The sequence below is a fragment of the Simochromis diagramma genome, unplaced genomic scaffold (assembly GCF_900408965.1).
Source record: "Simochromis diagramma unplaced genomic scaffold, fSimDia1.1 OVJJ01000348.1, whole genome shotgun sequence".
Classification (NCBI taxonomy): Eukaryota; Metazoa; Chordata; class Actinopteri; order Cichliformes; family Cichlidae; genus Simochromis; species Simochromis diagramma.
Window position 1 is genome coordinate 2,135,316 of NW_024386755.1, and position 142,934 is coordinate 2,278,249.

At 41.1% G+C, this 142,934-nt stretch overlaps 7 protein-coding genes and 1 non-coding gene across 24 annotated transcripts in view; 5 read left to right on the plus strand and 3 right to left on the minus strand.

The window, feature by feature from the left end:
* Positions 1–3,026: 3,026 nt before the first annotated feature.
* Positions 3,027–14,664, minus strand: wdfy1 (WD repeat and FYVE domain containing 1). The gene is made up of 12 exons (XM_040025181.1): positions 14,433–14,664; positions 13,076–13,143; positions 12,391–12,464; positions 12,219–12,273; positions 9,247–9,397; positions 9,050–9,162; positions 6,368–6,494; positions 5,391–5,496; positions 5,121–5,222; positions 4,905–5,035; positions 4,703–4,811; positions 3,027–3,286 (listed from the first exon to the last, which is right to left on the minus strand). Exons 1-12 carry the CDS (start codon positions 14,567–14,569, stop codon positions 3,227–3,229), a joined length of 1,233 nt encoding a protein of 410 aa, XP_039881115.1. The 5' UTR covers positions 14,570–14,664; the 3' UTR covers positions 3,027–3,226.
* A 2,115-nt stretch (positions 14,665–16,779) lies between these two features.
* serpine2 (serpin peptidase inhibitor, clade E (nexin, plasminogen activator inhibitor type 1), member 2) lies at positions 16,780–24,181 on the minus strand. Its single transcript, XM_040025195.1, has 9 exons — positions 23,686–24,181; positions 22,421–22,699; positions 22,080–22,307; positions 21,467–21,664; positions 18,383–18,581; positions 18,205–18,302; positions 17,638–17,724; positions 17,445–17,528; positions 16,780–17,349 (listed from the first exon to the last, which is right to left on the minus strand). Exons 2-9 carry the CDS (start codon positions 22,680–22,682, stop codon positions 17,312–17,314), a joined length of 1,194 nt encoding a protein of 397 aa, XP_039881129.1. The 5' UTR covers positions 22,683–22,699; positions 23,686–24,181; the 3' UTR covers positions 16,780–17,311.
* Positions 24,182–24,592: 411 nt separating this feature from the next.
* prss16 (serine protease 16) lies at positions 24,593–36,713 on the minus strand. Its single transcript, XM_040025167.1, has 9 exons — positions 36,484–36,713; positions 36,102–36,283; positions 34,861–35,093; positions 33,707–33,842; positions 32,371–32,485; positions 28,319–28,520; positions 26,957–27,047; positions 26,658–26,860; positions 24,593–25,925 (listed from the first exon to the last, which is right to left on the minus strand). Exons 1-9 carry the CDS (start codon positions 36,682–36,684, stop codon positions 25,816–25,818), a joined length of 1,473 nt encoding a protein of 490 aa, XP_039881101.1. The 5' UTR covers positions 36,685–36,713; the 3' UTR covers positions 24,593–25,815.
* A 479-nt stretch (positions 36,714–37,192) lies between these two features.
* psmd2 (proteasome 26S subunit, non-ATPase 2) lies at positions 37,193–53,766 on the plus strand. The gene is made up of 21 exons (XM_040025155.1): positions 37,193–37,385; positions 38,589–38,645; positions 38,753–38,917; positions 42,253–42,374; positions 43,116–43,340; positions 43,462–43,620; positions 43,823–43,967; positions 46,016–46,076; positions 47,902–48,048; positions 48,192–48,298; positions 48,575–48,702; positions 48,809–48,896; positions 48,980–49,142; positions 49,305–49,406; positions 49,496–49,647; positions 49,760–49,843; positions 50,180–50,348; positions 52,091–52,185; positions 52,334–52,460; positions 52,580–52,698; positions 53,044–53,766. Exons 1-21 carry the CDS (start codon positions 37,263–37,265, stop codon positions 53,224–53,226), a joined length of 2,721 nt encoding a protein of 906 aa, XP_039881089.1. The 5' UTR covers positions 37,193–37,262; the 3' UTR covers positions 53,227–53,766.
* A 568-nt stretch (positions 53,767–54,334) lies between these two features.
* Positions 54,335–92,216, plus strand: LOC120729474 (eukaryotic translation initiation factor 4 gamma 1-like). 9 transcript variants are annotated; one of them, XM_040025117.1, is made up of 33 exons: positions 54,336–54,390; positions 61,628–61,678; positions 61,849–61,970; positions 62,647–62,730; positions 63,395–63,427; positions 63,978–63,998; positions 64,487–64,681; positions 65,953–66,055; positions 73,437–73,576; positions 76,779–76,871; positions 77,309–77,393; positions 78,388–79,389; positions 79,530–79,618; positions 79,841–80,033; positions 80,148–80,281; positions 80,398–80,523; positions 80,611–81,021; positions 82,591–82,737; positions 82,875–83,111; positions 83,228–83,332; positions 85,025–85,351; positions 85,450–85,561; positions 85,664–85,775; positions 85,887–86,128; positions 87,417–87,544; positions 87,872–88,044; positions 88,336–88,461; positions 88,567–88,648; positions 88,778–88,876; positions 89,487–89,621; positions 89,822–89,900; positions 90,309–90,449; positions 90,610–92,216. In XM_040025117.1, exons 3-33 carry the CDS (start codon positions 61,896–61,898, stop codon positions 90,789–90,791), a joined length of 5,211 nt encoding a protein of 1,736 aa, XP_039881051.1. In that variant the 5' UTR covers positions 54,336–54,390; positions 61,628–61,678; positions 61,849–61,895; the 3' UTR covers positions 90,792–92,216. The 9 variants fall into 9 exon arrangements, with proteins under 9 accessions (XP_039881004.1, XP_039881023.1, XP_039881034.1 ...); XM_040025070.1 differs by having other exon boundaries at positions 54,335–54,390; positions 80,398–81,021; XM_040025089.1 differs by having other exon boundaries at positions 54,335–54,390; positions 79,844–80,033; positions 80,398–81,021.
* LOC120730008 lies at positions 82,438–82,512 on the plus strand. Its single transcript, XR_005695035.1, has one exon. It is a non-coding gene; the product is annotated as a small nucleolar RNA SNORD66 (small nucleolar RNA).
* Positions 92,217–100,706: 8,490 nt separating the features above from the next.
* Positions 100,707–121,882, plus strand: alp3 (alkaline phosphatase 3). Its single transcript, XM_040025209.1, has 11 exons — positions 100,707–100,960; positions 105,996–106,112; positions 106,382–106,497; positions 110,577–110,751; positions 113,028–113,200; positions 113,327–113,467; positions 114,567–114,636; positions 115,609–115,743; positions 117,114–117,305; positions 120,164–120,280; positions 120,449–121,882. The coding sequence occupies exons 1-11, from the start codon at positions 100,891–100,893 to the stop codon at positions 120,763–120,765; spliced, it is 1,623 nt and encodes a 540-aa protein (XP_039881143.1). The 5' UTR covers positions 100,707–100,890; the 3' UTR covers positions 120,766–121,882.
* A 6,542-nt stretch (positions 121,883–128,424) lies between these two features.
* zgc:165508 (uncharacterized protein LOC100101652 homolog) overlaps positions 128,425–142,934 on the plus strand; it is a 23,566-nt gene continuing 9,056 nt past the window's right edge. Inside the window, exons 1-5 of one of the 9 annotated variants that reach the window (XM_040025273.1) lie at positions 128,425–129,588; positions 131,550–131,715; positions 133,779–133,918; positions 139,660–139,753; positions 139,842–140,024. In XM_040025273.1, coding sequence (XP_039881207.1) covers positions 139,684–139,753; positions 139,842–140,024 — 253 coding nt within the window. In that variant the 5' untranslated portion in view covers positions 128,425–129,588; positions 131,550–131,715; positions 133,779–133,918; positions 139,660–139,683. Of the gene's footprint in view, positions 129,686–129,771; positions 131,716–132,103; positions 133,919–133,967; positions 139,754–139,841; positions 140,025–142,934 lie in introns of those variants that run through there. The other 8 variants (XM_040025282.1, XM_040025248.1, XM_040025289.1 and 5 more) reach the window with 8 other exon arrangements.

The following is a 142,934-nucleotide window of genomic DNA, read 5'->3' on the forward strand; positions in this document are numbered from 1 at the left end:
TCTTCAGCCCCCCCCCCCTTTTTTTTGTTTAAATCAGCGGTCCCCAACCCCCGGGCCTCGGACCGGTACCGGGCCGTGAGAATTGAGGCTCAGGTGTGAAATGTATGGTTTTCAGGGTTTTTATCGGTTTTCAGCGTTATTTTGTTATCGTTTTTATCGTTAACTCGGTTTTCCTGGGTCTTTTCACGTGTGTTATGAATAACTCTTTTATTTTTCAGTACAGATACTAGTTTTATTTTGTTGTATTTATCCGCGACACCTTAAAGGCCGGTCCGTGAAAATATTGTCGGGCATAAACCAGTCCGTGGCGCAAAAAAGGTTGGAGACCGCTGGTTTAAATTACATTTGGGCATAAAGTTTGGATTACACTGTCAGCAACATGCCAGTGTTGTTCACTTTTCATTCTGGTGTGAAAGTAAAACAAATAAATCAGTGGCCCTGAGAGGTCAAAAGGCACAGCAACCTAAGAAAACACCGGAAAAGCGAAAAACACTGCAAAAGCACACAAAATACAAAAAACCCACACAACATGCAAAAAGGTAAAGCAATAAATCAATAGAAAACCAACCTCAAAAAACAACAGAAACGCAACAAAAGTGTTTTTGGGGAGACGGACCAGCTGTGGAGGTGACAAACTAACAGTAAACAGCTAAAAGCAAACATGCATCTACAGTATTTTATGAATATGTGATTAAAACACATACTACCCCTCATCTTTTTCCTCAGGTCACAGATAAACCCTTTGTTTCTTTTAAGCGTCTCTCAGAACAAACCTTTTACTTCCGCAGCTGTTCCGTCACAATACTGTGTCCCTAAAAACATTTCGTTTTTGTTCAGTTTTGCGAGATTCTCCCCCCCCCCCCCAAAAAAAAAAAAAAAAAAAAACCACACACACTTCCATTGACTTGTGTGTGATTTTTTAATTTTTCTATTGGTCCTAAATGTCAAATAGACATTTTACTATTTGCTGGTGTTTCCTTAAGTATATGTGTTTGACCTCTCAGGTCAAACGTAGTTTTAATGTTAAAACTTTTAACTTTGGACTCTTCTCCTCTCAGCTTGACTCCTGCCAGTTACAAAATACAAATACGCAGCTTTAATAATATTATTTTTTAATAAGTGCACAAATTTTAAGTCATGTTTTATACCAGAGCTTCTGTGTCCACTTTGTGAAGAAATAAATCCCAAAAGAACCCAATATGTATGCTGACATTTAAAAATAAATGACCCTTCCTGTAAAGCTTTATATTATTGTCAGCTATCAGTCTAACCCCAAGTATAGCATTGTGTGCATGTAAATCATACATTATTTTGCTATAACAATCATCCCAAACTAACCAATCTCCATCCATGTAGCCATGTAAAATACTACATGATCCAACACCACAGATCATTTCAACATTAGCCAGTTTGCATGTGCTTTACTGAAGGTCTAGTTTGTCATTTATAACAAGGGAAATAAAACTAAGGATCCATTTACACTGATAACTGATAAATACTTTACTACAAATATAAATATACACTACATAATCAAAAAACTGGAATGTGAGTACATTTTGAAATCAGGAGTTCCAACATAATGTTCATTTGTCCACTTACAATAAGGCAAGCGTTAGTCTGACATGAGGGGATATTAGCCGCTATTTACAAGGATGCTACATGGAATTAAGCTATCGTTACTTCCACAGATGAACTTACCAAAAAATGTTTTCTTTAATTCAAAAAGCAAGCATTGTGCAAGTAAGTGCAGTGCTGAGAACGTTATGAGACATCCTTGATGTACAGACGCACATCTGTGTTTAATCTGGGACACTGAAAAAAATCAGAAAGGGTGAGAGGAAACGAGAGCTTTGTGATGACATGAGTGCATGAGAGTGAGCGCGAGTGAACAGTCATAAGCACTGGCAAACCATTTAAAAAGGCTTTGTGTCCTTCTCTCTTTAAGGCTTTTGAAGGAACGCAGGCAGCACTCAGCTGTACCTCGATTTAGCTGGAAAAAAAATTCAGCACGTCAGCATTAAGTGCTACATTAGTTTAGAGTACCTGTCTAGTACCAAGAGCCTTTGTGGTGGCAGGAAATCAATTTTTACACCACAATTTTAAATATTTTCCAAAGAAAGCGACGCATATCTAAGAGGTGGCATGCTGCTGTGCTTTTTGAAAAACTCATTTGCACCAGCATGACGTTAGGGAATTTAACCTACAAAGCTAATGCTAATCACATCTCAAACGGTAACGCAGCTCCTCGGAATGGTGGCGACAGGACTTTGTGGCTGTCGGCGCCCGTTCGTATGAATGTTTCCAACTTTTCCATCCTTCACCTGAGACGATGAGACGGAGGCTTGGTCACTGATGTCACGCAGCTGCATCAAATGCCCTGGGAGATATTTTATCAAGAGATTTCCTTCATCCTTCACGGAAGCGCCTGTTCTATTAATTTTCACATTACACATTTATTTAAGGTAAAATTGACATCAACAGAGCCCCGCCTAGTGACAACCTACTGATGTAAAACCTCCTGAGAGTGATTTAAGGCCAACTAGTGAAAGAAATCAGAGACAGAGAGAGTCATTTCAAGCGTCCACCTCCACACACGTGACACAGGGCTATATACAGATGGTATGCTGTGATATGCAGTTTGTGGGCCACACTAATAAGCAAGGGAAGTTTTTACAGGAATGGCTAGTCAGCATTTTAGTGAAACACATACAATTCAAGGCCAAGAAAAAAGAAAAAGGAAAAAAGGACCTTTGTCAAAAGAAGCAATCAGATATACTTGAATGTAAACACTGATATCAATACCATTCGTCTCTTAGGAGAACCTGTTAGAGCACATGCACACATGTACACGCACACAGCCCTCGTTGTGCTTAGGGTTGCGTTTCAGATCAGAGCATCAAATCAGTCAAACACAGTCTGATGTAAGACTGATGGTGAAATTAAAGAAAAGATTGTTATGAGAAGCAAAAAGAATGTGGAGGGCTGCACACACGCACGCACGCACACACGCACGCACGCACACACGCACACACACGCACGCACACACACACGCACGCACACACACACGCGCACACACACACACGTTCACCGAGCAGAAGCCTGGCTGCAGCTGAAGATCTCAGGCGTGAAGGGGAGCTGTACTGTACAGAGGGGTTTCCATGACATTAGAAGAATGGGCGGAGCAAATGAAGGGCCAGTGGGGCCACTGTGTAGAGGCCTTGGCCAATCAGCGTGGGGAGAAGCCTGTTGCTAAGCTACAGCCAACCACCTGTGTCATATCCCATATCTGTGGAGACAAACAGCCAACAAGAATGTCAGGACAGATAAATGTGGATGTGAAGTAAGGAAAACATGAAACAACACAAACTCCACAACAGTGTACACAACACCCAAGACAACAGGCTAGAAGGTTTTCAAGCAAGGCAGATATTCAAAAATGTTGAGACAATATATGCAAAAAGTGAAAACATGAACTTTCTAAAGCTTTGATTGCATTATTATCATCACATATGACAAAAAAGTTGCAGATGTTTGCTAATGAGAATCTAAAACCAGAGAAATTTAAAGGATTTTCTTTTCTTTTGTTTTATGTAAGCTATTCAGACATTCAATTTATAGAGGGACTGCTTATGTTTGGCAACAAAACACTGTCTCGAACATCTAGTAACTCAATTAATCATTTAATTTATGTAGTGTAGATATGTCCCAGCTTGCTGGCTAACCACATCTGCCTTGCAAATGTTACCGCTAGCGAAAGGTGTGTGGAAATCCTAGTAGCTTACCAAAAACCATTGGCAGCTAACACCATCCATGACAGTAAGTTGTGTATAATGTGGTACTAATTTTAGCCAAATATAAATAATTTAATGGCAAAATGCAGAGATTTATAGCTATCATTTGCTTTCTACAATGATAGCCAAAATTAGTGGGGTTACTTAAGTTACAGCTTGGTTTCTTATTCTTCATATGCCAAATCAAATTTGTTGTTAATTTAGTCATTCTCAGGTTTACAGTATATATACTGCTCTCTCAGCTATTGAGACAATAGCAAAACAATTCACATATCATACAATACATCCATAAATACAACAATACAATATTAATTACAATCATTAATAGTTCAGTATATTATGTGTTGCTCTTGCTAATTAGCCACCCCCACCATTAGCTAATAACTCCCAGTTCTACCATACACATATGGCCATGTCCAGTTTCATAAAATCAAGATGTCCAAAATACCAAACTCAGAGGTAGTCTGTGAAACAATGGGTGACGTCATGGTGGCCATCTCCATCTTTTACACACAGATTATGATCTAAGGTTTTTTAGATTTAACGGAGATCTGTTTTGGAAGGAGGATGAACATGACATAGCTCTGCACAATGTCACATGCAGTGCTGGTTTTAGTGGATGTGTGAAATCAGGAGTCCAAATAAAAGCAGTTTTTTAATGATATTTTTAAGGCTCTAATTCAGATTAAAAAGGTTTAGCATGCTGCTTTTTATAATGCTGAAAGGTTTTATAGGACTGCCTGTAAATATGAATGTTTTCATATACAAAAAAAAAAAAAAAAAAAAAAAAATAGGTAAAGCTAGATTGTGGGCTTGATTTGCTTTCGGTTGCATTTTGCTTCAGAGGCTCTGTGCTTAACACAGCCTGCTCACATGCATGAATTATCTGGTATCAAAGAACTGTTGTTGACCTTAACAATGCGGTCACTTCCACAAGTGACCATCAGGCCTCTCGATGGATCCATGTCCATGTGAGCGATGTTGTGTTTCCCCTCGTGGAACGTGGCCAGCGGTGTCCGACTACACACACACAATGACAGCATTTCATTACTTTCCCTCACTAATCTGGTAAAGGGGTTATATAATGTGAATACTACACAAAATTAAACTCACTCTTCTTCTTTGATGGTTTCAAAGCAGGCATCACACACCCGCACCGGGAACTCAAAGCCCATGATTGGAAACGTAGAGCGTTTGGAGCTACATTTTCCACACACGGCCTTGCCGCACTTCCTGCAGTGGTGCTGCACACAGGAAACAAGCTCATATCACATTGTGACTAATAATGAGAACATCAAAATGCTAAGGACACAGGCATGAGTAACCTACCTGTCTAAGTCCCAGGGTCTTAGTGTCCCACATCTGTTTGATATTCCAGAAGAAAGGCTGCTCACACTTCTGACAAGAGTCGCTGTCTAACCACTGAGGCGCCTGCAGACAGACAGACTCGAAGGCTAACATTACACATGCAGAGACACTCGAGCATTCACACAAGGACTAAGATGAAAATACAAAGGAGCGACTAAACTCTTTACCACTGATAGCAACAATCTAATACTAAAACAGTGCACACAGAGAAAACTGGCTTATGATTCAAACCTCTTCTCTCTGCGTGTCCATGTTCCACACTGCGATGCCTCCATCAGCGGAGCATGACACCAACTGCCTGGTCAACTGGAGGTAACGCAGAGCCTGAACGCGCTCGCTAAAGGAGTCAAAGATACAGACAAGACAATACATATCTTAACAACTACAACAATAGTGGACAAGTGTTCACCTGGTGGACAGAAACACCGGTGGAAACAATTTTCTTTTTTACTACTCTTGTATATGACCGATGTCACTAACAAGGGATATGATCATCTCAGGGTACGACGACAACAGCCTCACTTGCTGTTCAACCTTTTGCTTGTGAGCGCCAGCAAATCAGATGAAAGTTGGCTTAGAGGGAAAAGGAAGAGAACTAAAACAGCTTGCTTCACAGAGTTTATGAACTGAAGGCTGCACCACGGCCAAGTATAAGCTGTGTATGGAAACCTATAATAAGCAGAACAGGCCGACATTGATATATAAGTAAACTGGAGGACAGGATAAGGAAAAAAAAGATACAGATCCACAACAGGGTTTAAGACCTGTAGTGTGTCATAACTCTCAGTTTATGGGTGTCTGAGAGATAAATGTCTGCAAATCCTGACAGGGAACAACGGGGTCTTTTGAGACTGGCTCTGATAGGCATCAATGTACATGGGCTTTGTGGATAATTCCTGTACCTGGGAGGTGGTAAAATATGGATGAAGACAGGAGATAAAAATGATGACAGTGCCTGGGGAAAGCTGCAACTGACACTAGGCGAGACCTGCCTTTGACAAGAGGATGCGGTTACAGAGTGTACTGCACATAGACACTGCTTTGAAAAGGATAAAAACAGGGACGTGGAGTTTTATTCCTGAAGAATTGTTCACATATCAACATCCCATTTTGCGAACTCACTTTGAAGTTCCCACATCTTTGACAAAAAGCAGAATGACAGCAAACTGGGATCCCATGCCTGAATGTAGCAACACTCTATAACTTACTGATGCCCCTGCAAGAGCAGTGTTCGTCCTTTGCGGCCTCCGATGTCCCACATAATGACACTGTGGTCAGAGGCCCCTGAGAAGAGCAGCCTCTGGACTGGGTCCCACCACAGCGCTCCTACACTACCTGGATGCAAAAGAAAACAGACTCATTATACGTGTTTCCATCTTCTGCCAGGAGCTCAACAGGACACAGGATCATGGTGCGATCTGCTGGCTCCACCCAGTGCCCGCTGGGAGAAATGCAGCCAGTTCCAAGTAACATTTTACAGCACGACTCTCTTAATGACTCCAGCTATAATTTAATTATTTTGTCTAATAAGCATGCACTACCACTATAACATATTACATATTTCTGTGCTATTGAGCCAAATGAAAGCCACATAGAGCAACTTCTAACACCAGTAATATCAGCGATGACTCTGACATTACATCTGACCTTTATGTTGTCTTTTCCAATTTTAATGGAACATAATCTCCATTAAATATTTGGGGCTTGTGCACAGTTGGAGCCCACCTATTAATATGTATCACCATCTGTCCAATTACCATGTGTAACCATGAGCACCAGAGCACAGGTGCAGATCAAAGAGAGCGGTAACAAGATTCAGACTGGTTTAATGCAAGCGTTTGTATTTTTAGGTTTTCTAAAATCGTGTGATTTGCCTGTTCCACCTGGCTATACCACAGGCAACATGTTTGAGGCTTAAAAAAAAAAAAAAAAAAAAAAAAAAAAAACAGGCTCTGAAAGGATCACATATTTTACTCAGTGCCTGGTTATCAAAAACCCAAAGAAGAACACAGGGAAGTGTTTGTCTCACACAGCCAAGTGTCTCGGCAGTTCAAATTTGTTGTGCGATCCATTTTCTTGGCACAGCTACAAGGACACTGAGCCCCTTGACTGCAAATCTCATCTGAGTCACAGATCATCGTTTGCATTTGCATTTTGATACAAACTGAGTCATTCTCCCATCTAAAAAGCCTCAAGTGGCCACTGAGTGGTTCTGATGAGCATGAAAACATTGCAGCTGCCAAGCCTCAACTAAAACAAGCAGTTACAGGAACTTGTAGAGCTGCAAGTGAGAAGGCATTTTCCACCAACACCATCATCATCAACCAGCCAAAACAAAACTGCTGTTGAAATGAGAAACAAAGGTCTGGCTTTTGCAGCTTAGTGCTATACTCGACATGATGAATTTTGCCTCTTAAAGGCAAACAGCAGCAGTAGTGCTGTAAACTATGACGTGTTTACATCTTCTGTTAGCGCCACTTCTGTTTTTTTAAACTTTGTTGATCATTCTTTCCGTTTACCTGCCTGCTGTGAGTGGACATGTTTCTTGTCATTGTTTCTGAGTGGACTGAAAGAAAACATCATGCAACAACAGGTCAAACACAAGATGGCACAAACAATGCAGCTCCACAAACAGCTGCTGACAGTTTAGTCTGTCATCTAGCAGTGGGATCTGATTGTCTGGTTCTGCTGGAGGTTTCTTCCTGTTAAAAGGGAGTTTTTCCTTCCCACTTTCGCCAAGTGCTTGCTCATAGGGGGTCATATGATCGTTTGGTCTTTACCTGTGCAAAGTGAACTAACTTAGCCCCCCCCCCCCTCCAGGAGCAGATCATCTTACGTTATACGGGGAGACGTCTCTGCCTCACTCTCACTATAGCAAACTGGTGTTTTAAGCATATGTAAACATGGTGAACTATTGTGTGAGACCAGTTTTCCTGATAGGAAGAGAAATGGAACTTGTTTTTGTGCCAGCTGCAGCTGTCATAGAACAGGAAGATTACATTCCTGGTGATATGATATGAGTTCTGGAGGGGATTTTGAAGCCAGGCCTGTATGATACTGACAGCTGGTGCGGTTCCTTCTGTGCAAGCAGCTGCGTCACTTACACCTCCAGGAGCAGCTTCCCGTACTGGTGCCGGGGCGACCAACGGTCAGTGATTGATGAGAGATTCAGCTCAAGAAAAACACCAACTGTTCGCCATAAGTCACTAATTTGGAAGTTTTTTGTTTGATAACTTCCAAATTAGTGGGTATCACGAATTAAATAATGTGAATCAATAAGAGCTGATACTGACGTTTTAGTTTCTGCATAGCTTCTATGCTCAATACAATACTTATATCCCAATATATGAGCACTAACCTTACAGTACCATATAGGAAAACAACAAAAGCCAACGTTTTTCCATTTTTTCTCCTGATCCAGGTCTCCTTGATGTCTAACAAGTTAATAATTGTAAGATTGTGATTTACATTTTCAAAATCTCAACCACACTTCTGTTACATGAAAGCTCTGTGGTTTTTGATTGTGCTATAAGCTCTGTTACAATGAATGACTTTAAATGTTTTTTAGGACATATATAGACTAGAAAATCTAGTCAATACAGTTATCGCTTCATTTATCTATACGTTTATCCACCGAGATCTCCAGACTGCAAGATGCTCTTAAAGCTTGTGGATGCATATTAATGAGAGATAACCCAGAACTCCCCTAAAAAGTCGCAAACAAGAAGGACCTCGAGAGAATATCATCAGACATGAGAAATTGGTAGGAAAAAAAATAGCTCTAACAAGAAAGAAGGCAGGAATTATGTATTTAATTGCTGCATAAATGTTGGTATTTGGTGCCTGTTTATCAAGGAAGCGACATTTGTGTGTATCATGTATGCCTTTACCTTCATGACCCTTCAGTGTAGTGATGGTGGAGTACGTCTGCCTCTCCAGCTTCAGCAGAGTGATCTGTCCTGAGTGGTCGCCTACGAAGGCGTGCTGTGTCTCTTGATCGTATCTGAGCGAGGAGTCAGGGCTTGAACTGGCTTTACATGTTACTGTACTCTAAATGCGGCACAAACACTCAGTGAATAAAGGATACTGCAGGCAGGAGGCCCAGGCAGTGAAGTAGTGTCTCCCCAGCATGCTGCCACTCTGGGTGCACATCCAGCTCACACTCTTATCATGGCCGGTACTCACCACCCACTCACTCTCCAGGGAGAAGACCATATCTGACACGCGGTTCTGGTGGGCTGCAAAGAACAAATACATAATAAGTGCTAAAGAGCAACAATGCATGTAGATGACAAAAAGAAGACTTTGCTCTCTTTATGTCCTGATCCAATCACAGGTTCTGCTTAGTGTTCCTGTAATCCACACAAACTAATCCTTTCAAACAATTTGCAGTCAACATCTCAGCCTTTGCAAACAGCAGGGGCTCAACTACTCCTGTTGTACTGTATTGTTTCAAGCTGGCCAACAGCTACATTCAAATAAATCACAATACATCCCACATACTATGTGCCCATGTGTAGGTTTTTCCAAGTATATTGAAAGCAGCACTGATTAATGACAACAGAACATAAACTAACTATAAAGTGGACAGAGGAAAGGTATTATAAGAATATATATGGCCTACTTTCACAACATTAACCTGTGTTGCAATTTCAAGGGCTTCTGGTAAGGTTAAGATTTCTGGATCTTTTATTCCAGATGTTTTCTACACCTTCTCTAAAAAGGAAAAAAAAAGGAAAAAAAATCTTTCCAAATGACCTGGGTGAGATGAGTGAAATAACCATTGTGTGCTTATTTAAATCACTGAAAAAATAAATATGGTGACTACAGCAGCTTTAAATCAAATCACTTTATGTCACTAATCAGAATAATTGCCTTGCCGTTGTTTTCTTCTGTTAACTAGTAAAGTTCACATGTACAGAACTGAATAATCAAGTGTCAGTGTTACCAAATCAAAGACAAATAAAATAAAAAATAGTCTCAAACTCCTCTTCTGAGCCTGAATTATGGAATTAAATTGTGTGTGTGTTTTTTATAGACGTCACAGTGAAGCTAACCTTTGGAACTTTTGAATGTAAAATGCCATAACCTTCTCATTTATTACTGCCATTATCTTTATGGCTGATAGAAATGTAAAACATCACTGATAAAGTTCAGAAGGGAGTCATATTTGCCTAATCCAAGTGCACATGACCACATGACTAATTCTCTCCGTTACTATCCATTTTGTATTTCCTGCGTCTGTATTCCTTTTTACTGCATTTGTCTTGTCTGCATAACTAGAGGAACATTTTTATCCCCTAAATCCATCTAGCTTACTTACTTAAATCTGTAATCTGTGGGTGACTTGAGTGCTGGTGATGTAATGGCTATTACATCTATTATGACTAATAATGACAAATAAGAATGTCCTCACCAGGTCACGGTGAACACGCTCACATAATAAATGGAGCACAGACTTTGCTAAGTAATTAAACTGAAGTCCAGAGAGGAAAGATTTTTCTAAAATCATTCTTTTACAAAAATTTAGAAGCAGACTGAACAGGTGCTGGCATAAAGGACATTAAAAGAGGTCAATGTTCTCTTGTGTACAGCTCTAAGGAAATTAACACTGCCTGCCAGTGATGATGCTAAACTGTGCATGGCTCACAGCCCTCGTGTATGTTTAAACTGACTGTGGGTTTCTGTCGCTGCCGGTCAGGCTTGGCAGCTTGATTGTGCTACGAACGGTAGAAACCAGATGGACCATTATAGTGGTGACATGTGCTGGCTCAAGCATGCTGAGGAGGATAAATAGCTGCTGGTACAGTCACAGGAACAAGCAACAGTGGCAGTATAACAGCAGATAATGAAGATCACAGTGGAACAACAGTTTAAAGGTGCCTGTGTTACAAAGCAAAATAATTTTCTGAAACGCCTTCCACTTGGATCTGTTAGCACAGTTTAAACGTGCATTTGTGGAGGGCTGACCTTCTGACTTCTTATTGTGATGAAGAAATATTTTGTGGGTGATGCTATTTGATAATACACCGGTAGTTTTCAAACCACATGTCATCAGTTCTCTTTTTGACAGCTCATTTGCAGCATCTCTGCAACAGATGACTCACTCAGGCTAAGGGCTGTTGACATCCCGGACCGGCTGAAGCCATGGCACATTTGTAATACTGTCTTTTTCCTTCTCTCTTAATCTGGTGAGTCATGCATCAACCAAGAAAGTTTTCAATTTCATTTCCTCACTTATTAACCTCCCAGCTGTCAGTCAGGGCCTTTGCTGTGTCATAGTGTCCACTAACCGGAAACTGACAAGTTCTTTTTTACAAGCTTTTTGAAGTTTGAAAAGGGAAATGGATGTGTAAAAAGTACAGACAGAGTGAAGTAGCAATCATTTGACAACTTTTTATTTGGGGGGAGGGGCAACCAATCTAAATATCAACAGTACTGATGCCAATGCTGATATTGGTATCGAATCAATACTAGGATCGATATTTTAGTTTCAGTGGCTCTTCCATGTTCAGTACTTGCTCTCGTTCATCAGAAAGTAGACATGTTTGTGCAAACACTGCTCCTCTCACATAAACGCATGCTGCTTCCCCTGTGTGGCTGTTCTGTGACTGTCAAACCACACAAAGTGTGTTTTGACAAGTCATTAGCCGATACCCTGGATAAGCCTCCTTTCTGCAACTTACAATGACCAGAATTTTAAAAAAAATGGACTTAATGTGTTATTCATTATGACCTGAAATGAATAATTTAGGCCATAAAATCATCAGGAAAGTTTTCACACAAGTCAAGGCTGAGGGCTGTTGTCCCATAGACTTCTATACGACCGGAAGACCTTTTGACCTGTTCACCTGCCAGGTAATGCCCCTGGTTGCTATTAAAAAGAATGCAGTTTTAAGGCACATCATCATTGCCTTCGATTTTGATATCATCTGTGGTTTAATAATCCACCATGTAGAGTTAGGCCTTTTAATTTAAGTCGAATGACTCGCTGATTAGCCTCGTACACTCAAACTGGACTCTACTTCTTCTATTAATTTTCTTATCTCATGATCTCACCTGGATACGTTTTCACGTGGTTCATCTTGTTGAAGTCTTCGGAGATGAGAAACTCCTGCAATTCGAGCAAACAAACAGAAATAACTTCAAATCAAATAACTCTTCAAACCCTCTAAAGCCAGATTCAACAAAGAAAATATGAAGCCAACGTGTCTGGGTTAGCTGCACTCACCACAATCGCCCCATTGTCCTGGCCTATGAAGATGCGTCTGCTGTCGTGGTGATACGACATGCAAGAGCATGGAGCTGGAAAGAAGTGAAGACATTCACAGTGAGCGGGAACGTCACACACAGGGGGTTTCATTATATGGCTGTAAATGCAGTCAGAGCAGGGGGGTAATGGATGAAAATAACTGTCAGCAGTTTCTGAATGTATTTGTTTAATTCTGACTTCAGCTGTAGCTTTAAATTATTGAAGGATTCAAATTAGAAAAAGGTTCTTTCATAAAGACCAACTGCTATTAATTCATGCCTCTTTTGTTGTGAGGACAGGAAAGATTGCATCAAGATGAAATCGAGCAGTAGATGTCATCCCTCTAAAATTCCTCCCTGGCAACATCGCCGTCTCTCAAACTTCAAAAATGTGCAACACAGACACGTTCATGAGCAGTGCAACCCTTCTGTCATCAGGAAAAACCTCAACCTGATCTGATTACAAAGCAGCAGCGATAAAAATGCACTCGTAAGAAACGCACGAAGATATATGAGAATATGTGATCAAAAACAACATTTGTGGCACTCTTGATTCTGCAGCAGTTGAGTACGTGGCTAATGGGAGAAACAGCCATGTCAAATAAAATCAGTAACTGATGACATTTCAAAGTAGTCTCACCCAAGCGTGATACAGCGTTACTTACAGGAGACTGTATGGTAGATGCTCGGCCAGTACTGACCACTGTCTCTCTTCAGCCACACACGGATGGTTCTGCAGGAACATGTCACACAGGTGAACATTTAATGTACTCTCCAGTGTTCAGTTAACTACAAGCAACGACATTCTCATTCTGTGCAGGACGTATTTTATGACATTCAACTTAACACCTTCCATGGAGGAAAGTACTCTGTACCTTAACAAGACCTGACTGTCAGAAGTAATATTAATACCAGAAATGATGCCGACTTCATGCTTGACTGAGATCACAAATAAAACCACATTTTAGAAGAGGTGACTCAAAGCTAAACTTAGCATTAAACCACTTCTTGGATCTTCTTTTGGCCTGCTAACATCTGGAACCTGATTTTAACAAAAGCACTTCTAATGCAGATTTGGTTGCGATTCTTTCCACTGTAACACCTTATGACTCAGTCATTAAACGTGCCATTTACATAGGAAACTGGGCAGCTTTGCGGAATTCTTGTGTACTATTGCATCTTCAGCACTTTTCATTTCAAGTGCAGTCAAAGTACGCTTCCCACAGCCTTTTTCTTCCATTAAAAAGGGAATTCAGTCAGTTTCACTTACTAGCAAGTAACGTGTCTGCGAGGAAAAGAAAAACAGACATGAAACACAGCGTCTGTGCAGCTTTCTTGAAGGAACCCGTTTTAACCCCCACAACTTCTCCTTTTCATATGTACTGTATAACATTGTTCGTATTAACTGAGTTCCCTTTACTCTGAAGGCGGATGTAGTCTCTTTTTTAACACTTGTGACCAAGCATGCATTTTCTAAAATCTAACATGTCTAAGTGTGGTATTTAATGTCCACAAAAAAAAAAAAAAAAAAAAATCACAGCCACTTCGATTACTACAAAAATGGGTTCCATTTCGACAAATAAATCCTCGAGCACTTGAAGGCATCATTTTGACAGTAATGTTTACTGTACTCGGTAGCAAGCTAGCTAACAAGCACAACATTGCAAGCAGTTTTAATATCTTTACACATATTAAGCCACGAGTAGTAATAATAAACGGTACATACTGAACAAAAGAAGCTTTATTTTTACATTTCGTATTAGGTCCATTACTATTATCCAGAGATTTTCCGGATTGAACTCAGATTCTGAGTGTATTTCTATCCCCACACCCTCCTACGCTCTCCTCAGCTATTATGAAGCCTAGAAAATATATATTCTCAAAGCGATACACGTTGCTTATTATCTTTATTCTTTCCTTCTTAAGCCAGTGCACCAGGTATTATGAGTCTAAAGACCAGTAAATAGACCGAGCCCCCGCTAGCTAGTATTAGGCTACACTTAGCTTGCCTGGTAAACATACCTGTCCTCGCTAACCGTGATTACTCCATCTTCTTTGGGTATTAAAACGGCTGCATTGACAGCGTCCGAGTGTCCCTCGATCTTGTTCAACAGAACCGGTCTAGCTGTCTGGGGCCTCGAGTGAATCTCCGCAGCCATGGTTTTAACTAGCCAGGAGTGTTTTCCTTCAGCTGATTTTCCTCCTTACTCGCCAGTAAAGGAGGATCAGCTGACACCCGGAGCCGCTGTCGGGATCACCGTAATAACGTGAGGAATGCGACCAACGAATTCAGACTGTGAATTTTATAAATGCTGTATGAGAGACTATTTGGTTTTTCCAGATGCTGGATCACAACACAAGCAACCAAGTGCCACGAGACGCTAACTAATATTGCTGAGTTAAACCCAACTATAAGTAAATCACATATAATTCCCTTTCGTCTGTTTAAACGACTTTTTCACGTAATAGGGCCACCAACAATTACAAATATGTGTTCAATGACAGGGACAGTGACAACCTACGGAAGAGGATTAAGGCCACTGGGCACGTCTATTTTTTTCTTCTTTTCTGACTTTAATCTCAGAATTCTGACTTTTTATTCAGAATTCGGGAAAAGAAGAAAAAAAAAAGACGTGCCCACTTTTCCCCCCAGTGGCCCTAATCCTCTTCCGTTGACAACCTTCTTAAAACGAGTAAAACCAATACAAATCTGTTATTAAGAAATACATGTTGACCTTGCAGAACCATCTAATTTTAGACCAGTCTCAGTCTATCCAACGGTTAGAGAAAGTGTTCTTCCAGCAGCTGCAGTATTTTCTACACGATAATGATACCGGTGTCGTTTCTAGTCTGGTTTGATATTCTATCACAGCACAGGACCTGCTCTTTTAAGACTTTTTAATAGTCTCTGGTGTATTGTTGATGATGGCGACTCTGTATACTCGTATTACTGAATCTCACTGCTGCATTCAGTCCAAGTAGAAGATCTTGATCTCACTTCTTGAGATGTTTTAGTCTTACCTGACTAGCAGGTCCTCTTCTAACACTGTTTCCATGCAATACGGAGTACCTCAAAGTTTCATTTTTTGTCCAGTTCTCTTCTCATTGTATATGCTACCATTTGCGTCTATATTTTTTTTTAAAAGGAAAAGAAAACAAAAGAAGAAAAAAGACAGACATCATGTAGACATGCAAGGAGATACAGTAGAGTGTGCACAGTACTGTATATGGTAAAATTGGTGTCTTTGTCCTATTGTAAATGATATATAGGGTTTTAACAATTTGTAAAATATCTTTTAATTCATTTATGTAACACAGGATTTGGACTTTTTACCCTGGGTTTTATTGGCACCCACATGATCAATACAGAAAAATAATTTTTCCTGTGGAACTTGTATAAACAAGCCATCCATGACCCTCAATAATGAAAAGCTTTCAAGTACATTGGTGGCGCTGACTAAAAACTAGATGGATCCGCTAAATTACTAATATATGACTGCCAGAGAGTCTATAATTGAAAAAAAAAAAAAAAGTACCATAATATTCAGATATACATGTAAAACTACCATAGAGAAAATAATTATTTGATGTCCTGCTAAATGTATAAGTTTGCTCATTTCAAAAGAATTGAAGAGTCTCAAAGCTTATGATACTTTCATTTTTTTAGTGAAGAAAAGCAACTGAAAATCCAGAAATATATTCATAAAAGTTACGCATTGATTTGCATGTCATTGAGTGAAATAAGTATTTCATCCCCTACAGCCAAGCCTGAACTCTGGCTCCCACAGATTTGATTACACTCAGTGCATTAGAGATTCCTGATCTCAACTCGTTTTGTGTAGAACTTATGATCTGAAACACACTGCCAAGGCTGCAATGGAGTAGCTAAAGAACCAGTACATGGAGTGGCCCAGCCAATCTCCAGACCTAAGTCCTATAGAAATTCTGTGAAGGGAGCTGAAGCTTGGAGTTGCTAAGCAGCAGCTAAGTAACCTAAAGAATTTAGAGAGTTTCTGTAAAGAGGAGCGGACCAAAATCCCTCATGAGATGTGTGCAAACCTGGTAACCAACTACAAGAAAGTGTTGTGCACACCAACAAGAGTTTCTCCCCCGATTACTAAGTGATGTTTTGCTTGGACATCAAATACTTATTTCACTCAATAACATCCAAATAAATGTATAACTTTTATGCAAAGTGTTTTTTTGATTTTTATTTGATATTCTGTCTGTCTTTATTAAAATAAACTTAACTGACAGAAACATCAGAGAATGTTTATTTATTTGGGCAAACTTACAAATTCAGCTGGGGGGGGGGGACCAAAATTATTTCCCTAACTGGATTACAGAAAATAAGCCAGTCAAAAATCACTCATGTTATGAATGTGTATTTATTCCTTCACCTCACCCCAAAAGTTTGAAGAAGACTTTCTCTCTGAGGGAAAGAATAATTTCAAATGCAAAACCGTTGCAACGGCATGAATATTGCCGTAACTTACGAGTGAAACGTAATACAGACTGGAGTTACAACACGAAACGGAAACACTGACATGATAAATAAACGGATTATCCTACTCCAGAGAAGAGAAAATACACAACTGACATTCAAAGTCTTTTAAAAATGTCATTAATTCAAAAAAAGGATACAAAAAAATTAAAACTGGAAAATTTAGTCAGCAAAATACATTTTATACAGCATGTTATGCAATACAGAAAATAAGTAACATAAAAAGCAACATTTAAAACAAATCACATCGTATATCCACATTGTACAAACATGTTCAGCAAAGTGTGCTCTGTATATGTAGGGGTGTGTTTATGTTTACTTTGTATTCTGATACATGGCAGTGTATAAGCATATCCTGTTGTGATAAATGATGCTATGGTTGATGATGGGGCTGGGCTCAAGGCTCGTTGATCTGGCCCATGAAGAGGATGGTACCTGGAGACAGACGCAAGGAGAACTCGTCACGGTGCCGTGCTTTACAATCAAACATTTTTCAGCATTTTAAGGTGGAAATGGAAGAAAATCTGTACCTGTCGGGTTATGTCTGATGAGGAACGCAAAAGGTCTGTCAACTGTAACCCAGGGTGGGGAGGAACGGGCCAACAAAATAGCAGCTAAACAAAAGCAAAAAAAAAAAAAAAAAAAAAACCCACAAAACAGAACATTGTTAAAACATGGGAGAAACTTTAAGTTAAAGATGAGGCTTACTGAACAAATGCTCACTAGTGGCTGCTGCTGCTTTTGTTCCATCTTCATTCACGATTATTTTGGCTTTCTGGAGTGCCTTGGATACATACACAGGCTCCGAACCTGAGGAAACGACAGTACACAATCATCTTTGCTTTCTCAGTATGAACCAGACCTTCCACATGCAACATAGATTGCATAAATACAAAAGTATGTTATAGTCCTTTGTAAGCTACACCACATGATGGCAATAGAGCATCCCCATCTGCTGGAAAGCTGATGGGGTACTTTCCTAGGGAAAATCCTACAAACTCTTGGCCAATTACACCACAGGGTGGCACTAGAGCTCTTCATCCCCATCTCTTCTCATTCCAAACTTTCAAGAAGATGATGAATGGCAAGACAAGAGGAGCAGTGAGTCAGTGTTTCACAGTCAACTACGATTCAAGCTCCTTACTGGCCATCAGTGACTCTCTGTAAACAGCCAACAATCCATTCATACTTCCAGGCTCTGCTCATATCTAAATAGACTGGATAAATACTGTGGTGGTGCAAGAGAACATGCGTCAGCGTCTGGTTTGCAGTGACTTTGCTTTCACTCACTGAGATGTCTGAAGTCAGCTTTGCCCTCACTGAAAATGTTCGTGATTCCCAGAGCTGAAAGTGGATCCTTCAAATCCACCTCTGCATCAGCCGTAAACCTGAGAACACAACGTAACAGACAATGTCACCATGTATCAAATTTGAAGGGATATTATATTTATGTGCGTTTGTGCCTTACTTTGGGATGAGCAGGCGGACTTTCCTCATGTGCATCAGTTTGGTCCAGCTCTGCACTGTGGCTGTGCTGATGTGGGGAATGACACGAGACAGAGGGGTGTCCTCTTCAGACGGGAGAACGATTAGCATGCTGATGGTGTTGCCATGATAAGGAAGCTCAATTACCTTGTATTTGAGCCCCTGGGGTGTGGAGGCTAGGCCTAGCAGAATACAAAAATCTGAAGTTAGAATGCTGCAAAACAGACTTCCATCCCCTCCACATTATCTTTCTACCAACCCTGCACCAGCCATCACCATTTTCGTAATAATGAAGTTTACCATGTACACAATGGTCAAATACAAATAAAATCTAAAAAGACAAGTAAACACTAAAAGTACTGAACGCCACACACACACACACACACACACACACACACACCTGTAATCGCCCTTTTAGCACAGCACACCATGATGACCCTCAAAACTTTCTCCTGGATCACTGAGTTCTAAGTTAAACTATCTGTAAGACAGTCACCATTAATTATCATTATTAACAGAAACATGAATTCTGCTCTCCCACAGAAAATTATAAATGCCAGTCGAAGCTCACCGTTTTATACTGAATGGTCCAGAAGGAAGAAAGTTAAGGTTTTCAAAATATTTTATGGGGGAATTAAGGAAATGAAGATCAACAAAAACATCAAGCTATCATTTTACTTACTTAATTACTGTTGCATGTATAACTTTGTATTACCTCACATTATGAGGCCTTCAGTATGGTGCTATAGTACTTGATGTTTATAGTTAAGTACTACAGCATATGTTTGTATGTACTTTGAGCTGCTGCTGTAATTTCCCTTGTGGGCTCAATCCAGTACCCATCCATCAGCTTAAGGTTAATTCGAGGCAAAGACATTAATAAAACAGAACACATTTTGAATTGTTTGATGTGTGACAAAAAGAAAAAAGAAAGAAAGAAAGAAAAAGAAAGAAAGAAAGAAAGAAAGAAAAAGAAAGAAAAGAAAGAAAGAAAGACAAAACAGGTTTCATCCCATGGGGATTTTTCTCCAGTTCTTTCTTACTTTATTTTAACAAACAAATTTGCCAAACTCCAGATTTTGCCAGGACTTTCCACTGAACAACTCTGAATTTGTGTGGGTAAATGTTTTTGTTTAACCACAATGGTAATCAGTGATGGTTATCACTTTCTATTTAGTCTGGAAGCAGAAAATCCCTGGCTTCCTGAGGACAAACATACTCTCCCAGAAAAGACCCATGAAGAACACCAACTGTAAGAATACTGTGTTAAATTAGCTAATAAGGGGGTATAGCATAAGACATATGCATGGTACAGTTTTTGCAGCTTTCAGCATTTCACTCAATTCAAATATGTCATTAACATTGCTTAAAGTTTGAGACAGCACTTTATAGCTTTTAAGTATCACCTTTTCGTGCAAGTAGATACTCTTGAATGATGTACAAGAACAGCAAATGTGGAGCTGAATCAAAGCACATAACATAAGAGCAGTACTACACCAGAGGTATCAAGACTCCCTCCCATTTTCAGGCTGTATATGCTTATTACACCAACCTACCTATTACAAAGTCAGATTGCCAAGTAAGTGTAAATGCCATCATAGCCATAAAACATTACTGTACCAGAACCACTACATTCTAGTGTTCTCTTTAGGACCACCTGCTAGCTTGAAGACAATAATCCAAGCAACAGACTATCAACACTAAACTCAAAACACTTTAGGACACTGAAGAAAGTTAGATATCTGTAACTTGCAGCTTAACACGGCCTTAGTTCAAGAGCATCTGTCCACAGCACTCGCGGGCCAGCACAACTTTGACAAGTCACCTAAATATAGACCTCTGACTGGTGTATCATTTCATTTCACACAGGACTAAATAATATCCTACAGAAGTGGCATGTCCAAGTCCTTAAAATACAAAACAAAAAAACCCAACTCAACACAAACTCGCATATGAACCATAAACTGGCAGTGACTGCAGCTGCATTATAATAAACCTAAAGTGCAATAATTTGGCAGTAGATGATGGCAGATGAGGTCTATTATCAATGAAGGCTGTACAAGGTAAAGTTCAGAGAAGAATCAGGTACTGAAAGAAAAGTGAACCAACCCAATGTTATGATGAAGTTATGCTTTTCATTATTTTCTGTGACAAATAACTGACTCTGGTGCAGGGGTTTTCCTATTAAACAAGGTCAACAAGGTGTAATATAAGTAGGACATAGTATATAAAAATTGGAAAGGCAAACGCTCATGCTGCTCTAAATATGCCATTTCCCAGCTTTTTTTTTCCTATTCTTGACTGCATGATGCAAATGCGCCAGATTGGTCACTTAAAATACACCGTGCCGGCTGTGAGCACAGAAGCCCCACTCACCAGTGGGTGAGCTTTCTTCTTCCAATCACAAGAAGGCTTGCTAAAAAGGGCAGTGAGAAGAGGGACAACAGCTCGTTTCCAACAATGGATGAGCTGAGGAGCTGCACCAAGGTCCAGTATATGATAAATAGGAATTATTCTGAACTCTCAAATCATAAAACTACGTTAGTAACATAGAACAAATATATGGTGCTGACAAAACTGAACTTCTGTAAACCCCACACCACAGTAATGTAATGGTTGATAAGCCAAGAGAGACTTTGGCTACAGACTAGTAAAAATGAACTGGCTACTGTGAATGCTTGTGCTACAATGTTGCAGAAGAGCTTTCTAATTATTGCGAAAATGTATCTAAAGGTGTGAATGTGCGAGTGAATGTGAGTGTGAATGGTTGTCTGTCCTTATGTGTTGGCCCTGCGACAGACTGGCGACCTGTCCAGGGTGTACCCTGCCTCTCGCCCCATGACAGCTGGGTTAGGCTCCAGCGCCCCCCGCGACCCTGAAAAGGATAAGCGGAAGCGAATGGATGGATGGATGGATGGATGTATCTAAAGGTTGCTTTGCAGTGGAAAGCAATATAGACTGATAGTAATGTAGAATAATATGGCCTTTTTTTAGTATCATGATTTATCTAAAACACTGACTGCTCTTTCAGACACATTTAAATGCTTAGTCTCACATCACCACTCACCTATGTTAAAGATTGATAGCTGCGACATCATTGGAACTTTAATATCGATTCCATCGCCCCGGGTGAAGGTCCTCATCTTGGTGTTCTCAGGCTGGAAGCGAGACTTCCACAAGCCTTTGAAGTAGATGGAGTTGACAATGACCAGACGGGTCAGAGCAGGATCCAGCATGTCTGCTTTGATCAAGCTGGGGATGTGACCTGGATAAACATAGGAGCATTATTCCATCAGCAAGGTTTGATTTAAAAACCCACACGTCATGTCTTTTGTATTTATTTTGAGACAGAGAAGGTAAAACTGTATCACCATGTAGGGGCAACCAATCGATACAGCAGAAAATTTAGTGCATTAACAAGTCAGACGTTTTAGAACAGTCCTGCAGTATTTTCAATGTGTTCATGCAGAAAAGGAAAACGATCTTGTAGGTGACAATAAGCCTTGTAGCCAAGTATACAAAAAGTCCAAAACATGGACGCAGAAGTCTCCCCTTCCTTAGGTAAAACCAGTCCTTCTGCACCCACTTTAGGGAAGGAATGCCTACACTCTGAGACTCAACTGCATTCAAAGATGGAAGTTTAGTTTCTGTATACAGCTATAATTGACAGCCACTGTTACCTTTGGTTTTATTGTTGACCCACTCATTAATTTCATCGGCTGCTGCATCAGGGCTGCTGAAGTCCAGGCTCCTGCTCTGACACTGGAAGTTCTCTTTGTTGGAAGTCACAAAAGCCTCCTGCATGGGGAAATCCTTCTGGCTGAACATAGCATTTGCGATCAGCACGATGTCCTGGTTGGCTTTGCCCGTCAAGTTCTTATGCAGCTTCTTCAACATCTTGTAAGGACCTGTGCAAACCAGGTAAACTTGTAACTGTTCCTCAACACCACCCAAGGTTTTTATACGTTAGGCTAAAATCTGTAAGACTCAGAAGACATCTATAGCCTGAAATAGTCCTTACCATTTTTCTTGTAACGGAGAGCATTAAGGATTTGCTTCCTCGTGTCCCCGTGGGCTCCAGATAACAGCATGCCAAGGATTGAAGCCACCCCATGAGGCGAGAGCACCACATTTTCCAGGGGCTTGGCATGAACTACTTGCTGAAACACCTGGATGCCGAGATCAGAGCCCCTTTCACCATAAGATGGTGCTTGGGACAGCACCCCCTTATGGCTGCACAAGGCCACCAATGCACAGAGGCACAATAAGGACATGTGCTTCATTTTGATACTTGCAACACCTACATAAACATTAGGAGAGGCAATTAGGATGACATTTATTTTACTTGAAGAAGTCATCTACCACTGCATGCATTTTTTAAACCACTTCCATAATAGATGGTTGTGACTCATGAATAAACACATATACCTTTACTCCCTCTTAAAGCAGCAAAATCATTCATCCAGTGTTGCAAGGTCTGACTAACTCTTACTCACTGTGTCTAAACATCACAAGCTATCCCTAGCCAGAACACTTGAACTGCACCCTTCGTTCCTTTTAATTTGAGCTCAAAATAAGATTTAGGACCATTTTGGGGAAAATGCTTCAGCCTAAAACTGGCCACAAGAGCCAGACTCAATTCTCGGTGGGGACTTACTGAAGAGGTGCAGTATTTGCAGTGTGAACATAAATTAGGGCAAGTTGTATAACTGCCACGTTTATTCACCAACTGGGGCGTGCTGTTAATAATAATAATATTGCTGAGAAAACACGGAAATGGATTTAACATGCAGTTTTCAAATGATCAACCAGAGTGCTTTTATAAAACATCGTGTTCAGAAGTTTGACGCACTCCAAATCAGCACTCAGCCACAATATTCCGCAACTGTATCTGGTGAGGAAATCGCAGGAAGCGTGAACATTAACTTATTAATTTGTGCAATATTGGTGACCCCCACCCGTCAAACATTTAAACAACTACCAGTCCAGTTTTAAAGTGCTTTAAGAAAAACAACAAAAACGATACAAAACAGGTCACGTGAACACAACTACAATTATGCAGAACGACAATTAACTTCCCTTTAGTTCTTTGAAAAAACAAAAACGACAAAATATTTTCCCGCTAGGATGCGGGCATGTTTTCTTATTTTATTTCTTTGAATTAGATGCAATGCTTGAAGTCAATTAAAATAGCTACGTGTGTTGACGCTTAAAAATAAAATTCCGTTAAAAAAAAAAACAAAAACAAAAAACCCCACCACACACACAAAAAACGCTAGTCCTTACCTAACCCGAGGGGCTTCGATTAGACTTGTCCCGCAGGTGAAATTGCAGCTGGTATTAGTCCGCTTTTTCGCTGCCGTTCAAACGACAACTCAAGTAGTTAACCCTCAAAGTCCACGAAGAGAGATCTTACTCTGGAGAAAGTTACACCTACTAGTGACTCCACCGCAGTTCCAAACAAGAATTTATCCTACTGTGAACCCCGCCTTCCAACCGAGCAGCCGACCATAAAACAGACATCCGTGTTTGACACACACGGATGTGCGTCCGCTACACTTTCAAAGTAAAGGTCAGAAAAAACCCTAAAGATTGTCATTTTTAAACTCTCATAATTTAAAATGAGATGTATCCTCATAATTTAGCAAAGTTGTAGCTCACATTTCTCCGATAAGCAAAAGGAGATTAGATAATGATTACCTTCATGAAGCTACTTCCGGTGATGGCTTGGCCATCCAACTTGACACATCAGGAAGTGTGGTAATGTTTAAAAGCAGTATGAAACGTGCAAAAATAGTGATGTTTTGTCATATGTAATGGAGAATTACGTAGAGCCTACACTTTACCCTGATGAATATCAACATCATCAAAAACTGTCAATTACGACGTAGACCCTTTCAAAGTGTCCCTAAATATTTCTAAGACTAACTATTGCTTAGTCTTTTCCAGTTATATTTATCCAAACTACATTTCACAGAGAATTTGGAAAATATATGCCCATACGAGAAATTTTTTTTTTTTCTTTCTGATGGGTGTATGCAGCTGGAAAGTGTCTCACACACACTTAAACACACCTGAGAAGAGGCTGAGTTTCAATTACATCCCTGCTACTGCCAAAGTGAGGATTAGGAGTAGGTTACTGAAGGTTTGAATTACAGGGGATTAAGGGGGAGTGTGTGAGTAATTACTGCTAAAGACATCATAAATGTTTACCTCGACACACTGGACAGTGATCTGTCACATAACCTTATAATTCACTTGTATATTTTTTAGGTTGAACCTTGGGTTTAATAAGTTCCTTTCCCAGCCTCGAGTAAATAACTAGATCAAGGCTGTAAAAATACAACATGGGACACCCACAGTGGGGCTGCGTTCTGAGCTACAGCTTTTGCTGAGTGTGTGTTTGGAATGGGGAGGGTCCTCCATGTCCAGATGCAGAGATGGGACTGTTATCATTGTTAGGCAAAGTGGGTCATTTTGTCTGAGTTGGGAGAATTCTGAGAAGGTCAGCGAACCCACAGCTGTGCACTACAATTGTGTCTTCCTACATCTCTCCTCTTACTCATTTTTAAGCCAAACCCATCTACTTCAAAGGCAAAAAAAAACAAAACAAAACAAAACATAAGAACACTGCCACCCAACCCCATTGTGCAACTTGAAGCCTGAGATGTTTCCAGTGCACCTCTCTCTGGGCCAAACTAGAGATGATAATCACGCTTCTCCTGCTGGGTTTTAAACACACTCTTATCAAACACAACTAAACTTTTGTTGAACAAAACCAGATGTGTGCATGTTTGTGGAACACAAAGACATGAAGTGGAGCCATTTCTCATCAAATTCCCAGTTAAAAAGGTTTTGCAGGTTCATTGCTGCACGTTTAAACAGGACTCTCATTCTTCTGTTGAAGTGAAAGGTCGATAACCTTGGTTTTGAAAGCTTGATTAATGTTTTAAAGGCTTCTGGGGAAGCTGAAGTTTCTCAGTGCCAAAAGCATTTTGTTCAGATTTAGCGAGTGCTGTCTCCAAAAGCAAACAGCTTTTCCACACGAAAATTGATTAACTACAGCAATTATCCAGGCTACCGATGACTAAACCTAATAAATCAATTATATGCCTAGGAGAGTTAAACCTGACATTATAAACTTACTAAGAAAAACTGTTCTAATTCTGCAAGATTCCATTTTTGAAACAAAGTACCCACAAATACAAGAAATAATTTTTAAAAAAAAAAAAAAAAAAAAGAAAACTTTATTTATGAGCTCAAAACCTGAACTTGGACCTAAAGATTCTTGTGCAAAATAGAATTTCAGATCAACCAGAAATTTGGCAGGAAGCTAAGCACTCTTCTCCCACTCTCAGTGACCTGAAAGTATTACGCTTCAGTTGCAAAGCCACTGCTGGCTTATTTAGCTCTCAGTCATTGCTTCAGCCACTGCTGCAGAAGTAAGGAGATGTGGTCACGGGCCAGGGTCAGCTGTGGGGGATCGTCACTCCTGGCTGGGTACATGTTGGCGCAGTGAGAGGTTCCTGGATCGGGGAAAGAAAAAAAAAAAAAAAAAAAAAAAAAAAAGTGGATAAGGCATGCAAAAGAGACAAAAAAGAAAAAAATATAGATGGAAACAAGACTTCCAAGCACAATTAACCAGCAAATAAAATTAGAGTTGAACAAGTAAAGCATTGTTCTACTCTGATTTAGCCGTTTGGCTTATGTAATGTAAAGCAACCACAAACATAGTTCAGTCTCAGTGTGGACTTGTGTTTAAAAAAAAAAAAAAAAAAAAATCAGTGCAATCTGATGTACAGTTTGTAAGGCGTTTACTTAAAGAGGACCTCACTTCCAGCTTCACTGTTATATTGTTAAACTCTGTTTCCATGATTCACAGTTTAAAGAAATCTTTATCTTATGTGGGGCCTCCACTTCTACAAGCCTGCTGTTCCTTTGAGCCAACCTCTGACTGGCTGTCCCTCACAAACAGAAGATCTAAACAGCAGGTGGTTGTGGCTTCTGTGTTCACAGCCAGAGATGTATACCTGAGATGACCATATCCAGGACCACCGCTCTCACAGACATCATTTAAACAAAAAAAAAAGGACAATAGGGATGTTTAGAGCAGTGTGCAGCCTGACCTTTTGGTTAACAGGGACTATTTGGACATATGCTGATCTCATGATTTGAAACAGACATTTTCCCCACAAATGTGTATCCAGAGTCTAAAACAAACTTAACATAAAAATTCATTATGCATCATTTTTGTTCACCTTTGATGAAAATCGCAGGTAGGTCAGCTGAGATGTCCTGGGTGACCCCCAAGGCATGCCAGGGGTCAATGGAGCCATTGGGGAACACAATTCTGCTTGAGCGGATGTCATAAGCGCCGTAATACTCATTGGTCTGTGTGACAGCCTCCGCCACCTGCTCAGCACTGATGTTGTAAAAGTTTGTACACTGTTTCAGAAAATATCTGGATGGGAAGAAAAAGAAAAAACCCCCAATAAGAATGACAACTGAATATGCAATTAAATGTCTGAGCTTTACTGGCCATGTTTGGTGTACTCACACAAGAGGGAAGCCAGCGAACGGCTGGTTGGGTGAATCAGTGCTCTGGTAGAATCCAAATTCAGCACAGGTCTGGTAGACCCACTGTCTCCCTGTCAAGACATACACAAAAATCTACCCATGAACAGCATGTTCATTTCCTTGTTAGCATTATACACACTATGTTATTAGAGCCAGCATTTCTAATAATTATCTTAAAATCACCTTGAAAAAAAAAAAAAAAAAAAAAAAAAAAAAGTATTCATTTTCAGTTATTCAGCCATAATAAATACAGGAAACAACTTGACTGGAGCCTCAAGACAAAAGAGGTGGGCAGGGAAGTTTATGCAAGCGCATCCCAAAGACTTTTCAAAGAGACCACATCCTGTTCCTGTGACCCTCCACCCCACCCCTCCCACTGATGAAGTCTGAGCTGACAACAGAAACATGCGACCCTGGACAAAAATGCCATTTTTACTACAAAGTTATATATGTGAGCCCAACATCATGTGTGCATTTCTTCTTCTATATTATGTGCAGTATAAACCACAGGTGTTAAAGGGGATGCAGTGGTGCCAGATTCACTTCCCTGTTTTTAAACACATCTCCAGTGTGTCTTTAGACCGACAAATGGAATAGATTAACTCAATATTTCTTTTCTCTGCACACAGTCTCTGAACGAGCTATTGTGGTTTGCAGCCAGTTGTGATTCAGCACAGGTAAAAGCACCACCTCCAAGTAGAAAAGAACTGAGCTCCTGAATTCAGACCTAGCAGCTCACTTGTGTTCCGTTTGCTTTGGCATATAAACCTACAAAAACAGAAAGCGTGACGGCATACATAGCCACGGCAAAAGGAATGACTCGTATGACACTTTTGGCTGGAACTGGAAAGATATTCTGGGGCACATGTCGGGCTTAATTTAACTTTTTAAAAAGTGGATACAATATAGGAACTTTAAACCCTCGTGAAAACTTCGTTTAGAAAAAGCAGCATTATTTTGGGATGTTATGCCAGGATTTATTTAGTAGTAAAGTTAAGCAATACTCCCGAATTAGCTTTTTTCCTTTTATTTTGGTTGTTCAAATCCTTCCATCAGCATAGTAACCACATGCCAGAACAAGCCTGTGACTGTTCTATTCCATTTCCTAAGGCTACTGCAGTGCTCCTGAATTATTGTTGGATGACAGTGGAAAGTCATGATGAGACGTGACAGTTTCCCTTAAGTGCAACAACAAAAATAAACTACTCTACTAACAAAACAACAAAAGACAGCCTAAAATTGCAAGGTACAGAAATATCTGTTTCATAAGGACCACAAGCTAAAGCTAAATAAAAATGACCAAACCAAATACCACTTCCAAGGAAGACGCGTCCACACCCACCTGCTATTGGAGCTGGTCCATCCCAGGATGTGTTAGTCATGTCGCTGACGTATTTGCTGAAGCTAGTGTCCAGGCATTTCATAGAGGTGGTCTCCATCATGAGACGGGCCACAGCTGCGTATCTGGCGTAAGGGTCTCCCAGTGAGCTGTCAGTCATCACACTACACAGCACCTTGATGGTGATGTTGGTACCAGTAACACCCTTTAATGACATATCACAGCACACCACAAGGAAAAGAAGATTGTTAGGATGACATAGAAACACTGTTTTCTCAACATTGATGGCAAGATGTGCAGTTATATTATTTTAAATTTTTCAGAGCGGCTACTTTGGGTTATTATACCCTTGACCAAAGTTTCAAATAAATCAGTGTTTGCACAAATACAGGGAGGGACGGTGGCGCTGTTGTTAGGACTATCACCATACCGCACCACTCAAGGCCACACACCTGACCAGGGTGTACCCCACCACCTGCTGTGTGACAGCTAGGATAGGCTCCAACCCCTGAATTATTTAAGTGGAAGAAAATAGATGTGGAAATAATCTCTGAGCCATAACTTTAAGCTTTAGTTTGTAATATAAAGCCAAGAGTGAGGGTGAAAAAACAAAAAACAGAGTCACAGAGAGAGAATACCCTAATATGGTCACAACTAGCTGCAAGACCAGATTTAAGTTCCTACAATACAATACAATACAGAGTGTATAAGTGGATGTGAATAGGAAATCCTTAATCCCCATCCTAAAAGGTGGTCCCAACAGAAAGTGGCAGTTTTTCCAGTGGTTAAGTAGATGAAGTTTGGTCAGCATTTGTCAAACACTAAAACGCATGCTGGTATGGCACAATACTTGAGCGAGAAGTTGTGTTTGGAAAAGCAAACACATTTAACCTCCCTCCCACCCCACACCCCCCCAAAAACAAAACACATGATCAAGGTTGAATTAGAAATTATTTTGACTTTGACATTACCAGAAGGTCCAAAACAGCTCTTGAAAGGACCTTGCGGTGTGATGGCCTTCTAAATATTTTGTACAACCTCAAAAAACATAACATGAATATTTATTCATTTCATATGTGGACAAGGGCAGGGTATTTTAGAGTTCCCAGATGGTGACACTGAGATGAGGCCAACTGGCAAGAAATCCATCCTGTGAATCAGTTCCTGTAATACACACTAATCAAAGGCTCTTGTTGCTAATGCGCTCCACCTTTAAAAGGACAAATATTATCTTCACCCAATAGTTGTGATATTGCAATCTTAGACAAAGTAGTGAACAAAAAAAAAAAAAAAAAAAAAAAAAATTTAATTGTGAGGTGATAGTAGCAAGAATACCTAGGCACACAGGCCAGCAGCATGAAGTGAGAAAGAGTTCGCCCCCAGGCATCTTCTAACAACATGCAAGAATGTCTTCACAGGGCACTCTGGGATTTAAGGCGGTGAGAGACTCACTAGCAGCTTGACAAAAGAAGAAAGCTGAAAGTTAACTAAACCTTTCATCTTATGCAAATGAGAGTTAACTCTTGGCAGTTGTGTAGTGTTTCGCATATAAAAATTAAGCCGCAGAATAAGCCAGTAAGTTTATGTTTTACAGTCTGGATACACATCTGTGGAGGAAAATATCTGTGTTTCATTTTCAGTGGCCTGTTCTCTTTGGACAAACACGCATAATATATTCATGTCTTTGTCCTCACAAGTCTAGCCGTGTACAATTAGTGGACATCGTTGATGCAGTTTCTGTCACGTGTGGCGACCTGCTCCATGTATGCCCATTATGATCAGCACAAACACTGTGGCTTTTGAGTGGTTGCTGTCCAGCACTCTGGGTCCACATATACACCAGTCTAAAATTACACTGGCAATTTTGAGTGCCTGAGGGTATTAACATTATCAAGTAAAGCTACATCAAAAGCTCTACCAGAACCTGGATGGTGTCTTTATAGCAGTCAAGAGTCAAATTTGGAATACCCTACAGTTTTTGAACTCAGCAGCTACCATCTTAGCTAGAAAGGAAAAAGGAAGGGCTCAAATGATATTGAGCCAAACGAGGAGGACACATCTTCAGCACTCATGGTAAAGCAAGTATCAGGAGGCAGTCCTGTCCCCCACAGACATGTGCTGATGTGTTTAATTCGAGACAGCGCTACTCTGGTAAATGGCACATTCAGTGTGTCTCAATGCTTCCATTAGAGCGCTTTTTGACAGAGTGAGGCTGCAGGAGCAAACAGGTGGCAGTGATCAGGGTGGTGCTTACGTGAAAAAATGAACACCTAAGTGACCTGTGATTACCATCCCCTATTCTATGTAAGAAAAAAGAAAAAACAGAAAAGGAAAACAAACTATTTGTACTTGCGCTACAAGCTGTACCGTTACATAAGGTCCTTCTGCATTTTATAAAGCAACCTTAAGCATAAAACCACTGCTGTGACTCTACTGCTTGAGTTACACCTCACCCCGAGTTCTTACCCAAATTCCTCAGCGGTACCCAAAACCTGCTAGTTTTCTCTGCCCTTTGTGTCAGAGAAGGCAGCTGTGGGCTGTGCCTGTCTGCTAGCTCTGTGGACTATGTGGCCCGACGCTCCCTTCAGTTCTTTTATAAGCGTCTCTTTAGCTTGGGGCGACAGGAAACCAGAGAGACCAAAGGCTCTTTTGTTACTTTTTCACATCAGCTTATTGGTAACCGGACTCACGTCTCCGCCAGGCACCAGGGGGACAGAGAGGGGATGGGATGGGGAGTCACTTTTTTTTTTTTTTTTTTTTAAAAGAAAAGTGAGGAAAAGGTGAAAAGTACAGTAACCAAAGTAAATGACAAAAATCATGCACAATGGGACTTCTACTAAAAGGCTGTTCATGTTTACTGCTGTACCACAACAGAATGCTGATCACACACACTTGCATGGATTTGTATCCCGTTCCTGAAATCTTACAGAAAAGACTAGAAGTTGCTGAGGAAAGTTCAGACCGTGCTGAAGAATAAAAGTGCCAAAAAGCACCAAATATTGACTTTGAAGCTGATTAGCACTGGGAAAACTGTGTTTTATATACTGTATTTTTGCACATTGGACCCATTTTCCTAGCAAAATATAAAGATACAGGGGTGGCTTAAGATTCTTGCACATTACTGTGCATTTATCGTGACCACGGGCTTCATCTTATGCTAGAAATATTTCCACTAAAATACAAGCAAATCTCAGATAAAAAGCACCAGCACCAAACACCACCGTACTGGCTTCTTTCATTTAAAAACAAGTCAAACCCTCCCACCATCCACTGTTATCTACTCTGTTGACCTCCACTTTGCAGAGCAACAAGCCAGGCCCCACTTCTTATATAAACACACAGACACAGTAAGCAAGCAACAGGTCCCCGACGCAACCTTGGAAAAATTCTTCCGAGGCAATATCTCTGGGCCTCTCGCTGTTAGACAATGCAGGGTTTATCATGTTTCAGCACACTGCCCGGTTCCCTGTTACACCCCTGACTCATAGCGGTCTTGCATTCAACTCAGGCCCTGATAGCTACAAAGCCTGTTCAGTGCTTAGTCAGCACACATAAATCATGTCTTAATTAAAACATTCTTTCCATATCAGATGTCTTTTCACATCAAACGGTATCAAAAATACGTGCTTGGGCACATTTTGTAGAGCAGCTACACCCAAACACTACGCAAGCCATTTGTACTTACTGAACAACAGCTACAGATATGCATCTGTGCCTGTCCTACAGAGTCAACTGCAGGCATGTTGGTGTAAATCTTTATGCATGTGTTCTGTCCATCATTTACCGACCTCATCCTTAAAGGGAGAGCCTCCTCTTAACTGGACCAAATCTGTGGATCTATGACAATGAGAAAGCTCAGAGAAAATGGGCAGTAGGGGATAAATGCTGTGCCCTCTGCAAAATAATATCAAATTTTCCTGTAAGCAAGTGTTTTCGTTTTGTACAACTTCTAACATATTAGATGGTTATCATTTTTGGACTGAGGATATCAAGAAGCACTCCAGAAGCCACATGTCTGGCTCTTTCCCCCCAATACAGTTTGGCTTTCCCCTCACCTCAAACCCCCTGTTGTCTTCATTGTACTGGACCACATTCATGAAGTTGCCAGCCAGCGTTTCCAGGAAATAGGCAGAGTCCATGTCTGTCTGGATCTGTAGTTTGGAGCACAAACTGGAGGAGAAGAAACATGGGAATAGGGAAGGATATAAAGAAATTAGAAAAACCAGAGGAAAATAAATAAATAAAGGGGGGACAATAGTAAAGTGCTAGCCAACAGCATGTGTTTGGGTGTTACTTCCTATAATATGCAGCTAGAAGTAAATCCAAAGAACTGACTTCCCTTTTAATCAAGTATTCATTTATTCAAAGTCAATCCATGCAAATGATTAGGGCCGTCTGTCAAGCTGACAGTAATCACGGCAGTGATTGTACCTTACTGAGGTGCGTTTGTGGATGTACGTAGTTAAGTGTTCACTTTTCATTTTATTGGACTCAACTCCCTTGTGTGTGCAGTGAACCAAAACTTCCTCCATGCTCAAGCTGTGACGCAAGCGCTGCATTGCCTGATATTTTGCGGTTTTAAAGCTGGAAGCCTCCAAACCACCCCTGTGACCTCTGCCTGCAATGAGGACATGTCTGCATGAAGCAGAAATAAAAAGATGGGCAGGTTCGCAAGTCCCCATGACAGCATAAGTTCTGCAAAACTGCCCACGCCATTGAAGACGCCATTCAACACTGCTTATTTATCATGCTGACAGTCACTATAAGAACCTCAAATACAGGCTATAAAATAACATCAGAGGCTGCACACATGGCACGGGTAAGAATGACTTCATGTTTGTAACTGAGAATAATGGAAGTGAATGAAAAGAAAATAATGTAATAAGAGGGCTGAGAAAATAACCCAATAAAAGTAAATGCTGAGGCGTTTTTGTTTACTTACTCTTTTTAAGTAATGTTAAGCCTTGAAATCTTAGACAGCCACAGTAATAACAATAAACCCAATGATAAAGTGATGTAAGGAAATACAGTGAGACATTTCTGTGCGCAACCACACAGAAACCCTCCAGGGGCCCAGCTTCATCCAGAAAACTGAGGTAATACTTCTGGAGCTGTTGACAAGGCTCTGACCCAAGATGACCCTTGTTGCGCACGCACATGCGCGCACACTTTGGAAGAATCATCTGGTTCTCAATGTGAATAAGATCAGACTAGAGAAGTAAGGGGATGTCAGCTTTGCTGTGGTCTGCCAGACTGATCAGGAAGGCTTACTCTGTAATTGGCTGCAAACTGGACACTCCGTTTATATAACATGCCTCAAGTTAAGGGCTCCTCTGGTCACGGCAAATAACAAAACAGAAGGATCACTTCCAGAGAGCAAATGTAACCTACTTGAAGTCTTTGGTGATGTTTTCATAGGTTCTGGGGTCTTTCAGGCGTTCGACGAGGTCATCCGAAGCCTTTTTCACTAGCAATGGGCACTCTGTGTTCTCCGAGGCCAGCGAACGCCAAACAACCTCCAAGTATTCTGGGAAAAAAAAAAAAAATTAAAAAAAATTAAAAGAGAGAAAAAGGCAGAGGGTGCGTGGACACTTAAACCTGGGCTGCTATAAAAAGACCACAATAATACACACAAAAAAGAAAAAAAGCTCTTGGTTAAACATACAGGACCATTTTAGAGGCACCAATTTATCTTCAAAACAGCATGTGAACCCAGTTCCATTTAAATGTTTGAGAGTGTTTATTTGGGTTTCAGTGAGGTTGAAAGTGAAATGATGAGTGAATTTCACAGCTTATGAAAGTCTAAAAGCTCAGAGGAGAAACTCCACATTACACAATCCAGGAATTTTCTCCCCCCCCCTTCTTAAGTGAAAGCCAACCTCTTACCGGTAGTTTCTAACTTACTGCTGTGCTGTGCTGGAAATGATAACCACGAACTTACTGCAGGACAAAAGAGATGGCTGATGCAAGTACACCATTGGTCCCAGGTGTTTTGTCTCTCACATGTCCCTAAATCCAAAAGGAATGTCTAATGAATGTGTGCGATAGCATCTTAAAGACAGCACATGTGTGGGTGGAAGAGCCTAAATCCATGTTCAAAAGCTCCTCTGACCTCGATTCCAGCCTGCAGCCTTGCGGAGAAAAACAAAGGAGACGGCCAAATACAACACAGACACAGATAGAGAATGAGCTCTCATCTCTGATGTGTCTGAGCCTTTTAGTTCCGAGACACTGACCAAAGCTAGAAAATTTGTCGAGTGGTTCGATTTGATGCTTCATGTGTTGATGTGAGGGTGTTGATACTGCAGTGTGTTTTTAATGTGTCATACATTATATGAAACTGAATGTAATACTGAGAAGCACAACAAACAACACTTTAGCGTATCCTTAATGTGGTAATCCCGCTTTGTTTCCTGAATGCATATACATGTTCAAATCCTAGATTGTTTTAAATGGAGTTCGGCACATTCTAAAATCAGGACTAGACAACAATATTTAGGGCTTTGTTACACTGTTTGGGCTTTTTACATCATGTCTCTTCTTACCTGGAAAATTGACTGTGGCATAAACAGGTGCACTGGTGGCCACAGAGGCATGGACCAGGTGGGGGTATTTGAGCCTGAACCAAGCAGCCAGAGAGCCTGGGTAGGACCCACCGAACGCCACCCACTTCCTGTCAGTCAGCCCTCGGGCCTCGGCAATCATGGTGCGAAAGTGTGCTAGGTCAGCCAGCGCTTGACGACTGCTGAGGAAACGCAGGTTGTCTGTGCTGAGGTCCCTAAAAGAAAAGAGTAAGCATTCAGTATCAAACCACATTGTTCCATCTAGCGACTGGGCTACGGGCACACTGCAGTGCTGCCATCTAGTGGTGCTGATAAAACCAGCTGAGAAAATTCAGCTGGTGGTTTCAATGTAAATTTGTTCTGATCCTACAGTGTGCACAACCAGAGTTGGGGAAAACCTGCAAAGAGCTGTGCAAAGTGATTTAGCCATACTTAAGAGCACCTTGCTCTGGCAGAAACTTCCTGTGTAAAGATTCAAACTGAGGTTAACCACTTGAAAGGCACACAGCTCACTGGTGCATAAACAAAGGAAGCCTGACATTTTTAAATACCAGTTTTTGCACCCACAACATTATTTTTTATTTTGGTATAACATATTTGGTGTGCAGTACTGCTTCACTTCTGCATTTGATCATTTTTGTTCATGCTGAGCTGAAATTTAAGGAAGTCAGTTATTTTACTCAGCTACAGTTGACACATGTCCCTTAACCTTATCACATGCGGGTAATCGTGGAGTTCCTGTTCTAAAAATAGGCCGGCTTTAACTCACACTAAACATGGGATTTGAGAGCCACTCATTTATGCTACATGATTGAGTTGTTAGAGTCATTTGTCACAGGAAAACTAAAAAAAGATGATATAGTGAAAATGATCAAAATATTCTGTGTGTACGGCCATCTTTGTGAATTTTGAACCACGAGTCACAGCCCCTTCTGTCCGAGGGTTAAGACTTGGTTTTAGCGTTCAAGTTAGAATTAGGTTTCGGTTATGGTAAGGGTTTGCAGACGGTTAAACTTGAGAGCAAGAATATCAGGAATGCATTCATGTCAATAAATGTTTTCATAGCTTTGTTAAACCTGCTGAACCTGAAGCAGTGCAAACGTGTGTGTTACCCTCTGCACAGGGTGAAGCTGAGGGTTGGATACTGAGTTGTCAAGACGGATGACCACACAGACATAGAGATTTCTCTCATAAACAGGACATAAAGAGAGGGATAAACATACACTGTAGGGTGACTCTTTCCATAGAAGCGATGCTCCAGCATCAAGCAAAGTGCTCCCAGTTTCTCAGCGTAGGTGAGCCAAGTGCCACCCTCCATCCATGCTGGATTTGCTGGGCCCTCTCCCCCTATCATCAGAAACACCGGCCCACCAGGCCTGTAGAAGGCTTCATTTATAAAGTACCTCTGAGAGGGAACAACAAAGTGAGAGACATTCAGAAAGTAAAAAAAAAGAAACACATCAGTGGGGTTGCAGTAAAATGAGCCAAAAAGGTTTTATCTTTCGTGACAGATGCATGCATTATAACACATTTGTCCAACTGCACAAGATTAGACCACACAGTTAAATCAAACAAACGTCCATATAAACCAACATGTAGACCTGCCTGCTTCCACACTCTTGTGTCAGCGCCGTTGAAGTGATCCAATTTCTGTGTGAACCATTGCTCCTCAAACGGAGATCCCTGCTTGGTGTCCTGTGCTTCTTTAAACCTCCTGAAAATGGAGTAGCGACCCTCTCCAACAGCACAGAGAGACAGAAACACGGCTACCTGACAAAGGAGCACCACGAACGTGGGAAAAGCCATAGTGCTAATAGAGAAGGAAATAGTGAAGGGCATGTGATATAGTGCAGAGAAGTCATATGACAAGTTGTGCTACTTTAGAAAACTCCCAGAAAATAGGAAATACCAGCATTCATCTTAAAATCGCACACAGCGCCTGTGTATTTACAAACTTCGCATATAATTGAAAACCTTATTTATTTAAGCCTTAAATATATTTTTAAATTGTTTGGGTTTTGTTTTCATATGTTTTGCCACCTATAATGCACAGAACGGCGTGTAAAGGACACAAACTCTGTCAAATTTTTGGTCACTGTAACACTGTGAAATTGACGTCAATAATTATGCGTCTACTGTGTGGCGCATGCTTATAGCTATCAATAAATAGTGAAATGGCGCAGTTTCTCGTGTCTTTGACCATGAAATTTCGCGTATCTGTTTCCTGTTTTACGGGACATGAAGTACTCACAAACGACCACGACAGCCCGCCGCCAGTAGAGGCGGTAACGAGAAACCAGGACAGATTTTCTGTAGCGAAGAAGGTGCTCTCCTGCTTTCTGAACATTTCCGTTTGTTAACCAACAGTTCACAGAGCCACCACCATGGAGGAGGCAAAAAACAAAGAGAATAAGCAGCTCGAAAAGACTGATGAGAAGGACAAGGACAAAGAGAAGGCCCAGCAACCCTCGGGGAAGGATAAAGAGAAGAAAGAGGAGCAAGAATTGGTACATTTTCGCCTTTTGCTCATTCATTGAAATGTAATCGAGCCAGACGTGTTAATTTGCCTTAGTCACTGTCGCTTTGACAACATGGTCGAGCAGGCCAAAAGTTAGTGGGATTTAAGATAGACGTCTACCGAGCTTCAATTTACTGGACTGCAATTAATAAGCATATGAAATGTCACCAATCTGACTTATTAGTACGTTGTGGGCCTTTAAAATGCTGCTAATAACCTCCGTTAGGTAATTTTAGCCTAGCCTACATCAGCCGGTATGCTAGCGTTAGCTTGCTAGTTGTTATGTCCGCTGTCTTTCCTGGCATTAATGTAGCTCTGCTAGCATGTTCGGCTAGTACTGGAAGACGTACTGTATGACACAGCAGCTAACGTGAAGTCACAGAAACTCACGCAGCAAAATCCCATCTATTCTGCAATATCATATCTGAGAACTAATTAGATTGACTTTACATTTTACAGTTAGTGGAAAGCTAAGTGAAATCCAGTGCAAACATGGACAGGCGAATTCTTATTCCGAATATTCAGCATCTTTATTTAGAGAAGTTTGTGCAAACAAACAGAATTTGACTCTACTTAAATTTGCTTTCTTCATAGTTATAATGTACATACTACATGCTATTGGGTTTAACAAAAGTGTACAAATTAAAAATGCTGAAAAAATATATATAACTCGCAATTAAAGTATAGTATTATTAGTAAACCATACGTTACAGTAGCTTTAAAAGGCATACATTCATTGTTAGACAAATTCAGTAGACACATAATCATTATTATAAAGTAGAAAACCACATTCCTGTTCATATTTAAGCAATGCCTGGTGGTATGTAAATAGTAATACATACCTGCGCCACTGATGGGCTTGAATATTTATAAGATTTTATTAAGATTTAACAGAAAGAAATGTCATCTTGAGTTCTGCTTGGAAATCTGAATACAGGACTTTGAATTCAAGTATCTTGAATTCAGTGGGAGAAATCCCAACATTTTGGGATTTCCGAACTGAATGATTGAGCTTGCACCAAAACAAGCGGTTTATATAATACTCACTGACTGGCAACAGTTGACACTTATTAAGCAAATGTATTGTGTTGATATGCAACATCGGCAGTATTGAGAGGTCTTAAGGAGTCATGTTTTTTATTTTTATGGATTTGATTTATGACATTCTTATGTTGTCCTCATATTATTTCAGTCAGAAGAAGACAAGCAATTACAAGAGGATTTGGAGATGATGGTGGAGAGACTGAGTGTGAGTATTCACATTTCTCCAACAACTTCTTTGTGTGTTGAGGTATGAAACAAATTCCTACAAAGTAAAAATATTTTTGGGTTGTTGTTTTTTTTTCACATTTGCAGGAGGAAAACACAGCACTGTATCGTCCTGCATTAGAAGAACTGCGCAGACAGATTCGTTCCTCAACCACCTCCATGACCTCAGTACCTAAACCCCTGAAATTCCTGCGCCCACACTATGGCAAGCTCAAAGAAATCTATGAGGGCATGGCCCCTGGAGAGAACAAGGTGAGACTCTTGGCCAGAAAATGGACTGAATTTAGTATGAATAGATTCCCAAGAGAGTGTGTGTATGTATGTATGTATATATATATATATATATATATATATATATATATATACACACACACACACATTAGGGGTGCAACGATACACAAAATTCACGGTTCGGTTCGATACTTTGGTGTCACGGTTCGATATTTTTTCGATACAAAAAAAATGTTCATGCCTTTTTAATTTGTCATTTATTAAAATTATAAATATATATTTTAACTCAAAGTACAGTTTTTAAATTTAACCCTAACCCTTGTGCGTGTTTTTTATTTTGACAGCGAATGCGCACCTGTGGACCACTTATGTGCAGCCCTGGTTATTTAGCTCGTCATATTGCAGCCACAGAAATTATTTTGTCCATGAAACCATAAAGCTGCACTTTCTTTTTGCCTTATACTCTGATTTGTCATAACTTCTCCGTTTTGTGGTAAGCTTTTCTTTGGCTGTCACTTCTTCACCCTGACCTGTCTTATTTGGCTCAGCAGAACTAAAATATATATCCTGCTGCTTTTACACACGCACTCACATATATCGCTTACAGCGATTCTCTGCGCGATCAACCTCTCACATGTTTAAGCTGCTGCGGGAGATTTCACTTGTCATGTTTGCATAGTAAGCTAACGATTAATAAGACGATGTCAGAGGAATTGGTGCGCAAATTATCATCACTCACAGATCAGTGCTGTCGCTCTCTATACACAGTTCGCGCCATTGCAAAGTGAAAGCAAAAAAACAAGCGCAAATTCAAACGCGATTTCAATATGTCACATATTGACAGTGGCTCACCAATGCCAATGACATAATTACCCAGCTACATTTCTGAAAGAATGCAAAAGCATTGACATATATTTTTCCTTCCTACAATAGCCCGACGGGCAGGGCAGAGATAGATTTTGGTAGCCCGACTGAAAAAATCGCTAGCCCCAGGACGTCGGGCTAGCGATATTGCGAGCCCTGTATCTGATTGAGGAATCACTCATCTTTGTAAAAGAGAGTTTATTACAGAGAAATGTCTCTTTCCAAAATAAAAGCTATACTATCCGCTTCTTCTGGGCTATATTCTCAGCAGCATATTAAACATATAAGGAGAATCATGTGCTAACAGCTGTCTAAATGACTCGGCTAAAGTTAGTAGCATGCTTGCTTGTTTTTTTTCTGCTTCCACTTGTCTTTGCACTAGGATGATGTCGGCGTAAATGTGCAGTCATATTCGTTGTGTTCCCACTAGTGCTGTCAGCGTTAATCTCGTTGAAATGACCTTAACGCCACAACACGGCAAATCTCCGTTAACGAGCTACCGCCGATCGCCCCGTGCATGGGGCTAGACGGCCAACACGTTAACGAGCTAACTGCGCTAACACACTAGTTCCCACCCATGTAATTGAGCATTGCGTGGCACATCCAACATACTGTTTTACTTTAGTCCATGACTCGCTTACCTTCAGGGTCATACATCACATGAAAACCAAAATAATTCCAAACGCCAGATATGAATGAGGGTGGGGGAGGTTCAATTTGCCATGTAAGGAGAGCTTAACTTCTGTCTCGCTAGCTTGCCCTGCGCTCTTCCTTCTGACGATGCTGTCTGTGTTGAGCGCTCAGTGAATCTGCGTTCGACTACTCCACCTAGGCTGCACTGTCGAGCCTAGGCGGAGTAGTCGAACGCAGATTCACTGAGCGCTCAACACAGACAGCATCGTCAGAAGGAAAGTTGATAAAATAAATTACAAATGTTGTATTGTTCGATACATATGCGTACCGAACCGAAAGCACTGTATCGAACGGTTCAATATCGATACGAATATCGTTGCACCCCTAATAAATATATATATATATATATATATAAATAAATAAATGTGATGTGAGAGGAAGAAGCTTGACGCATTGCACGAGACCATTAAGAATTTTTAATGATATGTATGACAGTCCCCAAGGGGCAATTAAGATAGATACCTTGCCGACCGTACATACAATACACAAACATCACATTGGGGAGACGGGTCAGGCTAGGTAGCACTGGCCGGTCGACCACACGAGCAGCGACCCGGAACTGAACAATGGAAAATGCACAACATGAGGAAAGACGAGGAGAAAAAAGAACTCCCCCAGACTGAGCTCCAACAGGGAGATCAGTTTGAGAACAGGGGGGGAAAAAACACCTCAGCACAAAGCACATAAATCATCACACCTCACAAGATAGAAAATGTAAGGCGTTTGGACGGGGTGGGGGGTGAGTGTAGGGGTGTGTCAGTGTACGCACGTGTGTGTGTGTGTGTTGCGTGTTCAGCCAAGAGAAAGTGTCGCTTCACTCAACTAGGCAAAAGTCAACAATCTTCGGTCAACGCGGATGGCCATGAAGGAGGGGGGAGAGAGTCACAACAACAGTCTTGTTATGTAAGGGAGAATTTTGTTATTCCTGTCAGCTTTTGCCTTGAGCATCCAGCTGGCGCCAGGGCGGCCGCATGAGATGAAGATGGTAGTTGTCTTGGTTAGTGCAAACAAACTGCCTCCAATTTTGCAGTTGGTCTAATGTCCGTCACTAGTCACCAGGTCTCTCAATTCCCGTTGCAGTGCCACCTCCAAGATCTTATCCATATTGCATTCAGTAAACACAGTCTGAGTACTCACAGCCCTGCCGATCATGTCCGCCAGCCTTATGGGATTTTGAACAGCTGTAGCCGGTTCTTGTTCTTCGATAAGCCAGGTCCGAGCCAGCTCCAATCAGCCAGAACTTCCGAATTGGTAGATGTCGTTCAATGTCCTCCATCGAGAGTGTCACCAGACACACGACGCAACGTCCATCGAGTATCCGGCAGTAAATGTCTCCGCAGGACAATCGGGCTCTCCCAAGCCCCGGCTTCTCGGCAAGACTATACAAAAGACATGAGAAGCCAAGCAGGAAAGACAAGGGAGAGAGAGTGAGAAGGAGAAAAAGCAACGGCCTCCGTCAAGAGCCAAGAAAGAAAGGTGGTGGAGTGGTTAGCATGAGGGTTACAAGTTCAGCCTCCGCTGGGGCTTTTTGGATGACCTTTACTTGTTCTCACTGTACCTGTGTGGGTTTCCTCCGTGTTGTCCAGCTTCCTCCCACAGTTCAAAGACATGCATGACGGGTTATTTGGCCATGAATGTGAGGTAGACAAAGTACTTGGAAGTGTATAGAAATGCTGTATGAATGTGTGATTAAAATGGAACTGTTAGTTAAAAGTGCTCAATTACATTGTGGGTCATTTGAAAAATATCCAACATTAGTATTGGGTTTAAACAGTGTGTGTTCATGTTTGTTGTTGCAGCGCTTCTGTGCTGATGTTGTATCAGTGCTCGCTATGACCATGAGCGGTGAGAGGGAGTGTTTGAAGTACCGCCTAGTGGGCTCCCAGGAAGAGCTGGCTTCCTGGGGACATGAATACGTCAGGTAAGACATGTTACAGTGGAGTGCTGCGAATGCCACAAGTTTTCTGCTGAGTAAAGGGCCCCGCTTTGGAATGATCTAACTGAGGAGTTCAGGTTTACATTTTTAGACATGTTGAAGTTTTCATAAAGGACTCTAATTGGCTCTCTGTTCACTAAGGTTTTTTGGTTTGCTTACAGTGAGAGGAACAGCTGCTGTCAGCTCTAGAAATATACTTTCAGTTCACCCTGGTGTTCTTCAGCATAGTACTGCCTCTTTGCTGTCCACTATGTGTCAGTCAGAGATGAGCAGCCACAGCTCCACATATCTTTCACAATAATGTGCTTTTACTGTTCAACATTGACATTTTTTAACAGTAGAATTTGCAGCAGCTCTGTAGCTCCATTTTTTCACTGTCTCACTTTCTAGTAATTGAGAATGTTCCATGTAACCATCTGATTGCTAATGAAACTGAAACTTGTCACTTATTTGGAACTTTTTGAAAAGTGCAAAAGTCAGTACTAACCACTTCCCAAATTATTAGTTACTGATTTCTTTGGATTAGTGATTGAGGTCTAATTAGTTGCATTTTAAGTTTGGTGTCTGCACCAAAAGTCTGTTGATTTGATACTGAAAGGAATTCATACAAAAGCTTGACAGATATTGTGTTTTTCCTTCTGATGAATAAGTGAAAAACATTTTTATTTTCCTTTGCCTCATTTTTTGGTAAGTCTGTTTGGAGTCACTATTCTGTCTGTCTTTCAGACACCTTGCAGGTGAGGTGGCTAAAGAGTGGCAGGAGGTAGAGGAGAATGATAAGACCCAGCAGGAAACGCTTTTGAAACTAGTGAAGGAGATTGTGCCCTACAACATGGCCCACAATGCTGAGCACGAGGCATGTGACCTGCTGATGGAGATTGAGAGGCTGGACATGCTGGAGGACTATATTGATGAAAACGCATACGGCAAAGTCTGCCTCTACCTCACCAGGTGTGTTTGAGCTATTCTACACAAACCTTGTTTAGTTTAGCATGTTGTATAGTATAAATATGAATTAGTGATTTTTCACTGGAATATGAGCATCTCTTAACTTTGTGCTTCACTTCTTCAGCTGTGTGAGTTACGTTCCTGAGCCAGAGAACTCGGCACTGCTGAGATGTGCCTTGAACATCTTCAGGAAGTTCAACTGTTATCCAGAAGCCCTGCGCCTGGCCCTGATGCTCAATGATGTGGAGCTTGTCGAAAACATCTTCACATCCTGCAAAGACATGTAAGAACTTTAAAGTTCTGCCTTTAACTTTAAAGACCCAACATGATCATGTTGGTTCTCACAGGTGCAAAACTTACTGACACAATTTCTGAGTGTGCATATATATTTAACTCTATAAAGGTATATCAAAGTAATTTAGTCAGATATTAGTGGATAACGTGCATTAAACACAAACTCCTTGTAATTTTATTGTTTTATCCAGAGTCATCCAGAAACAGATGGCATTCATGTTGGGTCGTCATGGCATGTTCCTGGAGCTTAATGAGGATGTAGAGGACTATGAAGACCTGACTGAGATCATGTCAAATGTGCAGCTCAACAGCAACTTCTTGGCCCTGGCTAGAGAGGTAGGACAGGAGGTTATAAAGAAATGTATTTTAAGGTTTAAGAAATATATTGAGAATTGTTCAATAAGGGGTGGCATGGTGGTTAGCACTGTTGCCTCACAGGAAGAAGAGCCTGAGTTCAATTCCACCATCAGGCCAGGGTCTTTCTGTGTGGAGTTTGAATGCTCTCCCCGTGTTTGCGTACTCCCTGGGTACTCCAGCTTTATTTATAGTGGGGTTAACTCTGAATTGCCCTAGGTGTGAATGTGAGTGCGAATGGTTGTCTGTCTTTATGTGTTAGTCCTAAAACAGCTGGGATACACTCTGGCTCATAAGGTTGCATATACAGCTGTGGTCAGATGTTTGGAAACTGTGGGGAAAATAATTTTTTGATCACCTGGTGAAGTTGTAAGCTTGCTCAGGTAGAAAGAAATGAACAATCTAGTATAGTTATGGTACTTTCATTTTAAAGGAGAGCGACAGCAAAAATGCCATTAAGTGAAATAAGTATTTGATCCCCAAGCAAGACATGACCTGTTGGCATTTACAGTGGCAATTTCTTGTAGTTGGTCTCCAGGTTTGCACATATCTCAGGAGGGAATTTGGCCCACTCCTCTTCAAGTTTCTTGTTTTCTTGACGAGCTTGTTAGTGAGCTTGTGTAGTTTTGGGCTGATCCACCACCTTTCTTCTGGTAAAACTCACCCATGAGGCAAGATCTTACGTGGAGTTCCAGACTGATGGTGATTGATAGTCTCTTTTTTTTTTTTTTCTTCCATATCTGAATAATCGCTCAAACACCTTCTTACCAAACTTGTTGCTGATGGTCTAGTAGTCCATTCCAGCCTGTTGCATGTCTACAATCTTGTTCCTGACATCCTTTGACAGCTTTTTGTTCTTGCCAATGGTGGTGGAGAGGCTGGAATGAAAGAAATAGATTCTGTGCTCAAGTGTGCTTTGTAGCAATAAAAGATAGATTGACTGTAATCTGTGTACCACATAGAAACACAGCCGATCTGTGAGACCCAGAATTCTGGTTGGATGGAGAGGATGAAATGCCTATATCACTCAGACATGCAGATCAATTTATAACTTCAATGTAATGTGTTTTTGCTGGATTTTTTTTGTTCATATTCAGTCTCTCTCCATTAGAATGAAACTGTCATAAAAATTCGATGAATGAATGAATTAAAAAAAAAAAAATCACCCCACAAAATAAATTCAGCTTGTGAAGCCAATAATTTTTCTTTAAATCAATAAACATGCATGCTGTCATTCCACCCTGGAGAAACAGTTTGACGCAAAGTTCAAAATTATGAGTGACGTTCATCCTTATTATGAGTGACGGTAACTTCTGATCAAACTGTACAAATAAAACTTAAATGGCAACAAAAAGTTGCAAAAGGTTTTCATGAAGATAGATTTGTTTTTTTATGTACAAGTCAAACATTGAGTGTTTTGATTGCCCAGTTTTCACATCATGACAGCTTATTTAGTTCCATCCTATCATGTAACAACTTGTCGTCTGCGTTGCACAACACTTCAGTTATTAATAACAACTTTGAGGAAATGTTTTTCAAAGGGTTAGAAACAATGGTATGTAATGTGATGATATGGTCAGCAACATCTAAACTTCCTGTATCCAAACCTTTTTGTGCCCAGTTTTTGATATCAAAATTCAGGTACCCAGAAAGGCCCCAATGTACCACCCTCCACATTAAAACTGTTTGTCTGTACTATGTGGAATCAGTTATACAAACAGGAAACACAAGGTTTTTTGTAGAAAGGTTGTTGCTGAAGATTTAATTGAGATGAACTGTAGATAAATGTAATGCCAAAATTGTAAAAAGAGGATAAGAGGCAGAATAAATTTCCTCTGGAGTAGGTGACAAATAGATGGTGAAAGCACTGAATGAAAAGCCTAAAATGACTCTCATCACTGGCACTTTAAGAATAATGGTCTATGATTCATAAAGGGAGATGGAGGATTATACCCTAAGCACAGCTTCACTCTCTAATGACTCAGTCCTTTTTACTTTTATTAATAACAAACTTGTCTTGTCTTCCCCAGTTGGATATCATGGAGCCCAAAGTACCAGATGACATCTACAAAACACACCTGGAAAACAACAGTGAGTACATGTGAAAAGGTTTACTGTTTCTATTCTGTTAGGTGGCATATCAATTTGAAGACTGATATACTCATTTTCATTCTTTAAAAAGAATGAAAAATAAGAAGGTAACAAATAGGGCTGGGCCATATCATACCGTTCACGGTAATACCGGTATAATGTTGGACAACAATAAGAAAATGAAATATCGCGATAGAATGTGGGTGAAACGCACATGCGCAGTGCCTTTGTTTTCATACGCACATGGCGGAAAAAGCATGGCGGCGACAGAGAATGAGAAGGACGAAAGCGGATTGTTGAATGAAACAGATGAACCAGAATTGGTTTGTAAAAATGCTGCAACTTCAGTGGTGTGGAACTGGTTTAGCTTTCGTCTATCAGATACACATCAAAGCACCATTTTTGGTAGAGCATGCTAGCGGGCCGTCGTTATTACTGTGTTTTTTGGAAAATACGGCACACTTAAAATCAATCCTTTGATTTTTCTGAAAGCCGACAGTGCCCCTTATAATCCCGTGTGCCTTATGTATGAATTCTGGTTGTGTTTACTGACCTTGAAATGATTTTATGTCGTACACGGTGCTGGAAAATCTGTCAAATGCTTTAGTACGACTTTGCTAAGCTACGAACCCGCACCGCTTGATGGATTGTCAGAGCATTACGGCTATCGTAGGGAGGAGCCTCGCGGAGTGATACGTACTGTGCTTCAACATAATATTACCGTATTGTGTGTGTATAAGCTCTTTAAGTTTTGTGGATATTATACATGGTTATGCTGAGGATATGTCGGCCAATTTCCACTGGAAATGCCTTTTGGTTAAACTGTCAGCAAGGAATTTGTATTTGCACTCTTGAATTTTTATATAACTTTATTGTACATAAAAAAACAGCTGCTTGTTTAAGTGAAAATACATAGATGTTTGTTTGTTTTTTTGCACTAATAAAGTTGTAGAGTTGTAAAGTATTTTGTCTAGTGTCAATTATATCGTCAGTTATATCGTTATCGCAAATTTTCAAATGTATATCGTGATAAATATTTTTGGTCATATCGCCCTGCTCTAGTAACAAATCTTCTGACATAAAAACTATATGACCCTTCAGTGATGAACTTCAGAATTTAAGTGGAAGGATCTATACTTGCAGAGTGATGACAGTACAGTAACAGGACCAGCCCTTGGCTTTTTGGCGTACAAGACAAGATTAAATTTTAAACCCCTTTTCCCCTAATACTGAGTTGGCAACTCAACTCAGCTTGACTTGACTTAATTCGACTCAGTTTTTAGGGTTTTCCACTGGGTGGTGGTATCTAGTACCAGGTACCTTTTTTTTTAGTAGCTCTTCACCTTGGGTTCCAAGCTGAGTTGAGCCGAAAAAACTCCAATCATGGGAGTGACGTCACTGGATGACTCACAAGAGTGACTACTTCACAAAAATCTCCATCAGAGCTGAAGTCCAGACACTCTCCTCTTCTTTTTGTCTCTCCCCTCTCTCTCTCTCTCTCTCTCTCTCCTCTCCTCTCTCTCTCTCTCTCTCTCTCTCTCTCTCTCTCTCTCTCTCTCTCTCTCTCTCTCTCTGTCTCTCTCTCTCTCTCTCTCTCTCTCTCTCTCTCTCTCTCTCTCTCTCTCTGTTCCTCTCTTTGTATCTCTATATCTCTCTCTATCTGTCACTCTTGGCTCACTTTAAGAGGCTGGTGTTTGGTTCTTTAAATCCATTCACATCATTAAAGACAAAATGAGGTAGTTTGATACGATCTGTGTTTTGTGATTTACTGTTAAGTTGAGCTAAATGTACCCACGCTCCATCACCTTTGTGCTGTATGTGGCAGGGTTTGGAGGCAGTGGCTCCCAAGTGGACTCGGCCCGGATGAACTTGGCTTCTTCTTTTGTGAACGGCTTTGTGAATGCAGCCTTTGGACAAGATAAACTCCTCACAGATGATGGCAACAAGTGGCTGTACAAGAACAAGGACCACGGTATGAGAAAACACATGTACCATACACAGCATATAAAGGTGGAGGGCTTCTGTGGCTATACTGGGTACTTTTCAATCTCACAACCATATATCTGTGAGCATTTCTGGCAGTCTTCAGCACATTTTATTTGCCGCTGTCTTCAGGCATGTTGAGCGCTGCAGCTTCCTTGGGTATGATCCTGCTGTGGGATGTAGATGGTGGTCTGACGCAGATTGACAAATACCTCTACTCTTCTGAAGACTACATCAAGGTATAGTTTGGATATATTTGAGAGGACACGTCAAACTTTTCCTTATATACAGATCAGTGTCCTGTTTTGACATTTGTAATGCATCTGTAGCACTGTTTTTATAGCAAGGCAGTTATATAAAGAACTCACTCTTCACTGACTTGGTTTTAACAATTAACTCTGTGAACAACATAAGTGATCCTCAGGCTTATTGTGAATTGGGAGAGGTATAAAGTGAACCTTTTTGGGGTTTTTTTTGTTTGGTTTTTTCATCATGCATCATCCTTGTCTGTGCAGTCTGGTGCCCTTCTGGCCTGTGGCATTGTAAACTCAGGTGTAAGGAATGAGTGTGATCCAGCTCTTGCCCTGCTGTCTGACTACGTCCTCCACAATAGTAACATCATGAGGATAGGAGCCATCTTTGGGTGAGGAGAATGCTTGTAGAAACCATCCATAGAGATATCTTGTCTTATATTCTTTGAATGTTAAGTAATCACATTATGTCCTGCTCCTTTTCTTCTTTTTTTTCAGACTGGGTCTTGCTTATGCTGGCTCCAACAGAGAAGATGTCCTGTCTCTCCTTCTCCCCGTCATGGGAGACTCTAAATCCAGCATGGAGGTATGTCTTCACATTTTCTATATAGCTCCCTATTCTTAAGGAGGATCAGATTAGTATCATTTCTGTGTGTCTTAAATCCTCAGGTGGTTGGTGTGACGGCGCTGGCATGTGGTATGATCGCAGTAGGAACTTGTAATGGTGATGTGACCTCCACCATTGTCCAGACCATCATGGAGAAGAACGAACAGGAGTTGAAGGACACATATGCTCGCTGGCTGCCTTTGGGCTTGGGACTCAACCACCTGGGTATGCATTTGCGGAGAACACAGGAAAATAAAATGCACAATTTCTCAAAGTTTGACAACTTTTTCTGAATCATTTTGTGCTGAATAAAATCTTCTTATTGTAGTGCATAATTTCTTTCCTCCTGGTCAGCTGCTCTAACTGCTGTCATTTCATTGGCTTTAGGGAAAGGAGAGGCAATTGAGACGACTCTGGCAGCTCTGCAGGTTGTCCCTGAACCTTTCCGCAGTTTTGCCAATACGCTAGTGGATATTTGTGCATATGCAGGTTAGTCTTTTAGGCTTACCACACACCTACTGCAGACCTATGTACTGTGTTAGTTATATTTCACTGCTATAATTTCCTCTTCTGTCCAGGATCTGGTAATGTGCTAAAGGTGCAACAGCTTCTCCACATCTGCAGTGAGCATTATGAAGCCAAGGAGAAGGAAAAAGAGGAGGACAAAGATAAGAAGGACAAGAAGGACAAAGACAAGAAGGAGACTGCTGCTGACATGGGCTCCCACCAAGTAAGGACAGACTTGTAGTCCTTATAATCATACATCAGTTCTTTTTATTTATCTGTTTTCCTACATGGGTGGAAGGGGAAAAAAACCTTGAATACTTTGTTTACTCCGTCAGGGTGTGGCTGTTCTTGGTATTGCCCTTATTGCCATGGGAGAGGAGATTGGCTCAGAGATGGCACTACGAACATTTGGACACCTGGTCAGTTACACTACTTTACTGGCAGTGAATCTTTTCAGTTTCATTGCTGAATGCTTTGTTACCTTATCTCACCATCTCTGTGAGAAAAATTCATGTTTTCTCAAAAATGAAGTCGGCACTGACTTCTGTTCTGCATTTGATTCTTCTCACTCACATCACTCCTCCTTTTATCCTGATTCTTGTTCTTATTCTTAAAGAGTTCCTTTCTGTCATTTGTATACAAGGGTGCAACAGCCTAAGTAGGCAATTCATATATTTAGAAACACATTTTTGTTCCTGTATATTCCTGATTTATGCTGTCATGAACTTTCATTTTCTTTCTTTGCATTTTATCAGCTGCGTTACGGTGAGCCCACCCTGAGGCGAGCGGTGCCCCTGGCCCTTGCGCTCATTTCTGTGTCTAACCCGCGTCTGAACATCTTGGACACCCTCAGCAAGTTTTCCCATGATGCTGACCCCGAGGTCTCCCACAACTCCATCTTTGCCATGGGCATGGTGGGCAGTGGTAAGTTTAGGAACAATATGAAATCATGAAAACTAACAATGATTGCCATTATACAGTACTGTGCTAAAATATTGAGCCGCCCCTCATTTCTTGATATTTCGCTTCCAAAGAAACTTGTAATATTTTTAAATGATCTTGAGCAATAGTTCTCCAGCTTTCTGAAGAGTTTTCTTTGGCCATTGGCTGCTTTTTCACTCATTTTCTGTTCAGGCCTTGTACCTGACCATTTTCAGAGGAATGTTATTTTAATAACACCAATCCTAAATCTGATCCTAAATATTATCATCCTTAAATAATTTCTGGAAACTGGACAAGTGAAAGATAGTTTAAAAGCCTGCTATTTTTTTGTTCTATCTACGGCAAATGAATAGTATCTGAAAATCATGTCCTTAACAAATAAGGGGAAAAAATCAGCAAAGAATTGATAGAGGAGCTGAGAGATACATCTGGCACCTCCACTTACTACGTCATCTGTGTCATTAGAAATGATCTCAGTGGAAGAGTAGCTATCAAAAAGCCTTTCTTAAGGGAAGAGAACAAGGAGAAAAGGCTGAGATATGCCAAATAACACAAGACCTGGACTTAAAAGTGGCAACACGTCTGATCGAGGGATGAATCTAAATTTGAAGGTTTTGGTTCAAATTGTTAATGTGTACAGAAGAGGGCAGGAGAGAGGTACAGCTGTGAATATCCACAACCACCTATGAAACACAGTGGAGGCTCTGTCAAGGTTGCTTCATTTCAGCCAGTGCTGATGGAGATATTGTCAAAATTGATGTAATTATGAACACTGAAAAGTACTGTCAGGTTTTTATCCACCATGCAATACCGACTACAAAGCATTTGATTGGAAACAGCATACATTTTCAGCATGACAATGATGCAAATCACACTGCTGATGCAGTAGCGGCATATCTGGATAGAAAAACACACTGTTAGTCATGGACTGGCCTCCCCAGAGCCTTAAAGAAGCCTGGAGAACATTTCCTGAGGACTACTTAAAGAAATTACAGAAAACTGCCTTGCCCTCAGCCTGCTTTGAGACTCCTTTTACAAAATAAGCATCTTTTTGCATTAAGTAAGACTTGAAATTACTGACTGTCAAATTAGTCACCAAAAACCCAGTTTTGAAATGTTTACTGAGATCATAGATCAATTTAGAACTAGGATCTCTTCCTGTGCTGGCTATTTGTAAACAATGCTGCTGTGTCCAAGGGATTTTCCTAGTAGCTAATTTCCTAGTCAATTCAGTTATAAGTAGAATAATAAACTGGTCCAAAATGAACAAAAATACAGAAAGCAGTTAAAATTGAGTGCAGTTGAATTCATGCATTCAATTCATGGGATATCAAATATTTTCTTTTCAAGCCTTTCACCATATTATTCATAACAAACTTGTATTGTAAATCCAGCTAAAACGTGTGGCTCAATCTTTAACTACATCTTTAACTACACTGCTACATCGTCATGTAGCAGTTAAAGATGTCCCAGCTTGCATAGAATGGTTCATTATCTTGCTCAGTACTGCAGAACCATGCTAATTGGTTAAGACGCTAATGTGCCAGCTATCCGAAAAACTAACTAGACTAAAGTTTCTCACTAAAATTTTCACAGAATGCTTGAAGGTATATGTTACTTAGTTGGCATTTTCAATGGAGCACAATGCCTCCTCGACTGAGAGTGCCACCGGTGTCAATGCCCTTTACAAGTTTAACAGCTCTTAATTTTTTCCATTTCCTCAGGCACAAATAATGCCCGACTGGCAGCCATGCTGCGGCAGCTGGCACAATATCACGCCAAAGATCCCAATAATCTCTTCATGGTCCGACTGGCTCAGGTGGGTGGCAAAACAAAAGGAACCCTGTACAAGACTCAAATTAACTTTTGGAAAAGTGTGTGAGTGCGTGTGTGTTTGTGTGTACGTGCACGCCTTGCGTGTGTGTGTTAGAGTAATTATTGACTTTTTGTCGTGTTTGCCTCTGCAGGGTCTGACTCACCTGGGCAAAGGCACACTCACACTCTGTCCCTACCATAGCGACAGGCAGCTGATGAGTCAGGTTGCCGTGGCGGGACTGCTCACTGTGCTCGTCTCCTTCCTCGACGTCAAGAACAGTGAGTTAATTTTCTCCCACTCAGCTGCACACATCCATTATTAGTCAGTAATTTGAAAGTTTTTTTTGAACCGAGAGTCTCCTGTGCTAACATCCCCTCGTGTCTTGTGTGTATTACAGTAATCCTGGGAAAATCTCACTACATTCTCTATGGCCTGGTAGCAGCCATGCAGCCACGTATGTTGGTCACATTCGATGAGGAACTCCGACCGCTGCCTGTGTCTGTTAGAGTTGGACAGGTAAAGCCTGGGATAACTTATTTGAGACAATTAAAGTCTGCAGAGCTTATTGACTCTCTTTTCTCCCTAACACAAAGCACCACAGATAAAGTTTCAAACTGTGTTCAGAGAAAGATGAGATTACCTATCCTACTAACCCATGTAATTAATTCCCTCCTGAACAGGTTCTGCTGTCTTTTTTTTTTTCTCTGAGAGTTGCTGAAAGCAAGAACTTTAACAGCTCTTTTCTTCAGAGAAATTTTTTTTTTTTTTAAAGAATAGAAGCGTGGTGGAGAATGGTATGTAATTTAATAGCCAAAAAATGGACATGGTTGTTTAACACAATTTTCTCTGACCTGTCTACAGGCTGTGGATGTTGTGGGCCAGGCAGGTAAGCCTAAGGCCATCACAGGTTTCCAGACTCACACCACGCCAGTGTTGCTGGCTCATGGAGAAAGGGCAGAGCTGGCCACAGAGGAGTACCTGCCCGTCACGCCCATACTGGAGGGCTTTGTCATCCTCCGCAAGAACCCTAACTATGAAACCTAGACTGCACCCGTCCTCACTGGCCTTTTCTCGTGTTTCTAAGGGTAGCCCTCCATGGCTCTTGGCAGTTGTTATAATTAGTTGTTCATTGCATGGCTGGAAAAGGGCTAGACAGGCCTGGCTTTCTTCATCTGTCGTCTGCAGCCCAGTTCTAGCAATCATTAAAAATGGATGGATAGGGTCTGGTTAATTGGACTGGTATGACACAGGGAGGGCATACTGGGACCTCATCCTCTCTACATAAAGATGGTTTCCTCATTGCTCCAATTTTGATCCATCTCTCCCACATGTACTGAACCAGCTGTTTGACTGACCTGAGGCCAGTTTATAAAGTGGGACCTGTTCAACATCAGCAAATGAATGACTAAAATCCTGCAAAATCCTCATCAGTACTTCACATGTGTTTCCCCCGCCAACTATTAAATTCATTTTAATAAAAGCATTTAAAAGTGTGTATTCAGCATCACGATTTTCTTTTTTGTTTTTGTTACAGTACTGTACAAGGTTGAATCAGTAATAAAAACGTCGACCAGTTTGTGGAAATGCTGTGACTGTGTTTTTTTTTTTGGGTTTTTTTTTCATTAAGAAGCAAAATGTTTTATTTCTCTTGCTAAACCTATTCAAGCAGTTAACATGGCTTTGCTATTCAAGTGAGCATGTTAGCAGTAAAAATGAAGTTTATAGTTTTAATAGTTTATAGCTCCCACCTAAATTGCTTGGTTCAACTTTGAATTTCCAACTGCATCTCATTACACTTTAGTTGATCTATTAATTTCTGTTTTTAACAAGAATTGCCAAGCTTTTGCCACATTTTAAACGCTGAATATACTCAACGGTGTCTTTGCTATTTTGCTTTGATCTTTTTATTATTTATAGTATTTATTCCATTTAAATGCCTTTCTTATTGCTATGTGATAATAAAAGAGTAGCCATGATAATAGTTTGAACCAAGTCAGGACGTCAGCCTACTATAGTCACTGAAAAAGCCAATGGATGCCTGTTACTCACGAGAGTAGAGAAAACACTGGTGACTAAAGATTTTACATTATTGTTCAGAACATGATCACTGGGAAACTTTCACGTGATGGGATTTTGCCGGAATTACTAGGTACCGGCTTCCGGGAAGACTTTCCGTCCGTCCGGCTCCGCGGACTCAAGGAGAGAAAGGTAACGCCACGATCCTCAGCTAAATTCTTTATTAAAACGTTTAATATCTGAGATAAATGTTACGTCTCTGTTCTATGGAGACTCTGGTGGGACGTTCAGACCTACCTTTCACATTTTAGTGGGGTGATTTGGCTGTGTCCTGTGACTTTGTTGAGTGCTTTCTGCTGGATGGTGTTCCTGCTGTGTTTTTAGGGATTAGCTAGCTAGCTGGTCGCTAGCATTCCATGCTAACGCGACGTGGGTGTTCTTTCTTCATTTTAGCTTGTCCGGCTAGCAAGCTAGGATTTCGATAGACAGCCAAGTTGCTTACATGCCCGTTTGATTCGGGGACACACATTATGTTATGTGTACTATATCATATAAGAAAAGTGATAGACAGACTGTCGTGTCACAGTGCTGTTGTTTCGCCGGTAAACGTAAATTCTCCTGCTAGCTATTGAACCGTTTGTAGGTTAGCTACAAAGTAGCCTACATAAGATACGTGAGCAGCGAAACCACTTTTGGCTGGTGAAGGCGTGTTTTGCCGAAGTGCCAAGCTCCCGACTGAAAGTATTAGAACTCCTTTACACCTTTTTGACTGCCCGGCTTTACATAAAGAGATCACTGTAATCATTTAATGTATGTATTATAACATGCATACTGAGAGCTTGATACCTGAAACCATGTGATGGTGATTGGTGCCGGGTTGGGCAAGCATGTAAAGCTGATTTAAAGATCTGGATGTATACATGGAGCAAGAGTCTTTTTCTTCATGAACAAAACAAATGCTACAACTCCAATTCCAGGAATGAAGAGAAATTGGACAGTGTGTTTTGGAGCCTGAGTGGTTGAGTAGATGGATCACTGTGCTTTTAACTTGTCAACTGCAGTGGGAAATAAGCCACACGAGAATCTGGGATTTCCTCTCGGCATCCCCTGTACTGCACCGGTGTAAGCGTAGGTAGGTTGTCAGAACTGAGCGAGATGTTTGGCTGCAAAGTGAAACTGAGGTGTCTGACTCATTCGGGTTAGTTACAGTATCCATCACTGTCACGACACCACTGGCATCACTGCCGCGCAGTTCATCCTCATATAGCTAAAGCTATAGCAGCTATTGAACCAACGAGCTAATAACCAGGAGCCACCTGCTCAGCTCGACCGGGTTAGTATTTCTCCTCCTTAGATCCGACCTGTGTCACGCTTGTCTTCATTGCTGCCTCCTCTGCACGTTGTTGGACGTCTATGCTTTGTGCCGTACGTGAAATAGATGGTTGTCATATGTGCTGTTGGCTGAGGTGTGGCTGGCGTGAAGCCGGCAGCTGGGCTGTGCATCGCGCCAGTAGCAGGAGAAACCACGTGGTAGATCGAGGTTGGGCCTAGGAAAGTTAGCAGCATGGCTAACTGCATAACATGCAGCAGCGGGTTTGTATTTGCAGATGTTTAGGGCAGCTTCTATTGTGCGTGAATATGCGTTTACTGTAAATAACACGGGAATAGATGAATTTGTCGTGTGTTTGGCGCACGCGTAAACACTGACACGCCCCTGTGTCAAAGCAAAAGTGTCTCACAGTTTGGACAGACCGTTGTCTTGACAAGCTTGGTGTAAATGTCTCTGCTGTATCTGTGTCATTCATATATATATATATATATATATATATATATAGGGTGGGGGGCAGTCAAACGCTGGTATTGGTGGTATGTTCACATTTAAACCTTTTGATGATCACTTCGTCTACTGCAGCAAACACGAGTCTGATGTTAAGGACTGCAACCATGTGACCTTATCTGGGAGTGTGGGTCCAAAATGGATGCTGTTTCTTATAGATGGCATACAGTCTATATAGCTAATACAGGCAGGTGTTTATTGTCTGTCTTATCTCTATCAGTGAACATTCATATTTGATATGCAGTGGTTTCAGACAAGCTTTATTTGGAGGAAATGAATAAAACTCACAGCAGACAAACACATGGAGCCAGCTACTCACAGTTTGCCTGACATAAGGATACTGCCGAGCATCCTGTTGTGAAATTTGAAAGCCTGGAGACTGGGCATGTGTGGGTTTTGGCAGAGTGTTACCAGAGGAACATGGGGACAGGACCGAGAAGGGGAGGGAGGAGACAGGCTGTGCTGGCGTGATGCTGTGTCACTGCAGCTACGTTCTAATTGTATGTTCATCATTGTCAGAGTGGGATGCCTGCTTGTCACAGACTGTTGATGCTCAAATGGGATGATTATTGGTCAGTGTCAACAGCGGAGTACAGACTGTAAAGTATTGTTTTGTTTGTTTCATCCATACTGTTTAATTCACTCCACTTCAGAAAAAAAAATGTCAGAGGAATTATTAACCAGGCTGAGAAAACAGTGACTTGAATGGAAATTTGTAATGTCTGATAAGATAAACTTGAAAAGTATGAGCAGGGTTAGGGCTTCAACAAAAAAAAGGAAGTGTAATAGTAAAAAGAGTGACCAGTAAGATTGAGGTGGTTTGGACATGTGTGCAGGAGGGATAGTGGATATACTGCACAAAGGATGTAGAATACAGAGCTGCCTGGCAGGAGGAAAAGAGGAAGATCTCAAAGGAGGATGGATGTAGTGGAAGAGGACCTGTTGCTGGTCAGTGTGACGCATAGGGTAAGATGGAGGCAGATGATCTGCTGTGGCGACCCTTGAAAGGAGAAGCAGAAACAAGATGATGGTAAAAAGCTGTGAGCTTTCAATGGGGATTGTATAAATCAAGTTGTATTGAGCAGATTTGTGGAAAATGTGGTAATGCAGCTTTTCCTGTGGCTCCTAATCAAAAACTGTATTTTAAAAAAAAAAAAAAAAAAAAAAAAATGGATGCAATTTCCTGGTCTGAAATGAAGCCAGTATGGAAGTGGTCTAAATCTGTATTCTTTCTAATGGCCAACACAGTGTGACTCCCATGTTTACGAAAGGGTCCATTTGTAGAGAATTGTTTGTGAAAACAGCCCTTTGCTTCCTTGCTCTATGACCTCTTTAAAGGCTTTCCTGTCAGTCACCATTTTATCAAGCACAGAATTATGTTAATTTTATAAATTATGATTCTCATTAGAAAAACAGTAGTAGCTTGTAATAAAGCATTAGGCAATGAGTGTGCAGTGTCCTTTGGTTTCCCGGTCAGGGGACCAGCATGGTTGTGGTTTGGTCGTTTGCTGTGGCTGCATCTATCTCAACTCAGTCCTGAGGCTTTTCTAAATATATAAGCCTCTGCTTTGAGTGTTTCTCTTGTAAATGCCCCAACTTTATGTAAGTGCTATTTTAAATCTGTGGACTATCTCTGGGAGAAGCAGCACAGTACAGGAGGAAATCTGACGGAGTTTATTTCCTGTTACCTTTCTGCTTAGGTCAGTGAACTTGAATATTGACCTAATTTCTTCTAAGTGTGTTGGTCCTGTCTATAAATGACAGAACAAAAACACAACTTTGCAAAATAAGCATGTTGTTGTCTTCGCATACTGAATTAAAACTATAGTCGTCGAGCATTAAAGTGATCCAGCGAAGCCTACCACTGCTGGAGCTTTCTGAACTGCGTTATCACAACAGACTACACAGTGCCACTGACTGTGACAGGTACAAACGTCAGGCCAATAAAATGTGTACAAAAGTTAAGTTACTAAGGTCATGTGCATTTGCAAATAGGCTTTGTGCAAAAGCCTGAGAGATGAGTGGTTTAGTTTATAGTATTTGCAGGCATGAAAAAGTGACTTGCATTCTTGTATCTTTGGTTGTTTTTTCCACCGCTGTCTCCCCCAGGCAGGAAAGTTTGTCTAGTTCTAAGTGCAGATGTGGGTTTTTTCGGGGGGGGGGGGGGGGTTGGTTTTTTTTATAGGTTCAGTAAACAGTTGATTTACAGTAATGTCTCTCTGGGTAAAGGGAGTCTAAATCATGTGTGTTCAAACACAGACAGTGGTTACACCCTTTATAGGAGACATGACAGCCAACTTCACTAGCAGCAAACTTTGGTTACCGACAGCAGAAGCTTATGTAACTGTTGAAGGAGCATGTTTCCCTGTCAGTCGTGCTGGCTAAATTTCCACAGTGCTGCATGTCAGAGAAGCTCAAATGACTGGCCTGTGTGTTATAAGGGGATGGGGTGGGGTTCGGTGGCGGTGTGGATGACTTTCCTCTGCCCCCCCACCCCACCCAAAAACAAAAAACCCACATTCCTGCAAGAAAGGTCGACCACTGGGATCTTTGCTTGTACAGTAGGCTATTCCCGGGTTTATTTTTGGTGCTTCAGATTTTAATATGTGAACACTAATTTCAGCAATTCATTACTGGATTATATACAATTTTAAGACATGCTGCTGAACTCACTTGACTGATGTTAGTGGACAGAAAGTGAGTCTGTTATAAACAGTGCAGTTTGTGTTTGCTGCTTGATTGGATCTTCTAAGTATCTACATATCCTTCCCTCTATCACATAACCCTTATCTGAAAGAAAACAAAGATATGAAGTTAAACTGCCGGTGGTAATTCAACATAATTAAAGAATTACATGTGCTGGTAGCAGCTGCTATGCTGTTAAAATCTGAATTTTATCATGCTACTGTTGCATACCCAGTGTATGAGACTTTCATGTGTTGTAACAGTTTTGAAGCCACGATTCAAACTGCAATATAGACCATATTTCCCCCATGGAGATCTTATTGCCTACTTAAAATAGGATAGTCTGGTAAAAGCTATAATGTTATATTGTTAAGGAAATGGAGGACCAGAAATGCATCCAAATAATGGAATTTATTTTCTTCATGGTCATCTGATAAAGCTTGTTATTCGTTTTTCATGCAAAACGCAGAGGTATGAAGCGAACTGTAGATTTGGAGAATGGCTATTTTCCTAGTCGTGTAATCTGTGTCTTTGTGCTTGTTGGTATAGACAGATAATGTCTGAACTGCTGTGAAAAATGTTCCTTGGAGTGTTGGAGTTGGATAATGTGGTTTACGACATTATCTGCAAATGCTCTTTCTGACATGGTGCATGGAGTGATAGTATTAGACATGATGTTGGCAGAGTGTGTCAGGAAACGGGGCCGCTTGCTCACTATGATCTTACCAGACTTTTACCTGGACATTCCTCACAACATCACAGTCTGAAATCAAATAGATCTTATACTGGAGAGATTTTGCCCTCTCACTCACACCTTTGTCTGGGGATGTGCTGAAAAGTTGAGGGCTGCTGCACATGTGTGAAAACGGCTTCAGTGTGATGCAAAATGACTGGAGTAGGTAGCTTTTTAGTCTGAGGCTCTCTTTTAGCCCTGAGATTGTTTACTTAGCATTTGGTTCAAGCCAGCCCAGCTAAGCCTAACAGTCTTTCTATGGATGAGCCTGTGAACTGCCACCTATCTCCCTCCTGCATTCTTTCCTCACTTATATTGCTCTGTAGCTCCACTATGGTGTGAATAGTTCAATCAATGTCAGGGATTTCACCTGCCTGTATAGAAATCCTCTTTGTTGAAATTGATTAGATTTTTGTCCCCTTGCATTTATGTATTGTTATAGTCATAGAAACAGTGGTGATAACAACTATTTCTGTAGCATGATTTCCTCTTTGAAAAAAAACAAACATCCGGAATCATCATGACTCAGGCTTTTTATTCTGCTGCCTCAGAGTGTGAGTACTTGTGTATGTGTATCAGTAAAAAGAGCGTGTGTGTGTGTCAGTGACAGTGATAGCGATAATGTAGTGTTTGGGCTATGAATACCAGATGCGTTTATTATTAGTGAAGACTATATAAGCTAGGGAGAAATCTTATTATGTATCTTACTATGTATGACATACGGAGATGACCATTTAGTCAGCAGGGTGACTGTTTTGTTTGAGTGTATCATCATGAGACTAAATGGAGAGCACATTTCAGAGACTGAGCAGTTGGAACAATAGACAATGGCAATCTGTTGTTGTACACAGAATTGTTCTGGTAGGTGTGAGCTGATTCATGCTCCCTGAATTTTAAAACAGTTCAACTTTGGTTAGCAGCATTGATCTAATACAGTAGATAGGTGTCAGTGCTGATAGTGGCGTCACTAAATGACCACTGTACAAATCTGCAAAAGTGTTTCTTTGTCATTAATATAAACTTATTCATTTGAAGAGTTTCTCCACTTATTTAGGATGCACCGAATCAATAATCCCCCCCCCCCCCCTTTTTTTTTTTTTTCCTTCACAAATATTCTGCTGCTTTATCAGTATTGGGGATTCAGACAACTCACAAATACGTTTTGGGGTTTTTTTTTTTTTTGGTTTTTTTTTGGTCCACAAAACAAACCTCACAGTTTGGCCTATGGCTACTACACAGCTGGAAGCCCAATAGGGCTGTTGGGCGTCCATAGCGACAGGTTAGACTACTGCCGCTGGGGGGCGGGGGTGGGAAATTAGCATATTTTAACAGGGAACAGCACACGCCATTGGTTGAATTCTTCTTGCTTACTACGTAAAGACTGCTGTTGTTGATAGCAGGCAGTCTGGCAGTTTATTTCTCACTCCTAGCATGTTATCTTAAACATATGCAGTGTCTAAGGTACTTACTACACGGATGTCTGCGGAACTGTTCAAGGTAAAACTGTAGTGGGTCATTGCATTTACCTGTGTTTTTAATTGTTGTAACTGTCAAGATTATCATTATATGCGTATTTAATGCTAATACTAAAGAGGAGCTAGCTAAAACGATATATTAGCGTACTTAGCGGTTGTTCAGTGGGGTTAATTTATCTTGCAACACAATGAGGTATAACACTTCAGGTTTAATGTAAACGAGTGCTCAAATTCAATTTATTGGCTATTGTTTTTCAATTATTATTTTTAGTTTTACAGTCAACTTTTACGTAGCACTATGATTGAAATGTAACATGTTTCAAGTCAGAAAGCTATTGAACTATTTTCACATTCAGAAAACGTGTGCTATTAAACAGAAAGTGCATGGAGGACAATGTTAGCTGGCTAGCTTTTAAAGTTAAAAACGGCTTCAGTGCTTTGTTAGCTTTATGTTTCTTTGTCTTTATCTTTGAGTATATCAGCCTTTGTACTTAAACCAAAACAAGAGATGTTTCATTGCAAATGTGCTGGTGGTGATAAATACTTTATAATTCAGTGTGGAATTGGATATTGTAGACTTTTATATATTTTTCCAGCCTGTTTGTAAGGCAGCTGTTTAAAAAGTAGTGGCTGTAAAGTTTAAAATGTGATTCAAGCTGATCATTGTAAACAAGGTTTTTCTTTCTCTTTGACTTTTAGGGAAAAAAATACCCAGCGTAACGACACTTGGACCTTAAAGGATTTATAAATGTAAGTCTAGTGAAGGCTCTCACTTTTTTATGTAAGACTTCAGGTAAACTGCAACTGCTATCCACTTTAATACACTGTGTAATCCACAGTGTTACCATTGTGACCTTTGAAATGGCAGGTAATATAATTACCAAAGACCAGTTTGACCCTTTGGTCATCTCTTTTTTCAGACTTGTACACAGGTCCACATCTGCCTCCCCATGCAGAGCTCCATGAAATGAATAAAGCACCACAGCCTATAACGGGACCCCCATCCACTCCCCACCCTGCCCCTTCCCCCGGCCTTTCACAGGTAAGATGCCACGCTACTTAACTCTGCATATTGGCTCTACAAGGGTGTGGTTTTCTTTCTCACTGTGTATTCTCAAAGAGACAGGGCAGTCGTTCAAGTGCTTTGTGAAGATAATGAAAAGTAGATCACTCAACAATAGAGGTTCTCTGATAGAGGACAGCTGCAGCAGACGCAAGTCTTGTGTTTTTTGACAATACTGTGGAAAGTCCCACAGCAGTTGATGTCCTCCATAGTAATTAACTGGAATGATGTCTATGACTGTCTTTTTCAGATCATGCTAACCTCTAACATGGGCTTAAACTTGAATATTATAAATGGGCTCCAGTTGGAGTCGAGCCACAGATTCATGAACACACTATGAGCTTATTATTATTATCTTGCCATCATATTGTCAGGGGCCAGAATAGCCTGCGGCATCTTTGTAACTATCCAGCTAAGCACTGTTATTTTTAATTGTGATTTTATTTATTTTGGTGTTTGTGTGTTTTTTACTTTGTCTCAAAAATAGCTATAAAGTACTTACTTGCCGGTTGTCTACACCCCATAAACATAAATCGGAAAAGATGTCTGTAATATAAACAGTAAAGCCTTTACACGGTTGTGGGACTCTACGGCCTCACCTTTTTGGCTCTCTTAAAGCTCTTCTGCTGTTGTTCTCACTTCCTGTCTTCTGCAGCCCTCATTCCCCCCTGGGCAGCCCCCGTCTGTAGTGTTTGCCACCCAACCTCCGCAAATGAACCCAACACCACAACCCCGACAGGTAGGCCTGCTCACTCCTCAGAAACGACTGTTCTATCAGGGAAAATATTATCTAGTCAGAAGCATGACAATTTACAAATTGGATTCATTGCTTTCCACACAAGTTCATTTTTGTGGTGCAATGCAAATATTTTTGTTTATTTCTAACTTGCATCTGATCAGTCCAGACAAACCACGCAGGGTAAAAATGCTATTGTGCAGTTTTGCAAAACTTCTACTCACTGGCACTATCCTAAACGTATAGGGTTCTTAGAATGCCTGCATGTCTGTTTGCAAACTTTCCTCCAGCTCTGCGAAATGTAAACAGTCACTGTGGTCTTCATTACATGTCTTATGAAGTATTGGAGCTTAATCTACATGATCTAAATTCTTTTGTTTCTTACTGCCCCTGATTGATTTGAGTAAATGCAATCAGCTTAAAGGCAGCTTGATTAATACATTAATATCAGATCTGTAATATTTTGTATGTAGCCTTGTAAAAAAATTAAATAATTAAAAAAATATATAGGGCAAGCTAAGAAAAAACACATGCTATGACAGCCATTTTCATATGATGAGCTCCAGTTGGAAACGTACAGAACTGAAATAACCTGTTAGTGGGGAGTGAAGCATGGAGTTTGAGCTTTTGTCTTTAATCTCTGTCCTGTCTGCCTCTCCTCCTCTAGTTTGCCCCCGGGCCCCGGCCTATACATCAACAGGTACTAACAGCACAGCTGACTAACTTGAGGGTGGGAGGGGAATTTCTACCATTTTAATGCATGTGAGAAGCAGTGGAGAAGGCCAAGATTTCAGGAATAAAATGACCACAAACTGGTGGTTCCTGATTCAGAGACTACATGATAATATTTTTAACATTTTATGTTGATTTTACATTTTACGTTTATGTAATTAACATTGCCCAATAATGCAAAATTAACTTGATGATAACTGAAGTTAATGTTTTAAGTAAATATTGAATTTACTGTGACAAAAGTTAAATTGCATTTGGGTTATGCTTTATAATAAAATGCATAAATGTTGCACCAACATTTCAGAAATGCAGCTAGGCCTGATTCACTGGGATTCACTGTTGTGCCTTTTATCTGCATGCTGCTTGTTAATTCACTGCTTAGCTAAGATCGGGTGGTTTCTGGGCGCTTTCCTCTAACTGATTTTCGTGCCTTCTTTTTCTCACTCTTTCTCTTGCCACCTTCTTCTTGCTTCTATTGAATGTGTGTCTATGTGTGATCTGTGCTTGTGCTGCTGAAGGGAAGCTTCAGATCGCTACAGGTAACTCAGGTTTTCTCTTTCCTCACAGTTTTTCCCTCCACTTTTCCCTTCTTTCACCCTCTGGAGGAGTGCATATGTGTGAGCCTAATATTTGGCAGTGTTGTGCTTTGTTGGCTTGGTGTCATTTTTCTGGCTACAGCAGTTAGCTCCCAGGCCATCAGCAGAATGTCAATGAGGAGGCTCTGAATGAACCAGCATTAGCTGCTTTATCTCTGCTGGCAGACAGGGCCAATATGTTTCCAGTTGGAGTCGAGCCACAGATTCATAAACACACTGTGAGCTTATTATTAGGCTGAACAAGCTAGTTTCCCTGGGTCCAAGAGATAAAATAATGCAAAGGGCATTTATTCATGTCAGAGGTTTCAGAGAGGTAGCAAATGGTCCTGTTTTGTTTTTCTTTCTTCTCTGTGGTCCATCACACCATATTTCTTCTTGTCTTTTTCACAACCCACACTTGCTTCACCTTTGCTTTTCTACTATCTTCTTAGCCCTACTACCCCAACAGGCCCAACCTGCCTCCCAGCAGTGGGCCAAGAGGTGTCCCACCCAGCAGTGCTCCTCGGTCTGTGACCCCCACCCACGTCTACCAGGCAGGCCCTGGCTCCCAAATGATGATGATCCCCCAGCAACAGTTGCCCTTTCCCAGTTCGCCACAGGGACCTGCCTACATCATACAGTCACAGGTAGGGGGCACAACTTGTGTGTGTGTGTGTGTGTGTGTGTGGGTTGTTTTTTTTTTTTGTTTGTTTGTTTGTTTGTGTTTCTGCTAGAGGTTTTCTTTGTATTGTATTGTAGGGTCTATATCTTACAATATAAAGCTCATTGAGGCAACTGTTGTGATTTGGTGGTGCTATAAAAATAAGATTGAATTAAATTGAAAATATAGGTTTGTTAGCTCTATTAAAAATGCATTAATTTTTTATTTAGATACATTTTGTAAACCCTGCATCCACAAAATCAGGCTTAGTGACTCAAACTGCTCAAAGTGGTTAATGGTGCAGAGGCATTTGTAATTTTGTTGCAGAAATTACCAGGATTTCTACTTTGATTACTCAGAAAATGTGGTCTGGTCTTCTTATCCAAATGTGTGAAAATGTGCTGGTGTCTGGAGATACCCATTTGCAGCTACTTGGGTTGTAGAGGTGCTTCTAATTTATAAATAAAGACAGTTTGGTTTCTGTCTGTTTGCACATCTTAAGGACAAAAAAACGTCATTATTCAATTATATTCAGACACAAGAACACTTCTGAGGCGAACTGTCTCCTGCCGTACTACATTTCAAAGATGGCAGCCTTGTATAATGCACTAACCTCTTTTGAGTACCAATATGTCAAAGTCCTGAGAAAAGCACCTGAGTGTATTGATTTCACCTTATTGCATAGCCAGTATGTATGTAGTATTTTCTCCTCAACATACCACCAGAGTTTTGAAGCTGTGTGTCACATAGTTTAATCCAGCCACATAGTAACACACATACTTCCAAAATGCGAACGGTGTCCCATTTCACAAAAAATAGAAAGCAAGTGCACAAATGCAAAAAATAGAAAGAAAAAGGAACAGGAAAATGTAGCAACATTACAACGGTAATGGATTGCTTATTTGGAGAAGTAACAAAAAAGCAGATTACTTTTTTCATTACATTAGTTTTGCAATTCAGATCCCTCCCAACTGTAAAGCATCATGGAGGGATCCTTATGGTTTGAGGCTGCTTGTAGTCACTGAGGGAACAACAAACCAAAGACTGAAGGCAGAATTCTTTATAGTTTTTATAATATTCAAGTTTTAGCCCATGTTAGAGGTTGGCACGAAATCCTTGTAATTCCAAAGTGTTCACTTTTTTTTTTTGCTTCTACAACTTTAATGATCTATATCTGTATCTAATGATGTTTTGTTTTGTTTTTCTCCATTTATCTTCTCTTCTATCTTCCACCCGCTCTCTGGTTTGCCCCCTCAGTACCGGTCACCAACCTACGTTCCCACACCTCAGCAGTTTCCAGTCCCAACGGGCACCCCAGGTTATTACCCAGGCACAAGCCCTGCAGAATATGGTACTTACGGTAAGAGGTTTTACCTGGAGTCTCATCTGTGCCACTCACCTAGTAACAAGCACCATTCTTACACTTGGCAAACTAAATCAGTTGGAGAGAAAAACAATTATGAAGATCGATGGTACACTTTGTAATGAAACGCAAGGACAAGTTGCAACAAAATTTAAATAGGAAGGGTGAGAGGAGAGGAAAGTGTCAAGTGAAAAAAAACACCACCCAAAATAATAAATTTCATTTATACGTGCCTTTCAACATACTCAAGGAGCCCTTAGAAGCAATTAAACAAAAGTATATCTTAAGTATAGATAAAATAACGGTAGGAAAACACCATATAGTAAAAAGTCAATACGTCTTAAACTAAAATCAAACGGAATAGAGAAGCTTAAAAAGATGTGTTTAAAGACTGACTTTAAAGATGGTAAGACTGTCAGAGTAGTGACTGTGCCGTGGGCAAGACTTCGAAAGACGCGGGGCTACTTGGCTGAAACAAACAGCTGTTATAGTAAGAGCAGCATAGGAGGAGCATCTCAGTATGGGAAGGAGTGGCAATGTGAAGAAGTTGGAGAGAGATGGGAGTGCAAGATTATCAAGAGACTTGAAAGTAAGAAGCAGAATCTTAAAAATTAATGCAACATTTTACAGGAAGCCAGTGAGCTGTGTAACATGTCATTAAATCCTCAGTAGTTGCTCACATCTTGCACAGTGATCAGCCTTTAGCTGAAGTCTTCTTTGTTTTGTTTTGTTTTGGGGTTTTTTCTTTTTGTTTTTTTTGAGGAATCCTGACTTGTTACTCTTTCAGTGTTTGTCTTCATGTAAGTGTTTACAAGAAAATAACCGTCTTCCCTTAATAAACTACACGCTTCTGAGATTTCTAATAATTACATTCATCTTGTCCCCTGCCACCCACTCATTATTTATGCATCTCTTTGTGCGAGACACTTCTGGCTAACATGAAATGAGAATGAACAGGAGTGGAGTATAAGGTGTTATAAAAAGCAGTGACAATTTTACAGACCGTGGGAGAGAGAATAATCAGGAAAGATGACCTTCTCTCAGCCAGCATGGACCATATGACCTTAATGAATAGCAGTTACAACTCACACTGTGTTCCTATTGATGGGTGTGGCTGCATTCCCCAAAAAGTTTAAAGTTGCTGACTATTCGTGTCAAAGTGGTTATGTACAAATGGGCCCACAACAGCATCCTTAGAAATCTGCACTTAGCAATAGAGGTAAAATTTATGTATATCACAGTATAAAAGCCTTCAATGATTATATTTAATACACACAAAAGTGTCTTCATTTTACATTTACTCATAGTCCTTTTGTTCCACATCAACCGAGTATAGCTGCAACAGACACATTTATTGCTGATCATACGTGCTGTGCCTCCATCTAGTGGTAACTGTGTGTCATTGGACCATAAAACCTAGTGATGCCCTGAAACAAACTTGCTGACCTCCTCCTACCAGGCATTTGAACTATGTGTTGTCTTTGTTGAACTGAATGCAGAGGCCTCAATGCAGACCTGTAAAAACACAATCCTTCCTATGAGACTGCTCATAGGAAGGATTCCACTATTTGCTCTTGAATGTGGAGTATGTGTGTGTTGGGTTGTGCATGGGACAGTTAAACTGTATAGGGCTGAAGGTCTGGTGGACTTGTGCATTAATTTATGGGAAATTCACATGTTTGGCATATATAAATTTATATTTTCAGATATTTTGCAGTTCCTTTCTGAACAGCAGTCTGTGTGCGTTTGACTGAAGGCATATTTATAGCCACCACTGTAACCCTCACAAAACAAACAAACACACTCTGAAAATGGTGTTACAAATGCTATTGCGAGCTGCTCTTTGGTGTCATTTTGGCCAGTCGTGGACCTGTTCACTTTTGTAGCCTGGCACACTGTGTTGGAATGTATAATCATATTGTTTTTTTCCCACTGATATCATAACAAGGGCTCAGATCATTCCAAATTACACAGAAGGAGATGTTGTAAAGGCATGAAAAGCAGAGACTTTCTGGAGAAACTTTTGGTAACACACACTCTGCAAGTGTGGCGCACCCTTGGCATTAGGGATGGGTATCGAAACCCGGTTCTTGTTGAGAACCAGTTCCCACTGTTTCAATTCCTTGGAATTGTTTGGCATTTTTGCAAACGATTCCCTTATCGATTCCAGTCGCCCCGAATGACGTCACCACGTTGCGGAGCGTCATTTACCTGGCAGGAAACACGGCGCCTAAGTGGCTCAAACGCTCAAAAGTTTGGTTATACTTTACGAGAACGGATGACAACAGGGCAACTTGCAATACTTGAAAAGTAGATATTTAATTTAAGGGCGGAAACATTGCAAAAGCATTTGCTCACAAAACACGCGATAACCTTAAATGAATGTCGTGTTTTTTAATTCCGCTCCGGACTCGTGAATCTCAGCCCAGCAGCAGCGGTAACATTTGCATGTCCTCTCCCGTTAATATGGCAGGTAAATAATCAACTAACAGTGCATATTATGGTAGCGCGATCTGCCTTATTACAAAACCTGCCATTACTGTGCATTTAGGTGACCATGATGAGAGAGACAGAGTCTGGCTGGCTCAGATGCTGCCAGTTCTCACTGCAGTTTACCGGTAGCGTCTCCTTTCAGGCCAGGATAGACGAATGTCACCGAGCAGTGACTAAGTTTGTGGTAAAAGGCTTGCACCCATTTGCCACAGCAGGTGCCCCCGATTTTCAGTAAGTGAATGTGTTTAATTGTAGGCAGGGACATTACTGGATATTCTTGTGTAATTGCTACAGAATAATTTATGTTACACTTTGTTATTGCTACAGAAGAATATTTATTTTATTATAAGATCTCACTGTTGGGTTTGTAAGGCCATGATACTCTAAATTTCTATCTTGTTCAAAAAGAAGATATAAAACAAAGTTCTAAGCTAATCGATCTTAGTGTTTTTTTTAAAAAAAAATAAGAATCGATAAAGAATCGAATCGTTAAACAGAATCGAAAATGGAATCAGAATCGTGAAAATCTTATCAATACCCATCCCTACTTGGCATCACTATAAATTATGGCGGGACGGTGGTCTTGTCACATTTGGTGTGTGATACAACCAGTACGGTGACCATAAACAGGCCATTACATTCATGTCTTTGCTTATAAGAGAAGTCAGTGTGGAAAATGTGCCAGTGTTATTTATTCTGTGTGAGTTTTGCTACTGTTAACATGCATTTTCAGGATAAGATCTTTTTAGTATGAGTGGCCTTAAATGGTTAGATTTGTTTTATGGACAGTTTGTACACATTGGCCTAACAAGCAAACAATCCCTTGATCGGTTCTGGTAGTAGGCACACATACCTTTGGGGTTTTGTCCCCCTTTTGATTAAAGGAGCAATCCAAAGTATCTTTACTGGTCATGAGAAAAATTTAATCAGGAGAATACACTAATCTCAAACTTCAGATTACAGACAAGAGAATGAATTCTAGTGTCCGTTCAGGATTTGACATGTCGATGTAGTCTTGGATGATATCAGCAAGTTCAAACATATTCTTTTAGTTTAACTGTATTCCTACACCTCCCTGTGTCAGTGGTAGCACAGGGTGGTGTAGCAGGTTTTTGTATTGCCTGACAACAAGAAAACTGAGTCAAAACCTCCTGGCCAACCAGAGGCTTTCTGTGTGAGGCTTCCATGTTCTCCAAGATTTCAAGATTCTTTATTTGTCGCGTGCATGGTTATACAGGTATAACATGTAGTGAAATGTGACCTGATACGCTCCTCAACTGTGCAAAAAAAAAAAGACACAGACCTTTATATACAGTGAATGAGTATATACAAGGTTTACACATGGGTTTTCTTCAGGTTTTCTGGCTTCCTCTTGGCTATTTAGGAATTCTGAAGATACTATAGGTGGGGATGTTAACATGTTAGCATAATTGTGTTTTGTGTTTGCCCTGTGGACTTGTAACCTCTTCAGAACCTCCCTAATCACACACATCAAAGGCCTATACCAGCGGTCCCCAACCCCCGGTACCAAATGACCGGTCCGTGAGTCATTTGTTACCAGGCCGCGAGAGTTGAGGCTCAGGTGTGAAATGTATGGTTTTCAGGGTTTTTATCAGTTTTCAGCGTTATTTTGTTATCGTTTTTATCGTTAACTCGGTTTTCCTGGGTCTTTTCACGTGTGTTATGAATAAATCTTCTTTTTTTCGGTACCGGTACTAGTTTTATTTTGTTGTATTTATCCGCGACACCTTAAAGGCCGGTCCGTGAAAATATTGTTGGGCACAAACCGGTCCGTGGTGCAAAAAAGGTTGGAGACCGCTGGCCTATACAGCTTCTATAGCAGCTCTTCTATAGGAGTTTGAACAGGATCATTTTTGTCTGCCCAAACAGTCTGACAATGCTTTACTAGATTGTAAACTTCTGTGGAGTTTTAGTGATGAGTGAATCTTTACAATACTTAAATGTGTGGTCTGAATACTGAACCCTCCCACGTCTTGTACAAACCCAGATAGTTTGACCCTAACAGAAACACTTCCCATTCTGTACTTTTGACTGAGATGGCACATAAAAGTGCATTTAAGTGTCAGTCTGCACCACAGCAGGGCTACAGCTGATAGGAATGAGCTGTGTGGCTGTTGAGCCTGCTGATTTCATGTTTATTATGACACTGAAAATAATCTCCTGCGTGTCTGTTGCATCAGTCATTCTGACAGTCCCTTGGCATGTCGTGAAATCAGATGGCAGATGACATAAAATAACTGTCTAGTGACTGTAAGACATGGCTCTTTAAACTTGGTTGCTGAGGACCTTGACTTCACTGCTGCTTGCTTCATGAAGATGTCTTGAGCCAAGAAAGGGATTCATGTGTGGAAGTAATGCTTTTTTTTTTTTTTTTTTTTTTTTTTTTTTGCTATTTTTAAAAAATAAAAAAAAAATTGCCCTCTAAGCTCTATGCTCGTCATAGTTATAATCCCAGAATATCATTTTGCCTCCTTGCAGCCATCTATGTGGTGGAGTGTTTCTTAAAACACACATACATAGAAACAGCCCTACACACACACACACACACACACACACACACACACACACACACACACACACACACACACACACACACACACACACACACACACCAAATCCGTTTGACTCTTATGTGTTAACCAAAGATCAGATAACATGCCTGTGGTGGAGAGATAGAGGAGTCTTCAGGGAAGTCAGAGCCACTTGGAATGGCACAGTTTAGTTTGTCTGCCACTATACTCAAGAGGAGGGAGGGAGGTGGGGAGGAATCAGCAAGGTCAGAGGGAGGAGCAAAATGGAGACACGCTGGAAGAGGGAGGGCTGAGGACTAAAAGAAGTCATTCTGAGAGGGCACCTGTAGAGAGGACAGGGAAGAAAGTTAGAGAGGGGGTTTAAAGAGAAAAACCCCCTCTAAATTGTATTTCTGTACAGTCTTTACATTCTGCAGCAGTTCAACATGGGCAACCTTGGTTCTCGAGAGCAGGAGGACTCTGAGGGTAGGTGTTGTCTAGACGGTGTCTCTTTGCAGCCCCCCATCCCCCTCTTATGGCAAACTTTTGTGCTTTGAGTCATATCTCAGGTCTCTTATTTACAGTATTGGGATACTGTCCAAGTCTCATTCCGCCTTCTGGCTTTCTGCTTTTATGAACCTTCTCCCTCTCTCTGTCCTTCTCTCGCTCACTTTCTTCCCTCCCTTTCCATGTCGCACGCAGTCTTCCCCCAGCCGGTGTGGCTTTTTGACTATATTTAGGCTGTGCTGCTTCTGGGCAACAATGCAGACTCAGTAATGTGAGTTAGACTGTAATGCATGCAGCAGGGGAGAGAAGCAGAGCAGGAGCTAGCTACTCCCAACCTGAAAGAGAGGCCTCTTCAGTTTAGAGTTTGGGGGGCGGGGGGTTTCTTCTTGTTTTTCTTGGGTTTTTTTTTTTTTTTTTTTTTAGTCTAAGTCTTGTAAAAGTGGGCTACACCTGATTTTGAACTGTAGCTGAGGCCAGTTACACGGCCAGGTAATGTCACTGAGTGGTTTCGTGTTGTTGACATTATTGACCAGGTATGCGAAAAGCGTTTGCTTGCTCTTTAGGAGGGCATCACACTGGCAGCAGCTTTCTTGGCAAATTTGTGAATGTGATAAGTATTTAATTCCTTATGAGATCACCAATGCAGAGCTGACACAGCAGACTGCTGTGTCATGGTCTGAAAACCTACTTGGGGTTCTTCTTGGTACCATGTTTGCTTAACTGTTGCATTTGGTGAAATGCTGATTTTAGGCAGTTGTTTCTATTCCAGCAAATCTCTACTGAAAGAACTTAATTGAATTATTTATTCCCAGGAAAATAAGTAATTAAAATCACCTGATACTTGACGATAATAAAGTCATAAAATAAGGAGCTGCAAGAGTTTAAGACATTTGCCCTTTTTTAAGTGCTGAAATATAATATTTCACCCTAATATTACATTACATGAATAAGTCATTTATCATATTTTTGAGTTGTTAGAATTTTTAATTTTCCTCAATTCGTTTTATACAAAATCATTTTTCTGCTATTGGGGAAAATGGATTTGTTGAAAATTAGTTGAAAACGGTAATTGTTGTTATGGCATCCTTGCAAAAAATAGGTGTAATTTTGGTCATTTTCCATTACGATCGACTACCACCTAATGTGCATGGTGTTGCTATACCAGTGTAGCTTGTGACATCATTTGTATGCTACACGGATACCACACCAATGGAGACACCGAGGCGATGGTGTTCCTGCTGCTTGGTGTATGTCTTTTTTTTGACAGACTCTCAGACCACAGTGTTTTTTTTGTGTAGCCGTTTCCATCATTGCTGGGTTTGAAAAATGATGGTTTTGATTTTTGTGAAGGAGACGTTCTCATCACACATCGTGTGACACCACTAACTAGCTAATCAGTGGCATGCAGTCTGACGTCACATTTTTTAGATCACGTCAGATCACTTAGAACCCCGGCCGAGTAGGTACTAAAAAGTACCTGGTACCAGGTACTACCACCTAATTGGTGTTTCAGAAATCACAAAAAAAGTCAAGGCAAGGCGAGCAAGGAGGTACTAGGGGAAAAGGGCTACAAGTTCAGTTAAATTGGTCAACACAATCAGCCTGAGGTAGCTTTAAAACATTCATGTTTAAACATTCATACTTAAACTGAAGTGAGCAAACTCACTCTTGACACTAATTAAAATGAATCTGAAATGAAAGCAAAAATTAAAACTATCTGAAAATATACAAAAAATTATCTGGTAACCAGAAGCAAGGTATTTATTTAAGTGGTATGTGTTTTAAGTTGATGTGTTTATGTTAAGTCAATATGACTTGGTTTACATTCTTCTGTCTGTGATTCACAGCAGGGGCCTACTACCCTGCACAGCCACAGTTCACCCCCTCGGTCCAGGCAGGACCTGTGATTATGAATCCTGCACCTCAACAACCACAGCCACCCCCTCAGCCTGCCCAGCACATCCCTACCAAACGGGAACGCAAACAGGTACAGTCAGCATTCCTAATTCAAAAATGTGCCACACTTCAAACTCTCTGTGCTGCTTTGAGATGCATGTGATACAGGATATGTGTTTTACCTGCTTATGACTTGTGTGTATCCTCAATTACATTTGCTTTTATGCAAAATCACCACGTCTCTCTAGACAGACTTAACATAATCTTAAATAATCATATGTTATTAGCAAAGAACAATCCTTGGAAGTTATCAAAGAGGAGACACTATATAAAAAAGTGAACACAGCACTCAAACAATCCTGACAAGAAAATTATGAATGATTTCTGAAATGCTGAAGAGGGAGGTGGTCACACCGACGATCTTGTTGTTGCAGCTGGTCACATGTTCACAGTAGACATTCATGACCGTCTGATTTATGTTATCATCATACTAAAAACTACATATTACTTAAAAAAAACAGCCACAACTTTATAGCTGTGCAGTATAATGATTTTAGGTTTTGCATATGACATCCAACAAAATTTTTTGGGTATCACATATAAAAATAGATATTATTAACTGTAGATATTATGCTCAGTTACGGACACGGACGAGTGTCTGCGCAGTCAAAAAAACAAGCAGGTACTTAGACGTCTACTCAGACCCTCACACATGCGATGATATCATTTAAATCACTGGGACCCGAACAGACCCATGTATAATCCCTGCTTTAAAGACATGGGAACTTAACCATGTGCTAAAGTTATTGAAAGCTTCATATTCATCATTACCAATGAAGGTCCTTGATAATGAAGGTGGTGTCTTGCAACTGGATTTGAGATGAGTAAAAAATGTTGTTGCCCTTTTGATTTCATATTATATTATTATATTAGAAGTATTGGTCAGCTAAAGTGTATTATTGCAGCTTTTGCACGATTTATAGATGGATAATTTATGGTCACTGGAGACATATTGTAGCATTATGAGCAAGTATGTGTGTCATTGTAATCCAGTTTCAACACAATGCAATGGGATACAGAAACATCCTTGTTGCTTCTTATGATTAAGGCTTGAATTGGGACACTGAATTCAATTTACTGATTGAAAAAGATATTAATAAACTTGTCTTCAACTTCTTATTTTGTATAGCTGAGCTGCTGTACAATGTATTCCCTGATTTAACAGAATGTCTAGTGTTCCCCCTGTGCTCTAATATGGCCCTCGCCTGGTATGTGGTAGCTCTCTGTGAACTCAAGCCCCTCTTGTGTCACCATCCTTTTACATCTGAGACATCTGCAGTAATGCTTACATATGACTGAACAGTGTAACCTGCTGCTTTTCTCAGTCTGAAAAGTGAGTGATCCACTGTACGTGATCTATGAGACACACAAAATGTGAAGCTCTGGTTGCAAGATGATAAATGTCATTGGTGATATCACACAAAATATCTGCTTGTAATTACATTACATTGTGCTTTGGCTGTTAATATAAAGGGGTGGGGTTTGTGTGTGTGCGCATGTGCACACTACAAGACTTGCATTCCTTGAGTTTTGGGAGTGATGTGCTTTAAAGGAGCACCAAGAGATTTGGTGTCTTGTTCAGGGCACATTGACAGAAATTAGGTTCTACTGTGAACGGATAAAGGCAGCTTCACACAGAGGTAGTGGTGTGTATGTGTCTGGGTTTGTAGCTTTTTAAAGTGTTTGTTGCTAGTGGTCTCTCCGTCCAAAAATCGGATACCAGCTGACTTGCAACAACTAAATGCCATTTTTTTTCTCTACTCCCCTGTTTGTGTGCTCTCACTATCACCCCACGTCAAAGAGAGTGTTCAGCGGGGTGGGGGGTAGAGGACATGTCAGCACATAGCTCAGCTCCACGTGGCCACCAGTCTCCTCCCCCGTTTGAGCCGGAAGGGCTAAACAGTCAGCCTTCCTCTGCTGCTGTGGCACCCCACCCCCCCTTCCTGCTCCAATTCTACATTTTCTTTTCTGCTCTCAAAAGTCAGAAAAAAGTCCAACTTGAACAGAGTGTGCAGGATGACTGAACAGCGAGAGAGAGGGATTGAGGAAACGGGGAGTTTCTTATGGTAACCCTTGTTCATTTGACAACTTTTTGTTCCTGGAAACCCTCCCATTCTCCCTGCCATTGCCCCTCCTTCACACTCTGGCCCCTTTAACTGTTTGTTAGTTTCTGTGGGCGGGGGTTTGCACATTCCAATACCAAAGCGTTACAAGGCCAGTTGCTTTATCCTTTTTTTCCTCTTCTGTTTAGCATATGCGAAACGGTCAAGTCGTGAGCCAGCGTACTGAGAGTCAGGCCCAGCCCTGCTCTGTCTTCCGTATAGCTCTTCTGTCTCGTGCTGGATTTCTATTGTGGGAGCTAAGTTGAGAAGGAGCTACTTGTTATCCACCCACTGTCCTGTTTTTTTTTTTTTGGTTTTTTTTTGGTGGGGGTTTAAAGTCCAGCCCTAAGCCAGCCAGATCTGTTACTCCAGCCCTCGGATGATAGAGGCCCACTGGGGTTTGTAGCACTCTGGGAGAGGAGTTGCAAGCAGGCTGAATCAGGTAAAGGTCAGCATGGTTGAGCTAATACTATCAAAAGTAGGTCAGAGTGCAAAAGTGTTACAAACGGTTTAATCCTTTTCTAGGAATGGCCTGTGTCACTGAAGTTAGCAGCATTTGGACTCCTGAATTGATTGTTACTTTGTGTGACTGAGAAAACACGTGTTTGTAACATATAAGAAGAGTGCAGTGTGTACACAGGAATGCATTCTGTTGTCAGATCTGATTGTGTTTTGCCTTCATGTGAGCAGGCTTTTTCAACAACAACGGCTTAAAGCAGCAGTGGAATTTTGTTTCGCTGTTTAGCTTCAAGTTGGCTTAATTTAATTCACGCTCAGTCAGACAGCTTTTCTGGTGACTCAGAGGCTGAAGCACATTCAGTTGGGCAGCAGAGGAATTTGCATGGTGGTTAGAGTTTGGATTTTGTGTGCCTCAGTGAAGAAATATAGCTTTCATTCAATGAGGCAAGCTAGTGAATAAGAGCTAAAGGGAGGACTGTGAAAAAAGACGAATGTAGGCACTACACCATGGGAAGCAGGTTTTTTCCCCCTGCCTTTATTCTTCATTTGAAGTTAGTTTCACCTAAAGTGTTGTCTGTGTTATTTACCTGCTGTCCCTTACCCTCATCTTTTGTTCTTTTTACTTACACCAGTACTTACACCAGTAGCTCATCTACTTTCTTTCCTCCACAGATCAGAATAAGAGACCCAAACCAAGGAGGTCGAGACATCACAGAAGAGATTATGTCAGGGGGCCGTAGTGGCTCCACCCCAACCCCACCTCAGGTGAGCCACATTCTTAACTAACAGTACTCAGGAGAGCGGCCATACAAGCACACTCTTCGCTTTTTATAAACTCATACACTTGAAAGTGACATTACCTGACAACTACTGCTTTCTGGGGTCCATATTAAAATATAGAAAAAATACTTTCTGCTTTATTTAACTTAAGATTAAATAAAACAGAAAGGACTAGAATTGACTCACATGCTCTGTCCATATGTTACTGCTTGGAAAGAATGCTGATTGCCATTTCCAATGTGATACACTACAATCTGTCAAAATTAAACTGACTGGCACTTTGACACGTGGCTTTTAAAACCAGCTGGGATTTTAGCCTGTTTTTTCTTTTCCTTTTTACCCCCCATAGTCAAATGGGGAGAAAAAAGTGTTAACCTCAATTGTAAGCTCACCTTTCAGTTTGTGTGTATGTCTCCCACCAGACATCTGGATCAGAAAGTACGTCATTGACCCAGGCCAACGGTGAGAGTGTCCCAGCTGCTACTACACCAGCACTGGTTAGACCAGGTGAGTGGCACATGCAGAGTCTTGAACACAGTCGATACATATTTTACTTACTACAAATTTTATATAACTGTTATTTGTATGCATCCTGCTTAGCCGTTTGTACTTTCATAACCATTCTTTACTTTGAATAGGTCTTAAATTCACCTATAAAATGAAATGATTCCAGTTAATGTTTTCATCTTGTGATTACTTAATTGTTAAGATTGACTTCTACCGGTAAACAGCAATAACTGTTTAAAGAAGCTAGGAGAAAGGAAAGATAGAGCCTGTGCTATGTATGACATAATGTTTCTTTACTTGAACAAGATATCCAAAGTAACTGGGGACCAAACTTGATTCATGAAAGAAGCCATCTATGTGGGTATAAGGCATGTTAAATCACAGCCTGTGGGCATAAGTAGTTCTTAGTTGAAACACATTTCATTTTCACTGTTCAGTTGTTTGTACATATTTTAGTCTGTGTGAGCAGCTACATCGAGGAGCCCTGTGGTGAACAAAAAGTATCTTGGTGAATCTTGAGCAGTCAGCATCGCATGTGCTGGGTTTTTTTGTCTTTTCTTTAAAACAGAACTTTTTTTTTTTGTAATTTTCCCACCTAAGGTTAAGTAGGGTTATCTGTATGGAAGTGCACACAACTGCTATCAAGCACCACTTTCAAAATAAGAGTGATGAGAATTTTCCTAGTAAATCCATGCTGCTTGGTGCCATTCTCTCTGCTGGATTTAAACATAGTTAAAATAAGTTGTTAACATCCCTGAGTGGCTCGCCCAAGTGTAGGAAAACAGGGAAGCTGGTTTATTTTGGGAAGGGGGTTGAATGAGGTGTAGATATATAACATAAAAACCTTTATTATCCTCACAAAGGTGACCCGTGGCTGTGGATGAATATCGGTTTATAGGTTTTCAGAAACGATGTATTCAGTGTTGATTGTAAAACCGTGAATGTGGACTGTATAACTGTGTCATTTTTTTTTTTCTGACTTTTGACCCTCCAGATGACAGAAGGAAACCTACACCTCCACCTGTGGCAAAGACCCCTGAACTTCACAAAGGCGACTCCATCCCTACAGAGGCTAAAACCTCTGATACGAACACTAAGACCCCGTTACCTGCTCCTCTGTCAGAAGCTGAGAACACGCCTATTAACACTATTTCTGCACTTGCACCGAGCCCTCCTGTTCCAGATGTGATGGATGCGCCTCCATCTCACAAGGAACCTACACCCCCTCCCCAGTCAGCACCTGAGATACCTGCCTATCCTGCACCCCTTCCTGATCCTGTCCCCACCTCTGCTGCACTGAACAAAGTTGACAATAAAGCACCAGAGGCGAAAGAGGAGGTGGCAAAGGAAGAGGAGACTAAAGCAGAAGAGAATGTGACGTCAGTAGACACACCCCAAACTCCTCCTTCCTCCACTAATGGTGTGCCCGCGTTGGAACCTGAAAGGCTATCGGTCACGTTACCACCAAGTCACCTAGAGGACCCTCTGGAGTCTCCAATTGCACAGCCTGAGGAGCTCCGACTACCCAACGGGCTGCCGCTCCCAGCCCCTCAAGACCCCGAAGCGCCTGCCGTCAACACAGCTGAACGTGACGACAGCCCCATAGCTGAACCAGATGTCAGTCAGCAGCCGATAATACAGACATCTGCAAACGTCGCTCAGGCAGGACTATATCTAGAAGCCATACCTCCACCTGTTAAACATTCAACCCCTGCACCCTGTGCTCAAGAAGCGGAACCACCTCAGGCTGCACCTGCCCAGCCTGAGGTTCCAGAAACTGTTCCTGCAGCCACTCTGGATGTTAAGGAAGACACTCCAGTGCCCCAGTCTAGCACCAAGGAAGAGACTTCTTCTCCTACAGAGACAGTTTCAATAGCTGACAACACCCCAGAAAAGGTGCCCACTCCTCCCCCTCCTACAGCAGAGGAGAGGGAAGACACTCCTCCTCCTCCCCCACAGACGGTCACCTCTGCTCCTGTAGAAACTACTATGCAAGGTTAGTCACTTCCCCAAGTTTGATTTATTTTAGTCATTTGTTTCTGCTTTCTACAAACTGAGAATTGAGTCATCCTTAGATTTTCTGTCAGATGCCGTATTTTTGAGCTCATCTGAGGCTGCCTGTCTTTCTTTCTCTAGCTGCTGTGTCTGTGCCAAAGAAAAAAAGAAAAATGAAGGATCTAAACAAAAAGGAGGCTGTGGGAGACCTCCTGGATGCCTTTAAGGAGGTATCTGATCGATGATGTATTTGTTCATTCATTCTCATACTTTTCTTGCCTGTTGTAACTAATCTGAAATTACTCCATACCCACTGAAGCTGAAAAAGAAACTAGTCATCAACCCTTTCCAGGGACATAAGACGAACTGCAGTTGCTGATTTCTACTGTAATGTCTTAATGAAGCTCATATTTATGAGCTTCCTAAATTCCAAACTGATTTTTCTGACTAAGCAGCAAAAGGTGGTTGCACCAGAGCCTGAGCCAGTCCCAGCACCAGAGCCCCAGCCCCCTGCCACTGCTCCTCCTGCCCAAGAGGAGGCAGACTTAACCTGGGAGGACAAGGAGGACAAGCTGGATGCTGAGAATATTCAGCCGGATCCTCCCAAGCCGACTGCCACTGACAAGAAGTATCAGTACAAAGAGGGTGGGTGTCTGAAACTTGACAGAATTTATTCATTGAGTGGTCTACCTTCCTCCTCTCATATGTTGTGAAATGTCTTTTAACAAGAAGACATCTTCTGTTTTCTGTTTGTTTCAGAACAATGGATGCCAATAAACACAGAAGAGAAGAAGAAATATGACCGTGAGTTTCTTCTGGGATTCCAGTTCATCTCAGCCAGTATGAACAAACCTGAGGGCCTACCAGCCATCAGTGATGTTGTCCTGGACAAGGTGCAAAGACTTACCCTAAAGTCTAGTCTAAGTGAAATAAGACTAAAAAAACATGTCTAGATCACATAGTAGTGGAAATTGTAATTAAGTTCCCATCCTGCTTTCTGTCTTTTCAGGCTAATAAAACACCTCTGCGACAACTCGACCCCAGTCGCCTTCCAGGAATGAACTGCGGCCCTGACTTCACGCCCTCCTTTGCCAACCTTGGCAGGCCCAGCATGGGAGGAGGAAGCAGAGGACCAGTGAGTTCAATTTTTCTTTGTGTAACCGAGCACTTTCCAATTGAATTATTACTTCAATTAAATCATGTTTTGATGTTTCCCTTACAGTCTCCGGGTATGGGCATGGGGATTGGCGGACCACGTCGCTCTCAACAAATGCCGAGGAAAGAACTGAGGAAAATCATCAGCAGCATGCCACTCAGTGATGAGGTGCAGCTGAACAAAGCAGAGAAGGCGTGGAAGTCTTCAGTGAAGAAAAGCCCTCGCAGCCGTGGGGCAGAGGAGGTAGACGAGAGTGAACCAGAGCAGATCAAGACCCAGGAGCTGTTTAAACGGGTGCGCAGCATCCTCAATAAACTGACCCCCCAAAAGTTTCAGCAGCTCATGAAACAAGTAACAGAACTGACCATTGACACAGAAGAGCGGTTGAAAGGAGTCATAGACCTCACCTTTGAAAAGGCCATCTCTGAACCAGACTTCTCTGTGGCCTATGCCAACATGTGCCGCTGCCTTATGGGGGTAAGTGATGACTCACCCAATATAGATGCTTGAATATTTACAATGGAAGTGTTGTTGTTTAGATGTTTAACTTATGCAGCAGAGTGGGGGTGGGCGGTATAAGCAGTATACGGTAGAAACGATATGAATTTGGCCAACGGTAGAGATTTTGCCTGTAGCACTCTACCGGGAGATTTGTCGATATGTCAAGTCTGTATCATATTGTTGTGTGATTGATGGATAAACGGTAAATGAAGAGAAAGTAATACATGCTTTACCAAACACAGAACACAAAATCACTTTTAAGCTTATTCACACACAGCTATGAGTGATTAACGTGACATAGCAGAACATAGATATTAGCTAAACATTTAAAATGGTATCAGCTGACTGCAGGTTTCTCCAACCTTCACAAACCGTGCATTTGCATAGTGACTGAAACTAGCACCACTGAGTAACAAAAGGCCTTGAGGTCAGTTTCACGATCATTAATATGCAAATTGTCAAGATTAATGGCCATGAGTACCATTCACAGAGAGTTGGGGAGTGGCTGCAATGCAGTCGAGCAATTTGTGGTCCTTTTGTGATTCTAGTGTTGAAAAGGTGCTATACAAATAAAATGTTACCTACTTACTTGCAATCACAGCATAGTAACATGGTGAAAGATGTACTCTTACAGAGTCATTATGCTCACTTTGCGCTACCTGCTGTGCCTAGTTTGACATCACATCCTTTGTCGCACGCAACAATCTTGCCGGCACTTTGGCTGGTCATGCACCTCTCGATTTTGTAACTTAGCGCGGTGTGCTACAGCCGCATCTGTACAGTGTCCGGTCGGTTTTTGCCACCATTTTAATTATTTTCCAGCACCGGAGCTCAGACATTTACAGATACACCAAGGGAGACCTTGGGACTGTTTGAAAACTTGAGGCTTTGTTGAAAGAACTTTGCAGAATAACACTCAGCAACGTCTTTGGTTCCCGTTTTGACTTTTCTCCTCTAATATCAGCACTTATGTGCCAGTGCAGCAGTGGCTTCCTGTGCCTTATTGAAATAAATAGAAGTGACTGTGAGACAATGTTTAAGCAGTGAGCGAAGCGACCATTGCTGTGGGTCTTGGGGGTATTGTAGGGCACCATTTTTTTTTTTTTTTTTAAATTGAACTTCTGAAGTGAGAGAACTCTGTACTGTATATTTTTTATATGTATAAGTGTGTGTGTGTGTGCGCGCGCATGTATATATTTTTTTTGTTGTTGTTGTTGTTTTAAATAACATTGTTCGATCTGAAATGTAGTTGTTGGCAATGCAGGAAGCCCGAACTCCACCGCAAAAGTGACATCATGGTTTGTAATAGATTGACACTGGGGTTGGCAGATGCAACAATGCTTTTGCAGTGGTGTCAATCCTCGTACTGCTAGTTTACAAATGTCTTTGAGTCTCCAGTGATGAACTCAAATTAGTGCCACGTGTCTGGGCCACTGATCTAAGTGATGGGATTGAGGGACTGAGGAGCCACTGCAACACTGAGCTTGCACCCTGTCTTCTTTTGCCATTTACTTAACTTGTGTTTTCTTTCTCTGCTTTTTTCAGCTTAGAGTCGAAATTCCAGATAAACCAGGAGCCACTGTAAATTTTCGCAAGCTGCTGCTAAATCGATGCCAGAAGGAGTTTGAGAAGGATAAGGATGATGATGAGATTTTCGAGAAGAAGCAGAAAGAGCTGGAAGCTGCATCTGGGGTATGTATGCTGCATTGTGAAGTATTATTTGCACAAAGGAAGTCATGTGTCAAGTCAATAGTTAAACATCTGAAAGGTTTCTGAGATCCATCTAACTGTACTTGTTTTGAATGCCTTTTTTTGTGTTTGTTTCCCAGGAGGAGGAGAAGCAGCGGCTCCTTGAGGAGTTAGAAGAGGCTAAGGACAAGGCCAGGAGGAGGTCTCTAGGCAATATCAAGTTCATTGGTGAGCTGTTCAAGCTGAAAATGCTCACAGAGGTCATCATGCACGACTGCATTGTCAAGCTGCTCAAAAACCATGACGAGGAGTCTCTGGAGTGCCTGTGCAGACTATTGTCCACCATTGGCAAGGACCTTGACTTTGAGAAGGCCAAGGTACAAAACACACACATGTTGGAGACAGATGACCGAGATGCATACAACCCAAGATTCTATAATTTTGACTGATAAACACACAATGCACTTAACCTAACTATTGTGTCCCACTTCAGCCTCGTATGGACCAATACTTCAATCAGATGGAGAAAATAATAAAGGAGAGGAAGACCACCTCCAGGATCCGTTTCATGTTGCAGGATGTGCTGGACCTTCGACGGGTAAATAACAAAGTCGCATATGGACTCAATGAGCTGTTTGCTTATATAATTTGGAGCTTAAGCCTTTTCCCCCAACTAAATCTCTCTGGTTGTAGATTCGTTGTTTTAAAAAAAATGCTTATTTATAAATGTTATGATTTGAGTAGACCAAAAATAAGATCTAGCTTTTTAAAGCCTGACCCACTATGCAACACTTGAGATTTTATAGGCACTTTTATTAAATCAGATAAAATGATAGAAAATGCGATTTCATATATCATATTTAAATCTGTTGGGTTCCCAATTAGGAGCTGCTGCATGTTTCAGGAAACTAACAGTTCAAAATAACCATTTTTTTCCACTCAGTTGTGGGAAATCTGTAGCATGTGGTTGTGATCAGAAAGAAAACTAAAGTCATTCAAATCAGTATTGGTTTACGTTTGCACTCTTATACAGAACATTTCAGTAGCTTTACATGCTGTCAGACTGTCTTTGTGATGAGGAAATGAAGATTTTACACTCCACCAGACACTGACAAAAGCAGTAACTTTATCTGGGAAAACTCAGGTGTTTACTTAGTGCTGCCTTCATTGCCTGCTTACTTTGTAATTGTGTGTTGTTGTTTTGTTTGGTTCTTGTTAGCATAAATTCATTAAAACGCAAAATTCACACAAATTTGGCAGCAATTTCTCTTCAGCTTTAAAGAAACCACTTTTTTTTTTAACATTCTGGGGGCTCACTCAATGATCACTTGTGCTGTCATACAAGGACTTTAGACATCAACTTAGTAGGGTGTGTGTGTGTGTGTGTGTGTGTTGAGGACTATGTTTTCACTAAGGTGATTATATTTCTGTGAATTGTGCAATCGTGTTAATGCGATGAGTTTTACGCATAACTCATCCATTATTGTTGCATATGGTCTGTGACCCTGCATGGTGCTGTCCACAGCCCAGAGACACCCATACTGGTCCTTCAGCTCTGGCCAGTGTGAGGCTCATACATGGGCTAAGAAAACAAGTCTTCTTCAGCTCATTAATGCAGGGCAGCTCCTAAACACAGAGCTACTCTGTGCCATTGGCTGAGACAACAAACAGCAGCATGTTCATTCATCCATTCATCTTCTCTCAATTGAAGTAACAGGATTTGAGTGATCCTATGCTATGTCATCATGTGTGCCTCATAATTTTCCTGTCACCCCTTCCCCCCCCAATTTTTCTCAATTACGTGCAACTTTCTGAAGCCAGTTAAGTCTGGTGGTATTGAAGCTTCTTTCTTTTGAAGGAATGTTGCAGTCCTTTAGTTAGGCTTCCAGTCCCTCCCACAACGTCCTAAAAAACCTGCTGTTTTCAGTGTTTTTCAAGCTGGAATCTGCTGCTCTGTGTCAGTGTAGTGGCCCAGTTTAATTGGAGCACATACTGCATGTTTTATTTCCTTTCAAGACAAAAACAGAAACGCGACTGGAATGATTATCTCACTCTCTCTCTCGCTGTCTTGTTCTGTGAACACTGTAGTTATAAAGGTCACTGATTTAGAGACACTCATCAAAATGACAAGGGTACATAAGCTCTGCTTTGTGTTCATTCATACAATGGTGACATGGACAGAAAAAGAATACATTTTCAAAGTCATCCTCGTTTTTTTTTTTTTTTTTTGTGTGTGTTTGTTGTTGTTTCCCCCCATCATTCTCACAATTCTGTCTTGTACTTGTTCCAGAATAACTGGGTGCCCCGGCGAGGCGATCAGGGTCCCAAGACCATCGACCAGATCCACAAAGAGGCTGAGCTGGAGGAACACAGGGAGCAGATGAAGGTGCAGCAAGCCCTCATCTCTAAGAAGGAATCCAGTGGAGGCTCAGGAGGCAGGATGGGTGGAGGCCGTCGGGGCCCTCACTCTCCAGGTCGTCGAGGCCCTCATTCTCCAGGCCGTAGGGGAACCCACTCCCCAGGGCGTGGTGCCTCTCCCCAGGATGACGGCTGGAACACAGTGCCCATCTCTAAAAACAGACCTATTGACACCTCTCGCCTTAGCAAAATCACTAAGGTAAGAGAGGGAGGGGGTTTCTTCTCACACACAATGTGAGCACATTTTGACAATCAATTGAAAATATCAGACTTCTAATGACAGCTTTTTCTTCTCAGACTCCTGTTCTTGACTTCAACAATCAGCTGCTTGCCCCAGGAGGTAAAGGCACATGGGGCAGCTGGGGTAAGGGCAGTAGCGGTGGCACAAGTGCCAAGCCTGCAGATTCTGGTAGGTTTTTTCCACAAATGTGTTTATATATCAAAGAATTATCTATTTGTGGTAATCAGAACTGAAGTTTAATTTGTATTGTGTGCCTGTTTTAATCCCCAGGCTCAGAGACGGGTAGCCGACCAGCCACCAGCACGCTCAACAGGTTCTCAGCCCTGCAGCAGCCTTTGTCCTCAGGCTCTTCAGTAGACACAGATAAGAGAATTCCTCAGAGGTGAGCAAAGGGACACAATTCTCATTACCAGCTCAAACCTTTCAGTATTCATAGTGTGAGTGTGTAGAGATGTATTTTACAATTGTACGACTTCTTGTCTGAACTCTACAGAAACAGCTTGAGTCGAGAACGAAGTGATCGCTTCGACCGCTCAGATCGTGGCAGCGACCGCTTCGAGCGACGAGACGACCGTGATCGAAACCAGCTCCAGGTCACTAAACGCAGTTTCAGTCGGGAGAAGGAGGAGCGGAGTCGGGACAGAGAGCAGCGTGGCCCTGCTGATCCAGTCCGCCGTGTGGCGAGCATGACGGATGACCGAGACAGCAGAGAACGGGCCAGAAGCAGAGAGAATGGTAGCCTGCCTGAGATAACTTAAGCATTATAATATTAAATATTTAAAACTTAAATTAAAAAATATTTCACAATACTAAATAAAGAAATCAGACAGCAGGAGACCAGACTTGAAAAAAATAGCCCTTTTCAGATACCTGGGCTCATCATCACACCATTATAAACTTCTTTCTGCAAAAGTTAGGGGTCCATGCCCCTAGATTAACATTTTTTTTTATGAATGAAAAAATGACATCCATGATGTAGTTAGTGTTTCTAGAGATGTTGTTTGCAGGACATGTACAGAGTACTCATAGCTCTGGGTATGAGCACAGTGGCCTTCATTTACTAATATGTGCGTGTAAACGTTCTTATTTATGACATGGGCCAATTTTGCTCTTACCGCCATGCATATGTTAGTGAAGCAGACTCGCTCTAAATTAACCAGAAAAGCATTGTTGCTTCTGCCAACCAAAAACAGTAATCACTTGCACCACTGAGGCAAAAAAGAAGGAGATAGTCAGACTGGAGAAACTTAAAAAAAGCAGTTGGGTCCAAGGAGGAAGCCAGCAAGTGTTTCCATGGGAGTGATAACAGTTTAAAAATAAAGTCTGAAATAATGACGTTTTTCAATATTGTTTCTTCTGAGAAACTCGCTATGGGTCAAGTTTTTAAAAAGTTTGTAATCAAAGTTTATTTGTTTATTTGAGACCACAAGGAAAAGAACAGGTGGAAGATGACGAACAGCACATCTGTCAGCCCAAATGGAAAAAAATTGCTGCAAGGGCAGGGGGGGAAAAAATCCAGATTTCCCAGCATCTGTGGGACAGTGCCAGTAAATTAAACTGCAATTAATGGTATCCAGCTTGCTTGATGTTTTTTATTATGAAATATGAGATCAGTTAAAAAAGGTCTGTTTCAGAGGACGAGATAGATGGTGATGATTTTTTTTTTTTTTTTTTTTTTTTTTTTTGAAATCATACAGAGCTACTGCACTCTAAGAATAACAATCTGCATTTTAAAAGTTGCATAATGACTTCTGCAGCTCTTTTTGTCATCAGTGCACGATTCTCTGAAAGCTTCAAATAATCAATTTTGTTGTTGTTGTTGTTGTTAAGGGGAAAAAATCAATTCCACCCCAAACATAAAAATGTTGGCCGGACTGCTGTGCTCCTCATTATTCAGTTGACTTCAGTTTGAAGATTTACAAGAAGATAACTGTGGAAACAATGTTTCTGTTTGTTTTTTTTCCCTTCATGTAGCTTAAAATCTGATTTGCTGTTCTCTTTCTTTTTGTTGTTCTGTGAACAGCGAAGAGGGAGAAAGCTGCCACCCCTCCACCTCCCCAGACCCCCACCAAGCCTGCCTTGACCGAGGAGGAGTTGGAAAAGAAGTCCACAGCCATCATTGAGGAGTACCTCCATATCAACGACATGAAGGTACACACTGATGCTGCTTTTTAAACACACACACACACACACACAGCAAGGACACCTAAAATTAAATACAAAAAACAACAACTACCTTTTACCTTTGCTTATGTGAAATGTATTCACAAAGTGCTTTTGTGGACCAATTAAAGCACTTTATAATTAATGCTGCTCTAATAGTCTTCTTATTCACAGTGAGGGTTTCAGTGTATTTCCATCATCTAAAGTCTGCATTGTTGACACCTGAACATCTATTTCTTACACTTAAAGCCATGAGAGGATAAAAGAGGAGCTTATGATTCACTGCTGTCTTTCTGTCCTTGTCTGTCCCCACAGGAGGCTCTGCAGTGCGTGCAGGAGATAAATAGCACTCAGCTGCTGTTTGTGTTTGTACGAAACGGGCTGGAGTCAACACTGGAGCGCAGCACAATCGCCAGGGAGCATATGGGCCTGCTGCTGCACCAGCTCATTAAGACCGGCATCCTACCAAAGGAGCAGTACTACAAAGGGTGAGTACAGAACCCCCAGGGAGGTGCTGGGTTAACCGGTAAAGTTTGGACCAGCAGGACTCCACATTACCAGCGGCCCGCAGGGAAACGTCAGGCTTGTGAATATTTTTCAGCATTTCGTGATCTTAAAACCCCCTGTCTGGCCAAAAAGCAGTGAGTTTCCATATGTTGCTACCAGCATGGTGCGATGCTGCTTAATAATTCCATCTACTGAGTCAAGTTGGGCTTGTTCTTGTATTTCTTAACCCTTGAATAATCTTTGATGTCCGTGTACTGTGCTTCTTTTTTCAGGCTTAAGGAAATCCTGGAGGTGGCGGAAGACATGGCGATAGACATCCCCCATATCTGGCTCTACCTGGCTGAGCTAATCACTCCCATGCTTCAAGAGGGAGGCATCCCCATGGGAGAACTTCTCAGGTTTGTTATAGTACTTGCTAAGTCTCTCAACACTTCAGATGAGGAATAAATGGGATATTTCTATTTGTTGATGGTTAATTCATTGGTTGCCTGATGTGTCTTCAGGGATGTCTCAAAGCCTTTGATCCCTCTGGGCAAAGCTGGAGTCCTGCTGGTTCACATCCTCACTTTACTCTGCAAAGGAATGGTAAGAGTTGATCATTATTATGTCATATTGTGTTTTTGAAAAGCTAGCATATATACATAAACTTTTGTCCCAGAAAAAAACAAGATTAAGATCTATTCATGTGTACAAACATCTCTTTCCTCCCATCAGAGCCATAAAAAGGCAGGTACAATGTGGAGGGAGGCAGGCCTGCAGTGGAAGGACTTCCTCCCTGAGGACGTAGACGTCAACAAGTTTGTGACAGAAAAGGTGAGGGTTCACTCACTGCCTTCATCATTAACAGCCTTCTGTCTGTGGTTATCCTCGATGTAATTCAACACTGCGAAGGAAAAAAGCAAGAATCTAAAGCTCAGGTCTTAACTGAGGAGTCTGATTACTAAACATCTGGACGTGACTTTGTGTTCACATAGTTAAAGAAAACCTCCACAGGGTTATCATGCTCCAATTCTTTTAATCTATCTTGAATTAGTGTTACATAATTCTGTTTTTTTGAGCGTATTAAGGATGTCAGCATTGTACATCATACAGATCCAAGTGAGAAAAAAAGTATCTTACCACTGTAATGACAGATGCTGAAGAAATGCAGAAAAATGACCAGAGGTGAAAAGTAATAACTCATCAAATGTTAGGTATCATCATTGTTTATGTGATCTTAAAATACCACACATGGATCTTAAATGAGTTCCATTAATAATAGTAGTATAATAATCTAATCCTCCAGTCCAATATGCAGTGTTACAATCCTCTCATCACATTTAATGTAATGCAGGATAAAAGGAAGAAATATTCTCATAGCATGTGATGTGACAAACGTCGTGAAAAATGACCATGATGCCCCTCTCTCTCTCTCTCTCTGTAGAATGTGGAGTTTACACTGGGCGATGAGTCTGAGAAGGACAAGAAGAAGGAGCTCAGCGCTGCAGATCTGACCAGACAGCTGGACAGACTGATCCAGGACAAGGCTGACAACCAGAGGATCTTTGACTGGATTGAGGTTTGTTTCAGATCCACTCATGTGGGTTCTGACTTTTAGAACCTGAAAATGTGTCATCGTTAGTTTCTCAACAAAGCAACTTTCGTAACCGCAGCACTGACAGAGCTGATTCAGACAGGTCGTCGTATTTTGGATGGTGTTTTCCAGTTTTGTGCACACGTAAATAAACGTGATTTTTTTTTTTTTTTTTTTTTTTGTAGGCCAACCTGGATGAGCAGCAGACCTCCTCCAACATGTTTGTCAGAGCGCTGATGACCTGCATTTGCCAGTCAGCAATTTGTGAGTCATTCTGCACTCTTCACATTAAACACTATTAACACTAGCCTAAGTAGACTAGTAGACTTCCTGGTCCACTTCAGTTCTGATGGGCTTCTTAAGTCCTCTTAACATATTACTGAACTTTGGGACCTTTTACTGCTGAAATCAGTTAAATCATGTGTTACTTAAAGTGAGCCTTTAGTTCCCTCACAGCTGACAGGACTTCATTTAGGTCTCATCTGCTAGGAAATTTTCTTTTGATCTTTTTATTTCATTCCTTTTTTTTAATGTTCTGTTAATTGTCAGTATGTGTGACTTTAGTTGTACTTTTAGGAATGAAAGGGCTGCTACTCAGTGTGTGAAAATAATCCAGGCTAGAGGGTGTAGTCCGAGTGAAATGTGAACATTCTTGAAACTTTTCCTCCACAGGTGAGAATCCCTACAAGGTTGACAGCGAGCAGATCAAACGGAGGGCGAAGCTCCTGCAGAAATACCTGAAGGACGAACAGAAGGAACTACAGGCTCTGTATGCTCTGCAGGCCCTCATGTTGCAGATGGAGCAGCCTGCCAGTAAGTAGCTCATTCAGGCTCAGGTTGTCCTTTGTCACTGCTTTGAAATTCAGATTTCTGCTTCTCTTCATGCTACAACTTAAAAGATTAAGAAAGTGATCAGCATCATTTCCTCATTTCTCACCATTTTCCTCATTTCCTTTCTCTCCTCACTCATCAGATCTGCTGCGAATGTTCTTCGACACACTCTACGATGAAGACGTGATCAAAGAGGAGGCCTTCTACAAGTGGGAGTCCAGCAAAGACCCCGCCGAACAGCAGGGGAAGGGCGTGGCCTTGAAGTCCGTCACTGCCTTCTTCACGTGGCTCCGCGAAGCCGAGGATGAATCCGATAACAGCTAGGGGCTGCTGGGAGAATCGATGAGAGTTCTGGGCAAACCCATGGGGAGAGCGAATGTTCTGTTGATGATTCACAAGAGGCTGAATCAGCAAAATCCTTCTGCATAAACAGAAAAAAAAAATAAAGAAAAAAAACTTCTTCAACTGGGAGAGATTGTATTATGGATCGAACATTCGATCCTTTTTTTTTTTTCTTGTTTGTTTTCAGTTTCTTGTTTTTCTTCTGTGCAACCGAATGTCTTTTTTGAAACAAACACAGGATTAACTAAAGAGATGAATAGATTTGAGAGAGAGAGAGAATGCTGAGAAGAGTTGAAAGCTGTAGGAATGCTCTGATGCTGTTTCCTTCAGTATTTTTATTTTTTGGGTTGTTTTCAGAAAGCTTTTTGTGGCCACGGCAAAACTACTCAAGACATTTTGCTTAAAGACAGAAAATATAACAGAAGACTTTAAAAGGCTGTTCACATCTATATTTTTGATGAATTCACCCTTTATCATGTGGACATGACAGATGTCATGCTACATGTCCGCCGTTTGGATCTACATGACGTGCTTATGTAGAGCTTTTTGTTTCCCTTTTCAAAGTGTTGGATGATTAAGGGTGGTTTGTTTTGTTTTTTTGTTTTTTCTTTTTTGTTTTTTTTGTTTGTTTGTTTTTTTTTTTTGTAAGAAAAATTGAAAACTACAAAGAAAAGAGCCATCTAAGAGACATTTCAGTCATGAGTGAATGCAACGGTTGTGGACTTTCTGAGGACGTTGTCACTGAGGAGAGGGGCAATGAACATTGACCATTTTGCTGCTTGCAGGGGTGGCAGCGATGCTACCCTTTAAAACCCCAGCCCAACTCAATCCCACCACCCCCGACCTCTAATGTGTCTGTTTCACTTGTTTCCTGCGCTTCAAAAACGAACTGTGGACCGAGAGAGGGAGAGCAAGAGCGAGGGATCATGGTTTCACCCTCGTTCAAAGCCGGTTGGTGTTTTTGTTTTTTGTTTTTTTTGAAACTTGAAAAAGTATACAGACAAAAATCCACTTTAATGACAAAGGACTTTTAAGAAAAGTTTAACAGTACGAATCCTAAGGCCTTTCTTTGCTTCCATGAGTGGAAATGCATTTCAGGAGAGTTCTGTAAATATACGATGAATAGTTTTCTTTTAAAGAAAGTATGCTAATGTAACCCCTATTTCCCCTGCTCCTCTGAAACAATGTGGCAGTTTTTCCCCCCGTATTTATATTTTTCTCTCCTCAGCTGGCAGAAGGTGCTTGTGATATCCAACCCCAGTCATTGATTACAGTTTAATTGAAAAATTGTAAATACTTTTCTGCTTTACTTTATTAAAAAAGATATTTAATTAAAGAAAATAATTGCCTCTTTTCACATCCAGAACTGGAAGAGATAATAAAGATGGTTGCAAATAAAAAGGAAAATGCAAATGCTTGTGGTTTTGTGACCGGAGGCGGCAGCAAGGCCGGTGCTGTTTTGCCACTTTGATGAAATGAAATGTAGTGGTTGATGTTTGATTTTTTTTTTTTTTTTTTTTTTTTTTTTAAATAAGTATCTTTCAGGTTAAAAAATAAATCAGAGGGCTTTATTATAGACACTTATCTCCTGAGTTTGAGCTTCATTATGAGACACGAGTCATGAATCAGAAACATGAGAAAACTAAAAACTTTAGAATGAATAGGGTTTTAGCCGGGGGAGGTGGTGGCATGGCCAGGGCTGCTTTCCCGCTTTGATCCTGTGATTGGAACATTCCTCGGTGACTGCAGATTTGTTGACTGTGAGTGTGAATCACCCCAAAGGTGACTGGTGGCCTTTTGGGTGCACTGAACTTGTTATCATTGTTCAAGAAGTCAGTTTGAGGTTTGTGACATGTCATATTATCCTGCTAGAGGCAGCCATCGTTCTGCTCTTCTGCATACCTTGGTTGCATCCATCCGTCCATTTTCTTCCGCCTATTTGATTCTGGACTGCTGGAGCCTATCTCAGCTGTTATAGGGCGAGAGGCAGGGTACACCCTAGACAAGTTGGCAGTCTGCCAAAGAGCTAACACATAATAGCCCTTCACACATAACCAGTTAACCTAATCACACTAACTGCATGTCTCTGGACTGTAGGAGGAAGCCAAAGAACCCATGCAGACAGGGAGACCCTGGCCAGGTCATAGATTCAAACCCAGGCTGCTCTTGCTGTGATGCTAACCAGTGTTATTTGCTCAATCCCAGCAGATCACCAGTTTCTGAAACACTCAGACCAGCCCATCTGGGACCAACAACTCTAGTTCAAAGTCTCTGAAATCACCTTCCTTCCTTACTGTGGTGCTTGGTTTGAATTTTAACAAGTTGTCTTTAACATGTTTACATGACTAAATACAATAAGTCATGTGATTGACTGATTAGATATTTGCATTAAGGAGCAGTTGAAGAGGTTTACTTGTTTAAAAAATGGCTTTGGAATTCAAGTTAAACCTGATTTTTATTTTCCTATACACAAAAAACCTGAAGATTACAGGACAAATCTCACAGAGCAAACGAAAACATCTGCTTGAAGTTGGCAGTGGTGGACACAGGCCTTTCTAAAAATAAAAAATAAAAAGTTCACAGCAGAAATATCTCTTCATTAATGTCTCCCACAGCAAATCGCGTTGACTACTTCAGTTCAGACAGGTGAGCTGTTACCTGTTTTCTCCAGTGTAATGAGAGTTGATCCACTGACTGACCTTCAGTGTATGACTCCATTTCAATAATGGTTTTCAGGATGTGGCATCTCTAGTAATTAAAGTATCAAAATGAGGCAGTCATGTTACGATACATCAAAGCCATGAGAAACTGTCATTTCTGAGTGGCCCGTGTCTGACAGGCGGTCTCACTTTAGCAGACCGCCATGTAATCCATGTCTGAGAAGAGCTTTACTTTGATAGTACAGTGAAACAGCACATCAAACAAGTCATTTTTTTCTTTTTTTGTCAAGTAATGAAATTCATTGCTTTATCTTTTTTCCCCTCCCTATGTTTTACATTGTTTAATTATTAAGCAGCGGCTGCAGACGTGGCCTGACCCACTAACTGATGGAGCTCATATAAACCTGAAACATGACCTAGAGGTAATCATTTAACAGCTAGCCTCTAAACTCCAGGGATACCTGCTGACATGTATCAGGGGACAGATGTAACGTTACACATTGGTAACTCAGAGACAGAGTGTCACATGCAGTCTGCAGCTCAGAGACATGCTGCTGTGGTCAGCAGGAGAAGTTATGTAACTAGAGGCCAGGACACAGGTTACAGAAACACCAAGGAGACATCTGTTCTGTCATTCCAGTGGGGGGGTTCACACTAAACTGAAAAGAGCTGGACTTCTTGGGGATCTCCGGAAAGTAGGGCTGGCCTGGATTAATTCACCAAGAAACACTAACACATTAAGTATAGAAGCATTAGAGCAGTTTTGAATTAGAATTTGAAATAATCAGCAGGAAACTCCAGGTCTAACAAATCAAGACAAAAAGCAGGTCCTGTGGTGGCCAATAGAGGCTGAAATAAGCAGAAATAAGCATGTTTCCAACCTGGTACAAAAACATTATTGTTGTTATTGTTTTAAAATTAGGGCCATGGTTGCTGATCAACATGGTCAACTGCTACCTGCTAATCACTGCTAATTAGAATAAAACTGAACCTCTGGACTGTTGGTGCCTTTTGGAGCATTATTGGAAATATTTGAAAATAATGCTGTTTTCTACTGCCTAGTCCTTTACTTCTGTGTTTATTTGTATAGCAAAAAACATTACACATTGCAAAGTGCTTCACAATTTCAGTTAAAGCCACACATAAAGATATGTATACATGTTACACCTTATTCCTACATACGCACAAATAGGTGTAAACTATGGCCCCAAATAATGGGGGACAGATTAAAGGAAAGCTAAACCATGAAAAGAGTTTTCAGAAGTTGGTTGAAACAAATGACAGATTCAGACGACCTGACAGGCTGAGGAAGGATGTTTCAAAGTTCAGGCGCTACCACCTCTAAGGTGCGATCACCTCTGGTTTTAAAATCAGAGCATGGAACAATTAAAAGATCTTGATCAGATGATCTGAGCAGTGGCTCTGCAATATAGGCAATATGTTAGTAATAGGATTTTAAAGTGGACTCTGAATTTCAATGAGATCTGGTGAAAGGAAGCAGGAACAGTTGTTGTTTGTGAGCGTCAGCCTTTCTGCTGTGTTCTGCACCAATCAGAGACAGGCTGTAGAGGACTGAGAGAGGACTGTGAAAAGTGAGCTACAATAAGTATGTGTCTCTGTGTTGCATTGACTTGCTTACCATGCATGTATGTAATAACATTAGTACTTTATGCTCTCATGCAAATATGTTTACTTTTAGCTCCACAAAACCAACACGGGAGTGGCCAAAATGCACAGGCCAGAAACCACTGTGTGGTGTCATGGTGGCTGTTTCCATCTTTTATATACAGTTTATGTTATTATCTCAGAATAGAGGTGGGCATACCAAAGATCTGCAGGTAGAAATATTCACATTTGTTCAAATCATATTTCTGTGAGCTAAACATCATCACTAGCTAGACATTTCTTACAGAAGCTGACCCAACATCACATGATGTGGTGTTGAGATAAGCCAAACCTATTTTATTCACTTGTCTGATGGGCATCATTAATAATAATAATAAAATTAAAAAAAAATCTTTTTATCACTGATTGCAGTTGCAGTGAAAGCACACACTGTTTGACGATTTGTGACACAAAGTCTGTAGGAGCACTTTTTATTTTTCCCTTTACTTTTACTTTTACACATAACTGTATCAGGGTTGTGTCAAAAACTGTTAGGTACTCTAAACACCCCCCCCGCACTTACAGCAAGGGGAAGTTATTATTCAATATCTCACATTCAGAGAACATGTTCACTTTGGATCTGTGATTCAGGTCCAAATACACACAGATCAGATTAGTTCTTCCGATAAAGAGGAGGAAAAACAACCCCTGTTTTGTTTGCAAGAATCTGCTCTCTGCCTTTTTCATCATGTAATCCACAAGCTGTGACTGTTCCTGTGCTATATCCTGTGGGGTGTTTTTTTTTTTTTTTTTTTTTTTTTTGGGGTGGGGGGGTTGTATATCATACTGTGAGAAAGCTGCCAGTTCAGTCTGTAACACTAATATGAGCTGCAGAGTGGAGTGAAGCCTTCTTTCCCCACCTCCCACCATCAGCCTGAAATAGAACGGTATGGTTGTGCTGGACTGCTCCTAAATGCAACTCGGGCCAACAGAGTGTGTAAGCTCAGCAAACTCTGCCTGTACAAATAAAGAAGCAGTGCTGTTCCCACATTCTTCCTCCTTTTTTATATTCATTTATATTCATTTAAGTCAGTGTGGTCTCTGTTCAGCAGCGCTTCACACAATCGACCTACAGCAGCACCTTTTGTAGGCTGTAAGTCGATCTGTGTGTAACCACAGTGAGGCCTTCATTTTAAACCTGTATCATCTTATAACACGTGTTAGGAGAGCCGCCGTCTCCCTGCTGACACCACACCGCCTCACGTAGGGAGGAGGGGGTCGTACCGCCTTATCTCCAGCCTCAGCTGCACGATCGCGCTCAGCTGGAACCGGTTTTCACATGACATTTCCACCACTGTTACACCATCATTCCTCACCATGTAATCCTTCCAAAGCATGTTTGTTCTGGGTACTGTGACTAGATAAAGTTGGACCAGAGGGAAAACCCTTAGACAGCATTACAAGGTATTTTTTCCACAGTGGGTCAGCACGTTTGAGGGTGCTGCTGACTGGATGGGACACACAGGCTTGAGTCAGTCATGTGAACCAGAGCTGTCTGCAGTTAAGACTTCCAAACACACATCAAAGTCAGGGGAAACGTGGGCGGTGACGCTTTGTATGGAGACGAGATCTTAGTCTGACATTCACTTGAGATTTTACATCTGAGTGATGCTGTATCTTAAATCCATCTGCTGTATATTTTCCTGTTTATCTGCAAATGGATTATAAATGAAGGTTTATAGGACACACTTGTATGCACATCTGTTGAATGTTTGAAATCTTACTAAGATTTTATCTTTCTTTTTGATGGAGGCAGGTAAACCCTGAAAAATATGGTTTTGGGGATATCAAGATAAACTGTATGTGGAATCAAGAGTCTAATAAGCAGATCTAAAGTGCTGATTTCCAAATAAACACCTGCAAAAAAGTGACATTAAAGATGATGTTTTTTATGTAAAAGGGATTTTGTTACTTTTTTCTGTCTGCCCTTTTAATATCTACACTGAATGATCCTAAACGCTTTCACCAGATAACAAATCCACCAGTGATTGGCTCAAAAACAAAAAGTAGAGCGCCAAAACCAGATTTGGAATGTCATTGGAATTTATGGAAATTTGAAGTCAGAAATATCACAGCTGAAGGAATTTTGCCGTGAAAAGTGAACATCAGAGAGGCTTAATAACAACACCAAATGCCTTTCATAAATCTTGCTAAAGGGGGCCATACTAGATCCTCATGCTTTTTGTACAATATACAATATTATATCTCATACTCTTCTTGAATAAATGCTAAAATTATTTTTCTTTCACTTGTCAAAATATGTAATAAATTAATTAGTTTAAATTGAACTAAATTAAAATCTCTGATTTTAATTTAAAGTCTGAAGAGCGAGTTGCATTAAACTTCAGTAATAGTCACTATTGCATACACTAGAGGGCGCCATTACACCGTGTATATTCCCCACATTCACTATATTGAGTGACCATGCCAGCTTTTGCAAATCTCTCAAACACTAAAACTGTCTCCAAGCAGCAGATAACAAACAAACACACGTTTTAAAAATATAATAGAGAGCCAAAATCACTGTTGGATCGGTGCCATCTATACATTACAAATGCATTCATTTTGTTCCACTTATTTTGTTCCTAAATATTTTTGAGTCTAGCTTTATCCTACAAATTGCTGCCATGACCCGTTCTCCCCCCACAGGTACCATTGGAGTTTAACTCAAACACATACACAACAGTAAACTAATGAGCTGACATCATATCGTCATGAATCATAGCTCCACAGCAGATGGTGGGTGTGTGCAACAGCCTGCTCACCGCAGAGACCCACAGCAGTGAGGACACAGTGTGGTCGCATCTCTCCACCACCGTCAGTGACAACATGTCAGCGTCTTGGACTCGCTGCACAGCGCACCGCATCAACCTATTCAGCTGTGACAGTTTGCTTTTCTCACAGAGGTGCTGTCAGTTTTTGCTGTTTCGACGAAGCAGAGGTTGGCCAAGGTCACAAAACAATGTTTTAATAATGTTTTACAAAAGTTACAAATATGAATTTCAGGAGTGTAAGTGGATGATATATATATATAAAAAAACTGATTCAAGAAGAACAAAATGTGGAACACAAGCATTAAATTGCCCTGAAGTCTGGCAGTGAAATGAATTAAGCTACAATTAATCCAAACATACCAAATAAATGAGCACCTTGAAGCCCCTTATTACCTGCATTCTTTTTAATGGCCAGCACCAGGTTTTATTTAAATATTGAATAGCTGAAAATTACCCTTGGCTTGATGGCTCTGTGACACCAGTAAACACCTTCCTGCTGACTAATTTGCTAAATTATGGTCATTTTTAGAATCTGGGAGGCCAAACAGCCACAGTCTCAATCGCTGTGAGTACACTGACCTCTCAAAGTTCAGGTATTATTCAACTGTTTTACATGCATAGTAAACTACATAGCAGTGTGTGGGTTTAGCTAAAAGGGAAACAGTGAAGATGAGAGAGAAACTTTTTTTTAATGTAGCATTTAAAAAAATTTAAGTTGCAAAATTTGATTTTATGAAATGTTTGAATCCTAGTATCATCACTGTTAATGTATTAGACTGATATTAGCATTATTTAGATTTACAGTTTTATGACCATGTAATAAAGTTTTCCTACCACATCTTCATTTATTTTTGACCAATTAGGCCATAACTGCACAGGCTGGTAAATGTAGCGTTTTTTTAAAATGCATTTTGGCCTTTTGTCCAAACATAAATGGCATTTTAGCTCACTGAAAACAGAGCTTTTTAGAAAACGTCCTCCAGCATCAAGATGTTCAGTTTCTGCGTTTACATGTCAAAGTCACGTGTGGTCAAAGGAGAGCCACTGTATTATTGTTTGTAGGTTTCTGATGGGCTAACATTCCTACAAGGTGTAAAGTTCAGGGTAGTTATGCCTATTGTTCTGGCATGCACTGACATTGTTTCTTTAAAACATTTTTTTTTGTGTGTTTTTTCATGTGGACTGGGATATTTTTCAAAAGTGACAGTATAAAATCCCCATTAAAAACATCACAGTTTATTCTCCACATTTTCAGATCACTCAATTTAGCATGAACTATGATTTGCATTGACTATTTATTATGTTTAACAACACACGGAAATGAGTAAGAGCAAGCAGATTTACTGTTTATGTAATTCAATTCAGAGAAAACAAAGAAAACCTCAACAATCAGAAGACCCAGTATGAACAAGCTGTTTGGCAACAGTAGGAAGAAAAAACTCCCTTTTGACAGGAAGAAACCTCCACCATCTCTGTGGTGTTGGAGATGAGGGGAGGAAGACAGGATAGAAGACATCCCGTGGAAGAGAAGTGGAGATTAATAATAACCAACCATTAAATATTTGTAAATGTAAAAAACATTAAATATGTGTTATGTAGAGACCAATATTAAATAAAATAAAAATAAACATTAAATATTAAATTGGAATTATTGCATACTGTGCATCGTCAAATAATTTTAGCTATAGAAAAACTAAAAAGTTTTTCCTGATAACCGGATTTGAGGCTTTACGTGCTCATGCTGTTGGTCTCGTGTGTCTTCACTATCATTTCTCATTCTTTTTCTGGCTTCTGACCAGAATCCATCAGTAATGATATTTTAATTAAATATGAAGCCTCACAGACTTTGTTTGCTTTGATGGTGTACCATCTTTTCCTACTTTGATACCTGACTCATACTTTTGGTGCTGAGCTCCCAGTATTTCTGGGACTCACTTTTGAAAACTTTTTCAAATGTTACTTAAAAAAAAAATCACATTTGTTTTTTCTTTCTTATGGGTCAAGGTCACACAAACTGTATGCCACGCCCCTTTCCACATTTTTTCCTCCATTTGCTCTCATTGACTGAAAAAATATAAAAAGGAAAGAAGAAAAACTTTATTTCCATTCCTATTAAGGAGATTAAAATTGGTTTGCGTTCTTGGCATTAATGCCTCATTCACACCGGTGAGACTAATCAGTGAACTTGCAGGGAACATTATGTGATTAAATTACCTGTGTGACGCATGGCACCTGTTGAATAAGATGCAAAACACGCTTTCTGCATCAGTTGCCATGTTACCTCTTGTTCTCTCAGAAGGGTGATGTGGAAATTTTGGACAAGCAATCAAATAAAACATGATTGTCGATACTTATATCCCTTCTTGCTAATGTATTCATTGGAAAATAGATGGCTGAGTGCTTCTGACTTTCAGCTCAGTCCCGGCGGACTCTGTCTTTCTCACTTACATAACTGTATTGCTCTGTTGCATTATCTCTCAGATACAGTCCATTTATGGTTAGAAATTACACACACACACACACGCACGCACGCACGCACACACACACACACACACACACACACACACAAACTTTCAATTGCTGATTGGTATGTTCGCATGCATTTCCTTGATCTTTGTCACGGGGTCATAAATAATGCCCGTGTATACGCTCAATTCAATGGTGTCATTAAAACTACTCTTAATGAGTCCTCTAGTCAAGGACCAACCACAAATATTCATAGGTTCGTTATTACAGTAGTTTAAGCTGCAGGCTTATTTTTGTTATGGTTTTTTTGTGTCTTATTTCTCCTCCATGCCAACCACAACACATTTCTTTTCACTCAAAGGGTCATATAAGGCTGCCACAGGTTGACTGGTCTTTATGCATTTATGACATGCTGTTAAATATGACTGACAGCAGGTTAGATTGGAAACGGGTATTATTAGAGTGGAAGAGTTGATTCAAGACTTAGAGGAGCAGACTGCCATCTCGATCGTGGCCATGGCGTCCACAAGAAGGTCGTTCCTGGCTCTCTTTCTGTTGGTGGTGCTTGGATCATCCATTGCCACAGGTATGGAAAGAAGGAAAACAAACTCTTGTTTTAGTTTTGTTTTGGGTTTTCTTCTGCTTTGATGTTTTCTAAATCAGATATTGAGTCTGTACATGTGACATTATGTTTGACACGAAACTCCTCTGCAGGTTAGTCCAGGACAAACAGGTTAGTTTGCTGTGTTGTGATGGATTTAAAGTAAAGAACAGTGTGTGATTGGTGATTTGATGGCCAGAGTTGGGTTACATCCAATGTAGCAAAGATAAATTTGAAGTTAGGATGATGATACTGTTTAGTATAAAGACAGCATAAACAGTGTACTGTCAGTGTAGATAATGGAAATCAGCCAGGAGAACTCATGCTCACATGCATCTGCTCACATCCGTTTGTATATTCACAAAGAGCAGCAGTGTCCCAGATCAGCTGATCACAGCCTGTACACAAAGATAAATACTGGAGCACTTAATAGAAATTACTTATGTTATTTTATTATTACATTAATATAGCACAATGTTTAGCTTTGGATAAAAATAGCTGAAGTATCTGTACTTCTACTTAAGTACTGAATGTGTGTACTTTTGCCACATCTGGCTCAAACCTTATCCTATGTCACTTTATTTACCAGTATCTTACACTTTGCTGACCATTCAGCTCATAAGTCTTTTTGTGTCACAGGGTAGTTTGACTGATTTTCAGCTTTTACATTTAAGCAACTGTTTGCTGTATTGTAACCAGTGTGGGAACACTTCAGCTAGTGAGTATATCGGTTAATCAATATTTGCTTCAGGACTTCCTGTTCTACCCACTGGCCATTGTCTATGCATAGAGACACATTTTAAAAAGTGAATAAAAACCTCAACTCTTGACAGATAACAGCCTCTGCATGTTCTTCATCTAATGCTTCCATTGTTTTACATTTACCGAACCTCAGGGCTCACACATCAAGCCAAACACACACAGTCTTTAAATGTCATTTCAATCGTGTTCGGCATTTACACTACAAATGGCTGTTCAACTGCGTTCACCATGTACAAAATCAACAATAAGCACTATAACCTTCAACTGAAAACCTTTCAGTGCTTCAGTGATATTTCCTGAATTAACTGCTCCACTGCGTTCAGACTTTACACATCAGCTGACATGCCCACTTCATCTGCTTTCATTTAAATGTTTCAGCTGAAGTTCATTTTAATTGTAAGTGAATCAATACCTGCGTTTAATCAAAAACCAGTTCCACTGTTTCCATCTTAAGCTTGCATTTCATTTACGTTTCAAATGTACATTCATTCTGCTGCCTTCAAATGCTGATGAACCAAACAGTACACCCATTGTTTCGACCTTTAACACTGTTCAAACCCTTTCAGATTTCAGCTCTTTACCTTTAAACAAAAACCTTGAAAAACCTAACCCAGAACTTCTATTGGTAGCACACAACAAGTTGACCACTTGTCCTTGTATTAGTTTTCCCATTGTCCTTTCTTTCAGTATTGGTATTTTAGTGCCACTTCGACCAGAACTTCATTTTTTTTCTTCCAGTGTTACAGCTGCAGAAATTCACCCACAAGCAAAAATGCACCTCTTCATAACACAGGCTTTTCCCCCCCCCATTCCTTCACTCTGCAGCTTTTACACAAACTATTAGATTTGCAGGTCTTTTTACGATAACATCAGAGTGACCTGAAAATGTTGAGTTTGATGTATGATTCTCCGTTTTTAACCTAAGAATCAAACTTCTTCTCTATTTAAAAGCTTTAAAACTCCATCATCCACCAATTCTGAGTCCCTTTCTCGTCTCCCTTTGGGCTCTGTCTTTACCCTCTTTTCACTTTCCCTTTTTTCTTCTTAATGATGTCTCACCTTCCACCCTTCCTTTCATGGTCCCCGGTTGTTTTTTGACAGGAGCTTCCAAACTTTGCAAGTCAGCACTTTGAGTGCAGATGGAGTTGCGCAAAACTCCCCGTTATCAGCAATCACTGTGAATTAATGGACTACTGTATCAGAATAACTGTTTAACAGGATACAGAGATGTACTGCAGTAGATAAGAGAGCACTAAAGTGAGGTGTGACAGCTGTTGCTGCGAACAAACACTGCAGTAAACACACATTCAAGTCTCGAAAGAGTTTCTTTCTAACACTGCTCACAGTGATCTCTGCAGGATGCGCCGAACAAGGCTTTGATTGTGATCTGTGGAATTTTAGGCGGAAGTTTTCTCCAAGTTTAAAGTTACACCTGAAGTGAGATACTGATTTCCAGCAGGAACATGTTGCGCTATAAACACTCACAGTAGGAAAGCATCTTAGATAAAACTGTAATTATGCTACAGTTCAAAGGTTTAGAACGTTGCTATATGGAAAACATATTTCAAGGTCAAACTAAATTAACTTGATCAGAAATTTGTAAATAACTAAGATTGTGGATCTATAATCATTATGTGTTTATTATGTTTTTTTTTTAACTGCATCTGTACTTTGGAGCCCGTTTTTAGAGAGCCTCACTCCTGTTCTAAAGACAAATTGTAATACTCAATTAAAAGGCTGATTAAACATTTTAAAAATCCATTCTGTAATTATGATAGTACATATTAAAATTATTCTGCTACTTTTATCTAGCTGAGTACCTGGAGCATTAACATCAGTAGATTACAAGCCCAGAATGGTCTAAATTCATCAAAGTATTCTTGTTTGATGAAAAGAAGGCCATTTGAAAACCTCAACATTATGTATTATTCACTCCACAGAACAGCACAAACTGAGTCAAACCAGGAGAAAGTTTCAGCTTGAACCTGATTGTGCTGCTTTGTTAACTGCATCACACACTGTTGTATGAAACATCAGTGTTTTGGCAGGTTCCTACAGTCAATAGGCTTTATTGCTTAATAGCCGGATGAGTCAGAGAATAAAACTCTTATTAAGAAAGGCGTTTTTAGACTACAGGGTGGGCCATTTATATGGATACACCGTAATAACATGGGAATGGTTGGTGATATTAAAGTCCTGTTTGTGGCACATTAGTATATGTGAGGGGGCAAACTCCTCAAGATGGGTGGTGACCATGGTGGCCATTTAGAAGTCGGCCATCTTGGATACAACTTTTGTTTTTTCAATAGGAAGAGGACCATGTGACACATCAAACTTATTGGTAATGTCCCAAGAAAAACAATGGTGTGCTTGTTTTCAACGTAACTTTATTCTTTCATGAGTTATTTACAAGTTTCTGACCACTTATAAAATGTGTTCAATGTGCTGCCCATTGTGTTGGATTGTCAATGCAACCCTCTTCTCCCACTCTTCACACACTGATAGCAACACCGCAGGGGAAATGCCAGCACAGGCATCCAGTATCCGTAGTTTCAGGTGCTGCACATCTTGTATCTTCACACCATAGACAATTGCCTTCAGATGACCCCAAAGATAAAAGTCTAAGGGGGTCAGATCAGGAGACCTTGGGGGCCATTCAACTGGCCCACGACGACCAATCCACTTTCCAGGAAACCGTTCATCTAGGAATGCTCGGACCTGGCACCCATAATGTGGCGGTGCACCATCTTGCTGGAAAAACTCAGGGAACGTGCCAGCTTCAGTGCACAAAGAGGGAAACACATCATCATGTAGCAATTTCAAATATCCAGTGGCCTTGAGGTTTCCATTGATGAAGAATGTACCCACTATCGTTGTACCCCATATACCACACCAAACCATCACTTTTGTTGTTCCAACAGTCTTGGAGGGATCCATCCAATGTGGGTTAGTGTCAGACCAATAGTGGTGGTTTTGTTTGTTAACTTCACCATTCACATAAAAGTTTGCCTCATCACTGAACAAAATCTCCTGCGTGAACTGAGGGCCCTGTTCCAATTTTTGTTTTGCCCATTCTGCAAATTCTGTGCGCCGATCTGGGTCGTCCTCGTTGAGATGCTGCAGTAGCTGGAGTTTGTAAGGGTGCCATTTGTGAGTAGCTAATATCCGCCGAGGGGATGTTCGACTAATTCCACTCTCCAGTGACATGCGGCAAGTGCTACGCTGTGGGCTCTTGCTGAATGAAGCTAGGACAGCCACTGATGTTTCTTCATCAGTGACAGTTTTCTTGCGTCCACATTTTGGCAAATCCAACACTGAACCAGTTTCACGAAACTTAGCAAGCAGTTTGCTAACTGTAGCATGGGAGATGGGTGGTCTCGTAGGGTGTCTTGCATTGAAATCTGCTGCAATGACCCGGTTACTGCGTTCACCAGATATCAACACAATTTCGATCCGCTCCTCACGTGTTAACCTCTTCGACATGTCAATGGCTGTGAACAAAGAGAAACTTGTAAATAACTCATGAAAGAATAAAGTTATGTTAAAACCAAGCACACCATTGTTTTTCTTGTGACATTACCAATAAGTTTGATGTGTCACATGGCCCTCTTCCTATTGAAAAAACAAAAGTTGTATCCAAGATGGCCGACTTCTAAATGGCCACCATGGTCACCACCCATCTTGAGGAGTTTGCCCCCTCACATATACTAATGTGCCACAAACAGGACTTTAATATCACCAACCATTCCATGTTATTACGGTGTATCCATATAAATGGCCCACCCTGTATAATGAAACAAATATAGGCTCCAAACATTTACTCTCCAGACATAAACTGTCTTTAAGCAGCAGCTTCATCTATAGTTATCAGTTACCCTTTTAATATAATGAATGTGCACTGCTTAAAAGGCCCCTCTATGTGCCCATATATCTCCAATTTAAAGGTAATGAGCGATTACTGAGTAATTATTATGGTATGTACAATTTAGCTTTTTTCTGTTTTCTGCTGTCCGCTCCATCTCTGGTTTATTTCAGTGTACTTACTTCAGTTGTGAGAACACTTTGAATTTCCAGCTACAGTAGGAAATGCTAAGTGTTATATCACAGTTTTGTCTGAAAGCAATCAGCATCAAGATCAGATGAACTCCAATATGTAAGAGAAGCTTCAATAAAAGTTAAGCTGGTGCTTGTGTTGAGTGCATATTTTTGTTTGAACTGATGTTTTAAACACCACTCTGACTCCTGTGTTTGCCTTAAGTTGAGGAAGAGAACTCAGAGTTCTGGAGGTCACAGGCGAGGAAGACACTGCAGGCAGCACTAGACAGGAAGCTGAACACCAACGTTGCCAAGAACATCCTGTTTTTCCTTGGAGATGGTAGGTTACACAACACTGTCAATCCTTTGCACGAATATCATTAGACAGCCTCACTCGGCTGAACAGTTAAAACAAGCAGAATAAGTAAAGAGTGCTTGAATTACTTTTTTATATACATAGATCATTTCAGGCATTGTCTGCTCTGTTTGCTCAGCCACCAATTTACAGCATAGAAAACAAATATTTTAAAGGAATACAAGAAGATGCAGGAGGGAGTTATTTGTGTTTATCAAAGCTACAGTGTGTGAACTTGTGTCTGTGGGCCTCAGGTATGGGACTCACAACCCTCACAGCAGCTCGTATTCTCAAGGGACAGCTGGAGAACCAGCCAGGGGAGGAGACAGTGATGACCATGGACACCTTCCCCAATGTGGGGCTGGCCAAGGTACACACACACACACACACACACACACACACACACACACACACACACACACACACACACACACACATCGATACATAATTATGATATAAAAAGAGGAACCCATGGTACCATATAGCTGCTGCGCCAGCCACAGTACAACTATGGGTGCTCCCAAAACAAGTGTGACATGTGATGAAGTCATTTAAGTATAGGCATCATCCTCTATCTTTAGATCAGTGGTTTCAAACATAAGGCCCGGGGGCCAGAATCAGCCTGTCACAGACTCTGGCCCAGCTGCACAGCTTTAGAAAAATAAAGAAAGGAATTAGGGACTTTTGAGTGTATTTTCATTAGTTTTAACGCTTTATCTTTACTGACCTCGCCCATGGGCCATTTATGCTACCCCAAAGTAATTAGGTAGCAGATTAAGAAAAAGAAGAAAATTAAGAAAAGACAGAACAGAAAAGTTCCTATTTTTTCACTTCTTTCTGTGAGATATCAAAAAAGAGTTTCTGATTTATAATTACAGAAGATTAAATGAGCTGCCAGAAGTTTTTCTGTAATTTTACTCATTGATTTCTTACAGTTTAAGCCAAAAGAGTTGGGGTGACAGATTTCTTTCATTTACTGCAGCAGCATTTTTTTATTATGTAGAAAAACTGAAATGTCCTGTTGAAATCGCACTTCTTTTTCTTATATTAAGATATCTCAATGATTAATTCTATAATTAAACTTTTTTTTACACTGACAGAAAGAGGAATTTCACTGGTCACAATGGAAATGAGTCTGACATCCCTATTTTAGATTTTCAGTACTGAATATGAATGCAATCAGCCCTGTAGGCATACAGTTTCTGTGTGAGGGGCCTTATGTCAGACTGGTCTCATAGTAACTAATATATATTATTAAACTAATGTATTTCAGTTGGAACTTGTGTCTACAGCACGTGTTTTGGAAAGCCTTTAGCAGGTGGCTGTAACTCTTCTAACCAGAAATACAAGCCTGTAACTTGTTAGACTTAATGCCTTACCCTAAATAATAACATCAACTAATACAATATTTTATATTAAAAACATATTAAAAATAAAACAACTTAAGCAGAAAACGCTGTCACATGTATTGCTCAAACTGTGGACTTTCACGTGAGTGACAAAAGGGACTTTTCTGCCTCTTAAAAATGGAGGATATTAATTTCAGGGAGATGGATCAAAAATCAGTGACAGGAAAGGTAAGGATAGGAAAATAGTGTGTAGGAACATTAAAAACAAAAAATAGCCTTTGTTGTCAGACAAACATCTATTGTGCCATAGAAAATTAGTGCACCGTAAACTTCTTTAAAAGAAACTAGAGTAGACAATTGTATATTCTTCTGTAATTTTATATACACATACAATGGCAATAAAGGGCTATTCTATAGCAAAACAAGCCACAGTGTATGAATTTTAACTGTTAATTGTAAAGCTAGCTATGAACCATGGCTAGTCTTAGCTACAGCTAAGCCAGCTGTTTTCTGTCTGTAACTGGAAAAATATCCTTGTTAAAGGACCATTTGTTTCTAATTTAAGATGATCACTGTTCACTAAAGCCTCATTAGAAATGCTCTCAGTGGAAGGGTGGAAGAAACCATTCTTGGGGAAGGGAAATGGGAAAAAATAGTTAAGCTATGCCAAATTATACAGGGAGTGCAGAATTATTAGGCAAGTTGTATTTTTGAGGAATAATTTTATTATTGAACAACAACCATGTTCTCAATGAACCCAAAAAACTCCTTAATATCAAAGCCGAATGTTTTTGGAAGTATTTTTAGTTTGTTTTTAGTTTTAGCTATTTTAGGGGGATATCTGTGTGTGCAGGTGACTATTACTGTGCATAATTATTAGGCAACTTAACAAAAAACAAATATATACCCATTTCAATTATTTATTTTTACCAGTGAAACCAATATAACATCTCCACATTCACAAATATACATTTCTGACATTCAAAAACAAAACAAAAACAAATCAGCGACCAATATAGCCACCTTTCTTTGCAAGGACACTCAAAAGCCTGCCATCCATGGATTCTGTCAGTGTTTTGATCTGTTCACCATCAACATTGCGTGCAGCAGCAACCACAGCCTCCCAGACACTGTTCAGAGAGGTGTACTGTTTTCCCTCCTTGTAAATCTCACATTTGATGATTCTCAATGGGTTCTCAATTCAGGTTCTCAATGGGGTTCAGATCAGGTGAACAAGGAGGCCATGTCATTAGTTTTTCTTCTTTTATACCCTTTCTTGCCAGCCACGCTGTGGAGTACTTGGACGCGTGTGATGGAGCATTGTCCTGCATGTAAATCATGTTTTTCTTGAAGGATGCAGACTTCTTCCTGTACCACTGCTTGAAGAAGGTGTCTTCCAGAAACTGGCAGTAGGACTGGAAGTTGAGCTTGACTCCATCCTCAACCCGAAAAGGCCCCACAAGCTCATCTTTGATGATACCAGCCCAAACCAGTACTCCACCTCAACCTTGCTGGCGTCTGAGTCGGACTGGAGCTCTCTGCCCTTTACCAATCCAGCCACGGGCCCATCCATCTGGCCCATCAAGACTCACTCTCATTTCATCAGTCCATAAAACCTTAGAAAAATCAGTCTTGAGATATTTCTTGGCCCAGTCTTGACGTTTCAGCTTGTGTGTCTTGTTCAGTGGTGGTCGTCTTTCAGCCTTTCTTACCTTGGCCATGTCTCTGAGTATTGCACACCTTGTGCTTTTGGGCACTCCAGTGATGTTGCAGCTCTGAAATATGGCCAAACTGGTGGCAAGTGGCATCTTGGCAGCTGCACGCTTGACTTTTCTCAGTTCATGGGCAGTTATTTTGCACCTTGGTTTTTCCACACGCTTCTTGCGACTCTGTTGACTGTTTTGAATGAAACGCTTGATTGTTCGATGATCACGCTTCAGAAGCTTTGCAATTTTGAGACTGCTGCATCCCTCTGCAAGATATCTCACTATTTTTGACTTTTCTGAGCCTGTCAAGTCCTTCTTTTGACCCATTTTGCCAAAGGAAAGGACGTTGCCTAATAATTATGCACACCTGATATAGGGTGTTGATGTCATTAGACCACACCCCTTCTCATTACAGAGATGCACATCACCTAATATGCTTAATTGGTAGTAGGCTTTCGAGCCTATACAGCTTGGAGTAAAACAACATGCATGAAGAGGATGATGTGGACAAAATACTCATTTGCCTAATAATTCTGCACTCCCTGTACAAGACCTGGACTGAAAATCAGTGGTAACAGATATGGAGTCCAAATTTGAAACTTTTTATTTAAATTATCTTCAGTATCTACGGTGGTGTATTTTAACAAGGTTAGGAGAGGGTATAACAGCGACTACAGCCACGTGTAAAACACAATGGAGGTTCTTTTATGTTACGGGGCTGGATTTCAACCAGTGGTGTTGGGAATGTTGTCAAAATTTATCAAATTATTTGCACAAAAGAGTACCATCAGATTGTGATTTACCATAGAATACCATACAATAAAGATTGATTGGTAATGGCTTTACTTTTGAGCATGATAACAATCCCAAACGCATTATCAATGCAGTAAAAACATACCTGGATAGACAAACACACCATGACACAGAGCCCAGAACTCAACATTACAGAAGCAGAGTGGGACAATTGGTAGAAAAAGGAACATAAACTTGCCTGAGACAGTTCAGGCTGTGTGGAAGAATAAAGGTGGTCATATTAAAAATTGAATTTCAAGTTCATCAGTTTTTTAAAACCTTTTTGCCTTATTTTAAATGTTTGCACATGTTTTAATAAATATAAAGATGTGAAAAATGGCTCAAGCACAGTAGCACTGAAAACTGAATTTCAAATACTTCAGTGGGGTGCAATGAAACCATGGCTCACAAAAGGAAGAGTTCTACGTGCCTACAGAAGAGGGAAAATTACTTTGAAGCCTTTCATTTTTTAAATATCTCCAGATGCCCAATTACTCTGGCACCACCACACAACCCTAGGAGTAAAGGGAGCTTGATGAGACAATACTGAAAATATTTAAATGGTAAATGTGTCTTTGTGTATGTGTGTGTGTACTGTGCAGACCTACAGTGTGGACTTCCAGGTTGCAGACAGCGCAGCCACAGCCACAGCCTATCTGTGTGGGGTGAAAACCAACCTGAACATCGTTGGAGTGAATGCGGCGGGTCGCAACGGAGTATGCAGAACTCAGAAGGGCAACGAGGTGACGTCCATCTTGAAGTGGGCCAAAGATGCTGGTGAGCCACTGAAGACAAGAAATGTCATTAACTGAATCTTTAAAAATATTTTTTTCATCTGTAGACTAAAACTCCAAGCAGTAGTAGTGGAGTATTAGTACATCCTTTAATGCCCAAATGTATAAAGATTGTAGCACAAAACCTGAGGGAAAAATGGGCAAATTTAAAATTCACCTATTTATTCTGACCATGTCAACAAACGTGCTAATATTTTGGACTTCTTGCCTTCATCAGAGCATGCGGAACAATAGTCACGTGTATGCAGCAGTTTGGATGCTAACTGGGTCAAAGAGTCAAAAGACGACAGAACTATACTACTTTGTTTTTAATCATTATCATACCAAAAAGCTTACTTTACTGCAGTTAGTTGAATGTGTCAAATGAAAAAAAAGAAACATAAGATGGCTAGCTATTCTGAATGTTTGAAACATAATTGGGGGGGGGGGAAAGTTTTATGCTGTGCTCCGTGAAGCTTATTTGAATTGGAAAAACTGTTGAGCCAGTCAGAGCTTTGTAAGTGAAATTAAAAAAAGGTTACGCCATATTTTTTATGCCAGAGGCGGAAAAATGGAAACAGAAACATTTGCATAAAAATGACAAAATGTGGATGATGAGAACCGCAAAGCAGAGCATAAAAACATTTAAATTAGCATTTTTATTCAATTGACATGCTTCAGAAAACACTGCTGCAGCTTTTTTGTTGACGGGAAATTCAGCGGCGGAGACGATATTTAGTGGCAGATGATTGTAAATGTAAGAAAATACCTTTAAATGAGAATTTAACTGATGTTTAAAAACAAGATGCCACAAGATTAAAGCGAAAAAGCCCATAACATTTCACCATAATGCTTACATGATGTATAATAATGAGCAAATGATTTATAAAACAGACTAATGGTAATGGTGATATTCAGCAGATGGCAATAGGCTCATGTGAACAAGTGCAACTCATTGCTGCACAGATGACACTCAGAGGATAAGAATTTAAAAGATGCCGTGATTGAAGCAACAAATGGGATTGTGTGACTCTTGTACAAAGAGCAGGCAGATACCTGACATGGCCCTGCGTGTCACATTTAGGTTCTAGCTTCTGTCAAAAGAAAATCCCCCAGGTCTTACACGGCCTCAACAAAACCTGATTTTACAGCTGAGCGCTCTGCTGTGAGCTGCAGTGCCCTGTCAGAGTGGTATTACAGGGGCCACCGGGGAGCAGGGAGCAACAGCAGCTCGCAGCCTCAGGTTCCACCACAGCATAATCTACTACACAGGAAAGCACCTTGACTGTTATCGTGTTCCAGTGTTATCAGCATCCATAAATATCTCATGACACGCACACAGGCAGAGTGCCATGGCCATGACCCCAGCGCTATGCCAAAGACCGATGCTCAGGTGTGCGAATGTTGCAGAGAACCAGTTTTTTGAAGACGTTTCTATTTAATGTTGTAAAAAACATTTTGGAAACGGTCGTGTCCTTCCACGCAGTTTCTAGCAGCAAGGTTCACCTGGAGCCCGGCACCTCTTGAGATAACTCTGAGGCATCACAGGAGGATTTTTCTTCACTGATATCTTTGCTTTTTTCTCTTAAGTAATAACCCTGCACAATTAAAATTACATATTAGCTGGAGTTTTATTTTATCCATTCATCAAGTCTAGAAAACTATGTCAAAATTCCCCTCTAAACCCCATGGTGAAGTGTCAAAGTGAGGCTCAGTGCTCACATTTGACAGCCTGCAAGCATATTTCTTTCATTTTTGAAAAATCGCTCTAACAATTAGCTGTCCTAATTGTTTGGATTAATTGCCTGTGGATTGGCTAATTGTTTAATCAACCATTTGCTGCCGCCTACAGTGCACATTACAGACTGTGATGTCTTTAATGACTTTTGAGTTTCAGCGCACTTTTTCCAAGTGAGCATAAAGAACTTTGATCCCTCTGATACATGACAGAGATTTGTAATCTCACATCACCACTTCATGAAGCCATGAGTATCTGTGTCTGATAATTTGCCGTCACATCACTCATCTCGCAGCTATCACACTGAGACTGAGATCTTAAACTTTGAATGTCTGTCAGATGAAGGATAAGTAAGTACTAAAAGGACAATAAGTACTGTATCTACTAGACTTCACACCAAGATAACTTTTGCATTCAGAGTTGAGAAAGTTTTTGACTAACGACTAATGACTTTTCTTCCTGCTCATAGAGTATTGATACATGGAGCAGAGTGCTTTTTGTTAACCTGTGTTAAGCAGGAAGCTACTGTGTTTACGTTGCAGGCAAGTCTGTGGGCATCGTAACAACCACGAGGGTGCAACACGCCACCCCAGCAGGCAGCTACGCCCACAGTGCCAGCAGGACGTGGTACAGTGATGCCGATATGCCTGATTCTGCCAAGACGGACGGCTGCACGGATATCTCATTCCAGCTCATCAACAACACAGACATTGATGTACGCTTCTGTTTTTAACAGTATATATTGAGCTTTTCAATGGCTGAATTTGATTTAAATGTTCGCGTGTGTGCGTGTGTGTGTGTGTGTGTGTGTGTGTGTGTGTGTGTGTGCGTGTGTTTTCAGGTGATCATTGGCGGCGGTAGAAAGTACATGACCCCTACTGGTACCAAGGACCCTGAATACCCCACAGACTACTTTTCAAACGGTGAAAGAAAGGATGGGCGTGACCTGATCAAAGAGTGGCAGAACTTAAAAACTGGGAAGGTAAAACACCTCTGCTCATAATAACAGGTAGAAGTAAGAAGTATGATGTGGTGTGAAATCAGAAGACCTAAAAACCTGTACATATACAGTCATATTAAAAAGATAGGACACCCTCTTTCAATTTACAGTTTTATGTGTCAGGACATAATAAAAATCTTAAAAGTAGATAAATACAACATCAGTTAATCAATAACACATGACATATTATACTGTGTGATTATTGATTGCATAACAACTGAACCCAAGTGCAGAATACTTTGGTATACAGAGGATTTCACTATTAACTCCATGACTGCAAGGTACCCAGGTCTTACTGCTACACAAATCCAAATCATGACCCCTCTACCACCATGCTTGACAGTTGGTGTGAGGTGATGATATGCTGCTTTTGGTTTTATCCAAATGCGGTGCTGCGAAAAATCTCCACTTTGGTCCCATCTGACCAACAGACATTGTTCCAGAAGTCTTGTTTGTACAGATGCAGCTTTACAAACCTGAGCTGGGCTGCTATGTTGTTTTTAGAGAGAAGAGGTTTTCTCCTGGCAAACTTGTTTTGTCATGAACTTTACTATTTTTGGTGAGGGTGTGCTTAGTTTGTCACACACTGTTTTTGGCCTTTTGACTTAAATTTCTGTTGCATAAATAATGAAACGGTACAATATGTCAAGTTTTCATTAAAATTTGTATTTATTGTAAGACCTGCTGAGGACTGGATGATTTTTATTTTGACCTTATATGTTTAAAGAGGGTCCAGTTGTGTGACTGATCTTATCAGTGTCTGCATCTGACTGTAATGGAGACAGTTAACATTATAAGGTATCAGGGAGTTTTTGTTTAAACTTTATTCGCCAAAAGATACCAGAGGTGAATGTATTACAAAATGAATATTCTGCTATTTTTCCATAAGAAACGTGATTACTTGCATCATATAAGAACAGAAACCTGGTGCAGGTTTCATAGTTAGAACAGTTAAGTGTCCTTTACTTTGCACACGAAGCGGCTTCCTTCTGTTTGCCGGTGAGTCATACAGTGACTAATCCACCTAACTAAACCTGACTAAACCACTCTCCATGGTTATATGTATTCCTGTGTGTTACAGGTTGCCCACTATGTGTGGAATAAAGCAGATTTTGACGCTGTGGACCCTGAAACCACTGACTACCTCATGGGTATGTTTTTTCTCTTTTTCCCCTTCCTTTGCTCCCTCACGCATTCCCCTGTTGCTTCACATGTAACTAGACATTTAATAGAAACGTGGTTTCTATTAAATGGAGCGGTGGTGGAGTCAGGCATCAACATGGTTGTGCGTCACTTATTTTTTGAGTTTGGACTTTTGTTTTTATTTGCGGTTTATGTATCCAAATTATTTGTTTAGGGTTTTTAAAAGGTCTATAATAAAGTAATACCTTGACCTTAGGAGCTTTTCTTTCTGTGTTCCGACTTCATAATTTAGTGACTCAGTTAACTAAGTGTACATAATATTAACCCTCTGGAGTCAACAGTCGCCAGTGCGTCCAAATCACATGATGGATTTAAGAAAACTCTGACTGACTGTTTCAACTTGGGCCAACTGTGCTCTGCTTTTCTCTCTTGGATTTCCTACTCTTTTCTCAATCAACACTGTTTTTGTTTTTCTTTTTTCATTTTGTTCCATTTGAAAAAAGGATTTTAAAAAATGATTCTCAAATCCAAATATTACTTTACCAAAAAGTCCAGCAAGAACATCCAGGCGACACTGAAAAAACAGCTCAACACTGGGACAACTTTCATTTTTTAACTATTTTTCAGCAAATATTAGACAGTGAGAAAAAATGGTAGACTCTGATTCAGCTGAAATGTTTGCAGGGTTTTAGCTCTGTTTCAGAAAATGCTCCAATATATTTTTTCAGTACCAGGTGCTGTCAGTAAACTTTTGGTATTTGAGGGTGTGTAGGAAGTGTAGGGATCCAGTCATTGTGCTTTTTGTGGACTGAGGGCTTGCTTGCTGCTATATTTTGTGTTTTCTCCTGCTGTGTGGTTAATCAGTTCCTGTGTGCTGAAAATAGTGGTAATAGTAGTAGGAGGAAAATAGGACTTTCCTTGCCACTACACCCCCACTGATCACTGATAAATATAGCGCAGTTTTCCTTTCTCCTCCCCAGCTCTGTTCGAACCTGGTGATCTCCGCTACGAGGAGGAGAGGGACCCGAGCATGGATCCGTCCATCATTGAGACCACAGAAAAGGCCATCCGCATCCTACAGAAAAACCCTAAAGGCTTCTTCCTGTTAGTGGAGGGTGAGGACAGCAGCTTCATCTGTTTTCTACACATTCGCATCACTCGATCCAACAAACACTGGATAAAAAATTCCTGTGAGAGGACTAAAAATAGAAGGATCAGTTAAATTGCATAATAATCATACCCAACCAGCCCAAGTGACAGTTATATATAAATAACTAAGTAATTGTTGTTTGCTGAAATATTAATATGCGTACAACATAGGAGCTTGGTTGGGATAAATTGATCTTTGTGCCATAGTGACAACATTGGCTCAGAGCACGGTGTGTACCTGCTGTTGACACTGATTCTGCATACAGCTCAATGAGTTTGCCGCAGTGTGTGCTGATGGTGTGTTTCCGTTCCACGCGGCTGCCTCTCTGGCCTCCTTGTCTATCTCTCTGTTAATCTGAGGCAGCTGCCTGGGGACTCCACGGTGCCACTGAGTGTCTTCACAATGACTTTAAAAATAAGAGGCAAATATATAAATAGAAGTGGACATATGGTGCGCCCAATCACTGACAGCTCGCTGAGATCACAACTTATTAGCCGGGTCTACTTTACTTTCCAATATAGCCGGTGGAGAGGACAGGAGCGGGAGATGTGCTAATGCAGAAAAAAAAATCACCCACTCTCTCTTTAGAAAAGGTTCAACTCTGAAATGTACCTGCTGCCAGGGGGAAAATATACAGACTGTATAACTCATTCAAATAATAGTTAACTGTTTCGCAAGGTGTTTGGATGTTTATTAGGACTAAATATAACCTTTCAAAGCTTATTTTAAGTCTTCTGGGCAAGTGCAGCTCAAGTTGTTTGATGCTGATGAGACTTTAATCCAGTGATTTGTGGATTTTGCAAACTGTTCTTGGGAATCAGTGAGTGGAAACTGTAATCTCCTAATGTCCAGGGTTTCTGCCTTTGCACAACGCACATGTAAAATTTGTGTGAATATTGAGAGCTTAAAAAATAATTTTCAGATTCACCTGTTCATAATGCAGCTATTCACACTGACCGCTGGACAAATTTAGGCATTAGTTTTTTCTGATATTTTGGATCGGAATAAACAGATCTGACCAATCAGATTGGTCAGATCATCAATCTTTTGGCACACACATAGATCATCATTGCTTTATTTTGACTTTGTTTGTTTCCCAGTGCATTTTTGGAAAATACATTTTTTGAAAAAAATGCTTTCGTTGTGTATATACATCACATATACATTAAATAAAAGTACTACATGAACTGTTTAGGAATTATGGCCACTTTATGTAGGAGATATTTTTAAAATTATGCTGGTTTTTCCAATTATTTTTCAGCTCCTAAAACCAAGACCAGAAGGCAGTACATCACTCTCCGTTATGTTTAACCCCTTCCTTCCTTGTGTTTACAGGTGGGCGTATTGACCAGGCTCACCATGCTGGGCGGGCCTCCATGGCCCTGCATGAGGCGGTTGCTTTTGACCGTGCTATCGCTAAGGGCCTCGAACTCACCGAAGAGCATGAAACTCTCACTGTAGTGATGGCTGACCACTCTCAGCCTCTTACCTTCAATGGCTTCCCCTTTCGTGGGAACAGCATTCTGGGTAATTATTAACAGAACTGCAATTCATTCATCTAAAAAAAAAAAAAAAATCCTGCTGAAAAAAATGCTTAAAAAGAATTTAGGATTTTCTTTAATCGTCAGTGTATCAGTAAGTTAAGCTTTCTCCACAATTCTTTCTGTTTTCCCCCTCAAACCTTTACTCTGTGCCTCCATTCCCCCCTCCAGGTGTGTTTAGCCACTATGACAATAGACACCTTGCGGCAGCATTTGTGCCTGTTGTGTGTGTGTGTGTGCGCGATGCCTCTTAGTGCCTGTATCCTCACAGCTTCAGTGTGCTTCTGCCACCAGCAGCTTGACATTTCATCTGCTGTCTCTCCCTGCAATTACAGCCAGGGTAAACACACATTACTGGCAGCCTTTCTCCTGCTTGCCTTTCTATTTCAGTCCCCTGCTTTCTCCCTCTTCTGTCTTCCATTTACCATCTACAACACTGATGACACCGTCTCTTCTACCTTTTTTCCTTCTAAGTTCTCAATCACTTTCACCAGTTAATCTCCCTTTAAAGGGCTTTCCTATTGATCTTATGTGCTCCTTACCTCTTCAACTCTCTCTCCTCTTGCTCACTTTTCTGTTTTATTTAAGGTTTTAGACCTGAAAGATGTCCTTTTTTTTCATAAAATACAGTTTGACTTACCACAGAATAATTTTTTTTTACAGATGTATATAATAAAGATGAAGAGTAGCTGAGTCCCTTTTAGGTGCATCACTCAAGTGGTAACTATTAAACTGTGTATCTACTCAGTAGATATTTTTTCCAAAAATGTATCAGCTCCAGAAACAAAACATGTGGAAATCATAACCCCTCCACCTGCTGTGTTTGGTTTTCTCCAAATGTGGTGCTGTGCATGTTAGTCAGACATCTCCACTTTGATCTCACCTGTCCAAAGGACATTGTTCCAGATCTTTAGTTTGTTCAGACACAACTTTACAAAGCTCAGCTGCTGCCATTTTCTTTTTATTAAAAAGAGGTTTTCTGCTGGTAATTCTTCCAATCAGACATACTTATGAAGTCTTTTTCTGGTTGTACTGTCATCAGCTTTGAATACTAAGGTCTGAAGAGGTGAGATGTAGTTCTTGAGCTTTCTTCTTATTTTTTTTTTTTTTTTTTTATTTCTGTGAGGATTGCTGTCTGAACTCAGGATGAATTTCCTGGGAAAATGGACAACTATCTTGAATGTTTTCCACTTGTGAATAATCTTTCTCACTGTAGAAGATGGACTTTTGTCATGGTGTGCTGTGTGCAGGCAGGAGAACAGGACCCAAGCGCTGGACTCACAGTGAACTAAAAGAGGCAGCTTTATTCCACTGTGGCAGAAACTCCAAATATAAACTCACAAAAACAGACCTAAACTGAAAACACAAAGCTAATAACAAACACTAAGAAAACCTAAAGACGAGAGACTGGGAGCACAAAAGAAAACCACACAGCAAGTTGAGGATGCAACGCGACGCTGAACACTGGAGCACACACATACTATAAATACACATGAGGGAACGAGGAACAGGTGGGAACACAGCCGGGAGAAATTAGAGCTAACGAGACAGAGGAAACCAAACTAGAACACTGACATAAGACATAAACCTTCAAAATAAAACAGGAAATCCACAGACTCAACTCAAAGACAACTCAGACAAAGAACGGAGGGAACACAGAGTACAGGGACCAGAGTGACATGAGGAGCAGAGGAATACACAAACTAAGAAACACAGAACAGAAACACCAGTAGTCATAAACCATGAACCAAAAGGAAAACAGACTAATAAACAACAATACAAAATCAAGACACTGGGCCACTGACCCAGGACCGTAACGCACACCTGAATGCTTCAGACCAGCAAATTTCCCAAACTGCTTTCATTTAGGTCGACTGAGGAATGAAATATGCAGCCTGTTGTACTGAAATCGCACACAAAGATTGTGATAAATTTGAGGTCTAGAATCATCCCAGCATTGGTGTCGTGTCTACTGTAACTAGTATGTAAGCTGGAGCAAAACTTCTTGGACGGTCTCACATAAGTCAATATGTAGTAAGATGATCCCAAAAGGTACTGATGGCAACACAACACTGAGGAATGGAGTTCAGTGACTCCTCTTTATGAAAGTGAAGTCCAGCAGACAGTGATAAGTTAGGGCAGCCTGTGCCAGACGTCTGTCAGTCAAAACAGCTACGCCTCTGACTGCAGTATTCAGATGGATGAGCTCTGCAAAAACCCACTCCAATCTGTAATTGGGAAAGGGAAAACCTATCCAGAGGAAAACTGTCCAGAGAGTTGCCAAGAGTAGACAGAGAGAGCCAAAAACATTTTTTGTTAGAATGTTTCACTGTTCTAACAAAAAAAACGTTTCATCTTCAAGGAGCTGCCGCTGTTTGGGACTTTGTTTCTCAGGCTTGGAGGCTGCTCCTCCTTCTCTCCATTTGTTACCAGTCATATTATCACTGTACTGTATCACTATCAGTCTTCAGAGTCTGTATTGATTGATCTGTGGTCGTGTCATGCTTTTCACACCTTTGCGCTCCCTCTTTCCTTTTCCTTTTTTACCCTCTTCCTCCTCCTCCCAGCGGTGCAGCAGTGCAGCAGTGATTAATGTGACTCTGAAACTCTGAGCTCTTCATCAGCGGGGAGACTCGCCAGGCTAATGGCTCATCTGGAGAGAAACGCTGAGATCGTCAACAAGCTCTAGACCTCCCGCAGCACCCTTGGGATCAAGCAATCCCTCCTCGCACTTGTGTTTGTGTGCGCATGATGTGTGTTTTTGTTTGTTTAGCACTCCGAGGCAGAAAGAAACAGCAGAAAGAAATAGAAAGATAAATCAAAAATAATGTTTGTGTCTTCCAGGTAAATCTCCACTGTGGGCAAGTGACATGTTGCCTTATACCACGCTCATGTACGGCAATGGACCCGGGCACAAAATCGTTAATGGTGCACGCCCTGACATCCGCAATGTTGACACCAGTAAGACCCAGTCATTACTTCGTTGTTTCACAGAATTCACTATGTTAGATCTACTACCATGCACCAGTCAGGCGCTGAGATCATTCATCAAACCAGTTTTAAGTGTAAATGGGGTCTAATGTTCTTTGAAAGGACTAATCATTTGTACTCTATCCTTATCTTCTCCAGAATCTAAAGACTACATCCAGCAGGCAGCTGTCCCCGTAGATACAACAACCCACAGTGGGGAAGATGTGGCAGTGCTGGCCCGTGGACCCATGGCCCACCTCTTCCAGGGTGTCAACGAGCAGAACTATATTGCCCATGCCATGGGCTACGCTGCCTGCGTGGGTGCTGACCTAAGGCACTGTGAGGGGCAGGCTACACCACCTTTGGTTCACATAACCCTTGAATATAACAAGAACGGGGCCGGAGCAGTTAGTGCCTCAGCAGCTTTGCTCGGTAACTTCCTGAGCATGCTGTTGGCCATCACAGTCCTCATGTAAGATCATTTTCTTTGCTGATCTGATCTGCAGTCAGAGGTCAGCATCATAAAACAGTGCGAATGGGTTCAGTGATTTGCTCAAGGACACTTCAACACGGATGTGCACTAGTGTGGTTTCTTGCACCAGGGTTGTCTTGCAGCCTGCAAAGGGTCGTGATCGGACAGTGAATCAAGTCACAGAAATCATTAACTGACACGAGGACTGTCACTCCCGCAGTGACTGTAAAGAATTATTATGAAATGTAAGCTCAGCAAGCGTCTACACTGGCAGTCTGTTGAATCCCTGGGCTATACCAATAAAGCAGTCCTTTCCTAGACAGTTGGCTGAGAGTTTATTGATATAAATTATTTAAACATACCAACGATCTCATTTGTTGACATTTTTGGCTTTATCAGAATGACAAATCTTCATTATCTGACCTTGTTTCCACAGTAAAACAAAGAAAAACAATCCCTCTGCCACATTTACATACACACGAGTGAAAGCTTTAAGAACAAAGTGAACAAAGCTGATATTTTTTGCATTATATTTCATATTTTTAAACGTGCTACGGATCATAACAGGCAGCATAATTAAAGAAACAAGTCTACATTTTGGCAAAATGTGCTAAATGGCATCCTTGCTAAAGGAGTCAGATGAATTTGTGTAGAGGCTAAAACAAAACAAACAAACAACAAAAACAAACACATTACTGAAACTAGCCTTGCTATCAGCCTTAGTGCTAAGCTAATGAAATCTTCTGCTGACTTTAGCTTCTCTCATCTAATTCTTGGCTGAAAGAGGAAACATGTATATCTATTAAAAATATGAAACTGTTCCTTTCACCTAAGTTCATATTTGTGACAAATGATCCATAGATGTATTTACTGAAACCTCGAAATAAAATGGTTATTTTGCACTTTGCAAGCACTTTCTGTGAAATAAAAAATGGACCGTGATGTTACTCATTGTTGAGTGAGCTTCTGTCTAACTAACATGAATTTGGGTTTGATGAGCGACAGTGGAGTGGACAGGTGGAGCTATCTAAGAAATCTAGGAACGCTGCATGCTCATATAGTAGCAATTTGCCAGTAGTGATTCTCTTTTTAGAGAGCCGGCTCTTTCGGCTCCGAACCGGCTCTTCAGGTTGTTTTGTTGCTCTAATGAATTTATTATTAACAATAATATAAAATTATGCACAAAATGAATTACTAATGTAAAAAAAAGTGGTTTTTATTTATCTATGTTTATATATAAATATATACAGTGGCCCCTAGAGACAAAACACATACAAACTCCAAAAAGCATGTACAAACTCCAAAGCACATTTCTAGCGTTAACTGAACTTCCAAAACAGAGCTACTTAAATTACACAATTGAAAGCATGTGTGTATTGTTTGTGTATTTATACACAAGCACTCATATATATTCAAACAATTTTAAAAAATGTTCATTTACCTTTTACTACCACACACCAAATCTGGTCATTGGTACTTCCTGGCTTGTGTAGCCACTAGGTAACAAAAGCTCAACATTGCGCCTAGCATCCTGGAGCACTTCTGTTGTGTTTTGTACGTGCTTCGGGGTTTGTACGTGTTTTGGAGTTTTTACGTGTTTTGGAGTTTTTACGTGTTTTGGAGTTTGTAGGTGCTTTGTCTGTAGGGGCCACCGTAAATATACTTTTATTTATTCACTCCACATAAAATGTAAAAAATAAATCATATAATACAAAAAAACAACTATTTACATTTCAACTATTAACTATTTAAATTTTCAGCTTTTTCATTTTAAACAAATTTAAAGTGAAACAACACAAAACACTGCAAACCACAACACAATTAAATACAAATTAAAATATGAAAACTAAAAGAAGATGCATATTCTCTGCCATATGGACCTGCATGAATAACCTTTCTGAATCCTTTATCATCTGCAACTGAAAATAGTTGTGGATGATTACTATACCTTTCTAATGTGTGTCTCCCCTCTTCCCAATGCAAAGCACAAGGCTCGCGTGCGGAGTGAAGCGGGGAAAAAAGTGTGAGAGAGAGGGTGAGAGAAAGAAAAATAAACCCCACGGCTCTCGTCGTTCACTTCAAAGATTCGGCTCTAAGAGACGTTTTGTGACCGACACATTTGCCAGTAACAAAGTAGGTCTGCCCTTAAACACACTGTGCTTTATCCTCCTTTTTGACTCAAACTGGGGCCATAAAATTGCATCATACTGTGTTTAACAAGACTTGAAAATAGAAATTGAGATCATAATTCACCTCTTAAGTATTTACTTACCTCATAGAAAAAAAAGTAAGGGTATTTTGTCAGATTACTAGAATATGGCTGCTTTTAGCAGGAGTTGGACCTGTTGGCTGTTAAATAGAATGCAGGTTTAAGGTACTTTCACATTGGCTTCACTTTTCAGATCAGGAAGCTACATCAATCTTGGAACTGGTGAGGAAAATGTGTCCATTTGTTGAACCTCATATTTAAGAGGAACATTGCGTTTTCCTGAACATGGAAGAGTGATCCAGCTCTTTTTCCTGATGAATGTATTCTGGCTTTGAACAGCTCAGTATCCCCAATGAATAGCTTTTATTTGCTAACTTCATACAAGTCCTGTTTACTGCACTTTTGAAAACACATTGTTTGATGAAAACACATCAAACTATTTTCATAATGCTTCTCAAGCATCTTGGAGAACTGCATCAGTGTCATCTGTCTTTTCATCTAGTCCCACACCGGCTCTGTGATATTGTGATCCGGTGTTCTGAGAAACCATCCTACTCTGACAAAACGTCCTACCCGTATTATAATTTGACGGTGACTTGCGATTAAACCTAACCTACCCTACCCCTAACCATAACCATAACCTTAAGAAGTATTCCGGATGGGTGAGAGAAAAAGTAGTTAATTTGGCGTTGGTGTGCGCATGTCTGTGCAGAAACATTGGGTAGGATGTTTTTCCAGGTAGGATGGATTCCCAGAACACCGGGCTTTGTTGTTAAGTGTTTTAAGGTTTCTTGTCCTTCCTGTGGGTGGAGATAGTTTTTTGTATTGCTTGGCTGCTGTAGAGTCACAAAATTATTTGAAGACCACAAAGATGTATCTTGGTGGTACTGGATATGAATTTAAACATAAGATAATTACTTAGCGATGTATATTCTTATATGTCTTCATATTTACCCATTAAGTCACCAAAGAATCCTGTTACTGTATAGGCCTATTATTCCAGTTCATAACTAATTTTATAACCTGTTAGGAGACAAGTCTGAAAATGCCTCCTTCTTCCTTTGATTCTCTCTAACATCCGCAGTGCTAATTGAGGTTTGAGGTGGGTTGGTTTGATGACATTACTACAGCGGTCCATTAATAATGCAAAATATGTAAAGATCACCTATTTTTATCCTTGGGAGACAGATTGCAGTAATTATTTTGGACATCTGTTGGGGTTAGGAGTTTGTGAAACCTGATTTTGACTCTCCCTGTACTCATTTAGACTGGCCTGAGGCCATCATCATTGTTTTAGATGACGGGCCTGCTCTCATCTTTTCCACACGTTCATTAAAGTCATTTGCAGATCATATGGTGGAGAGAAGCTCAACAGCTTGAGAGGCGATGCAAGAGGAAGCGTTTTGTCTTTTGTCTGGAAGTGAGGTTTATTAATGAGTAGAAAGGACATGGCAAACAGGGACAATATCTCCTTTTGCAACATACATTCTCTGATATCATATGTAATGATTAATGTGTGCCAATACTCTATATAAACATTAGATGTGATGAAAAATTTAGACTTATTTAATGGTTTGGCTCTGATTTGTACCCATTATTCCTTCTGCACACATACACTCACCATTGATTTTGTTAGGTACACCTAACAAATACATTTAGGGGGGTTTGTGGGTTAATTGGTGATTCTAAATTGCCCATAGGTGTGAATGTTGTCTCTATGTTTTAGCCCTGTGACAGGCTGGCAGCTTGTCCAGGGTGTACCCTGGCTCTCATCTATGGTAGCAGGGATAGGCTCCAGCAGAAAATTGATTTAAGTGACTCTGAACGTGCCGTGGTTGACCTAAAAACACGAAAGCATGGATCCATTGTGCCTTATAACAAAGGTTCATGCTGCTTCTGATATTTTTGGCTGCAAAGCAGCATGAAGCTACACAGCATCAAACCTAAAATTATAGTTTGGTACCTAATTTAAACTGGTTCTGGTGACCTGTCCAAGATGTACCCTGCTGGTCATCCTGTGACCGCTGGAACAGGCTCCAGCACCAGCACTTTCTGCTGTTCTTTATTCTACTTTCATAGCAGGAAAACCAAGAAAACTTCATCCAGCATTGATATTCAACTGACATACGAGTGTGTCCCTATCTTCAGCATGTACTCACATTGAGATTTGCAGTTTATATCTTAAGAATAAACCCATGTACACAAACATACACAACACAAAACAAACATATAAAGTCTAAGGACAAGGGGCAGACAGAATTTCTTTATGGACAGAATTTCTAGGCGTGACAGATGGATTGGTGTTGCGGGTGCAGTTATGTGGACGCTGCACCGGTCTGCTGTGGTGAAGAGAGAGCTGAGTGCAAAAAAAAAGCTCTCGATTTACCGGTCAGTCTACATCCCTACCCTCACCCATGGTCACGAGCTGACACGGTTGCCTCCTGGGCACCTCCTGGGTGAGATGTTCCGGGTATGTCCCACCAGGAGGAGGCCCCAGGGCAGACCCAGGACAAGTTGGAGAGATAATATCTCTCGGCTGGCCTGGGAAAGCCTTGGTGTTCCCCCAGACAAGCTGGAGGAGGTGGCTGGGGGTCTGGGCTTATCTGCTTAGGCTGCTGCCCCCATGACCTGGATAAGCAAAAGAAGATGGATGGATGGATGGATGGATGGATGGATGGACAGACAGAGAAACATATAATGCACAAACACTCATGATATATTTTCAGAATTAGAAACTGTGCAAGTGTGATTGCAGAAACATTCAGATAACACTTTATGTAATCAGATTACATAAAGGGATTATGTAATCAGAAGAAGGGACTTCATAAGTTTTTGGCTTGTTCAACTGGTAAGCAACACAGAATGTGAAAACCTGTGTTTGTCTAAGGCCTATGTTACAGTAAGCTGTGGTCTGACGCTGCACTGTATTTAAATGTAAGCAGAGAACAGAGATAACCTGGCTGTTTGTGGTGGTGACAGCAAAAAGAAAAAGTTATTATGCTGCTGCTCCCTGCTCTTTGTTAAGGAGGGCCACTCCACCTTTTCACATTAAGGGACATCACGTGTGATGAAACTGTGCACTGGAATATACAACAAGACGCTTTAAGGTGGTGGCAGAAGAATGCATATGAACAATATCACCATAATCAATAGAACACAACATAATCAAAGATCCTCTGTTTCTCCAGAGCTTAGTGGTTCTCATATAAAGCCCCCAGTAGGGGATGGGACAGCTTGAGACAGCAGCAACAAGAACCTGGGACATAAGAACTGTCTCTTGGTCATTTCTCTGCTTTTCATTTAATCAGCCAGGCAGCTCTACAAAGCTCTACAATGCCGTCTCGTCCTCATTTTACTGCATGAGACTAAATCTGCTGAGCTTTTTTATCAAGATCTCCTTCTTATCTGCAGCCCCAAGAGCCTGAAGCTGGCAGAAAGCTTCTGTTTCATCACTCGCCTTGTGTTCTGCGTGCCGTCGTGGGCTCTCTGAAGAAAAGGACGGCTACATTTTTCTTCAGCTGAGGGGGCTGCTCTCTCTAAACAGGCATTCTCTGTCTGATCACAGCACAAACGATCACTTCTTTTAACAGAATGGAAATCCTGTTCACGCCCTAGTTTTTCCCCCCTTTTTTAAAGGTGGAATGCGTTTGATCATCCAGATCATTTTGATCAAAGAGGGAAACGTGACGATTGCAATAGCCTGCAAAAAAACTGTAAAATCTCCAACTTCTTAGTGACATTTTGCCGCTTCTATCACAGATGTCTAAACAACAGGTATTAAAACAACAATAAATGTGATTGGAATGCCTGTTTTTCTTTACTCTGAATCTTCATTTTTATATCTAAAATGTGTCAAGTTGTGTTTTCACATGCTTCAATGAAAAGAGCAGCCTTGTCTGTACAACACTTTGTCCATTTTAATCAGTTTAAACATCTCTAACACATGCTTGCATTTATTCCTTGCATGTTTCCTAACTGTGTTTAACTTTTCTGATACTAGTTCTCATACGAAAAGGAGACACGCAAGCTGTTCAGGACTGCTCTGCAGTCACACATACTGTACTGCGCAACAGGCTCTCACCGCACTCCTACAGCTCCCACAGCTGCCTGTGCACCAGCCGTCCTTTCGGTGGCGCTAGAGCACTAGCTACAGTAGGCACAGGGCCCATCACACTGTATGGATTTGCCGCAACTTTTTCGGTGTGTGTTATGAGATGAGGGCTGCACTGCGGGGAGAGTGGGTGCAGAAGATTGCAGTCTTCTGCGGTTCAAACTGTAAAAAATAACACAACACGAGAAGACTGTGCACGTGCAGAAAGAAAGGAAAAAAAGAAAAAGGAAAAAAAGGCCCGTGTGACTAATGGCGGTCCTCCCACGGTTTGACTCTGTGATGAGTAAAGTGACACATGCCGCACATGTTAAGGCATCATGCTTTGATGTTTCTCATTCACTTTCTTTGTGTTTACTGTATAACAAGTTGGTCATTTTTAGCCATGATGTTCTCATGATGACACCGAGCCATTCACTCATGTGTCCGTCGCGCCTTTTTAGGCACACAGCTCATATTGGACATGCTCCCGTGGGATCTGTGTGAAGCATACAGTCAGGCTGTATTCCTGCACAGCTCCAACTGAGTGACAAAGTAAATGTCTCAGCGACTTTTCCTAAAGCTGTCGGAGTTCCACATGTTCCAGACACAGTGAACTAACATTTCCTTCATGCCTGCATATGAGGGGCAGGGTTGCAGCTAAAGCCGGAGCTTGAGGTGTCCAGTGGCTGATCCATAATATGTATCATGTATCCATCATAGATATTTTACTTACATTTTTTTTTTGGCAGAATGAGGAGTATTTACACTTGAAATCAGTCTGCATTTTGCTCCATAGTTTAATTGTGTGGTCTGTGACCACCTTATGCTTCCTAATCCATGCTCATGGAGAGATGAGATCCAGCCACCATTGAAATAACCAATAATTAAAATAACTACTTTTATTTTTCAACCAGGTCCAAGTTTCTTTGTTTATGTATTTAGTTTTTATTTAGGCATTTATTCCTGATTCAATTTCCTGATTTCCCATGTGCCCCTATTTGACAAAATAACTGGAAAGGAGTGCTGATTTACAGCATACATTTATGTAGTTTATAGATAATAGCCTTTAAGTTACCTTCATGTAAAAAATAAATAAATAAAGGATCCAGTGGATAATATCTCTACATGACGTTCTTCATGGCGTTTTTTCGGGGGGGATGGATAGAAAACGAATTTCAAAGAGCTCCATGATGGAGCTGTTCCTCCATATGAGGTAACAGGCGCAGTGTGGAGGTAGAGCGGCCTCGTGGGTCAGCAGATCTGGGTCTATGTTTAGAGTCCTGGTGGGCGTTAAGAGAAAATTGGAAGGGAAGATGCTTGAGCGCCAACCTGCTCGCTTGGAGACAGGTTTGGGTCGCTTACAAATAGGTCACAACATGCCTTTCTCCTGCTCTAGTCACTCTCTCTGCCCATGCACGATTCTATAACGGGTAACTGGGATTGAGGATGCACGAGCACAAATGTCAGGCTTTTTTCTTTCTTTGACAGCTTGCCTATATTTGGATGCGTGAAGCGGGAGGTCACAGAGAGCCTGCAGCTGGACCACTGCGCGCTGTGCGTATAGGAAAGTGGGTCTGATGTTCGGAAACGTGCCAGACTGTGCGGGAAAGTTGTCCATTTGCTTGCATGCTTTTTTTTTTTTTAAATAGCTACTGTTTAAAAAAAACGTTTGCATTGCTACACCAACATGCAGTCTGTGGTCATACAGACCCAACGCGACCTTTCCAACCCCACGACTGTCGGTGGAAAAGTGGGTTTTTGTCGCTCTCGTAACATCACAACCTGCGCCAGGCTTCACACTGTGCGCGTTCCCTATTTAGACCTGATGACATATGCAACACGTTCCAGATTTGCCATCGTGCTTCTTCCACAGACGACGAGACATGAAATCCTCATCTGACAGCTTCCTCCTCCTGTGTGCTCGCTGCTAACTCCTCCCTCTCTTCCTCCCTCATGTTGGCTGGCATGTAAGGTGACACCAGCCAATCACGTCTCATTCCGCTTCTACTTCGAAGGCGGAAACTCAGATTTGGCCGTATATAAGCGGCCGAGCGTGGGATTTTTCTATCAATGTGTGTGCCTCCCAAGGTCCGTTCTGTGACGCGCGGGAATCTGTTTTGACAGCGTGGCGTGGCAGTGACCGAGCCGAGAGAACTCGACCCTCACAGCTGCCGGGCTGGGACTGAAACCCATGCAGTTGCCGCCAGACAGAGCGCTGTCCGCCCTCTGTGGTGCTGAACCTCAGGACCCGACCCTGCGACAGGTGACGTAGAGCTCGTCTAAGAGACTCAAGTGATAAAGAAGAAGAAGGAAAAGAAGAAAGCAACAGCAAAGCTGCACAAAGACTTTATGTGTGTGGATTTGAAGCAGGTTAAAAACAGAAGAAAGTGAAAGCAGGGAGAGGAAGTGATGGCCGGACTCCCCCCCGCCCTCGGCGTCGCTGCAGCGGTGTGAGCACAGCAGTGCGCTGCCGCCTCGTACCGGAACCCAGCGGAGCCTCCGAAGGAGGAGAGTCAGAGATAAGTGAGGTACGCTCCGCGACTGTTAGGGGGGAACACATGTAATAGCTTGCGGTTCTACATGAAGCTGCAAATATGGGCTGTATCAGCTCCAAAGCGCCAGTTGGTAAGAAAGATTTTGAATTTGCTTTCATTCAAAAAACAAAGAAAGAGAAAAAGAAAGCACGCTGAATGAAGCCTGCTTATTATTTTTATTTGTTTTTTTCTTACGCTTATGTTTTTGCTGCAGCCTCTCGCAGGTACAGAGCGAATTTCGGGTGCTTGTATACGCACAGCATGCTGTGCCCGAGTCGCGGAGGCATATGATATTGCTGCTGAGTCATATGCACGCCAGTAAAGGAGCTTCAGTGTGCACACAGAGCGCTTTACATGGCTGGAATTTCTACTCTATCAGAGGTTAATGGCGCGTGTGAGCGCAGGACTGCGTTTCTGTGTGTGTGTGTGTGTGTGCGTGTGAGTGTGTGTGTGTTTTGGATGGGGGGTGGGGGGCTAGAATCTGCAGCCTAAACATCGCGATGCTACGAGAGTTGCAAGAAGCTTTTGGGTGAGCACGCCAGTCAGAGACAGAGAAGACAAGCAGAGGTGCTCTTGACACCATCGAGGAAGAAACGGCGTTTCTTTTAAATTTAACTTTAATTTCCTCTGATCCAAAGTCTCATCTGGACAAGATGGTTCTGACCGCGCTGAGCCAGTTCAGTTGTAAGGTAGGATGGCTTTTCTTTTCTCTTGAATACACGCGATCGCACACGCCACCCTGAAGAAAAATTCTTGATTTAAAAGGCAGCTTGTTTACTGGAATCAGGGTGATTTTCTTCTTGGCATTAAAGTCAAAATTTTTCTCTAAAGAAAGAAAGGAACTCAGGATCAGTCCATCTTGGGGCACATATGCAGCGGCGGGTCATTTGCTTGTTGCCAAGAAACAAGCTCCCTGTTTCCTCCACATCTATTCTGCTCTCACGCTTGTTTACACCTTTGCCGCAAGTGTCTCCCATCCGCTCGCCTGGCGGCTAAATGCTGCCCAGGGCCCCCCGGTTCTCTGTGCCCCCGACCTCTGATGCCCTCCAGCCCGCCACCACCTTTGTGTATTTATCCAACTGGGTTTCCCACTCTGTAGCCATTAATTTAAATCCGAACCCACCACCTATCCAACCATCGATCCTTCCGTCTCCACACGTAAACAGACGCGGTGGTTGTTTTTCCTCCTCGTGATTCAGATGTTACAAAAAGCCGTTTAAACCCCACTTTCTTTCATCTGCTGCACTCAGATGATTAGCAGTGGAAATGGTCGCCCCCCGTCATTTGATGTCCCCTTGTCTACTTGTCGCGGAGTGCGTACTGACATGACATGCCCCCCCCCCCACACCCCTCTCCGGTCCCATTACCCCTCACACAGGTCTGCCGCCTACGTGCACACGGTGTTCCCGCACATCCAGCAAAGAGTGCGGCTAAGGCAGCAGCCACCTGTTTGCCTCTCACATTCACACTGTGGATAAACGTGTGTGACATCACACCGGTCTTGACCTAATTGTGTTGATGGGCTCATAAGTCTGTCAGAGAGCCCGAAGACACCAGAGAGGCGAAGAGAAAGAGAGGGAAAGATGCACGGTCGAGGTCTCTCTTTCTACAGTTTCCACGACAACGGAAAGTACGGTGGAAGAGAGGGAGAGAGAGAAGGAGAAGGAAGGAGACCGAGTGCGAGCAGAGACCTAGGAGCACAATTAACAGATAAATACAAATAAAAGCCGAGACTGCAGCGCTCGTTTGCTGTGACGGGGGAGAGGAGACACTGCTTGAGGCTGCCTTTTAGATAGATCACAGTCAAGGGAAGAAGATTAATTAAGATTAAAAAAGAGCAAATTAGGCCCACGCGGAGGAGAACGGTGAGCCCCCCTCATAAGAAATGCGCCGCATGTTTTTAGTCTTATTCTTCACCCTAACCTACACCACCTGTGCTCTTTCCTTTCATTCAGACCCCAGTCCCATCCACCTTACCCGCAGTCATGGCCGTGCCCCAAACGTGAGCTTCTAAAGGCCGAAATGCTCTTAATCTTCCAGTGCCCACTTCACGGAAGCACTGAGAGGACTAGTGCTTCCAGTGGTGGAATGTAACGTGGTACAGTCACGTACAGTGTTAATGTGAGTTACATGTATTTATATGTTAGTCTGTTTACATCATTAATTTAAAGCTTTAGTTACTTTATTATCTGTGGTATTTTAAAACTCTAATAGAAATCTACTGATACCTGAGGCTGTATTGTTAGAGAAAAGGCTGTCTCCAAAAACTTTAGACCGTAAACGTCCCTATCACCAGTGTCTGTGGATCTGTTTTTTCTTCCATGCATTTCTGATCCACAGCCACGACTTAAACCGCAACCTTGATCTGACACGCGCGACGTGCCCAATGCAAGCTTGAAAGCAAAACGCATTTGTGAGTGTCTGTGCAATGTCGCTCAAACCAACCGTGCGGGTTTAAAGGCCAGCAAAGCTGCGGGGCTCGGTTTCAGGCGCCGAGCGGCTTTCCGGTGATTCGTTGCTGTCATGTGTATGTCAAATGCAAAAGAGTGAGGGTGCACAGCTTTCCACGGAGGCTCAAATGACCGTCTGGAATTCAATTGAAAACTACACAGAACACACGCACGTGCGCATCTTCCACTCCTCTGAACAATACTCGCATCGACTAAAGATGGCCTAGATTCAGCGATACAATACATCCCCACCCTCCTCCCCCCGATCGGGCATCCGATCTCATCACACCCAATTAAACAGCGCATATTGAATTCAGCAGGTGGGCAACATGAGCTCGGGGCGCTAAACTGCTGAAGTCCGGTGACTGATATCGGATTCAATATTTGAGATGGGCGCTGGCGACTAATCGAGCGAGTTGTTCTTTTCACGGGCAGTAACTAGAAACGCCTCCCCTGCAGCGAAGGGTCGGAAAGATGAGCTGGGCACTGACATTTAAAGGCCCGCCTCCTAATCGCGTTTGTGCAGAACTGATTTGGAGAGATTGGAGTGGGCTGGGGGCGTGCACGTGGACGTAGACGCTGAGCGATGCAAAGTTGGGGGGAGCTGTCCTGGTGCTGAAATGTTCCGCAGCGCCGCGTGCACACGAGCACCTTTGGTCCTACATGCCCCCCCGCCCCCATATACACACTCTCTGTCTGTGAGGTCACGGAGAGGGCAAGATGATGGAAAGGTTAAACGCGCCCAATCAAGCGGACAGTCACGTGTCTGCGGGCGGTTCCGTGACGTTTGCAACCAGAAGGTTGCTTGGTGACATTTGCGCTTCACGTAGTCTGAGCCTTGCCTCTGTTTGTTCGTGACGTAGCCGGCTGACGTAAAAAATATGTTTTAAAAGCGAAACAAAACAAACGAGAAGACACGCTCCTTGGTTCCTGCTTTTTTAGTTTTTATTTTTATCAATTTCATTTTTTTAATGTTCTCTGCTTCAGTCCTTCCGAAAAAGTAGACCCGACTTTATGAAACATCTAACAGGCCCGAGCTGCCGCCAGAACCGTACGTGTGCATGGCATAGCATGGCTTTAAGTGCATGGAAATATATGCACCGCCCGCCTCTTGTTATCTTACTCTACATATAGCCTCAGAATGCGCTGCAATAAAGAAGCCCAACACTTGTATACATTACATAAGGAGGAAAGCACTTACAGTAAATACGCCTTTAAGGCCTCAATTTAAATTTGTACTATTTAACATTCGGGTTTATTGTTATTACTTTTTAAAGCTGGTCGTTATTTCAATTTTATTTTATTGTATTTACTGCAGCGTGTTTAGGAATTTGGTAGTTAAAGGGAAATTCGGTGTTTTAATTTTTTTCCGATAAAACAAACAAACGCAAAGTTAGTGAGACGCGAACACCACATTACCTTATACGGTCATCACCCCTGAGCGCCCGACCTGTGGTCCCTCTGGAGACGTTGGCATGGTGACTGAAACTTTGAAACACACAAGGTTAGCTTAAGCCTTAAAACTCCAGTGCACTAAGAAGACAAAAAAAAGCACATTACGAATCACTAATTACACTTTATTGCCACGTTACTGTGGCCTTTGTCATAGTGTCACATTTTTGCTTATTATTTATGTCGCTATTCAACGCTTTACGGAGCAAGAATGCGGCGTGGAGTTGTTTTCTGACATGTTCATTTGATATAATCCTCACGTGGCTCTCTTCCTCCTGACAGTGGCGGTTGACGGTTCGTTGCGCGTGGACTGGAGCGCGGCAAGCTCCCTGTCTGACCTAGCGCTCCTGGGGAGCACGCGGACCTCCTTGGCGCGCAGGCTGATACTGACAGCACCTTTGGGCGCACTGGACTTCAGCGAGGTGCCCTTAATTCTCTCTTTATCATAGAAAAAAAAAGTTTTTTGTGACATAACGACCCCGTGCAGTGTCTTCTGTTGGATAGCTCGGCTACAGTTCACGTTAGACATTTAAACACAGTTCTGAGTGCTTTCTAATGGGCACTAATGGCGATTCAAATGAAGACAATGTCACATTAAATGTAGTAGCAGCAGGGTGCAGCGCCGTTTAAAGAGACCAGGCCTACTCTACAAAATGGACATGTAGCCTATGTGTTTAATTAGATTCAAAAGCTTTTATCGGCACCTTAATTTCTTTTGGAAAGTGGTTCTGCATTGACAATAATAAGATTATTATAGACCATTTTCACAGGTGTAAGAAACAATGGCTCAAGTCTGCCAGTGAATCATAACAGTGAACTAGTGTGCACAGAAGCAGGATCTCCCCTAATTTGTCCAAATATCCACAGTATTGATACCAGTACTGGCATTGGTATCAGACTGAGACTAACAAAGTAGGACTGAAATGGAAAAATATACCTCAGACGTGCACTGTATCTTTTTGTGTTTACTGTCATTTCGCCTATATTACATTTAAACAACCCCAAAGGGCTGTAGAGATGGCACATTACTCTCCAGGTCTCCAAAAACCCAGTTTCAAAATACACTGAAAGCTGAAAGTTGTCTTGTTAATTTATTATTATGGAAAGTAATCACAATCACAATCACAGTGATTTAGCGGTAGTTAAAATGTGTTCGGAATTTGCAAATTAATGATGATTCATCTCATAAATAATGTCACACTGTTCCCCCTATATATGCTGCTTTCATAAACTAAAGCTATCAGTATCAGTGTTGCTATCAGCAGTACTGGTCCTGTATTTACTTTGGATGTAGTCATGCAAGATGTAGCGGTGGTAATATAAATGCTCATATTTGACATTAAGTATTTCAGTAATCTTCTCTCTTCTCGCGCTGATTTGTTATTTCTGTTCTAACAGGCAGTCATGTTATCTGATGCAGATTGTTAACAGGGTGAAAGGGCAGGCTGCTGCAAAAGTTCACGTGTTATTCTTTTATCTTCTGCCTTAAAAGGCTCACCTCTGGCAGCACAATTGTGGCTGAACACGTATGGTCTGGGCCACGTTTTAAGTAAACTGGTGGATTATAACCTGCAGAAGCAACTATCAGATATGGCTGCATCTCCCCACATGAAGCGGAAAATGATTTCCTCAACCTTTCCTGCTCTGATAATTACCTTATTAATCAAGCCACCCAAGTCTGTAATGTGCATTTCAACCTGGGCTTCTTTTCTCCTTTTTAGCTGTTGCTGATACTAACCAGCTGGTTTTCAACTGATTTTACAAGCCCTTCAGGGTAATTAGTGGCTACTTCTTTCAAGTTAGGAATTTTAAATAAAATCTCAGTGATGTGCAAGGTCCCTCACTCTGCACACGAGAGCTAGTACACTGAGAGCGCTGTTGCTCCGCATATGCCCAACTGGAGCATCTGCCTGGATGTTCATTTGAATTCCCAAGCCAAGATGAACACATTTGCACATTTTAATCTGTATTTCTGATCTGACAATTGAAAATACAGGTGGACTCAAGGCTTGACATGCTCTCTCGCAGAACTAAAAAGCCTTGGGGGATGCCCTTGTGTGGTAGGCATATATTTTAAAAAAAGGAGGGAAGTGGAATTTGGGTGAGTCCAGCGGCTCTCTCTGAGAAGTTTTGCAAATATCATCTTGGATGTGAATCTACTAATCTATGTGACCCCGATGCTTTGACCTATTTAAAAGATTCCTATAAAGAACGAAGAAGGGGTTCAGCTACAGCAAGCTACTTAATGCAACAGCAGTGAGAGTTAGCAGGCTCATAATTGGCTGAGAGATGACAAGAGTGACGATGAATCCACCTTGCCCAGTTTTGTCAGTGGATACCATCTGGGTGTGAATAAGATGTGTCGCATAGAGCCAGCCAGGCACTGATTAGCGGCATCTAAGTGATCCATTACGAAATGCAGCCTCTAGCTCTTCATGGGCGGGCCTGATATTGAACATCGGAGACTGTGAGAGACAGCTTGGCTGGACTGCTGAGCTCAACACATCTATATTACAGAGGAAGTGCTCTAATGCTTCACATTTAACGGACCCTGCTTCAGCATCCGACATTTCTATTTAATGCTACAGCGTCTACTGTAAAAAGAAAGCAGGACGCCATGTGTGAGAGTCTCTAATCTGGCTGTCGGTTGGTGTTCTGAGTGTGTGACATCATTGGTGAATCACGCACGCAGACACGCCGGGAGGAATTGTTCCACGGTGACTGGTTGCCATAGAAATGTTCCCATTGTGGAAAAGTTAACAGACAGAGAGAGGGTGAGAAAAGAGGAAGACGGTAGAAACGTGGCGTGTCAAAATATTCAGGTTATTTTCCACAAGTGGAAGCAGAAGCCACAGCGCTCTGTTCCACTAACATCTCTGAGGGCTTGAATTCTCAACTTTTTTTTGTCATGTATGGGTGGCAGAAGAAGGGGTTGACATTTGGTAAACAAGAACAGGGTAATTGACTCAGTTGGCCAGTACAATGGTACAAGTTAGATTTCTGCTGTGACGTGACCTCAATTAGCCCATAAAACAGAAGCTATGGCTGTAAAATGCTTCTCTGCCAGGCTTATTGGAAAACCTGGGGCATTGTTTTATGTTATTCTGTGACTGTGTCACTGCAGACCAGTGAAATAGGTAAGCGTAATAATCCACTTTAGGTTCTTAATCACAGGTACAATAGCAAATGCAGCACATTCCAGTGTTTCCCCAGAGATTTAGATTCTATTTGTGGTGAATAAACAATACCATTTGTAAGGCTCTCCTCTACAAAAAATTGAATTCCCAAGTATTTTGTGACAGATAATGGGTTCAATTCCACCATCTTGTACTGCAGCTGTCAGCGGTAGCCCTAGTTCTGCCCTGTGAACCACTTTTAGACCTGCTGCAGGTTCTGGTAAGAGTGGTCCTCCAGCTCTCAGCACAGGCAAAGAAGAACTCCTTTCACAAACTGCAGTCCAAGATGGTGGAGTTGGAATCCCAGATCCTGACGGAGGAGCTGAAAGATATCCAGGGCCACCGCAATAACAAGCCCAGCAGGACAAGAAGAGCTGGTTTAACAGCAACAGAACTTTCAAAATAAGAGCACAGGATTCTCCACTGGTAAATCAGACAATCACAGATGGCACCATTATTTCAAATAGATTGAAAAAAATTGTGTTAGCAAATGTACTTTGGTGGCAGTTATTCGATATATGTATGGCAACGGCTACTTTTTTTTTAATGGAGTGACAATCTTTGTAAAAAATTTAATAAGAAAAAACTAAATAAAAATAAAGGAATCAAACCTCACAGTATGCTTTTATCTCAGTGTGCAGGCTTTCAGGTGATGCAGTTAAAGAGGCACTGATAATGCAAGTTGCTCTGATGAGTCCGCTGCATTTTTCTCTGTGCTGTCTCCAGGCCACGGCTCACACAGACAGCACTTAACCAATGATTTAAAAGCCAAAGGTGAACCTGAGCAGCCTCTTTGCTGCTGGCAATCAGTAGACCATGAGGTTTTATGGATTCTGATGTGATGTGTGTATGTGCGTATTTGCACTGTTGTTCTTACAGGAGCCAGTACACTGACCTGCAGACATGAAACTTTAAAATGAAGGATTTTGACATTAAAACTCAGTCGGTTGTATTTAAAATATCTGAGGTATATAAATGTGTGCTACGTTGCACTGAATAAAGATTCTGCACAGCAGTCTTGAGCACCCTGTCTGCTCTGAGTACGGTTCATGTCTTCGTGTTCACTCTGCTGTTCAGTGGGGCAGTGGGAGAGCAGGGAGGGAGGGAGTCGGTGGAGGAGCAGAGTCGGTAGTCAGCATGATGATGCTCAAGCAGAGAGCTTGTATCCATGTTTTTCAAAAGCTTGTGTTCTTTATCAGAATAAGAAAAAGCGCATCGTGTTGGGGTAGTGATATCCCCCTGAAATCATCATGGAATATTCCACTGAAAAAAAAACAAGCTGTGAAATGAAGTTTAGATTCATGAGGCAGGGTTAGACATGAGTTCTTGAGATGGATTTTCTCCAATGATTTATAAAATCCTCCCATGTTAGACTTTCTCAGAGCAGCTGTTTGAAAGCAAATAAGATATTTAGCTGTGGGTCGTTTCTGATTTCCAATTAAAGCCCAACATCATATGTTATTCTAGAGCTCCTTGACGCTATGCATCACGTCTCCTCCAGATTATCCTCCCTCCGATCTGTGAGCAGCTCTGCGACACAGGAGGATTAGCACGTCTTGAGTGTGGGATCCCCTCTGCCGTGACAGCGCCCCTCTGACAGATAGTTTTGTTGTTCATTTATTCAGGCTGCTGTTTTGTTGCGGTTAAGTGGACTTGACACGACAAGGTCAGGGTGAAGCTCCTGTGTTGAGCTAACTTCATCACCAGTGTTCGTTGCACATCTGATGTGCAACGAACACTGGCGAAGACTGGTGACTCACTGCAACAAGGAAGGGAAATATGGCTTTCATGGTAGGTCAAGTAGTCCAGTGCTGTTCCTTTAGATGATTGAAACTAGAGCATCAGACAGCTCCATTGTGAGTCACAGTGGGATTGGAGACAACCTGTACCTGTTGAGATCCTCTTCAGCCTTTTACAAAAGAAATCAAATTGCTCAGTCAGCCAAGTGTGATGACCCATATCAAGTAACAACGTGGGAGCATTAGCTCAGCACGCAGCCCTTGCTGCTGACGTGCTCCCACGTGAGTACAGGTCGTGCTGTAAAAAGTTAGCAGACAAAGGAACTCGTCAACACCTGATACTCCCTCTGTGGTTTGAGTTTACAGAGCAGACAGATTTGACTGAGGACGGGGTGGAGGGAGGAAGGGGACCATCTTTTTGTCTTCAGTCTGGTTCTCTTAGTTCTCTATGGGGAAATTACCTGTCTACACACACACACACACACACACACACACACACACACACACACACACACACACACACACACACACACACACACACACACACACTTAAACAGACAGAATTTTAACTATGTCAAAAAAAATAAAAATCTACCTGACAGAGTTGATGCCACTGGAGGGATTCACTTGGGTAACAGCTGTTTGGAGATAATCTGTAAATAAATATGAGTGAAACACATAGAAATGCTCCATTTCCTCAACCATCTCCGTTCTTGCAGCCGCATAGCTAAATCCTCCATTGTATCTTGAGAAGCATCTTCTCAGTTACCTGAACTATTAGTTTGCTAATTAGCCAGCAGGCAAAACCACTAAAGCTAACGTGAGTGCGACCAAGCATCAAGTATTTTTCTGCAACTTCTGTTTCATCCCTTCAACAAACACTATGCTCATCCAGAGTGCTTAAATAGGACATTTAACTTGCTATTGCGTGCTACATAAGTCGGTTAAACATAAGCACAGTCCAGCTTTGGAGTAACTGATGTATATTATTGATGGTGTGCAGCGTGCAACTCATTAAAACACAGATTAAAGTGTGTAAAGAGAAAATTCTTCAGTTGACAAAGGCTTGTAGTAGTACTCTGTACTTTGAATCCAGGAGTTCCTTCTCTATCAAAAGGCAGCACTGTGTTTTCTCCTGTGACTCATAGCAGGATGTATTCAGAGCTGGCTCACATTCACGCTGAGCTACTGTATGAGTTTTCACTCACTCTTATTTTTTTTCTTTTCTTTTCTTTTCTGCCGTTTCAGGTGAATGTTGACGACACCATTGAAATGTTACCAAAATCAAGAAGAGCTCTCACTATTCAAGAGATTGCTGCGTTAGCACGATCCTCCCTGCATGGTGAGTGCTGCATGATATCGTACATGGTGAAAACACCTGATCATTGCGAGGTCATGTTGCGGTCTAATCCTTGATATTTGGCATATAGGTATTTCCCAGGTGGTCAAGGACCATGTGACGAAGCCTACAGCCATGGCACAGGGCAGAGTAGCCCATCTAATAGAGTGGAAAGGCTGGTGCAAGCCTATAGACACTACAGCGGCCCTGGAATCAGACTTCAACTCCTATTCTGACCTCACTGAAGGAGAGCAGGAGGCACGCTTTGCTGCTGGTAAGATTTTGTGTTTCTTATAATGTATTATTTTCAATTCAATTCAATTTTATTTATATAGCGCCAAATCACAACAAAAGTCGCCTCAAGGCGCTTCATAGATACAGAGAAAAACCCAACAATCATATGACCCCCTATGAGCAAGCACTTTGGCGACAGTGGGAAGGAAAAACTCCCTTTTAACAGGAAGAAACCTCCGGCAGAACCAGGCTCAGGGAGGGGCGGGGCCATCTGCTGCGACCGGTTGGGGTGAGAGAAGGAAGACAGGATAAAGACATGCTGTGGAAGAGAGACAGAGGTTAATAACAGATATGATTCAATGCAGAGAGGTCTGTTAACACATAGTGAGTGAGAAAGGTGACTGGAAAGGAAAAACTCAATGCATCATGGGAATCCCCCGGCAGCCTACGTCTATTGCAGCATAACTAAGGGAGGATTCAGGGTCACCTGGTCCAGCCCTAACTATATGCTTTAGCAAAAAGGAAAGTTTTAAGCCTAATCTTAAAAGTAGAGATAGTGTCTGTCTCCCGAATCCAAACTGGAAGCTGGTTCCACAGAAGAGGGGCCTGAAAACTGAAGGCTCTGCCTCCCATTCTACTTTTAAATACTCTAGGAACAACAAGTAGGCCTGCAGAGCGAGAGCGACGCGCTCTAATAGGGTGATATGGTACTACAAGGTCATTAAGATAAGATGGGGCCTGATTATTTAAGACCTTGTATGTGAGGAGCAGGATTTTGAATTCAATTCTGGATTTAACAGGAAGCCAATGAAGGGAAGCCAAAACAGGAGAAATATGCTCTCTCTTTCTAGTCCCTGTCAGCACTCTTGCTGCAGCATTTTGGATTAGCTGAAGGCTTTTCAGCGAGTTTTTTGGACATCCTGATAATAATGAATTACAGTAGTCCAGCCTGGAAGTAATAAATGCATGAACTAGTTTTTCAGCGTCACTCTGAGACAGGATATTTCTAATTTTAGAGATGTTGCGCAAATGGAAGAAAGCAGTCTTACATATTTGTTTAATATGTGCGTTGAAGGACATGTCCTGGTCAAAAATGACTCCAAGGTTCCTCACAGCGTTACTGGAGGCCAAGGTAATGCCATCCAGAGTAAGAATCTGGTTAGATACCATAATTCTAAGATTTTCAGGGCCGAGTACAATAACCTCAGTTTTATCTGAATTAAGAAGCAGAAAGTTAGCGGCCATCCAGGTCTTTATGTCTTTAAGACATTCCTGCAGTTTAATTAATTGGTGTGTGTCATCTGGCTTCATGGACAGATAGAGCTGGGTGTCATCTGCATAGCAGTGAAAATGTATGCTATGTCTTCTAATGATACTGCCTAAGGGAAGCATGTATAATGTAATTATAAAATGTATTATAAAAAGTTATAGTGAGTGTTTTTTACATAGGCACTGGTAACAAACTGAAACAATGACTTAAGGCAAGAGGGCATATGAAAACGTCATGATGAAGCATTAGTTACACAAGAAACCATAATAAGAGTAAATGTAGGCTAATTTAACAGCAAACTCATGACCACTATATTTACGGCATATCAGTTTTGCATGCTCATGAACTTCAATAAATCACTGCAGATACAATTTAGCATTAAACAAGACCTGTTCACAGAAACACCAACCCCAATCACCTGATGGCTGGTTAGTACTCAGATGTCACAGCTATTTAAGCTGCTTCAGCCTACATCCTGTGCAAGCGCTTTTGCAACCCACCTCCACCCCAGCACTTCCATCTAATGCTGTGTCAAACACAACATCGTCACTGTTAGTGTGATCAGGTAAACACGGGGAAAGGAGGTAATCTCTTGCCTGAGTTACGTACGTTAATAATATCATTGCAGCACCAATTGCTGATTGCAACACGTGAAGGAAGAGTGGTTTGTGGCTGGATCTCAAACAGGATTAAATCAGCCACACTGTACAGTGGATGTGAGCGGATTGATCTGAAAAACAATAGTATTGATACCAACACAGGTATTGGTGTCAGATCACAACTAGCACGTTAGTATTAATACTTTGCTTCTGTCCTCCAAGTGCAATTTGTAGTTCACTGAAATTGCGTTAAACTGTCACATCTATTTTATTTCATAGCCTATTGCACATTTAAACAACAGACGTTGACCCAATGTAAACATTCAAGGTCTCCAAAAAAACGAATTTTCAAAATGCATGATAAAAATGACAGGTGTACTTTGTTGTGTACTAATCACAATCGCTGTAATTGCAGTAAATCACAGTGATTTAGTGGTCATTAAAATGTGTTTAAAATGTGCAAATTAGTGAAGCTTGAGCTCATAAATACTGACACATTGCTCTCCGCTATATAAGCTGCCTTTATAGGTTAAAAGTATCTGTATTGGTATTGGTATTGGCAATGCTGCTCCCATATTTGCTTGGTATCAGATGAACAACAAAGAGCTGCAGTACTGCACAGCACTGCTGTATAATGAGACGGGCAATGTGGCGATAAATTCCCTGACTTCCAAAAGTTGAATCAAAACACAAGAGCTTACAGTTTTGTGCACTTTAGCTGTTTGTAATGCAGAGTGAGTTCAGCCCGAGCTGAGATAACTCTAATGACATAACCGCGGTTAAGATGTTATTTTCCTTATGTCGAGTAGGTAAGTAGAGCTTTCCTGGAACAGCCTGATTGTTTTTCCACAGCCAGTCACACCTGCCTTCCTAATTTGAATATTGAGATGTAATCACAAAGCAGGCAAAACTGAGACAACAAGAACACTCATTAATACCAGGTGTAAATACAAGGAGGCTCAAATGTCATTGGTCAGGTAAGATATCCAGACACTGATCACATGTTAGCATTTGTTGTCTTTAACTCTTCTCCTCCTCTCATGTTCCTCTGAGAGAGAGCGCACTCACCACAGCTCATCTG

Bases quoted from the DNA above. Each gene is read 5' to 3' on its own strand.
- wdfy1 (XM_040025181.1), bottom strand. From the start codon at position 14,569: ATGGCTGCGGAGATTCACTCGAGGCCCCAGACAGCTAGACCGGTTCTG. The intron at 13,144-14,432 runs GTATGTTTACCA...ATGTTCCTGCAG, and splicing joins ATCACGGTTAGCGAGGACAG to AACCATCCGTGTGTGGCTGA. The intron at 9,163-9,246 runs GTATCCTTTATT...CTCCTCGCTCAG, and splicing joins GCCTGGGCCTCCTGCCTGCA to ATACGATCAAGAGACACAGC.
- alp3 (XM_040025209.1), top strand. From the start codon at position 100,891: ATGGCGTCCACAAGAAGGTCGTTCCTGGCTCTCTTTCTGTTGGTGGTG. The intron at 110,752-113,027 runs GTGAGCCACTGA...TTTACGTTGCAG, and splicing joins GAAGTGGGCCAAAGATGCTG to GCAAGTCTGTGGGCATCGTA. The intron at 120,281-120,448 runs GTAAGACCCAGT...TATCTTCTCCAG, and splicing joins CATCCGCAATGTTGACACCA to AATCTAAAGACTACATCCAG.
- prss16 (XM_040025167.1), bottom strand. From the start codon at position 36,684: ATGGCTTTTCCCACGTTCGTGGTGCTCCTTTGTCAGGTAGCCGTGTTT. The intron at 36,284-36,483 runs GCAGGTCTACAT...GTTCCCTCTCAG, and splicing joins ACACAAGAGTGTGGAAGCAG to AGGTACTTTATAAATGAAGC. The intron at 25,926-26,657 runs GTGAACAAAAAT...TCCCCGATCCAG, and splicing joins ACCTGCGATTTTCATCAAAG to GAACCTCTCACTGCGCCAAC.
- LOC120729474 (XM_040025070.1), top strand. From the start codon at position 61,896: ATGAATAAAGCACCACAGCCTATAACGGGACCCCCATCCACTCCCCAC. The intron at 62,731-63,394 runs GTAGGCCTGCTC...CTCCTCCTCTAG, and splicing joins CAACACCACAACCCCGACAG to TTTGCCCCCGGGCCCCGGCC. The intron at 80,034-80,147 runs GTGGGTGTCTGA...TGTTTGTTTCAG, and splicing joins GAAGTATCAGTACAAAGAGG to AACAATGGATGCCAATAAAC.
- psmd2 (XM_040025155.1), top strand. From the start codon at position 37,263: ATGGAGGAGGCAAAAAACAAAGAGAATAAGCAGCTCGAAAAGACTGAT. The intron at 42,375-43,115 runs GTAAGACATGTT...TCTGTCTTTCAG, and splicing joins TGGGGACATGAATACGTCAG to ACACCTTGCAGGTGAGGTGG. The intron at 49,648-49,759 runs GTAAGGACAGAC...TTACTCCGTCAG, and splicing joins CTGACATGGGCTCCCACCAA to GGTGTGGCTGTTCTTGGTAT.
- serpine2 (XM_040025195.1), bottom strand. From the start codon at position 22,682: ATGAAGCACATGTCCTTATTGTGCCTCTGTGCATTGGTGGCCTTGTGC. The intron at 22,308-22,420 runs GTAAGGACTATT...TGGTTTGCACAG, and splicing joins TCTCCGTTACAAGAAAAATG to GTCCTTACAAGATGTTGAAG. The intron at 17,350-17,444 runs GTACAGATTTTC...GTCTGTCTCCAG, and splicing joins CATCAGACATAACCCGACAG to GTACCATCCTCTTCATGGGC.